Source organism: Chlorocebus sabaeus, chromosome 10 (genome assembly GCF_047675955.1).
Source record: "Chlorocebus sabaeus isolate Y175 chromosome 10, mChlSab1.0.hap1, whole genome shotgun sequence".
In the NCBI taxonomy this organism is placed as follows: Eukaryota; Metazoa; Chordata; class Mammalia; order Primates; family Cercopithecidae; genus Chlorocebus; species Chlorocebus sabaeus.
The window spans coordinates 4,283,695-4,427,463 of record NC_132913.1 but is presented as its reverse complement, the minus strand read 5'-3'; the positions used below and the strand labels follow the sequence as shown (position 1 = coordinate 4,427,463).

The 143,769-nt window shown below is 51.3% G+C and overlaps 1 protein-coding gene across 18 annotated transcripts; it reads right to left on the bottom strand.

The window, feature by feature from the left end:
• Positions 1-82,753: 82,753 nt before the first annotated feature.
• BIN1 (bridging integrator 1) lies at positions 82,754-143,314 on the bottom strand. 18 transcript variants are annotated; one of them, XM_073019591.1, is made up of 19 exons: positions 143,290-143,314; positions 111,829-111,909; positions 105,547-105,601; positions 105,339-105,433; positions 104,783-104,878; positions 103,546-103,653; positions 102,782-102,874; positions 98,559-98,644; positions 98,326-98,401; positions 96,868-96,950; positions 93,706-93,850; positions 92,160-92,288; positions 88,607-88,714; positions 88,135-88,158; positions 86,965-87,072; positions 85,863-85,952; positions 85,514-85,624; positions 85,133-85,234; positions 82,754-83,366 (listed from the first exon to the last, which is right to left on the bottom strand). In XM_073019591.1, exons 4-19 carry the CDS (start codon positions 105,429-105,431, stop codon positions 83,259-83,261), a joined length of 1,560 nt encoding a protein of 519 aa, XP_072875692.1. In that variant the 5' UTR covers positions 105,432-105,433; positions 105,547-105,601; positions 111,829-111,909; positions 143,290-143,314; the 3' UTR covers positions 82,754-83,258. The 18 variants fall into 18 exon arrangements, with proteins under 18 accessions (XP_072875692.1, XP_007962812.1, XP_007962814.1 ...); XM_007964621.3 differs by lacking the exon at positions 143,290-143,314 and adding an exon at positions 142,349-142,793; XM_007964623.3 differs by lacking the exon at positions 143,290-143,314 and adding an exon at positions 117,031-117,161.
• Positions 143,315-143,769: the final 455 nt, after the last annotated feature.

Genomic DNA, 143,769 nt, shown 5'->3' with positions numbered 1-143,769 from the left:
GTTAATAAGAGTGAACGTTGACAGAGCGGTGACCACACGGCACTGCCTTACAGACACTTTCATTCCCTCAGCAATCCTGGGAGGGAGGCATGATTATCTTCTTTACAAAGAAAGAAACTAAGGCTCAGAAAGGGCACGGGCCCCACTGAAGTCGCCGGCTGATAGGTTGCGGAGTCACAACTTGAAGTCAGGCCCACATGAGTCCAAACTGGCTCCACACCCACACCCTGCCCCACACAGTCCCGTCCCAGCCCCCAACATGAGCAGCCCATCCTCTGCAGCTCCCTCCTGCCTCCCAAGCCTGAGTATTGATACTGTTTCTCCATCTTTCATCTTTTTCTTCCCCTGCTGGACAAAAAGTCATGCAGTCCTTCCCTCTAAGGGAGGCTGTGTGGTGCGTGACTGACCCTCTCCCAGATAAGCACCAGCCCGAGTTACCTTGGGAGCCGAGGCACGCCCCAGCCGCTCTCCCTGGTCCCAGCCCAGGATAGCAGTGAGGACTGTGCCCCTGGCAGTGGCTTCCAGGTGATGTTAGGGGAAAGGAGACAAAGGCTTTCTAAACCAGCACCTACTCTTTCTCACCTCGCTGGACGGGTCACCCTCGCCAAGAGGCAGAGCCCTGCAGTGACACAGGCAGCTTCAGCCCCGGGTCCTGCCTGTGCTCCCTGGGAGGTCAGGACAGGGCCAGGTGGGTGCCAAAGTCCAGAAGGAAGGGTCTCAGTCTTCCAGGGCAGCCATTGGCAGAAAGTCCCCGGGGACACAGACACTTGGCTCCACTTGACTCAGGTCTTCGTGTTCAGCCTTCTTGACCGGACCCAGGAGAGGAAGAGGGTGACAGATGGAGTGGCTGGTTCAGCATCCAACTCCCTGGGAACCCCCACCAGGGAGGAGAGGATTCACCTGGCGAATGGCTGGACCTCATACGACAGAGGCGGACACCTTGACAACTGAGTTTCTCCCTAGACACCATCATCAGGGCAGCAGCCAACAAGGCCCAGCAGCGAAGGGCCCGATCCTCTGTCCACAGGGGTGTCTATCGCCCCTGTGCTGGGGTTGGGGTGAGAGGTAGGGGGCAGGTTTCTTCACAGCCCTAGGGAATAGATGTGTGTGCTCTCTGCTGTCCGCTTTCAGATGCTCAAGCTCCAGCTTCAGCATCAAAAAACACACAGAATCTCAGAGCCAAACACCTTGAAGACCATCCCATCTAGTCACAGGTTTTTAACTGGATGATTTCAGCGTCTGTGAGCCCTTAAACCCAAACGAAATGAGGCACAGCGGGGATTTTTCTGGGCAGAGTCTGTAGCTTTCATCATGTACAAGGTGATTCACGATGCGGGAATTGTCCAGACCCCCAACACCCCTCCTTCTCAGGTGGAAAGGTTAAGGGGCTGGGAGGGAAAGGGCCTGTCCACAGTCACACAACACATTGGACAGCAGGGCCAAGCCTGGATCCCGGGCAGCCTGGCCCCAGGAGGGTGCAGAAACCCTCCACAGCCCCCACAGACTCCACAGCCCTGGTCTCGGGAGATAAGAGGACTGGCTGCTAAAGCGGGAGGAGGGGTGGAGGGGAAGGAAGCTGGGCGGTACATGACCGTGGGCGCCTCCACAAGGAAGCAGCTCCCTGCTGGAAATGGAACTGGACCAATGCTCCCATGGGCCTGATATTTACAGGCTTTTTGAATAAACATGGAAATTGACTCTCCCTGGTCTTACAACCTGAAACTTACTAATCCTAGAGCTTTGGGAGGCCGAGGCAGGCAGATCGCCTGAGGTCAGGAGTTTGAGACCAGCCTGGCCAACGTGGGGAAACCCCGTCTCCACTAAAAGTACAAAAATTAGTTGGACGTGGTGGTGGGCGCCTGTAGTGCCAGCGACTCAGGAGGCTGAGACAGGAGAATCACTTGAACCCAGGAGGCAGAGGTTGCAGTGAGCCAAGATGGCGCCACTGCACTCCAGCCTGGCGACAGAGCAAGACTGTCTAAAAGAAAAAAAAGAATCGTCTTTCTTGACTTCCTTCCTGGGAAACCAACCGTCAGGCAAGGGACTGAACTCACCAGATCATCACATCCACCCCTCATTCATCATGATTGCTTCCTTACCATCCTAAGTCCTGTTTCCCTACCTTCCCTGCTATTAAAAACCCCAATAGTAGTTGGTGGAGGAGATGGATTTGAGACTGAATTCCCGTTCTCTTGGCTGGTGTCCCCAAATAAAAAGCCTCCTTCCCTAGCGATACTCATCTCTGGCAAGCAATAGGACCCAGACCAAACCCCTAGTGTTTTTGGTAACAGAAAGCGCTTTGAATACTATAAACTTCAACAAATGTAGGGAGCAGTAAATGAAGAGAAAATTGCCTTGGTCAAAAACATAAGGAATTTGTGAATAAAAACAATAGAAAAAAAAATTTTCCCCAAGACTCCTTAAAGATTTAATGTACTTAGAGCCAGTTTACATACATAATAATTACAGAGTAAAATAAATATATATATATATATGTGTGTGTGTGTGTGTTCTTTTGGGTCAGATATGCAACCGGAAAAAGCCTAAGAAAAGGGATTATAGAAAGCATTCAGATTTCATGCATATTGAACAATTGACCAAAAAGTAGCGTTTTGAAGGTGCCCGAGTTTCAGAATTTAAATTCTGCCCTCTAGTATTCACTAGATGGAAGAACTTTTCGTCATTGAATGGTTCAACCATGTACATCTTTCACATAACTTCCTCAGTTAGTGGGTGATCAGTAAAATTGCCCAAGCAAGAAAGAGCCCAAGATAAAAAAAAAAAAAAAAAAAAAAAAAAAAGAAAGAAAGAAAAGAAAAATTGGGAACCCCAGCCTTCAAGAAAACAGCGCTGCTCTGTCTACCCTAAGTGCAACAGGGCAGCAGCTTCAGTGGAGGCCAGGCAGGGCCTCCAGAGGCGAAGCCCCGGTGTCCCTCCACGAGTCCCCAGGGCGGCTGTGGTCAGCCCTGCCCCAGGCCTCCTGAGATCACTCTCAGGGAACAGGTTCTGACCTAATGTCCCCCGGCTGCTGCACCTGCTGGGAATGGAAGATAGCCTGGATCTGTCTGGTCATGAACGCTTTTTTAGGTAGCAAAACAACGTAAGGTGTATGTTTTTTAAGACTGCAAATGTTGGAGTCTCCTCTGCAGGCTCCGCAGGCATAGTGGCCAGCCCTTTCAGGCCCCAGCCAGCTTTTTAGCTGGTTTCGCAGAGCCCAACCTTAGCTGAAATTCTGAGAGAACAGGACCTCCCTGTGGGTGGCGGAGCCCGGGGGGCCAAACCCACACCTCTGCCCTCCTTTCTTCCAGCTTTTCTTTTAGACCCGACAGCCTGGTAGGGAGCATCCCAGAGCATGAGGGCTCTGCCAGCAGAAGGCATTTGAATTGAATTCTCGTGAAGGGCCCGGGGGCCAGCTTCCTGTGTCTGTGTAGCCCCCCAGGACTCTTGGAGGCCCGGTAGCCCCAGCAGGGACACAAGCCCCAGAGAGACCCCAGAGAGGCCGAGGTGTGAGGACCCCCGGAACTGCTGGACGGGAGGCGAGAGGAGACCTCGCAGCCAGAAGAGGGGGAGCTGCCCCTGCCCGCCCTGCCCGCCCTGCCCGCCCTGCCCGCCCTGCCCGACTCACGCAGCCAGGTGCCGCATCAGACTGAAATGTAATTAGAGTGTAATGCAAGCCAGGACGCGCGGAGACTCTTAATTGAAAATTCCATTTCCAGGCCCATCACGGCTCACAGCGCCGATGCTATCAGAGATAGACAGGGCCAGCACCCGCAGCGCAGCCCCACACAGCCCATCCGGCCAGCACCACCCCGACACTGCCCCCATTTCGTGCTGCAGGGCCAGCTCAGGGACGTTTCTCGGGGGAGGCCGAGAGGGGCGTGTTGAGGAGGGGTCTTAGCTGAGACTCCCCTGAGTCTCCAGCGCTCCCCCAGGTCACCTACCTCCCAGTCTCTGCAGTCACGTGGGGCGCCTGAGCTGGGGAAACACGCACGGGGTGGGGGAACACGCTGAGCCAAGCCTGGCCCCTCCACACACGTTCTCCTCCCCATGCATCCTCTCGGGTGGTTTATGGTTTTCAAATGTGCATTCTACAGGTGACAGAGCAGTGGCTCTGAAGCTCACTCCTCGCCCACCCTGTCACCCAGCTGCAGCCTGAGTGCAGGAGAGTCACTTTCAAAGCAGGCGTTCTTGTCACTGCTCTGATGCCGCCCAGGCTGCATCTTCTGTAGGGCGCACTTCTTGGGGCAGGGTGGGGGCACCGCCTGCAATGGGCAGCTCCCCAGCCACCGCGATTGATCCAGAAGGTGGCAGAAGCAAGGAGGTCAACGCAAGGCTCCCTCACTCAAACAGGACTTTCAAAAGGACTGAGGCAGGAGCTGGGAGACACTGCAGCAGTGGTCTGGGTTCCACCACCACCACCCATGACGCCAAGGACTTGGCCCTCCTGCCTTCCTCTGCTGCTGTGGAACACTCCATCAGCCTTCCAACGGATGTGGGGACCTGGGAAGGTTGGGGAGGTAGTGTTTGTTTATTTGGTTGCCTCACTTAGCGTGGGTTTTCGTTGCTTGCAACCAAAGAACTTTAGGTAATTAAATCTAAAGAGGTCTGAAAAGGTGTGGAGACAGGGGCTTTGTCATTCCAGCTCCATCCCGTGACTCAGAACTTATCCTTGCATCTCCAATGCTCACCCCACTCAGGCTCCACCACTCAGACCCCTGGCCCTGGAGGTTCCTCTGCATAAGCGCCCTCCCCACCCCAAGCCCCACCTTGCCACCAATCAGAGAAATTCTACCCGTCCTCCAAAGACTCCCTTCAACCGCCTCAGCATACTGTGGTCCACCACAATCCAGCAATCCAAAATAATAACCAAACCCAGCGTGTGGCTTCGTACCGCTATTTCCCTGGCTAATAAGGCCTTTGATCACAGAAATCGCAGAGCCTCTTGTCACCGCACAACACAGATGGTCTAGCACAGGCTGGAAACAGAGCAGATGTACTGATTTGCTTGAGAAGGGATCCTGGTGGAGACGGCGACGTCCTGACCAAGAACCTGTTTCACTTTACAGCTCCACTGCACAGCCCAGACCCCCGTGCGTGGAGGCTTGCAACCAAAGATCTTTAGGTCCTTAAATTCTGTAGGACTGTGCTCTAACCCGTGGAAAGTGAGCCAGCCCACAGCTCTTGAGAAGCAGGTGTGTCCACCCACACCTTCTTTCCCTTCCCTTTGGTTAGATGCAGACAACGAGGAGGCCCCAGGTGATGGTAGGGGCTAAATTCTAAATCGTTGTGTGATGGGAAGTCTCCAGCAACTAAGAACACCTGCTTCAGACAATGACATAAGTGAGAAATAGACTTCCGTTGTGTCTGAGTCATTTGATATTTTGTGGTCCTTTTGTCACAGCAGTTAGTACTACCCAACTCCTGCAGATGCTGATCGCAACAATGCAGGAGCTGGCGATGGGGTGTGTAGCAGAGATATTTGTGAAGACAGCCACAGCGGTTATGGGGCCGGGGTCATAGTAAGTGTGGCAGGAATGGTGGCAGGGATGGTGGTAGTGGTCACCTTAATAATGAGGTGGCCAGTATTGTTAATGACTGTGAGGTTAACTCCAGTGATAATGACACTGCTGAAAAATACTTTCCCTGTTACCACAGAAATGGCAACCAGACCCAAAGCTAAAGAAAAGGATCACTAGGTTCTCCCTATTTAAAACAGGGTTACCAACATTTCAGGGCAGGCACTCCCTCAGAGACCGGTAAGGGTTGGGAGAACAGGTCTCAGCCCTGTCCTGGTGGAGCACCCACCGGTCTGTGTAAACGGAGGGCTGGGAGGTGACAGGTTGCTCCTTCCTGGCTTCCCCACCCAAAGCCAAGATTGGAAGGCAGTGGCAGGATGGCCTAGATGTCCTGAAACAAGGAAGGCTGCATCTCATTCTGCCATTGAACACCTGCCCTGGGATGTGAGGTGGCCCTGCCGGGTCCTCCAGAGAGCTCATCGTCCCTCAGTGTGGGATTCTTACGTGTCCCATAGAGAGCCAGGTGTGGACATCTGCCAAACAGGGCATCTGTGTCCATTAGTGCAGTGGCAGCCACTCAAGAGGGGACTGCAATAGCAGCTGGTTAAGTAAAAATTTAGACGTGTGTGTCACCCCACTCCTTCCTCACTCTCAACATGGGGGTGGACAGGACTTCCAGAGGGGAGGGAAGGGGTGTAAGACTACGCCTCCTCCCCTTCGAGAAGTCACAGCTGAGACTACACTTGGGAGGAGGGAGGAGAGGATATTTCATTTGCATGAGAGTGGGGTTTTAAATCAGAGGGGTTTACACCAACAGAAAAAAAACACACATCGATCACATTGCAATGAAAATTGTCCTTGATATTCTCAAGGGATGGGAAGGGGAGGATGTACAGAGCCCAGGTAAGGCACTTACAGGGGAAATGGAGCCTTTTGTTAAAGTAATGCCCCACCAATTTGAGAGTTAATAGACTGGTTACCTCAAGAACAGGAATAATGGTGGTGATTCATTAATGTTTTTCATGAAATATACACTGTGAGGCTGCCAAGTTGCAGGCCATGAGCTGCTGGGAACAATGCTGGCAGTGGCCACCATGGTGGAAATGGCCATGGTTCTGGATGCTGGGGGCGGGGGCAGTCTCCACTTCCTCAGCCCCTACAGCAGCCTCGGCCCCCTCCCACTGTCATCAGAAATGTCTGTTAGGATACTGGCGCTCACTGTAATTGAGACTCAATCTCACGAAGATTAAGCAAGATTGAAGTTTGTTTCTCACCCATGAAAACATCCAGGGAGTTGGGGCTGACAAGGCAGCTTCCCTCGCCAGTGGCCCAGTTTCCATCTGCCATGCTTTGCTGTCCTCAACATGTGGCTTCATCTCAAGCACAGCCCACACCATCAGGCCACCTCCAGCCAGGCACCGGGACAAGGGAAGAACAAGATGCACGGCACTTCCCTTGATGGGCTTGGCCAGAAATTGCAGGTGTCATTTCTAGTCACATCCCATTGACTGGAACTTTGTTGCGTGGCCATACCCACAACAAGGGAGACTTGGAATGTCCATGTCATCTTTAGCTGGGTGACCGTGTAACCAACTAAAAAAAACTCCATCACTGTGGAAGGAGAAACGGATACTGGAGAATAATTAGCGGCCTTGGCCACATGGTGGCGTCTCCATTCACCAAAGTAATCTTTTAAAAAATATTAAAATCTTTCTATTCCCTTTGAATAAAATCCAGTTCCCCGTGGTGGCCCATGAGGCCCTGAAAGACCTGACATCTGCCCTCACTTAAACCCCACCTTGTACCTTGTTCTGTGTTACTCATGGTTTTCTAACCACACTGGTAGTCTTGAGAGTCCCATGACATCCAATTTCTTGCCATCCTGGGGACTTGGGACTTGCTGTCTTCTCGCAAAAATGCCCTCCCCCGAGTCTTCCTCATCTTGTAGGTTCAGATTGGCTTGACCCCTTAAACAGGCCTTCCTGGACAGACCCCCAACCACCCATCCAGTTACTCTCTATTGAGTCACTGTATGTCTTTGTTTCTAGGGACTTATCGGCACCAGTAATGTCTTGTTTATTTATTAGTTCTCTTACTGCACTTCTCCCCACTAAAATGTAAGCTCCGTGAGGGCAAGACCCTCCTTGTCTGGTATATTCACTGTAGAGCCTCTGCACTTAGCCTAGGTAGGGTCTCATTTGCTAAATAACACTAAGGTGTTCCAAGACTGCCTCCTTCCTTTCCAAGGGGACCATGTGGCTTCATATTTATTCTCCATCACGTATAAAGAAAGTTAAGTTGGTAATTTGGCCCCAAGAAGACCCTCAAATCTACTTACCCAACTAGCTGCTTGATTGAGAATGTCTGGCCCACCACCCTGATGGGGTGGGCCAGACATTCTCAATCAAGGCACCACACAGAGTGAAAGAGAAAAACTGCACGTGGCTCATGATAGGTTTCCCAGCATGGAAATCAGATCACCAGTAAGCCTGGCCCAGTGACTGCCTCAAACTCTTCTCTTAGGGAGGAGTTCATAAAAAAGTAAGAGCACAAAGAGAGAAGGTCTGCTGTGAAGAGGTTTCGGAGTGCACTCCCTAAGGCTAGAGATTTGTGTAGATTAGGAAAGATGAAAACTAAGGCCAGAAATGAAGTAGGGAGGTACCTGCCCACAGAAAGCCATTGGCCTTGGTTGTGGAAGTCAGAGCTGCTGGTCTCAGCCCCACCCTCAGTCACCACATGAACGAGGATAAGTCAGTCATACCTTACTGGGCAGCCGCCTCTCCATCTACTTAATAAGAGAGTTATGCCGGGCGCGGTGGCTCAAGCCTGTAATCCCAGCACTTTGGGAGGCTGAGACAGGCGGATCACGAGGTCAGGAGATCGAGACCATCCTGGCTAACACGGTGAAACTCCGTCTCTAATAAAAAAAAAAAAAAAAAGAGAGAGTTACTACGTTATCTCTAGGGTCCCTTGAAGTCCTGGCAGTCCACGGGAAGAAAGGGCTTCTTTCATTAGCACTAAAGCCCACCAAGCTCTGCACTGAACGGGGTCCCCTCCAAGTGCCTCCTGTCTCCATCACTACATGGATCCTCTTCTAAACACACTGCTGTTGACTGCACCTCTGAGTCATCAAACACGGCAACGGAATCTGAAGAGGGTTCACTTGACAGTCCAGCAAGCTGGTGTCTGAAGCAGCTGGGAGCGGCTTTTTGCCATCTGTGGATCCTTTGCCATAGGAAGGCGAACTTACTAGCACCCTGTCCCGTGCAGCACGCTGGCGAGGGGCCACAAACTGCTGGCTCAATAGTGAGGAAGTTCCTAACAGGTTTGGAAACCTTTTATATCAACATCCCTTACGGGTGCTGAGTGAGCCTGGAGTAGCATCCTTTCTGGCTTAGGGGCTTAGGGGAAAACAAAACTCCAAACTATTTATAAGGGTATCTACCGAAAAAAAAAAAAGAGAGAGACAGAGAAATTCCACCACGAGTGGGGGACAAAAATGTTGAGTATATATTTTACCCCCATCCCTAGACTAGATGCTTTGAGGAGTGAGGTCCAGGTTGGAGTGACAGCTTTAAGCTAATGTCTTCCCACCTCCTAAGTTCCAGGAAATGGTGGGACAGCGCAGGATGGGACGTGACCTGGGAGGATGATGTGGAGGTCAGTTCGTTTTAGAACTGTAAAAAATGAACAAATTTCTAGAAAAACATGACACAGAAAAATAGAAAATCTGAGGACCAGGTGCAGTGGCTCATGCCTGTAATCCCAGCACATTGGGAGGCCAACGTGGGCGGATCACCCGAGGTCAGGAGTTCGAGACCAGCCTGGCCAATATAGCAAAAACCCTGTGTCTACTGAAAATACAAAAATTAGCCAGGCGTGGTTGTGGCTGCCTGTAATCCCAGCTGCTTGGGAGGCTGAGGCAGGAGAGCTGCCTGCAATCCCAGCTGCTCGAGAGGCGGAGGTTGCAGTGAGCTGAGATCACGCCATTGCACTCCAGCCTGGGCAACATAGGGAGACTCTGCCTCAAAAAAGAAAAGAAGAAAAGAAAAGAAAATAGAAAATCTGAATAATTCTATAATGATTTAAAAAATTTAAACTATAAATTAAACAAAAAACTTCCCGCAAGCAAAACATCAGGCCAAGATGGCTAGCCCAGAAATCTGTAGCAAACATTTAAAGAAGAAATAAAGCCAATATTACACACAGCCTTCCAGAGATACAAAAAAGGAAATGTCACCTTAACCATCGAGGCTAGTTTAACATGCAAAATCAATTGATATCATTCCCCACATTAACGGAATAAAGGAAAAAAACCATATGAGTATTTCAAGAGATGCTGAAATGATGCATGTAAATAAATTTCGAGGCCTGTTTATAATAAAACCCTCAGCAAACTTAGAATGAAAGGGAACTTCCTGAATCTGACAGAGTACAGTTTACATCACACTTAACAGTGACAAAATGATCACTTTCACCCTGCGGTCAGGAAGAACACAAAGATGGCCATTCTCACCGCTGCTGTTCAACATTATACTGGAGGTCTTAGCCAGGCAAAGAAAAAGAAGTCAAAGGCATAAAGTCAGGACAGGAAGAAATAGCACTCCTTATTTACAAGTGGTGTGAGTATATGTGCTGACAATACCAAGGGGAAGAAAAAACAATAGTTGAATTTTGCAGGAATGCAGGACACATACTCGATAGTAAAAATAAATTGTATTTCTATACACTAGCAACAGACACTTGAAATGAAACTGAAGAGATAACACCATTTACAATACCATCAAAAAATATCAAAGATAAAGGAAGTCATCCACGCTGTGCTGGAGTTAGCTCATGCCAGTTCATGAGAGCCAACTAAGCATACTTGTGTTGGTTTTCTATTGTAGCATAACACCACGTACTTTGTGGCTTAAAACAACACTGATTTATTACACATTCTGTAGGTCTGAGTCCAGCGGGACATAGTTGACTTCTCTGCTCGTGGTATCAAAGGCTGCCATCAAGGTGTTAGTTGAGTTCTCATCTGGAAGCCTTGGAGAAAAATCCACTGTCAACCTCATTTTATTGTTGGCAGAAATCAGTTCCTTGCAGTGGTAGAAATGAAGTCTCCAATTCCTTGCAGGCCACATTCAGGAGGCCACTCTCAGCTCCTCAAGCATCCCTGCATTCCTCATCACATGGACCCTTCAGCAACAAAGAATTTCTTGCACATCAAATTCACCAAATCTTTTGCCTCATGTTCAGTGACCAGCCAGAAAAAACTCTGCTCTTAAAGAACTTATGTGGTGAGGTGGAAATCACCCAGGTCATTTTCCAATCTAAGGTCAACGGTTCCACCGTCAGTAACATAATCATGGGAGCAAAATTCATCATCTTTGTCGTTTTGGGGATTATGCGAGGTGTGTAAACACCTTGAAGAGGTGTTTACCTCTCAAAGAAGAGGTTCAATTTGGGGAAGATTTCCCAATCTTGCTCAGCACAGTCCATCCTCTGAACCCCAAATATTTACATCTCTCCCAAATGCAAAAATACATTTACCTCTTTCAAGGTTGGCAAGGGTATCATCCCATTAAAGCATCAGTTCAAAGTCAAAATTCTCATATAAATCTCATCATATAAAATACCTAAATCAGGTGTGGATGAACCTCTTAGGTGTAATCCATTAGGTGTGGACTCTGGGGCACACTTTCTCTCCATCCATGGATCTGTGACATTAGAGATGATTATCTGCCCAAAACACTCGTTTCATACAATTGTGGGACAGGTATAGGATAATAGCTATAAGCATTCTGGTTCTTAGATCTGATGCCAAAAAGAGAAAAATGATAAACTGGATTTCACTAAAATCTAAAACTTTTGCTCTGTGAAAGATTCTGTTAGATTAAAATAAGGGAGAAAATATTTGCAAACCACATATCTGGCAAAGCACTAATATCTAAACTATATAAAGAATTTTCAAAACTCAATAGCAAACCAAGAATCCAGTTAGAAAATGGACAAAGGTCATGAACAGATTTTTTGCCAAGCAGATACACGCATGGCAAACAAGCATCTGTAAAGATGTTCAACGTGCATTAACAAACCCAAATTATAACTGCAGTGAGATACCACTACACACCTATCAGAACAGCTAAAATAAAAAATAGCCACAACACCCATTGCTGGCAAGGATGCAAAGAAACTGAATCACTCATATATTGCATGTGAGAATGAAAAACGGGACAGCCACCCTAGAAAACAGTTCAGCAGTGTCTTAGAAAAAAAAAAAAAAACACGTAACTACCGTTCAACCCAGCAATTGCACTCTTGGATATTTATGTCAAAGAAATAAAAACTTACATTCACACAGAAACTTTGCACAAGTATTCACAGCAGCTAGCCAACACCTGGAAAAACCCAGATGTCCTTCAAGTGGTGAATGATTAAACAAACTGCGGTGCCTCCATACCATGGAACACTATTCAGCAGTGAAAAGGACCAAACAACCAATGCATGCAACTACTTGGACAGATGTTCATGGATTACACCAAGTGAAAAGGGGCCTATCTCAAAGTGTTACACGCTGCATGATTCCATTTATGTAATATTCTTGAAACAAAATTATGGAAATTGAGAACAGATTAGTGGTTGCCAGGGACCAAGGAAGAGGGAGCTGGATGTGGGTATAAAAAGGCAACACGCGATCGTTTTGCTAATGGAACTGCTACACATCTTGGTAACCTACAGGCCACATTTGTCCAGCTTCCAAATTAACCCCCTGGAGAAGGTCTAATGATTCATGGCTTACATCCTATCCCTGAGTAAAGAATCTTGAGTCCCTCAAATCTTAATCAGTTCCTCAAACTGATTAATACATAACCTACTAACATTGAAAAAGACACTCATTTGTTTCTGAACCTGTTTTTTCAACTTTTATTTTAGAATCAGTGGGTAGATGTGCAGGTTTGTACATAGGTATATTGTGTGATACTGAGGTTTGAAGTGGAAATGAATCCATCACCCAATAGGTCGTTTTTTGCATTTCTTTTTTTTTTTTTCTTTTTTTAATATTTATTTATTTTGAGACAGAGTCTTGTTCTGTTGCCCAGACTGGAATGCAGTGGTACAATCTCGACTCACTGCAATCTTCACCTCCCAGGTTCAAGCAATTCTGCCTCAGTCTCCCTAGTAGCTGGGATTATAGGTGTGTGCTAATTTTTGTATGTTTAGCAGAGACGAGGTTTCACCATGTTGGTAGGCTGGTCTCCAACTCCTGACCTCAAGTGATCCACCCGCCTTGGCCTCCCAAAGTGCTGGGATCACAGGCGTAAGCCACCACGCCTGGCTGGTAGTTTTTATCAACCCTTCCCTCCCTCTTCACTCTGGTATTCCCCGGTGTCTATTGTTCCCCTTTTTATGTCCATGTGAACCCATTGTTTAGCTCCCACTTATAAGTGAGAACAGGAATCATAAATCATAAAGTTTGCTAAATGTCTTTCATGTAGAACCTTTTAGCCGGTGTGTTATCATCTGTAGCCAATGACTGTAACCTCTGTATTGTACTCTCCAATGAAAAGGACAGCTCTAATAAGAGGTTCCTATCTTCTCCTAAGCTTTCCCATAGAAACATTCTAACTTAGAACAGACTCTGGAACACATTGAATTTTGTTGGTGTATCTGCCCAGGTCAGTCCTCACATTTGGCTTCCAATAAACCTTCATCAAATTAGTTTGGTCAACAATCTTGACTGTATTATGTCAATATTGGGTTGTGATATTTCATAAGAGATAACCATTGAGAGAAACTGGGTAAAGACACACAGAATCTCTTTGTAATATTTCTTGCATGTGAATTTTCAATAATCTCTAAAGAAAAAGTTTAAATAGAAACATTGAGTTGGCATGGAATTGGACAGTTGGTAGAGGCTGACAGAATTTTGAAAGACAAGATAGGAAAAAACCCTTGATTGCTCTGATCAAACTAGTAGAAATATGGACATTATAGACCTTGTTAGTAAGTGCTCAGAAGGTGTAAGGAGCATAATAGAGAAATCCTAAATTGCCTTAGAAAACAACTACATCTCTGTGAGTAGACTGTTAACAGAAATCTGGAATTTAAGAACACTTTTGGACAGAACTCAGAATTAAGTAGAGAGCATGTTATTGGAGAAAGATATATCCTTGTTAAGTGGTGAAAGAAATCTTAACAAATTGTATCCCACAGTCCTGTGGAAAGCAGTACTTGTGACAAACTTGCTTACGTGGCCAAGGAGATTTCAAAGCAAAGTGCTGAAGGTACTCCCTGGTTCCTCCTTGCTGCTTGTAGTTAAATGAAAGAGGAGAGAGAAATTGAGGAGAACAGCTAAACAAAAGGAACCAGAGCGGGATGGCTTTGAAAACCGTCACCTTCTCCAGATGGCAAAAGATGTTAAATGTCATAAATAGCGGCTGAAAGTTTGCTTAGAGAAAAGGCTGCATGTGTGACTGGACAACACTCTGCTGAAAGTCTGGAAAAGTTTAAGAAAAAAAAAAAAAAAGGTTAGAGTGTTCAGGCACAAACAATCCCAGGGCTTAAGGGTGTGAGGATTTTCTCATCAAAGTTGAGGGCTTCTAGGAAGCTAGAAGTTTCCTAGTTGAAGGCTTTCCAGCCTTCTAGGTTTGCTCCTCAGCCACTGAGGAAGAAGAAGTCAAAGATGGAGAAGGCAGTAACTCGAAATAACCTGGGAATGCAACTGTTGCTAATGGAAACAGAACATGCTGCAAACCCATGCCCCCTTCCATAAAGTAGGAAAGCTGCTTCCGAGGGTGGAGCCAGAAGCCACACAGGCCTATTCCCAGGCCGTGAAACCTGATCAAGGATCTCTGGCTACCATTTGCCCGGCTGGATTTCCAAACCGCTTTGGACTGCTGATCACTTTTTAACCTTCCATTTCTTCCTGTTTCGAGCCAGAATACTTATAGCTATTACCCTATACCTGTTTCACGATCGTAGGATGAGAGTTTGGGGGCCGATAATTGTGTCTCTGGTGTCACAGGTCCAGAGATGGAGCAGAAGTGTGCCCAGGAGTTGCGCCTAATGAATTACACCCAAGAGCCACATCCACACCTGATTTCAATTTTTTTTTTTTTTTTTTTTTTTTTTTTTTTTGAGACAAGGTCTTGCTCTGTCATTCAGGCTGGAATGCAGTGGTGCAACCACAGCTGCTGCAGCCTTGACCTCCTAGGTTCAAGTGATCGGTTTCCCCAGTAGCTGGGACTACAAGCACACATGTACCTCCAAGCCCAGCTATTTTTTTTTTTTTTTAATTATTTGTAGACAAAATTTCCCTGTGTTGGTCAGACTGCTCTTGAGCTCCTGGCCTTAAGTGATCCTCCTGCCTCAGCCTCCCAAGTAGTGAGGTCTACAGACATGCAGTACCACACTCAGCTTATTTTTAAATTTTTTGTAGAGTGTGGGTCTTGCTATGTTGCCTAGGCAGGTCTCAAACTCCTGGCCTCAGGTGATCCTCCTGCCTCAGTCACACAAAATGCTTGGATTATAGGCATGAGCCACCATAGCCTGCGTGATTTAGATAGTTTACATGAAGAGATTTTGGATTTTTGGACTGATGGGATTTATATGAGATTTTGGACTTTGAATTCATGCTCTAGTGGAATGAGACCCTTGCCAACCTTGGAAGAAGGTGGATGCATCTTTGCATTTGGGAGAGATGTAAATATTTGGGGGCCAGAGGATGGACTGTGCTGGACAGGACTGGAAATAATCCCCAAGATTAACCTCTCCCTATTTACACACCTTGCACATCCCCAGGAACTTAAAGATGACAAATTTTACTCCTGTGATTAGGTTACTGACTATGGTACCTTTCACCTTAGATTGGGAGATGACCTGGGTGGACCTGATCTTGCCACACAAGCTTGTTAAAAGCAGAGTTTTCTCTGGCTGGTCACTGAACAGGGGTCAAAGCTCTGTGATGATATCCCATTTCATTTCTGATATTGACGGTCTTCTCTTTTTATCTTCATCGGGCTTGCTAAAGCTTTATTGTTTTATTAATATTTTTCTGCTGGGCGGAGGCTCACACTTGTAATCCCAGCATTTTGGGAGGCTGAGGTGGATCACTTGAGGCCAGTCAGGAATTTGAAACCAGCCTGGCCAAAATGGCAAAAACCTGTATCTACTAAAAATACAAAAAAGCCAGATGTGGTGGCAAACACCTGTAATCCCAGCTACTCAAGAAGCTGAGGCAAGAGAACTGCTTGAACCTGGGAGGTGGAGGTTGCAGTGAGCTGAGATCACACCACTGCACTCCAGCCTGCATGACAGAGCGAGACTCTGTCTCAAAAAAATGCATTTTTTCCCCCAAAAAAATGCATTTTCTTGTTTCATTGATTTTGTTTCATTGATTTTCTCTATTGATTTCCTGGGGGTTTTTCTGCCCTTATCTTTATTATTTCTTCTGCATACTTTACATTTATTTTGCTCTTCTTTTTCTAGTTTCTTGAGGTAGATATTTGAGTTATTGATTTAAGACTGTTCCTCTATTCTTATGTAAACATTTAGTGCTCTAAATTTTCCTCTCAGCTGTGTTCCACGTATTTTGATATGTTGTATTTTCATTTAAATATAGTTTTTGTATTTTTTTATTTCTGTGAAAATTATTCTTTGACTTATGTATTATTTAGAGGAATGATTTTGATTTCTAAGTGTTTACAGATTTTTCTGTTGTCTTTTTACTATCGATCTGTAATTTGATTCCATTATGGTCAAAAAACATAATCCGCATGATTTCAATTACTTTAAATTGTTGAGGTTTGTTTTATGACCCAGGATATGGTCTACATTGGTGAATCTTCCGTGGGTGCAAAACAAAAGAAAAGAAACATGGCCAGGAGCAGTGGCTCATGCCTATAATCCCAACACTTTGAGAGGCCGAGGCGGGCAGATCACTTGAAGTCAGGAGTTCAAGGGAGACCAGCCTAGCCAACATGGTGAAACTCCATCTCTACTAAATATACAAAAATTCACCTGGCGTGGTGATGAGGCCCTATAGTCCCAGCTACTTGGGAGACTGAGGCAGGAGAATCGCTTGAACCTGGGAGGCAGAGGTTGCAGTAAGCCGAGATTATGCCACTGCACTCCACCCTGGGCGACAGAGCTAGACTCTGTCTCAAAAGGGAAAAAAAAAAAAAACACAGACCAACTGCAGTGGCCCACACCTATAATCCTAGCACTTTGGGAGGCTAAGGCAGGCAGATCACCCAAGGTCAGGAGTTCGAGACCATCCTGGCCAACATAGCAAAACCCCGTCTCTACCAAAAATACAAAAATCAACCAGTGTGGTGGCACATGCCTGTAGTCCCAGCTACTCAGGAGGCTGAGACAGGAGAATCACTTGAACCCTGGAGGTGGAGGTTGCAGTGAGCTGAGATTAGGCCACTGAACTCCAGCCTAGATGACAAAGTGAGACTCTGTCCAAAAAAAAAGAAAAGAAAAGAAAACCAGCAATATGCTGTCTGCTATTGAGAGTAAATGGACAGTTCTGTAGGTGTCTATCAGGTCTAGCTGGTTTATAGCATTCATTGTTCAAATCTTCTATTTCCTCCAGTTTTCTGATTCTGTCTTCTGCCTTTTTTACTCTACTCTTGAGCCCATCCAGTGAGGTTTTTTTATTTCAGTTAGTGTATTTTTTAGTTCTATAATTTCCATTTTTCTCCTCCTTATAACTTCTTTTACATTGCTGAGATTTTCTACTTTTTCATTTGTTTCCAGAGAATTCACAGTTGTTTGTTGAAGCCTTTGTATGACGGCCACTGTAAAATCCATGCCAGATGATCCAACACCCGATCTCGCTCCGTGCTGTCACCTGTTGATTGCTTGTTCTCATTCCTGCTGTGGTTTTCTTGTTTCTTGATCTGGTGCATGGTTGTCCATTGTAATCTGGACATACGGGACATTATGTTGTGAGAACCCTAGATTCTGCCTAGTTTTCCCCTTTTTAAGGGGCACAGTTGAGGCATAGTACAAGGGCTGGGGTATGTATGGTCAGCTTCACGCTGAACTTACTCACAGCAGCCCCACAGAAGTAGGACCATGACTCACACTGACCCTTGCGGGTGAGTGAGGTGGAAGTGTAGCTCTTCCCTCTATGTCCATGAACAGTTTCCTGCAGCACCAACTTGTACAGGCTCATTGCTTCCAAGTGGGGGTGTGAGATCAGCTGCCTGTGGGACCCCACTGCCAGCACGGGAAAAGAGAGAGGAAGGTGACTCACACTGCTTTGCCACTGCAAGTTGGAGTCGGGAGCCCAGGTGTGGCTGCTGAAACCAGGGAAGAGACAGGAAAGCTGAGCCCCAGCCAGCCCTGTTCCCCACCACCTTTTCCACCACCTTGGTGCCAGGTGAGGGTAGAAACTAATCCCATTCCCACTACCTTAGAAAGTTTTGTAGGGGAGGAAAAGACTCTTTCTCTGCTTTCTTGGGTTCAGCAGCTAAGGCATGCAAATCAAACTGATTTTTAAAAATCAACAGAAGCAAAAGAAAGCAATTTATTTATGCTTGCAACACATACACGTGGGGGTGCAAAGTGTAAGTAACTCAACCAGGTGGTTAGAATCTGGGGCTTAGGAAACCATCTTAACAAAGGGAAATAAATCTTCAGAGAAGTGACAAGAGGAAGGAAAAAGGATTTGGGTTTCTGGGGGCAGTGAAGGTAAATATCTGGGAGAAGCCAGGGCAGATAAGGATCATGTTAATGGGAATTGTTTGTGCAGACCCAACCCAGGTCGCTTTCTGTCTCCAGTGATAATGGTTGTTTTGTCCTCCTGGTATGGGAAAGGGGAGGGAGATACCATCACAAAGGGAAATTTATGCCCTGCCTTTAGGCAGAAATTGAGGGGGTGGAGGATAGAGAGCTTTTCCTGCCTCTGCTGTTTCTCAATTGCCTTCAGCTCAAAATAATCTCTATGCCCTTTGGGGTAGCATATTCCAATACCCTTCAGCTTCGTTGCCGCTGGGTGGAGGGGGAGCTCAGCTTGCTCCTGGGCCGTCTTAACACCTCCCTGGCAGGGGAGCTGGAGCATCACTGGCTTCCCTGGTCAGCACCACTGCAACGTGGAAGGTATTTTCACTGGTGTTTGGCTGGAGTAGGAAAAGTATTGCCAAGAAAATTTCTGTTCTTAAGCCACCCTTTTCCCAGCCCTTTGGGTAGGGGGTATCTCCTGGAGCCTGTTGGTCTGAGCCTGTTGGAGGCTCTGCAGTGCACTACAAAGATGTCAAGGATGTGTGGGAGGCAAGAGGGAAGCCGGGGCTCATCGCTGGGTCCATCCCGTGCCCTGAAGTCCCAAGGCCTGCCTTCTTCTTTACACCTTTCTGAGACCTCTGTGGTCATTTGTTGTTTTATGTCCAAGGACTTTTAGTTGTAAGGGAGAGGACAAGGGAGAAACAGAGCTACTCCACCTTCCTGGAAACTGGGAGCTCCCTCCCACACACATGTTTGTTTGTTTGTTTGTTTGTTTGTTTTGAGAAGGAGTCTTGCTCTATTGCCCAGTCTGGAAAGCAGTGGCACGATCTCAGCTCACTGCAACCTCCACCTACCTGGTTCGAGCGATTCTCCTGCCTCAGCCTCCCAAGTAGCTGGGACTACAGGTGCGTGCCACCACACCCAGCTAATTTTTTGTATTTTTAGTAGTGACAAGGTTTCACCATGTTAGCCAGGATGGTCTCAATCTCTTGACCTCTCCACACACTCATTTTACGTGCTTGTTACAGCAGTCCCACTCTCTCGGGACCAAAATCTGTGTTAGTTTGCTATTGCTACATGCCAGTTATCACAAACTTGGTGGCCTCACACAGCAGTGTACTACTTCACAGTTTCTGCAGGTGAGAAGTCCAGGCATGGAATGGCTGGATTCTCTGCTTGGGTCTCAGTGGAGCTTCTGTTCTCTCTGGGGCTCAGGGTTACCTTCCACATTCACTGGTTGTTGGCCCCAGTCACCTACTTGCTGTTGTGGGGCCAAGGTCCCCATGCTCTTGCTAGCTGTGGGCCAGGGACCACTCTTGCTTCCTAGAGGGCACTCTCCAGTCCCCACCATGCGGCCCTTCCATCTCAGCAGCAGGGAACCTCCCCCAGGTCAAGTACTTCTCATGCTTGGAATCTCTCTTACTTCCCCTTCTGCAACCAGCCAGAGAAGAATTCCTGCTTTTAGGGGTTCATGTGATTTGGTGAGGCCCACTTGTAATATCCTTGTCTTAAGGTCAACTGTGCCACATGTCAACCTAATCGCAGGAGTAAAATCCATCATCTTTCCAGCCCAGGGCTCGCACAGGATGTGTACGGCAGGGGACAGGAAAGCTCGAGGGCCACGTTGGGGGGTCCTGCACCTCTCTTCAACTGCATGTTCACGGACATCACATCGTTAGCTTGAAATCAAGCACGTTGGGTCTTTTTCCACCAGAGAACTCAACAAATGCTAAAAGTTTGGGCTTCTCTCCCCAGGGCAGGTCTACCAGCACACTAACTGAATAAATATAATGGAGTATGTCAAGTCCTCCAACACTGAACACTGCAAAGCATTGTTAGGAAAAATAAAGATGACCTAAATAAACAGACCAACTGTACCAGGTCCATGGGTGGGGAGGACTCGATGTTGTTAAAAGATCAGTTCTCCACGAGCGATCGATAGAGACAAGCCAGTCTCAACCAAAATCCCATCCGTTATGTGCGTGTGCATATGTATAAATTGGTATGTGATTCAAAAATTCATCTGGAAATCCAAAGACCTTTGATAGCTCTAACAATTTTGAAGTAGAAGAAAAAAGTGAAAGATATGCACTGTAAGATGTCAAGGCTTGCTCTAAAATCGCAGTAATAAAATCAGCGTAGTAGTAACATAAGGATAGAGGTAGAGACCAGTGGAACAGAATTTTATAAATCCCAGAAACAGACCCACACATATACAGTCATTTCATGCATGACAAATGTGGGACTGCAACTCAGTGTGGGGAAGAGTGATCCTTTCAAGAAATGATGCTAGAGAAATTACATACCCAGATGGGAAAAAATAAACCTTGACGCCTCTCCTACAAAAATGAATTTGTGATAGATCATAAACTTTAACATCAAAGGTGAAACGCTAAAGTTCCTAGAGGAAAATTCAGGAGAATATCTTTATGAACTTAGGGTAGGCAAAGTTTTCTTAAATGGAACACACACGGTCAGACGTGGTGGCTCACGCCTGTAATCCCAACACTTTGAGAGGCCAAGGAGGGGGGATCATGAAGTCAGGAGTTCAAGACCAGCCTGATCAACATGTGAAACTCCATCTCTACTAAAAATACAAAACTCTGCCAGGTGTGGCGGGGCATGCCTGTAATCCCAGCTACTCAGGAGGCTGAGGCAGGAGAATTGCTTGAACCCAGGAGGCAGAGGTTGCGGTGAGCCAAGATCCTGCCACTGCACTCCAGCCTGGACAACAGAGTGAGACTCCATCTCAAAAAATAAAAAAATAAATGGAGCACACACACAAAAGGAAAATAAATTTAGACTTTACTAAAATTGAGAGCTTCTGTTCACCAAAGGCAAAGATGTAAAGATGTAAAAAAAAAAAAAAAAAAAAAAAGGAAAGCTTTTACCTCTACCCTTTTAGGGTTTTTCAGCTGAGTCTGAGAATTAAATTGACATAATACAGATCAACAGGAAAAAGCATACAAATTCACTGAATACAAGTTTTACATGGCATGGGAGCCTTCATCAGAAAGTAAAAACCCAAAGATGCAGTTAGAGGTGAGCGCTTACGTACTGAGTTAGACCAAGAGTAGTAAGTTATGAAAATGTGGCCAGGCAAAGGCTTGGGGAAAGGGAGTTAACTGGTGGAGAACTGGCTGAGAGGATGAGGGTTAGTCTAGCAAGGTTTGTTTCTGCAGATTTCCCTAAGTCTCAACTTCCTGTCCCCAAAGATAAGAATGATGCTGTCCTTCTGGTGTCGGCAGAATGCCTTTCACAGGGGAACTTCATCTCCTGCTCTTCAGAGACAGAAGGAAGGTCAGAGTGATCTTGCACCTCCTGTTTTCAAGTGCCTTTAACTCAAAATAGTCACTATGCCAGAGTGTCATATTTTTATCTCCTTCAGAGATAAGCCACAGACTAGAAGTCATTTGCATTACATAAATCTAGCATGAGACTCATACCCAGAATATATAAAGAACTCCTACAAACTGATTAATTTTAAAAACAGTCAATCCCATGGGGAAAAAAATAGCAAAAGACTTATGCTTTATAAAAAAGGATATCTAGATGGCTAGTGAGTACATGAAAAGGTGGCCAACATCATTATTCCCAAGAAAGATGAAAATTAAAACCGTCACAACATACCACTATACCCCCAGTCAAGGTGGAATTAAAGGAACTGATAATACCAAATTTTATCAAAGACATGGTATAACTGAAACTCTTATATACTGCTGGCAGGAATATCAATTAAGATAATCACATATGCCTTATGACCCGCAATTCCACTGCAGGGTTTGTTCACTAATGGTAACATGAAAGACCCTTCAGGCCAGGCGTGATGGCTCACGCCAGTAATCCCAGCACTTTGGGAGGCCACGGCAGGTGGATTACCTGAGGTCAGGAGTTCAAGACCAGCGTGGCCAACATAGTGAAACTCCGTCCCTACTAAAAATACAAAAATTAGCCGAGCATGGTGGTGGGTGCCTGTAATTCCAGCTACTCTGGAGGCTAAGGCAGGAGAATCGCTTGAACCCGGGAGGCAGAGTCTGCGGTGAGCCGAGATCATACCACTTCACTCCAGTCTGGGCGACACAGTGAGACTCTGTCTCAAAAAAAAAAAAAGAGGAAAAAGAAAAGAAAAAGAAAAAAGGCCCTTCATAGAGATTTTATTCATAAATGGGAGCCAAGCCAATTATCCACTGGGACAGAGCAGGAACCCCTCTTAGATGTCTTCCAGGTCCCCGAAGCATGGAAATTACAGAAAACTCTCGAGTCCCTGCCAGGGAAATTCCAGGTACCTATCTAGGCCTGAGAAGTGAGTGAACAACCGGAGAAGCAAGCAGGCAATCGCAGCTTAAACAGTATCTACTCAAGTGAGCTAGAGTTACAGGGTGTTTGGTTCCCCATAGAAACTAAAGATAACATCTTGACATATGTCTCTAAGTCGTTTTTTCAGAAACCCAGACCCCCACCAGATGCAGAACGTCAACCACGGTCAGATAAGGGAGAACGGGGCACTGAACTCCAAATGTTACCAGGAAGTGCAGGAACCCTTGATTCTTTGTCTCACTCAGAGGAAGCACTCTGCCAAGCCACTGATTTACTGAAGGACACTAGCGAGCAGACAGTTATTTAAGGGGAAGTACACTTTGCAAAGATGAGGCAGAGTGGGCTGCTAAAGGGACTGAGCCGGCAGCAGCTTGAGAGTTCTGCGTTGGGTTTTTAGGATGTTGGACTCTTTTCTGAACTTCCTGCCTCTGTCTTAAGTCTCTGCGGTTTTTCTTTGCCTAGTTTTCCTACTTCTGCCTTAAGTCTCCATCCTTTCCCTGCCTAGTTCCCACCCGAGGCTCGTGGGACCCTCCCTTACTATTAGTTGGTGCGCATGCGTGGGTCCAGTGTTGGATACCATCCTGTTTGATGGCTGCATTGCTCATTACCGCCACCCCGGGAAGGCTGTGTAGCACTCAGACCTACACTGACTGTACCTGTGTTATCTCTTAGGAATTTCCTTCTCTGTCCTCCTCCCCTTACCAGCATGCATCTAGCTACATTCTGACACATTAACTGCAGAGTGAACGATTACTGGGCATCTTAACGGGCATGCCTTCCTGTATAGGTACTCCCCTCCTCTCTGCTTGTCTCTATCATGCCTGTTTCAGATGGTCCCTGAGGGGTGAGGTTTTCCAGACCTCCCTACTCTCAGGGGCTCCCCTCTCCTGCTCATGTCCGGCTACCTGCCTGCTCTAACATGACCACCACCACCAGTCTTTGTTCTAAATGTCTTCCGGAGGAGCCTGGAAAGAATCATTCTCACAGACCAAACTTTAACATTCCTTTCTGCTGACCTCAAGTTTTAGACAAAGCCTCACTTCCTTAACCAATTGCAAATTAAAGAATCTCTGAATCCACCTACGACCTGCAAGTCTCTGCTTCAAGATAGCTTACCTTTTGGGGCCAAACCAATGTATGGCCTCCATGTGTTGACTTATGACTTTGCCTGTAACCTCTCTCTCCCTGCCTTTAAAAACCCTTACATACAAGCCTTCTGGAAGCTCAGGTCTTAAGCATTAGCTGCCCAACTCTCTTTGCTTGGCGTCCTACAATAAATACCTTTCTTTCTCTCACTGCAAATCTCAGTGTCAATGTTTGGCTTGCTGCACCAGGCAAGTGGACCCAAGTTCAGTTTAGTAACACCATCAACAGTAGATGAGGCCAGGTGCAGTGGCTCACACCTGTAACTTCAGCAATTTGGGAGGCCGAGGACCTCAAGTAGGCAGATGTTGAAGTTAGGAATTCGAGACCAGCCTGGCCAACATGGCGAAAGCCCATCTCTACTAAAAATGCAAAAAAATATATTAACCAGGTGTGGTGGTGCATGCCTGTAGTGCCAGGAGGGATTGTAAACTCAGGAGGCTGAGGCACAAGAATTGCTTGAACCCGGTAGGCAGAGGTTGCAGTGAGCCAAGATCACACCACTGTGTGGCAGGCCAGTTCTCACTAGCACAGGCCTCCATAATAACTGTTTCAGTACTGAGTGGTTAAGTTAAATATTAAAAGCCAGTGCTCCAGGAACAGAAAACCAAGCACCGCATGTTCTCACTCATAAGTGGGAGTTGAACAATGAGAACACATGGACACAGGGAGGGGAGCATCACACAATGGGGCCCCGGGGAGGGGGCCAAAGGGAGGGAGAGTGTCAGGACAAATACCTTATGCATGCAGAGCTTAAAACCTAGATGACAGGTTGATGGGTGCAGGAAACCACCATGGCACATGTATACGTATGTAATAAACACGCACGTTCTGCACGTGTATCCTACAACTTAAAGTATAATAAATAAAGCCAGTGCTCTTACACAAAGGATGGGATGTAACAACAGCCCATCAAGAGTTTGCCTAGGCCTTTCCTGGGCCCTAATGCATGACAAAATAATAAAGGAATTCTTAACAGAACCCATTTAGGATTAAACAAGTTTTAGTGGGGGTCTGAAGAAACTCCCCAGGCCTCCACAAACAAGTGTATTGAGAGTCTGAGGGAACTTCCCCAAACCTCTGTGATTTAGCAGGAGACAAGATACGGGGAATCACCCCAGCACCTGGACCCATTCAGATGAAGTAAATTTACTGAGGCACCAGAGGAAGGTCTTCAGGACTCAGACCTTAGTTATAGATTAGAAGAAGTTAATCACTTATGTCTTTAGATGAATGCACACTTAACACATAGACATAGAGCTTAAAAGGTATATAAGCTCTGGAAAACTGTAATTTTGAGTTGATCTGGTGATAATTTACAGGCCTTCTCCCCGTAACCGGTTGCAGAAATAAAAGTTTTCTTCCTCCCCAGTTTATCTGCATCTCATTATTGGGTCGTGAGAAATAGCAGCCCAACCCTCAGTTTGGTCCGGGAACAAAATTTGGCGTGCCAGCCAGGAGAAACCAGGACAGTGCTGCATTCAGCAGGCCAGTGGCTTGCCATGAGACAGTCTTCAGGAGGATCCCAGCATCTGCACAAAATTGCACATCCCTTTCACTGCTGGGGAAGAACTGAGATCAGGAGCAGACACGCTCAAAGGGTGAGTTAATTGGATCTTATGCCAAGATCCTATTGTTTTCCTATCTGGGCTTGTTAAGCCATTTGTCTAGTACCGTGAAGGGAAGCAATAGGGCTTCCTCATACACCTACCTTGCATTTTGGTTGAGACTGGGTTTGGAATTGGTTTTAAGTCTGTTTTGCCTGACTGCACTCCCCCTTGTCCAACATTTGTCTCCACTTGTATATCTGCCTTATTCCTTCCGACACCATGTAAACTTTAAAATGGGATTTATTGGGTCCATTCCTGCTGAGAGACCTCTGGGAAGGAAAAATTTTTTTTTAGGAGTTCAGTGGTTAAAAGTCAGCTTAATTAAAAGCTAACATCCAAGATGTGTATATTAATGTGTGCATGTTTGTATTTAAAAGGCCTTCATGTTTTTGTTTTTGTTTCTCTCCCAGGACCTTGTTGTTGTTGTTGTTGTTGCTATTGTTACAGCGTTTCACTCTGTCACCAAGGCTGGAATGATGCAGTGGTGTGATCTTGACTCACCACAACCTCCGCCTCCCAGGTACAAGCGATTCTCTTGCCTCAGCCTACCGAGCATCTGGGATTACAGGCGCCCGCCACCACGCCCGGCTAATTTTTGTATTTTTAGCAGAGACAGAGTTTCACCACATTGCCCAGGCTGATCGCAAACTCCTGACGTCAGGTGATCCACCCACCTTGGCCTCCCAAAGTGCTGGGATTACAGATGTGAGATACCACACCCGGCCTAGGACCTTGTCTTTTTAAGCAAAAGCTTTTTCTTCTCGGTTGACTGAATTCTGTTTTCTTCATTCATAGTTATTACAACAGAAGCTACTCTGGGGTTTTTAAGAAAAGGTGTAATTTAGACACTCAGAAATGTCTTTGTTTGGAAAAAAAATTTAAGTGCATTGTAAAACCATCACATGGTCTAGCCTCATAATAATTCTCCCTTTTTGAAAACACAGGATTCAGTGTGGACTCTGCCCAGAGCTCAAAGATCCAGTTAAAAGATAGGTAGTCAATATCCAAATAAAGTTAGTCTTCTTATACAGTCCTATAATAAATTGCTATAATTTTATGTTTGATCTGGCGTTCATCTTTAATCTCCCTCTAGCCCCACCCAGGCTTTTTCTCTGTGTCACTTAAGAGTTGCTTCCTCTAATATGCAGATTTCGGGACATTTAGCTGACAACTGCCAGAGTAATAAAGTAGGTTATCAAGAGTTTGCAAGTCTAAGAGAGGAAAAAGGAGGTCTTATGAATCTATAAAAATGTATATAAAACTATACCTACAAAATGAATATAAAACTTCTATTGGTATGCCTAATACATCTACATATTTATGTCTTGTGTACACCATATTTTACTGCTGAAAATATGTAGAAGAGTTCTAATTAATAGCTCAAAGAAAAATAAAAGCACTTAACTACTTTAACAGAAAAAAGGAAAAACTGGTCAAAAGCTTTTTAAAGTTTATGTAACAAGTAAAACTTTAATAAATAAGCTAGCTTTAAAAATTATTGGTAAAGTAATATTAGAAATGTTGCCAGCATACATTTTTGTTTGCATTTATTGATCAAGCAATTTCATACTTATCTCTGCCAAACGCTATAAGGTGTCAAAATTTGACATAGAGGCTACAAAACTATAACTCAGTCCCAAACAGAATGATCTTTGCTGGCATAATTTTTAATAAATGAAACGTTAATATTGGTTTAATGAAGATAGCTATATCTTGAATTATTTAGTACGATACCAGAACTTCTTGTGGCCTTAAGCAGTCAAGTCCACAGACATGAAGGAAGTTTGTTCTGGAAAAGGACTGTTATCATCTTTGTTTCAAAGCTGAATTATAAACTAAGTTAATGAACAAGAATAGCTTGGAGGTTAGAAGCAAGATGGAATCAGTTAGGTCAGCTCATTTTCACCATCTCAGTTACAATTTTGCAGTGACAGTGTCATAATTTTAAATGATGACTATCGCAGTTTTCATAAATAATTAGATAAATGTAATGGGGTAAATACTCATAAACAAACATCATAATTTAGAATCTAAAGTTAAATAACAAATATTTCATTATTTGGGTATTTTCCAATAAAAATACATTGTAGGAAAACATTCTTTCTAAAAATTGTGTCCTTTTTCAAGGGTAAATAATTTTTGTCTAATTCAAAGTTTATTTAAAGGTTGTATATAAAACAAGCTGAAAGAAACCAGGAAATAAGAGAGATATAAATAAAGTTATAAAAAATAAAGGGAGATTAAAGATTATTGGTAAAATAAAAATATCTTCAAAAATGTAAACATTTGGTCTAAATTATGCAGGTCAAATATTAGGTTTGCTAAATGCTGTAGTCATAAACTGATTCTTTGACTTAAAAATTGTTCAATTTATTTTGATGTGTTAAATTCTAGATAAAGCCTGGGGACATATGAAATTAGCCATGCCCCTAGCTATACAAAATGTATTAAAGAAAAGATTTTATATAAAAAAAGATCTTGTATGGTAAATTCTCTTCCTAAAGTAAAATAACTGGTTGCTTAAAAAGAGGGATGTTTAGGACAAGTCAGAAAGTTGAGGCATGTTATGGCTTGTCTGTGTAAGTGGTGAAAAAATTTATAAAAGGGAATTTATGTAAGAAATGTTGTACAATTTAAAGGTAATTAGGCTTCCTAAATGCTTTATGACTCTTAGCTGTACAACTTGACCTAAAGCATAACCAAATAATAAAGGAATTCTTAACAGAACCCATTTAGGATTAAACAAGTTTTAGTGGGGGTCTGAAGAAACTCCCCAGGCCTCCACGAACAAGTTTATTGAGGGTCTGAAGGAACTCCCCAAACCTCTGTGATTTAGCAGGAGGCAAGATGAGGGGAATCACCCCAGCACCTGGACCCATTCAGATTAAGTAAATGTACTGAGGCACCAGAGGAAGGTCTTCAGGACTCAGACCTTAGTTATAGATTAGAAGAAGTTAATCACTTATGTCTTTAGATGAATGCACACTTAACATGTAGACATACAGCTTAAAAGGTATATAAGCTCTGGAAAACTAATTTTTAGTTGGTCTGGCGATAATTTCCAGGCCTTCTCCCTGTAACTGGTTGAAGAAATATAAATTCTCTTCCTCCCCAGTTCATCTGCACCTTGTTATTGGGCCACAAGAAATAACAGCCCAACCCTCAGTTTGATCTGAGAACAACTGCACTCCAGCCTGGGCAACAGAGCAAATCTCTGTCTCAGGAAAAAAAAAGAAAAAGGAAGAAAGAAACAGTAGATGGGATATATAATTTATGGCATATTCATACAGTGGAATAACATAGCAATGAACAAAAATGAACTACACACACACAATAATATGGATAAATTGCTCAGTTATAATGATAAGCAAAAACAAACACAAAAAAACATATACAGTAAATTCCATTTATTTGAAATTTAAGAAGAGGCAAACTAATCCTCCTACATATATCAAATACATTTTGGGGATAATTAGGAAAGTGTGGGTAAGTACTGGATATTTGACAATATTAGACATTTGTTCATTTTCTTAGGTGTGACAATGGTATTGTTATCACCCATATGAAATGATTAAGAGCAACATGTCATGATAGGTGCAACTACTTTTAAACTCTTGTAAGTGTGTGTGTGTGTGTGTGTGTGTATGTGTGTGTGTGTACTTTTCCATTTTGGAAAAAAGAATGAGAATGAACTACAGTTTTCTCATAAAGTGCAAGATAAATACTTTATTTTCAAATAAATTTTAATCAAAACATAGAGGAAAAGATTGATATATTTGCCTATATTAAGATTCAGAATTTGTTTCATCAAAAAAAGATCACTAAGAGTGAGAAGAGATAAGCCACAGAACAGGAGAAGACATTTCTGTTTCCTTTATAATAATTCATTAGGTTTTGTATTTAGATCTTTCATACACTTCCCTGTATGTGTTTATATTCCACAATAGCAAATAAAAAGGTTAAAAATGAAATTGGGCTATAAAGGACCAGGTGGATCTTACTTAGCCAGGAATGGCTCTAAGGAATGTTTTTATCATGCTTGTTAAATAGGTCATTTAGCTGCAAGGAATTTAACATTGTTGCCTGCAGAAGCCATTAAAAAGCAAACAAACAAACAAACAATAAAACTAACAAGCAATGTTCTCCAAAGTGCTGGGGAAGAAGAGCCCAAAGGCTGAGAAGAGGTGGGGGCAGCAGCTGGAAAGCCCCTCCTGGAAAATATGAAACATCATGAAGCCAATTAATTTTCCCTGATTGGCATGAAAATTAATTTGCCTAGAATTATTCATGCTGGAGGGTTCTAATTATTCATTTCCATCAAGATGCAAATTGAGTTTTACACAGAGCGAACAAGAGGGACACCAGAGGGAAGTGATGGGGTGTGGTGGGCAGGCCTGGGTTGGCGGGGAACCTGGGATCCAGGTGGTCCTAAGACACAGGAATTCAGGAATACATCTTGAGTAGGGGTGCCTTGGGACCTGCTCGCCTTCTATCTGAAGTGGTTCTCCTCTGAGGAGAGTCACTGAGCCACAGGAAAAGCAGCACAGACAGGCAGCTACTGTGTGCAAGCTGCATCACAGGATGCACCTGATGCCAGGAATGAGCAATGCCCAATGCTAGGAACTCAGAGACGCTCTCAGCTGGGGCTGGTGCCCATGCTGGGGAGAGTTACATAACAAAATAAGAGGATGTGTTCAGTGAGCATCCTTGCCTGCAATGGGTGTTCAGGATATGTTTGATGATTCACTGCTGCATTATTAATCCTTTGGTAGACCACTGAAAAAAGTCACCCACTGTACGAATGATAAAATTCATTAAGTTACACAAGAAATATTTGTTACCCAAATACTAGCTGGGTCAAGCCTGTGTTAGGTACTAGGGATGCAGAGGGGAAAAGTTAGTCTTTGTATTCTCAGGGAGCTCACTGTTGGGTCCTAAGACCACAACAGATCATTAGACTGGCTGAGATGTTTGTAAGGAGGGAGGGATGATGTGCAAGACCTCTGCCATTGAAAACCACAAAGCCTTGTTAAGGGAAAATGAAGAAGACCTAAATCAATAAAAATGCAGAGGACTCAGATAAACCATGGCACTTTTTTCAAAAGAAAAAGGTGAATTGACTTGCTCTACGGCTATCAAAGCATTATAAAATGATGTATTACTCAAGGTTCTCCAGCAGAGCCAACAGAATGTGTCTATGCAGACAGAGAGGTTTATTATGGAAGCTTGGTAACTTCAAAATCTACAAAATCTAGAGCTGGCAGGCTGGATACTCAAGAAAGAGTTACGGTTGAGTCCAAAGGCAAGTTTGCTGACAGAATTCCTTCTTTCTTAGGGGAAGTCAGTCTTTGTTCTGTTAAGTCGTTTAACTGATTGGATGAGGCCACTCACATTAGGAAAGGTCATTTGCATTACTCAAAGACCACCCATTTACGTGTTCATCTCATCTTTAAAAATGCGTTGACAGAAACATGCAGAAAAATAACCAAATATCTGAGCACCATGGCCCAGCCAAGTTGACATAAAATTAATCATCACAGATAACAATTAAGAAAGCTTGGCATTGGCCAGGCACAGTGGTTCATGCCTGTAATCCCAGCATTTTGGGAGGCCAAGGCAGGAGGATCACTTGATGCCAGGAGTCCAAGGCCCTCCTAGGCAATATAGAAAGATGCTGCCTATTCAAAAAAAAAAAAATTATGTAATTTTACACAGTCCAGTTCTGGAGGCCAAAAGTTTGAAATTAAGGTGACAGCCGGGCCATGCTCCCTCCAAAGGCTCAAGGAAAGGATCCTTCCTCGCCTCTTCCAGTTGGTTGCCAGCAACCCTTGGCATTCCTTCGCAGGCAGTTGCGTCACTCCAATTCTGCCTCCAACATGATATGGCCTTCTTTCCTGAGTCTCTATATCCAAATTTCTGTCTTTTTATAAGGACACCAGCCATTGGATTAAGGCCCATGCTAACCCAGCATGACTTCATCTTAACATGACTCTACAGTTATCTGCAAGACTCCACAGCTACGTACTGCGTGTTTCAGTCATTAACAGGCTGCCCATACAACAGTGGCCTCATAAGATTATAATGGAGCTGAAAAACTCCTGTCACATAGTGACATCATACCCATTGTAAAGTCATAGCGAAACGCATTACTCATGTGTTTGAGGTGATGCTGGTGTAAATAAACCTGCCACACTGCAGGTCATAGAAAAGAATAGCACATACAATTATGTACAGTACATAATAATTGATAATAAATGACTGTGCTACTGGCCTGTAATCCCAGTACTTTGAGAGGCAGAAGCGGGAGGATCACCTGAGGTCAGGAGTTGGAGACCAGCCTGACCAACGTGACGAAACCTCGTCTCTACTAAAAATATAAAATTAGCCAGGCGTGGTGGCATGTGCCTGTAATCCCAGCTACATAGGAGGCTGAGGCAGGAGAGTTGCTTGAACCCCAGAGGTGTAGGTTGCTGTAAGCTGAGATCACGCCATTGTACTCCAGCCTGGGCAACAAGAGCGAAACTCTGTCTCAAAAAAAAAAAAAAAAAAAGACTATGTTACTGGTTTATGTATTTACTATATGCAAATATAAAAATGCTAAATATTTAAAAAATTCAGGCATAAGTGTTATAAACATTCAAATTCAGATTCATACACACCAGATATATATAAATATGACAAAGGAGAAAAATAGCAAAATCTCAGTAAATGTAGAAAAATCCTTTAATAAAATTCAACACTCATTATTTAAGAAAAAAATATTTTTTTTCTTAAAAAAATCTTGGAAAGCTAGAAACAAAAAGAAACGTTTTAATGTGGTAAAGTGCATCTATCAAAACCCTACAGCAGCAAATGTCCATAACAACACAAGATGACGAGCATCCCCTCAAGAGCGCGGAGCAAGACAGACGCCTGCCAGCTCATCCGTGCTCTCAGTGCCATCATCACTTCTGGTTAAATTTGTCCTGGAGCTCCTAGCTATGAAAATAGTGTAAGAAAAACAAGTATAAGAATTAAGAAGGAAGTTTTAAAAAACCACTATTTGCAGATGATGTTTGCAGATGTCTCAGATCTCCGGAAATAATAGAGGCACTAATGAGTGAGCTCGGCAGGTTGCTGCTCACGCCCATCCAACAGCACTAGCCAATCAGAAGATTAAATTCTACAAGATACAGACTTTCTAATGACCACAAAACAAGCAGGTACTGGGAGTAAAGGTAACAAAATAGGTGCAAGTCCTTTACAGATTAAAAACATTAACTTTATAAAAAGAAAAAGGAAGCTTAAATAAACGGAAAACTAAAGACGTTCACGTGTGGGATGACTCAATATCATAAAGATGGCGATTCTCCTCCAAATCAGTCTATCAGTTTTAGTTGGCAGTTCCAACTCAAATCCCAAATGATTATAGATGCAAATTATTATGTCATTCACTTAATTATCACAAGTCCCCCACTTCTTTTGCATTATGCAAGTTGCAAGCTTTTTGCCTTTTTTCTCATATTCAGTCTCAGAATGATAGGCCCTTATAAAACGCTGTTGAAAGAAATCTCAACAAAATAAGAAGGAAGTTTTGCCCCTTTCCCTCCAGGTGCAGGAAAGTATCATTAATACCCTTACTTTTTCTTATTTGTAACAAAAGAATATTGAAAGATTTCTAAACTTCAGAAATTATCACTATGGCCTATGAAAATAACTTTTAACTCCTAAAATGTATGTAATTCTGATCAATTTTCTTCCTTAACAGTTTTCTTGCCCTTTAATAATATTTAAATTGATGTCCTTGTTTTCTAAAAGATATAAATATCTATAATTTTTTAATAGGGCAGATGACTATTTCTATTTTCCTTTTCTCTTGTCTGCATGGAATTTTTAAAACATAAAATCTATAACTATGGAATGTCTCATCTATACAAAAAAATATGAAAGTTTTTCTTCAGTTAAATTAATAGAGTTAATCATGGAATTTGACAAACTAAACCCAACGTTCATATGGAAAAACCAAGGAACAACATAGCCAAGCCAAGATTAAATGAGAAAGCTAAGGGATGGTCTCTGCCTATCATACATGAGAACATCATAAGACAGAGAAGAGAAAACACAAACTATGACAATGTGACCTCTACCCAGCGTTGACAGGCTAGATGCAGACCTGGCTGTGTCTGCTCAGGCGCTCCATTCCCTGACCTCCCCTTTAAACAATATCTTCCTGCCTGGACTTTACATCTTCTTACCTGGCTTTAATTTTGTCATGGCACGTCAGCACCTTATATTAAGTACTTAGGTGGTCACGTAGTTTGTTTTACTATCTTTTCCACTGAATATAGGAGCAGTACCTGAGATTAAAAAGGGATATGTCCTAGACTGAACTGTGTCCCTGAAAATTCATACACTAAAGTCCTAGCCCCAGTACCTCAGAATGTGCCTGCATTCAGAGACAGGTCTTTACAGTGATAATTAAGTTCAAATGAGGTCATGTGGGCGGGCCCTAATGCAAGATGACTGATGTCCTCAGAAGAAGAGGAGATTAGGACACAGACACACACAGAGGGACGGCCATGTGAGGACACAGGGAGAAGACAGCCACCTGCAGGCCAAGGAGAGAGATCTCCGGAGAAACCAAACTGCCGACACGTTGATCTCCGACTTCAGCTTCCGGGACTTCGAGAAAATAAATTCCTGTTGTCTAAGCCACTCAGTCTGTGGTACATTGCTACAGCCACCCAGCAGAATACTATTGGACATCTCATAATAATAGGAGAGTTAATTCATTAAGAAAATATAACAATCTTTAAAGTGTCTGTACCTAATAACAGAGCATCAAATAAATGACACAAAAACTGACAGAATAAGTGGAGAAATAGACAAATCCACAATCATAGTGACAATCATAGTGGTAAATTTTTTTTTTCTGAGACAGAGTCTCACTCTGTTGCCCAGGATGGAGTGCAGTGGCATGATCTCAGCTCACTGCAACCTCTGCCTCCCGGGTTCAAGCCATTTCCAGCTAATTTTTGTATTTTTAGTAGAGACAAGGTTTCACCATGTTGGCCAGGCTGGTCTCAAACTCCTGACCTCAAGTGATCTGCCCACCTCGGCCTCCCAAAGTGCTGGGATTACAGTCGTGAGCCACTGCACCTGACCCACAGTTGTAAATTTTAACAGTCTTCCCTCCATAATTGATTGAGCTACTCAACAAAGTATCAGTAAACACACAGATGATTTAAACAACACTTTAACCAACTTAACACAGAGTTTCTCAACCTTGGCACCACTGGCACTTGGGGCTGGGAAATTTTTTGTTGTGGGGGCTGCCCTGTGCATGGTAGCATGTTTAGCAGCATCCTTGGCCTCTATTCACAAGAGGCCAGTAGCACCCTCCCCTCAGGTGTGACAAAAAATTGTGACTAGACATTACCAAATGTTTCCTGGTGGAAGAAAATCACCCCTGGTTGAGAAGTAATGGCCTGTTTGACTTTATAGAACACTAAAACCACTCCCCTGCCTTTTCAAGTGTATGTAGAACTTTCACCAAAACAGACAGTATGGCTCAAGAGATTCCAAAGATTGAAATTACACAAAATATCTTCTCTGACCAAAAAGGAATTTAATTTGAATACTTTTTGTAATTTTGGAAAATCTCTAAATAAATAGATTAAATATTATTAAAATACAAAATATCAATATTTGTAGAATACAGCTAAAGCTGTAATTATCCTAGAAAAAAAAGGTTTAAAATTAATCATCTACGAGTTCACCTTTAAAAATTAAAAAAGAAGTGCAAATTAAACCCAAAATAAGTAGACAAAAGAAAATTGCAAATATAAAAGTGAAATCAATAGAAACAGAAAATAAGCAACCAACAGAGAAAATAAATGAAAACAAAAGTTGGTTCTTTGGAAAGGTTAAGAAAAATCAATACACTTCTAGCTGGACTAAGCAAGACAGAGAAGAGAAAACACAAAATACCAACATCAGGGAGGGAAGAGTAGACACCACTACAGACGCTATAGACATAATGGGATGGAGCAGGGACCCCTCCTCCTGGCCTGCTAGGCCTCCCCTCCTGCTCTGCCAAGCATGGAAATAAAGGAAAATCTTTAGTTTTTTCAAGGGAAATTCCAGACACCTAGCTGGCCTTGAGAAGTAAAGAGCAACCCGATAAGCAAGAAAGTAATAGCTTAAAACAATAGTCAAGGAAGTTAGAGTCACAAGATATTTGGTTCCTATGGAAACTAAAGAGAATATCTTAACATATGTCCCTCAGTTGTTTTTCAAAAACCCAGACCTCCACCAACTGAAAAATGCCATCCGCTGGAACTTAGACCTAACATGAGGGGGAACTGACTACCATTCTTTGTTTTGAATTTCTTCCTGAGAGGCCCGGAGAGGGTCACGTCCACAGGCCGGAGCTCAACATTCCTTTCTGTGGACTTCAAGTTTTAGACAAAGGTTTGCTTTCTTGATGAATTGAAAATAAGACAATCTCTAAATCTACCTATGACCTGTAGGCCCCCACCCCCTGCCTTCAAGATATCCTACCTTTGTAGGCCAAACCTCCATGTATTGACTTACTCTTTTGCCTGTAACTTTTGCTTTCCTGCAATGTACCCCTGCCTTTAAAAGCCCTGGCTTGTAAGCCACCAGGGAGGTCAGGTCTTAAGTGTGAGCTGCCTGATTTTTCTTGCTTGCTGCCCTGCAAATGAACACCCTCCTTTCTCTCCCTGCAAAACCCTGGTGTGGATGTTGGCCTTTACTGAGCTGGGCAAGAAGACCTAGATTTGATTCAGTAATAATAGAAAGGATAATAAAGAAATACCATGACAAACTCCATGCCAATAATTTTAACAACTTAGATTAAATGGAGAAGTCCTTGAAAGACAGAAATCACTGCATGACTGACCTAGAAGAAAAAGAAAATCTGAAAAGTCTTTCATCTATTTTTTAATGACATTACTTAAAACCTTCCCAAAAAGAAAACTCCAGGCCCAGATGGTTTTCCTGATGAATTCTATAAAATCTTACACAAACTATTTCAGCAAACAGAGGAGAAAGAAACACTTTCCAACTCATTTCATAAAGCCACCACAACCCACCAAAATACTTTAAAAACCATGATCAAGTGGAGTTAATCCCAGGAATATGAATTTGGCTTCACATTCAAAAACTAATCACCACATCAATGCCATCAACATCCAAAATCTAATCAACACATTAACACAAAAGATGAGAAAATCACATGATTATATCAATTGATGAAGAAAAACCATTTGACAAAATACAACCACTTGTGATTTTTTTTTTTAATTGGAGTAGGAATGAATGTCCTCAATCTGATAAAGGGCATCTACAAATATATATGGTTAACTTCCTACTTACTGGTGAAAAACTGAATGCTTTCCCCTAAGATCAAGAGCAAGGCAAGGGTGTCCACCTACCGTTTCATTTCAGCACAGTAATGGAGATCCCTCCCAGGCCTAACAGGCAGGGAAAAATTAGTAAAAGTCATAAAGGCTGGAAAGAAATAAAACTGCGTTTTTCACAGAAGATACACTGTGCACATGGAAAAATCTCAAAAAGCCTACAAAAAACTATAAGGACTTATAACTAAATCTACCAAAGTTGCAGGATACAAGGTCAATTAAGAAAACTCTTTTTTTTTCCTTTTCCGGGAGGATTCATTCCTTGTTTAACAGCTTTGGGAGAGTATAATTACATATAATAAACTGCACACATTTAAATTTACAACTTGGTAAGTTTTGATATGTGTGTACGCCTATAAAACCGAAACTACGGTCAAGATTGTGAACATATCCATCACTTCTGAAAGTTTCCTCCTGCACCTCTCTCCCATACTTCCCCTATCCTTGGACTACCACTGTCTGCCTGTCACTATAGAGGTTTTATTTTCTAAAGATGTATATAAACGGAATCAGGAAGTATGTACTTTTTTGTCTGACCTCTTTCACACAGCATATTTTGAGATTCACCCATATTGTAGCAGGTAAACAGTAACTTTTTATTGCTAAGTAGCATTTTATTGCAGGGATATTCCCCAATATCCAGTCCCCTGTTGAAGGACATTTGAGTTGTTTCCAGTTTGAAGTTATTATGAATAAAGCTATGACTATAAACATTTTGTATAAGTTTTTGAATCTGCATATTTAATTTTCTTTCCATACAGGAGCAAGAAGTAAATTGGAAAATAAAATTAAAAGTACAAGATCATTTACAATAGCATCCAAAAAAATAAATTACTTTTATTTCTATTTGAAAAACATTTTTAAATTTTTTTAAAGTCTCTCTTAATGATGTGAAGAACTTAGCACTCAACTAACTGGAAAGCTAGATCACCCCTAAATCTCTCATCTGCAGCATCCCAGATGACTATTTATGGCACCTTTTGTATGGTAATGGCTGTAAATCAATAGTAATCATTTTCTCACCGTAGGCACCATGTCTTATTTCCCATGACTTTGGAGTCATGATACATGGACCGAAAATAAGTATTTTCTGACTCATGGTTGTATTACATAAAGTTCTGGGTTAATCATAGTTAGCTTTGCATTTTTAAGAAAAAAAAAAGAGAGAAAAGAAGGACAAAGAGAAGGAAGGGGAAGGAGAAGGGGAAGAAAGAAATGATATATCACCGAGTATTACCTTTTGCAGAAAGCTGAAACTTATAAACCTGTAGTTCTAGAAAGCCTAAGGCACATGCTCGAACAATCTGAATAACAAATCCCAGGTTATTCTTCTTTGTTTCTAATATTTTTAACTATGGCAAAATTCGCATAATACAAAATGTATCATCTTAGCCATTTTTAAGTATACAGTTCAGTGGCTGTTTCCACCTTCTGGCTACTGTCAGTAACGCTGCTATGAACATGGCTGTACGATGTCTCTTCAACACCGTGCTTTCAATTCTTTTGGGTATCTACCCAGAAGTGGAATTGCTGGATCATACAGCAACTCTACTATAGTTTTCAGTTTTTTAAGGAACTGCCATCCTGATTCCCATGACAGCTGTCCCATTTTACATTTCCGCCAGCAATGCACAAGGGTTCCAATTTCTCCACATCTTCTCTAATACTTGTTATTGTCTGGTGAGATAATAGATGGTCAGATAGATAGATAGATAGATAGATAGATAGATAGATAGATAGATATGAAGTAGCCATCCTACTGGGTGTGAAGTGATATCTTCTTGTGGTTTTAACTCGCATTTCCCTAACAATCAGTGATGTTTTCATGTGTTTATTGACCATTTGTGTATCTTCCTTGGAGAAATGTCTATTCAAGTCGGTCTTAGCTGCTGGGCTGCTGTAACAAAAATATCACAGACTGGGTGGCTTAAAAACAAATATTTATGTCTCACAGTTCTGGGAAGTCCAAGACCACAGTGCCAGTAGATTCGGTTCTTTCATAACAAAATCCTTTGCCCATTTTTGAACTGGGTTTTTTTGAGGTTGTTGGGAAGTTTTAAGAGTCCTCTAGATGTTCTAAATATTAATCCTTTATTAGATACATGATTTGCAAATATTTTCTATCATTCTATGCATTGTCTTTTTAGTCTGTTGATTGTGTCTTTTGATGCACAAATTTTCAAAATTTTTATGAGATCCAATTTGTCTGTTTTTATTACTATTGCCTATGTTTTAGTGTTATATCCAAGAAATTATTGCTAAATCCAATTTCATTAAGCTTTTGCTGTATGTTTTCTCCTAAGAGTTTCATAGTTATAGCTCTTATATTTAGCTCTTTGATCTATTTCGAGTTAACTTTTGTATATGGGGTTAGATAAGGGTCCAACTTCATTCTTTTGCATGTGGATATCCAGTTTTCCCAGCACAATTTGTTGAAAAGATTGTCCACTACCTACTAAATGGTTTTGGCACACTTGTAGAAACTAATTTGACCATTTATACAAGGATTTATTCCTGACCTCTCTATTCTGCTTTATTGATCTATGCCTATCTTTATCCAGTACCACAGTTCTGGTTACTGTAGCTTTTAGTAAATTTTGAAATCAAGAAGTGTGAGTCCAATGTTCTGCTTCTTTTTCAAGATAGTTTTGGCTATTTGGTTTTTCTTGAGATTCCATATGAATTTCAGGATATATTTTGCTATTTCTGCAAAAAGTTTGTTGGGATTTTTATGGGTATTGCACTGAATTTGTAGATCACTTTGGGTAGTATTGACATCTTAACAATATTAAGTCTTCCAATCCACAAACATGGGATGCCTTTCTATTTATTTTTGTCTAATTTATTCCAGCAATATTTTGTAGTTTTCATTGTACAAGTCTTTCACATCCTTGGATAAGTTAATTCCTAAGTATTTTATACTTTTGATAATATTGTATATAGGATCTTTTCTTAATTTCCTTTTCAGATTGTTCATTGTGAGTGTGCAGAAATGCAAATGATTTTTGTTTGTTGATTTTGTATCCTGCTACTTCGCTGAATTCACTTGTTAGCTCTCACAGTGTTTTGTGGAACTTTAGGGCTTTCTAGATATATGATCAGATCACCTGTGAACAGAGATCACTGCACTTCTTTCTTTCTGATTTGGAATGCCTTTTATTTCTTAGTCTTGCCTAATTGTTTAGCTAGCACTTCCAGTAATACGTTGAAAAAAGTGGCAAAACTGGGCATTCTTGCCTTGTTCCTTATCTTGGAAGAAGTTTTCAGGTTTTTACTACTGAGCATGGTGTTGCCTCAGTTTTCATACATGGTTTTTATTATGTTGAGATGGTTTCTTTCTATTCCTAGAGTGTTGCTTCTTTTTTTTGTAAGTGTTCATTTCTGTCAAATGCTGCTTCAGCATCAACTGAGATGACCATGTCATTTTTTTCCTTTGTTGCATTAATGTGATGTTTTATATTGATCAGTTTTCACAGGTTGAACCATCCTTACATTCTGGATATGAATCACATTTGGTCATAGTGTATAATCCTTTTAATATGCTACCGAATTCAGTTTTCTAGTATTTTGCTAAGATTTTTACATCAACGTTCATAGCTTTGTCTGGCTTTGGTACCTGGGCAACGTTGGCCTCACAAAATGAGTTAGAAAGTATTCCTTCCTCTTCAATTTGTTGGGAAAGTTTGAGAATAATAACATTAGTTTATTAAATATTGGGTAGAGTTAGCAGTGAAGCCATCAGATCCACAACTTTTATCAGGAGATTTTTGATTGCTGATTCAACCTTCTTACTAGTTATAGGTCTTTTCAGATTTTTTATTTCTTTGTAATTCAGCCTTGGTAGGTTTTATGTTTCTAGAAATTTGTTCATTTCATCTAGATTATCCAATTTGTTGACATACAATTATTCACAGTACTCTCTTATAATCCTTTTTATTTCTGTAAAATGGGTAGTAGTGTTCCCACTTTCATTTCTGATTTTAGTAATTTGAGTCATCTCTCCTTTTTTCTTGCTCAGTCTTATAAGCTTATCTTTAAAGCATCATTTTACTTAAAAATAGTTCCATCAGTGGGCAAGTGAGGGAGTTGGTGAATAACTCCTCTCTTCATGTCCCACCATATATGGATACCAAAAACAAAACAAAACAAAACAAAAACCCAGGCTCAGAAAAGAAGCAACTCCTGAAAGCCAGTTTTCTTTAGAGATGCATTTGAGATGTTCCACACCAGGCCCCAAGTCCAGGCCATTCTCAGCCCCATCCTTTTCTTCCTAACTCTTTAAAAAGTTGTCCAAGTTCTCAACCAGTTTCCCCTGGGTAGGGAAGAAGCAAGCACTTCCGTTGAGCACAGACTGGACAGCTGACGGGAGAAGACAGTCTTTGCCTCCTCCCCCTGCCTTCTCTGCACTGGGGCTGCCCTACCCACTCCTGCCTTGGCACCGCTAGGGCCCTGATCTTCTGGCTGGGTCAGCCTCTGGCTGCCATTTTCCCCTCTCCCTTCCAAGCATCAGTCTTCTGTGCCCCAGACTATAGCACTGCTCCGGGACTGACTAATCCAATGAAGTTATCCAGGCTAAGACCCTAATGAGCCATAACAGCTTAATGCACTCTGCCTTCCATAAAACACTTGAATCTTAATTCAGTCTTGAGTGCATTAAACCAAAGAAGAAAATAATCAAGTTTCATGTGCTGTGGCAGGTCAGTGGAAGGAGAAGTTTTAGGAGGTGGGAAAGGCCTTCTCAGTCATGGTGCTGGCATTGGGAGACAGCTGACGCACTGCAAGTGTAACCGAGCAGCTCAGCCTCAAACCATGTTTTAAAACTCTTCCCTTTTCCCTTTCCTCCTCCCCTCCCCCAGTCTCAAGATATACCTTTGAGACAAAGTGTATATGCCTTATCTTTCATCTTGAAATACAGCCTGGGAATGTGCTGTGAGCCCCCACTCCCTTTCTTTTCCTATTCTATGCTCCTCTATCTTATGCGCATTTATTTACCTAGATGCTTGTTAAATGCACACCATACTCACTTATCTGGTCATATATTCCTGTAGAAGCTTCAGTGGCCAGATCCTGATATGGACCAGACACCCCCAGCCACGATAGCGCCAGCCCTTCACCAGATAAAACAATAATTCAAGACCATAGAAGTGGATCATGCCAGCTGGCACCTCCTAGCCCCCGCCCCCCCGGTCCCCGCCTCTCATTCCAAACCCTCTCTTTAAAAACCACTGCATTCCCTCCACAAACTGAAGAGCGGACATTTTTGGAAAGAATTTCACTCACTCCTCCCCTTGCTAGCATGAATAATAAAACTCACTCTCTTTTTATCACACCTCACTCTTGTTACATTGGCTCCTTTTTACAAGCGGCGAGCAGCCAGACCCTTTTGCCAGTTACAGAAGTATTGGAAAAGCTGACCAATGTCAGCAGCTAGCAAGGTCGGGGTTGGGGAGTGACAGGGAAGAGGGATGGTGGACTCAAACCTCCCTAGGTGGGAGCAGCCTAGCACATATTGCAAAAGACTTGTAAAATGGCCTCATCTACCTTTTCACCCGCCTCCAAGGATTTCAAAAGGGATTTCATCAACACGCATTTTGCCGGGCACACTGACCCCATCTGGAAGTCATCAAAATCAGTTTTGACTTTTAGAGTGACCAACCCTCCCAGGTTCCCAGGCCTTCTTTATTTTGGTACTGAAAGTCTCATTTCCAGGGAGACCCCTCAGTCCCAGGCAAACTGGGATGATTGGTGACCCTGGATCTCAGAGCCATCTTTGGGTTGCTGTTCAACCCATCTCTGCCTTTCCAGAGGTCCGCCTGTCTCCCAGCTCCACCCTCATGTTCGTGGATGGGCCACAGGGGCTCTCCAGTGCTGGCTTTTGTTCAGCCCATTAGACCAAATATACCAAACATACAGTCCAGTATAACCTGAGCCACTCAGACTCTGATTCTCAGAAACTGACACTGGAATTCAGAGATGGCAACAACAATGGCAAGAAGGTGAAGAATAAGAATAAGATTTGTGAACATCATCAGACTACTTACCACTGCCGGATTCTCTTTAAAATTACTGTCGTGATTTAATCATCACAAACCCCTGTGAGGTAAGTGCTATTGTTCTCACCACTTGGTCAGAGAAGTTGTTAATAGGTAACATGTGCAAGGCTGTACAGCTAGTAAGTACTAGACTGGGGGTCAAAATTCAAGCAGCATGTTTCCCGAGTTCTTCTCACTGCTAAATATTAGTCTACCCAGCTTGACCGCTCTATTCTAGTTCTGCTAAACATGTCCTAGGAAGTGAGTTGTATCTGGGCTGGGCAGCCATGTGTCCCCATGTGTGTGGAGGAGCAGAGAAGGCCAGTGTGTGCTTGTGGGAGACAGAGAGACAGAGAGAAAGAGAGATTGAGAGAGATGCATACCGAGAGAGAAAGAGAGAGACTGAAAGACAGAGAGACTAAGAGAGATGGATAAGAGAGAAAGAAACAGGGAGAAACTAAGAGGCAGAAACAGACAGAGACACAAAGAGACAGAGAAACAGAGTGGCAGAGAGATAGTAGCAGAGAGGTGGAGAAGCAAAGAGAGTGAAGGAGTTAGGAACATGCCATCACAAATTAGCCAGGCGTGGTGGTGTGTGTCTGTGGTCCCAGCTACTCGGGAGGCTGAGGCAGAAGGATCGCTGCAGCTGGGAGGTTGAGGTTGCAGTGAGCCATGGTCGTACCACTGCACTCCAACCTGGACAACAGAGGAAGACCCCCTCCTAAAAAAGAATATGCCACCCCAAAATATGTTGCTACAGCATATTGACTGTTTTGAGTTAAAGGTGATATCACGGTGGATCACGCCTGTTATCCTAGCACTTTGGGAGGCCAAGGTGGGCGAATCACGAGGTCAGGAGTTCAAGACTAGCCTGACCAATATGGTGAAATTCCATCTCTACTAAAAATACAAAAATTAGCCAGGTGTAGTGGCACACGCCTGCAGTCCCAGCTACTCTGGAGGCTGAGGCAGGAGAATCGCTTGAACCTGGGAGGCAGAAGTTGCAGTGAGCCGAGATTGCGCCACTGTACTCTAGCCTGGGCAACAAGAGCAAAACTGTCAAAAAAAAAAAAAAAAAAAAAAAAAAGTGATACCAGGACAGCCGTAATGAAATAACAGGGAAAGTTCTTTTCTTACTGTTTTCTTTAGTCCCATTATCTATAGGCACAGCTACTTAAAGAAACCAAATGGCCAGGATGGTGCCAGAGCTTCTTCATCCCGGGCCAGATATTAAAGGAAGATAAGAACTCCTGAAAATCACACAAACAGGAACAGGTGACCCCTAGTTGCCTTCACATCATTGCCATATCATTATGGTAAAGTTTCACGATAAAATGTTCTCCTCTAAAACAATATCTCCACCATTGTGCATACATGAGTTATATGAAGATGCACATTTGAGAATTGCACCTGCGTGTCTGGAGTCCCACCCTGTACATGCTGCCACTCCTCTGCCACCTCACACCCAGTCCTTAAAAACCCCACACCTTCTAGAAGGTGCACTGAGCACAAATGCACACCTTCTCCATGCCCTGGCCAGAGAATAAAGCCTGATTGCCTTTTCTGATTGGAAGGTCTCTCTGCGTGATGGATACAACGTAGGGAAAGAACTCAGTTTACCTGTGCCAATGACACCTGAAAAACAGCAGATGCAAGAACATCACTCTGGCCTTCCTTCTGTTTCTTAAAAGCTTAAAATTCCTGTGTGAAAATGTCACAACATCATTCTTATCTTCAGGGATAGGAAATTGAGGCTGAGGGAAATCTGCAGAAACAAACCTTGCTAGACAAACCGTCATCCTCCCAGCCAGTTCTCCACCAATGATCTCTCCATCCCCCAAGCCTTTGCCTAGTCACATTTTCACAACTTACCACTCTCTGTCTAATTCCAACATAAGCGCTCACCTCTAACTGCGTCTTTGCATCTTCATTTTCTTATGAGGGCTTCTACGCCACATAAAATTCATATTGAATAAATTTGTATGTCTTTCTCCTGTGGATCTGTCTTACACCAATTTAATTCTCAGAACCAGCTGAAAAACCCTAAAAGGGTAGAGGTTAAAGTTTCCCTACCCTACGAGAAAGATGGAGACAGAGAGAGAAACAGAGAGATGCAGACATAGACAAAGGAAGAGACAGAGACAGAGAAAAAAACAGAGAGGCAGAGGAAGGAGGAGTAACAGGGCCCCACAGCTGGGAGGACCTCTTGTCACCTGACCATGTCCAGCCTTGGTTCCAGGCAGGCCGAGGCTTGACCACACCTCTTGGTCATCACCTCTCCCAGCATCTCCTGCCAACAATACACACACACACACACTCCACACACACACACACACACATACACACTGAGATCCATGGCAGCCTCATGGCCCCCTTGCTGTTCCCTCTGGGTCTCTGCCCTGCTGCTTTCTCTGTCTGGGAGCTCCTCCTCCAGATAACTTTCCAACCAGGCCCACCCTGATTACCACATTGGATCTTGCACCCTCTTTTTCTTGGCAGTACTTAATCACTTTCTAGCATTTCATAATAGACGGATTCATTATGGTTACCACTGACTGTCTACCTCCCCTGCTAGAATTCAGGCTTCATGGGGAAGGCATCTGAACTTACTTTGCTCACAGACTTAACCCTGACACCTAGAACAGTTTCAGATGCATGATAGGCACACAGTAAATACTGGATGGATAGATGGATGAGTGGGTGAATGGATGGATGAATGGATGGATGGATGGATGAATGGGTAGATGGATGACTTGAGTGGATGGATGAATAAGTGAGTGGACAGATGGATAAGTGAGTGGATGGATGGATGGATGGATGGATGGATGGACAGATGAATGGATGAATAGGTGAGTAGATGGATGTATAGGAGAGTAGATGGATGAATAAGTGAGTAGATGGATGGATGGATTGATGGTTAGATAAGTGAGTGGATGGACAGATGAGTGGATGGATGAATAGGTGAGTGGATGGATGGATAGGAAAGAGGATGGATGGATAGGTGAGTATATGGATGGATGGATGGATGGATGGATGGATGGATGGAGGGATGGATGGATGGATGGAATGGATGGAGTGGCTTCTCTTCTTCTGGACATTGCAAGGCATAGACACCAATATTGACACATGCATCCAGCCTGAGGGTGGCTCCCAGCATGGATAGAAGAAAACAGAGCCAAGAGGCTCACACAGAATGGACATGGGAACTAGGAAACTGAGCCTAACACCCAGGCAAATCAATCCCCTGCTCCTGAAAAGCTGCTCAAGTTGGGATTTTGGCCACTGGCAGCTGAAACACCTTCTGTGACTAGGGGCTTAGGCAGTCACTTAAGAAGGCTTCAAGAAATCACTCTATAGAAGTACAAAATTAAAGTGGTAGGTTGGGCTCACCGTGGAGCCCCCACAGGCTGGTGACTTCCCCTGCTGGCCACAGTTCAGGCTCCCTCATGGGATTTATTGACTATCATCTGATGTCAACAGCAGCCCTGGTTAGCATCCTTCTCAGTTAACAATGAATGCAGGGAGCTAAAAGTAACTTTCACCCTTGCAATTCAGGAAGCATCAGCCTTTAGAGGAGTTCACCTGGCCTGTGCAAGGTCACAGCTCCCTTACGTAGGAGGGCTCAGGAAGGTAGGCAGGTATGTGAGGGTGAAAACACATCCCAGCCCACCACATCCTTCACAAGAACCCTTGCTGAGGCTCCTGTCCTTTCATCCCATATCTGCAGGTGGTACTCCCTGATGGATGCCTCTAAACCCTGGAGCCACCACACCGCCTCCATGCCTGCTCCAGCTCTGTCTCACTACCAAATCCAGTTCCGCAGGTCCCCAACTGTGCTTTGAGGCTCAGCTACTCCACCAACCTGCAGGCCATCCACACTGGTCAGCTACATGCCAGTCTGATTCCCAGGTTTATCTCCCTCTGACCAGGGCTGTGCCCCTCCCAATATGTCCATCCCCTACTTTACTACCCAAATGCCAACCATTTTTCTCCTTTCTAGGCTCTCCTCATGCTCTGCTTCCTCCAGGAAGCCTTCTCTGATCACCAGCTCAGCCTGAATTATCTTTTCTCTCAGCACTTGCAGTGTTTGGGTCTCTCTGCCCATGTTTACGTCATTGGGTGCAATAGAGTAAACCCTCCACGTACGCTCCCCAGACTGCTGACTGGTCTCATGCTTGTGCTTGCAGAGGTTTGCCTACAAGGAATAGTGCTGTGATCGGCTTCATAACTGTGTGACCTTGGGTAACATCTTACTCAACATCTCTGAGTCTCAACTTAGTCACCAAGAAAAACGGAAATAACATGAACTTCTGGGGATGCTATGGAGATTAAATGAGAAAACATGTCAAATACCTAGCAGGGTTTCTAGAATCTCATAGGCAATCACCATGGTAAGGGGCTTCTTCCCTTTGTCACAAAAACCTACCATGTCCGAACATATCCAAGCATGTTCACTAGACTGCACTGATTCCTTAGACAAATCCTAAGATATTCTAGTGTCCACAAAACTGCCTCCCTTTACAGAAAGTCTAACTTTCAGAAATGTCAGTGGGGACATGAGTTCTGCCACCACCACGGCCCTCCATAAGAGACACTCTTCTCTGCCGAGGCTGAATCCGGCCTCAGAATCTCACCTAACACATTCCTCAAAGTAGCCACTACTGACTAATAAGAGTTGGCAAAAGAGAACAGAAGTGTTTGTCCTCTGTGAGTTAGCACTTTCATCTGAAAAGCAGTTACTGCAGGCCTGGTGTGGGCCAGTCTGTGTGCCAGACCATGAACTATGGTGGAGACAAGAGGAAGGAGAGGGAAGACCTGTGATCCTGTCCACAGGTGCTCAGGTGTGGTAACAACCCAGGATGAGGAAGCTCCAAGTGCTGAGTGGGCACTCCAGGTCTCCGCCAGGTGGAGGAGGCTCTGAGACCTAAGGAATGAGCAGGAGCAGCTGTGAGTCTGTGCATCTTCCCCAAGTCCTTGATGCCTCCTGGGGCCCACCCCAAACAGTGGTGGATGCGACCTGGTAGAAGGCGCCTTGCCTTTCAGGGAACAATCCTTGGAAGTGTCCCCATTGCCCACAGTGGTGACCTCGAAGTCCTACCTTATATTGTTCTTGCCTCCTTTCCTGTTGCCTACTGCCCGGTTTCCTCTCTCCCACTTCCTTTGGGATCACCTCCCAAATAAAACCCCTCCATCCAAGTGGGCACAGCAGCACTGTGCTCCATGGCATGGCCGGAGTGGTCTGGGACTCTCCTGTGCCTCCATGCGTGGGGGTCTGGGGGGAGGGGTAAGATTGAGTGGTCGTGGTGTGGCCCTCCCGGGACAAGGGGATCCTGGGTGAGGGGAGGTAAGCATGGGCTCCTCTGCGACAACAAAGGGGTTTGAAGACCCTCCAGGGTAGAGTGTTGGGTAGGGCCACAAACACTACAGGGGCTGCCTGAGCCCCCTTCAGCACAGAGCGGGGCTGGACAACAGGGCCCCGCGGGAGCAGCCTTAGGGAACAGGCCTAGGTGGGAGGCAGAGGGAGGGGTACAAGGAGAGCAGGCCCCAGTGGAAACCACAGCAGCTGCTTGGTCCTGAGAACTCTGACCGCCCTACCCCAGAGGGCTCCAGAGGGAAAGGCCTGGGAGAAGAGACCCTAGAGACAGATGGAATTCGCAGCCAGCCTCAGCCCTGCGTACGTGCCCGCGCAGGGTTTAGTTGCTGAGGGAGAGCTTGCGGGTGCGGGTGCGGGTGCGGGTGCGGGTGCGGGTGTGAGAGGACAGCTCTGGTCTCTACCCCCAGAGGGGGCTACGGGTGTGTGTCTCCAGGCTCACACTCCCCAACGGTAGGCTCCTTCTGGGCCGTGTCTCTCTAGATGCCCGGAGCCACAGGGGGCTTGGCAGGTGCTTCTGAAGGGGCCAGGACCGGAGCGCCTGGAGACCACCACCGTCCACGTGCGCAAAGGGACGCCCCAGTATCTTCACGCGTGGGCTGCAGCCTCTCGTCCCACGCAGCCCTGAACGAGTCCTGGGGACCCCAGGCGGGCGTCCAGCAGCGCTCCTGCCTGGAAGAGGGGCCGTGCCCACCCTCCTCTCTGGCCCTCATCCTCAGGGTCAGCCTTCTCCCCTCCACGGCCCCATGGGAATTCCATCTGGGCCGCCTCTACCCCTGTACCTTGTAGCCTGCAATGGATGGGTCTTTCTTGGGCCCAGCCCTTTTGTGGAAGCACATCGTACCCTTGCGGGATGGCAGTTCCCACGGAGGCTCAGCTCTACAGCGCCCTTGTGGCAGATTTAATCCCCCCAAAAACCCATGATAAACAAAATATCAAAATCCTAAGTAAAGACAGAATTGATATTACAGATTTTTCCTTTTCCCTCAGGTTGCAGTATCACTGGCACTGATCCTGTCCTTATTTAAATTTTTGATATTTTGCTCACCATGGAAATTTCACATTAACTATTTTTTTCATATTGCGTTAAAATATTGACCACTGAGTATTTTTGGTGCCTTTAAAATGTTTGTCCCCAGGAGAGTGCCTCACTCAACTCACTCTATGCAGCCTCGTCACAGAGCCACGGTGGTGAATGGTTCACCCTCAGACGGAGGGGGGGTCCCACCAAGCCGTTTCCTGCTGTCCCACTGCAAGAGGCATGACAAACCGCCCTGCACCTGAAGTTATTAAGACAGAAGATGAGACCAGGGAGAGAGACAAAGACAGGAAAAGAAACCAAGGAAAACTGAAGGACAAAGGCAGAAAGAAGTGGAGAGCAAACACGGCATGTTCTCACTCATAGGTGGGAACTGAACAATGAGATCACTTGGACTCGGGAAGGGGAACATCACACACCGGGGCCTATCATGGGGAGGGGGGAGCGGGGAGGGATTGCATTGGGAGTTATACCTGATGTAAATGACGAGTTGATGGGTGCTGACGAGTTGATGGGTGCAGCACGCCAACATAGCACAAGTATACATATGTAACAAACCTGCACGTTAGGCACATGTACCCTAGAACTTAAAGTATAATAATAATGATAAAAAATAAAAATTAAAAAATTTTAAAAAAGGAACTCTTTTAGAACTTGTGTAGCACGTTTTCTGGTTTCTACTGGAAGTTTCTTACCCCATCTCGCCCCCTTTCAAGGCTTCCCTTCAAAGAACTAATATTTCTAATCTGCCAGACACAGTGGCAATGTTATAGAACCAAACTGGGAGTCACTCTCTCTGCATAATAAAACCAGATACCCACCCCAAGCTTTCTGCCGTGGTAGAAAGGAGGGTGTTTACTGCAGAGCGCTAAGCAAAGAGAACCAGGCAGCTAACTGCTCAAGATCGGCCTCCTGGATGGCTCACAGGCCAGGGTTTTTAAAGGCAGGGGTAAGTTTCAGGAAAATAGAAGCTACAGGCAAGATCCTAAACCAATACACAGAGGTTACACATTGGCGTCAGCTTAAAAGGATGGGACATCTTGAATGGGGGCTCAAAGGTCATGGGTGGATTCAAAGACCTGACTTGCAATTAGTTAAGTAAGAGAAGCTTTGTTTAAAAATTAGGGGGTCAGCAGCAATACCCAAAGGATTATAAATCATTCTACTATAAAGACACGTGCTACTATAAAGACAAGGGGAACATCACACACCGGGGCCTGTTGGGGGGTTGGGGGGCAAGGGGAGGGAGAGCATTAGGACAAATACCTAATGCATGTGGGGCTTAAAACCTAGATGACGGGTTGATAGGTGCAGCAAACCACCATGGCACACGTATACCTATGTAACAAACCTGCACGTTCAGCACATGTATCCCAGAACTTAGAGTAAATGAAAAAAAAAAAAACTAGGGAGTCAGTAGAAAAATGTTAACTTGCTAGGGAGAGTGACTTTCTTGAAGACCCTCACAAAGAAACTTAGAACAAAGGACAATAGTTGAACTGTAGTTTATTTCTCCCTCATCTGCAGTCTCTGCCAACTGATCCATTCAGTGGGGGTCCTCAGGGGGTCCAAGGTTCTGAAAGGCAACTCAGGGACATATGTTAAGACATTATCTTTAGTTTCTATGGGGAAAACAAACATCTCTGGAGCTTTAAGTCCCTTGGCTATTATTATTAAGCTGCTATTGTTGTTTAACAAGTTATTCAGTTACCTCTGGGTCTACCTAGATGCCTGTAATTTCTCTTAAAGGAACTTTAGGATTTTCCTTATTTCCATGCCTGTGGGTTGGTAGGCCCCTAAAAGGGAGGGGGGGACTGTTCCATCTCAGCAGTACTAAAGTGTGTAATTTAGTAGCTTCTAAAAACCAATTCACTGTTCATCTTGGATTATCTGAGGAGTTGAAATAATCTCGGTGAGGACCAAAAGCACATATTCCTTTACAAGCACATTTGACATCATCTTTGGGATGCATGGCAACCCTGCTCACCTCCACCCAGGTGATGACCTGTAAGCAAAGGCCAAGGTATAGAGGAAGGTGGTCCTCCCTGGAGAGGAGGACTCTCCCTACAGAGGGTGACTTTCTATGTAATTATGAAGTGCATACCCTGGCAGTCTCAAAACTGGCCCAGTTTGAACAGTAACCTGGGTGATCACCATACATGATGGCTGAATGAGTTATTTGAGCCCCAGAGCAATCCCTTGGGGGCAGGCAGAACACGTAAGATTGTGTCTATTTTATAGATGAAGAAACTGAGAGTCAGAGAGGTTCCAATCCTGCCCAGGGTCGTAGAACTACTAGATGGAAGAGCCAGGATTTAAAGATTGATCTACCATGCCATGCAACTGCTATCCAGGTTCAAGGAACCATGGAAAGCCAGTAGGCTTCAAACCAGGTCACACTCTCGCCCGGGTCAACCCACACATCCACCCTAAGGCACCAACCGCACATACAGGCGGGAGGTTTGCAAACCAGAAAAGGGAGGTAACTGGCAGCTAAAGGAGCCAGCTCAGGTTGTCAAAACCCAGTGATACTAGTGGGGTCCCTCTGCTTTTCAGGTGGTAGATTTGTGATAAGAAACCAGAAAAAACTTTCTCTTCTACTGAAGTCTGTGTCCCACAGGCTGGTGCTAAATAATCCCCTTTCTGGCCAAGTCCATTTTCCACTATTGAACTAGAGTCAGAGCAGAGAATGAGACAAGATAAGGCAGGAGAGGTGGGCAAGGATCAGATCACGTAAGGTTTTGGCCCTGTTAAGTATCCCAACAGCAATGGACAGCTGTGGAAGAAATGTTAAGTAGAGGGGTAATATATGAAGAGCCAAGTGTTTGGAAGATTGGGGGGGGGTAAAAATGGAACAAGAGTGTATGCATTCTGGCAGTAGAGGAGAAACTGACCAGATTTAGTTAAGATTGGCTCTGGGAGGGAAGAGAAGGAAGAAGGGGATCAGAATGCCTTAGGCAGCCGGATCCAGTGGCTCACACCTGTAATCTCAGCACTTTGGGAGGCTGAGGCGAGCAGATCACCTGAGGTCGGGAGTTCAAGACCAGCTTGACCAACATGGAGCAACCTTGTCTCTACTAAAAATACAAAAATTAGCCAGGCGTGGTGGTGCATGCCTGTAATCCCAGCTGCTTAGGAGGCTGAGGCAGGAGAATCGCTTGAACCCAGGAGGAGGTTGCAGTGAGCCGAGATTGCACCATTGCACTCCAGCCTGGGTAACAAGAGCGAAACTCAATTTCAAATAAAAAAGAATGCCTTAGGCTTCTGCATGGAAAATGATGCCTTTTATTTAAGGAGGAGCGAGTGTCAGGGGGCCTCAAGCCTTGCATTTTGTGTTGGATAGTGGGCCAGACTGGAGGCGCCTTTGCGAAATTCTTGTTAGTTCCTGTGTAAGCAGCTGTATACTGAGGTTTAAAGCTCAGAGGGGGAGTCTGGGCTGGAGATGAAAAGAAACGGTGAGTCATCTGAGTAAACATGGTCACTGCATTTTAAAACAGCTTTTAGGTGTAGGTTCATTCAAGGCTATGGCCTTCAGCAGAGGTTGGGAGCATTGAGGAGGATAAAGCTTGGCTCATTTCTTTGCACAAAATACAGCCGACCCAGGGAACTGCAATATCGCTTGGAAGTTAAAGGATTTACCCAACAAAATAATATCTTCGAATACTCTATTCCCTTCTCCGTGCTCAGACCAATTGGGTTCTTACAGTTGTACTGCCCACCACCTTACCCACCATCCCGGCTGTCCAGACCTGTTCACCCCTAGTTAATCTCCTCTTGGAAATTCCTCCAGCGGCTTTTGTTTTCAAAGGGCCTGCACAGTGAACCTGAGAGCCAAAGGAAGCTCTGGAGGTGTGATACACCCAGCATCTCTCTGCAATGAAGACACCTCCATCAGTGGCTACTTAGGACCCAGCCTGAGGCTGCTGTGGGGTTGACAACACCAGTTCATTTAATCCTTACGGTCTCCTGGGAGACCAGGGTTATCGCCATCTGAGAGACAGGAAGTCCAGGAGCCCTTGTTAGTGACACAGTAGAATCCGGCATCTATGAAGGGAGATGGCACGAGTGAGTCGCCAGGGAAATGGGCCAGCATGGCCAGTCTGCAGTGAAATATGAAACGCCCAAATTTACATCTTCGGCCTTGGCTCTGCTTTCAAAAGGAATGTTTTTGCTCTCATTTTCAAAGGGAATTGTTTTAGAATTCTTTGCTGTAAAGCTTGTAAGTGCTTTACCCAGGAATACAGGGTCCTTGTTACCCAAAGATGTTGGCACCAAAAAAATAGTCCACTAAAGGTAAATCTGTTTAAAGCAGGAACTGTAATCCATAGGCAACAGTGGGGAGAAAAGCTTATATTTAGACTTTATTTTGAAAAATAAAATAAAAAATTATGAATACATTTCATCTTATGTTCAATGAAACCTGGTTTATAATTATAATGATCCTTTACTTCTGTTTGGGGATCTTCCTTTTTATTATGAAAAACTTCAAGCAGAACAGAAAAGAGAATGAACCTAGATTTCACAGTTGCTAACATTTTTCTCCATTTACTTCTTTTGGCTAAATTATTTTAAGGTAAATTACAGGTATTATGACTTTTCAATATGAATCATTTCAAAAAAAATGACATTTACCTACATAAACACAGAGCCATTATCACACATAAGAGAACCAACAACAAAAAAAAATCCCTAATATCATCTAATACTCAAATCACATTTAAATTTAATGTCATATAGTTGGTTTGTTCAAACATAGAACCAATCAAGAACCACTCATTGCATGGAGTTGCTATGACTTCTAGGCAATTTTTGTTTTTTTTTAGATGGAGTCGTGCTCTTGTTGCCCAGGCTGGAGTGCAGTGGCATGATCTCGGCTTACTGCAACCTCCGCCTCCCGGGTTCAAATGATTCTCCTGCCTCAGCCTTCCTAGTAGCTGGGATTACAGGCGCCCACCACCATGCCCAGCTAGTTTTTGTATTTTAGTAGAGATGGGGTTTCGCCATGTTGGCCGGGCTGGTCTTGAACTCCTGAACTCAGGTGATCCACCCTCCTCGTCCTCTCAAGGCACTGAAATTACAGGCGTGAGCCACCACGCCCAGCCTAGGCCTTTTTAATGTACATAATCAACTTCCCAATATGGTAGACGCTTCCCACATGCCACCATCTAAAGCCATTGATAATCAATAAATAATAAATAAATAGCATTTAAAATGCAGCTCCTCAGACTCATAGCCACACTTCCAGTGCTTACTGGTAGCACTTATATGATAGAGTATTTCTGTAGCCACAGAAAATTCTACTGGACTGTGCTGATCTGGAACATTCCCCTGGCTCTAGGGGTTACTACGTAGAGTACTACATGACATTGACCTGGTGAAGACATCAGGCCAGTTGTTACGTAGAATGCCCCATCTTCTGGATTTTGTCTGATTCTTTCTTCATGATGTCATTTAATTTGTTCTTCTACTCTGTATTTCCTTTCAACTCCAAGTTAGAGCTTATGAGTTGATTAAATTTAACTCTTAGAATGAACAGGGAGTCAAGATACGATTTTTTCTACAAAGTATGTGTAGACAGTATTGAGTGTGACCAAGTGTTCCTGGCTTCAGGTTCAGTTTGTCCAGTGCACTCATACCCTATCCCAGGTCTCACGGTTTTGATATTCAAATTGTTCTTTTTTTTTTTTAGTTGAGCTAGAGTCTCACCCTGTCACCCAGGCTGGAGTGCAGTGGCATGATCTCGGCTCACTGCAACCTCCATCTCCCAGGTTCAAGCAATTCTCCTGCCTCACCGTCCTGAGTAGCTGAGACTACAGGCACACACCACCATACCAGGCTAATTTTTGTATTTTTAGTAGAGATAGGGTTTTGCCATGTTGGCCAGGCTGATCTCAAACTCCTGACCTCAAGTGATCCTCCCACCCCAGCCTCCCAAAGTGCTGGGATTACAGGTATAACCCACAGTACCTGGCCCAAATTGTTCCATTCCGATGTGCCTATTGCACAGAGGACTTCACCAAAGTCACATTTAACTGCTTCAGAAAACTTTGCACCTTCTACAAGACCCTAATTTGGGCTGGGCGCGGTGGCTTACACCTGTAATCCCAGCACTTTGGGAGGCTGAGGCGGGTGGATCACTAGGTCAGGAGATCGAGACCATCCTCGCTAACATGGTAAAACCCCGTCTCTACTAAAAATAATTGCGGGAGAATGGCATGAATCCAGGAGGCGGAGCTGGCAGTGAGCCAAGATAGCGCCACTGCACTCCAGCTGGGGTGACAGAGCGAGACTCAAAAAAAAAAAAAAAAAAAGACCCTAATTTGGCTCGGCAGTATATTTGCACCATGTGAGATTATCAGCGCACTGCGGGGCATGTAACTGGTGGCCAGGGAACACTCCACACAGCAGTGAGGGGCTTGACAGGGCCCAGGGTCATACATGAAGAGCCCACAGGGGGCATTCTCATCTGATGGCAACTGCAGTTGCCTCCTGCACGCTCGTAACTGTGGGCTCTCAGAATTTTTTTAAATGTCTCATTTAAGAACTTCTGATTAAAAAAAAAAAAAGTTAAATTTTAAAAAATAAACTGTGGGAGGATTTTTTTATTATTATTATTATTATTTTTTTTTTTTTTGAGACGGAGTCTGGCTCTGTCGCCCAGGCTGGGGTGCAGTGGCCGGATCTCAGCTCACTGCAAGCTCCGCCTCCCGGGTTCACGCCATTCTCCTGCCTCAGCCTGCCGAGTAGCTGGGTCTACAGGCGCCCGCAACCTCGCCCGGCTAGTTTTTTGTATTTTTTAGTAGAGACGGGGTTTCACCGTGTTAGCCAGGATGGTCTCGATCTCCTGACCTCGTGATCCGCCCGTCTCGGCCTCCCAAGATTTTTTTATTATTTACTTGAGTTCTTCATTTTAAAAATTATTTAAATGACTCAAATGGTAAGAAAAATAGTCTCGATAAAGGTTTAAAACAGTACACAGGACTGACTGATTAAATAAACTATCCTTCAGCCACACAATGGAATATGGAGCAGCTGTAATTAGGAATGAGAAGTGTCTCTGTATACTGATACGGGGAAAAATAAATAAACGAAAGAAGCAAACAGAGTAATATAATATGGTAATTTTTAGGCAAGTGATGGGGAAGTAGATGACAGAGAGGTAGCTAGATGGTAGAGCATTAGTCAGCTGGGACTACCACAAAAAAACACCATACACTGGGTGACTTAAACAATAGGAATTTATTTCTCACAGTCCAGGAAGCTGAAAGTCCAAGATCAAGCTGCCGGTGGATTCTCTCCCTGGCTTGCAGACAGCTGCCTTCTCACTGTGCTGTCGCAGGTGAAGAGAGAGAGTAAGCAGGCTCTCTGGTTTCTCTTCTTATAAGGACACTAATCCCAACATGAGGGGCCCACCCTCATGACCTCATCTAACCCCAATCACCTCCTGAAGGCTCCACCTTCTAATACCATCACACTGGGGCTTAGCACTCCAACATATGAATTTTGGGGAAATACAGTTTTGGGGAAATTCAGTTCACAGTGGATAGATAGATACTAATTGATATTATCAAAAGGAACCATGGGCAGATAAACCCCAAACCAAACTGTTTTAATGGTTATCTATTGGGAGGAAAAAGAAACAGAGTGAACGGGAAGTTATAGAAGCAAGATTTCTGTGACTGTAACTGGATAAATAGAGAGTTTGGGAGGACTATAAATGTTTTATGTGATTTTTAAAAATTAAAGTAAACAAATGAACGAGCCTTCCTGCATATAAAGTGAGTGGCGTAACCACATAAAGGAAACAATTACTTAAAGTGGCTTTAAAACACAGCGTTTTGACTATACATTCCAAGTGAGAGATATGCTACGGACAATAAAAAAAGGAAAAGAAAAAAGGAAAGAAATCATAAACGGCATTCAGTAGCCATATATTAGTATTGACATTTTTATTAAATTACTATGTTTCCATTATTAGGAACCATAATTTTCAGCATAAAAATGACAGTATAAAATCGAGGAAGTTTAAGTAAAAATCTTGTAATCTTAAAAGTGAATTGGAAATTGCAGTGTGAACTCACATTGTGTTTTACTCTTTAAAAAATACGTGTTTTCTAGTTCCATCCACTGAAAAGACCCAGAAGCAATGAAAACCCAGTAACAATGAGCACGCTTACACGGCTGAACTCTCTAGATAACACTTAACAATGAAATTGGCTGATTCTAAATCTAGGGCAAAAAATGTACAAAATGAGACTGGATACAAGTCTCTTATTGTACCAGAAAGTGACGGAGAAATCAAAGACTAAAGTGATACAGGACGGCACGGGGCCCGCCTGCAGCAGCTGGTCAATCATGAAGGGATTAATCGATGACGGCAAGACTCGTGGGGAGGAGGGAGTGGGGACTGCAGGGAGGGTCCCAATAAAAGCAGGGTGGGCCTCAATGAGCACAACATGGAGGGTGCGATTTAAATCCCAGAGCTTGTGGGCAGAGCCCTGTGTGCAGAGACAGGAGTGAGGATGCCACAACCTAGTTATCCCCCAACGTCCCACGCTCTCCCAGGAGGCGGCGGCAGGAAGCGCAGTCTACAGTAAGGGACAGCAGCCGGAGCTGGAGACGGGCTCTGAGAAGAGCAGGTAAAAGCCCACGAGGAGCGGGGACCCTGGCTGGCAGACTCAACTTGCAGGAGCATCAAGTGTAGGCGTGGTTCAAGAACGGGGGCCGCTTGCTCTGCGGTAGCAACCGCAAATAACCGCAGCGACGACCAGGGCAGCCAAGCCATCAGCCAGGACCCCGGGATGCTCGTGGCCCATGATCTGACGCCCTGCCTTTGCGGGTCCTGTACTTCCGCGGGGTCCGGGGTTGTGCAGCCCCTCCCCAACCAGCCCTTGGGAATCTTAGCGGCAGCAGAACCCGCTGCCTCCAGCTCCGACCAGACCTGCATAGGGAGAGGGTCCCTGCACGGGGCGGCCAGCAGGGCTACCCAGCTGCCCCAGGGCCTCGGGACCCCTGGACCTGGGACCCACGCCAGACTCTGCCTTATTCGGTGACCTCCCACCCCAAGACCCTTTCAGGGACCCTGTCTCTGCTCCACAACACGGGAGGCAGGGGCGGGCCTTTTGCATGGGAAGAGCTCCCCCAGCAGGACGTTTGTTGAATCTGGAGGGAGTCGCCCTGCTGATAGCCTGCGCAAGCCGGAGGGGACCCAGGTGCATCCCACTGGCGAGCTGCGCCCGCGGGTGCCGGCAGCAGTGTCCGGGCCATCCTCACGGCAGTGACTCCTCCGCAGCGCCAACGCACCCCATTTTTCGTCCACCCTGCCAGTGGGGGGCGTTTGCTTGTTCTCACTGTGCAGCCACCGCCAAGTGACGCCGCTGCGAAGGTCCCCGCCTTGCCATCCGGGTCCTGCGTGAGCATCCTTATTGGTGCTCAGGACTGGGCGTGCATGGCTGCTAGAGGCGCGCGAAGGTTTAGCGTGGGTGGACGCTGCCCGGGGCTTGAGTGGATTTTAGAGGTCTTGAGTGGCTCACTCTCCAATCAGTGCGTTCTTGAGAGAGCGTGGTCAGCGTACTTGCTTACTTTCAGGATTGCCAGATGTCTTTAACCCTTGCTGATCGGCTGACGCTGCAGCTTCCTGTGGCTTCATGCTCATTTCCCGGAAGATAGCACTGATAGGGTATTGGAAATCCTTATGTAAAGTTTCTGTGCACTGTTTTTGCCCCTTTTCTTGATTTGTTTGAGCTGATTCTTCTATTCTCTTGACAATTAATGTGTTGCAATTTTCACATCTATGTTGCTTTTTCATTAGTAGCATTTCTCAATTCTTTGATTTCTTGAACTTCATGTTGTCCATTTCAGTATGTCTTAAATTACCTGTGACGGTGGACCACTTTTGGTTTGTCCGTTTGTTTCATTTCAATCAATGACACACTGAAATGCTCAAACATTAAATTGTTGAAAAAAACTTAATGGCATTCGCAATCTAAGCCCACCCTCTCCCGCTTTTTTTTTTTTTTTTTTTTTTTTTTTACAGAGTCACTCTGTCGTCCACGCTGGAGAGAAGTGGCACAATCTCAGCTCACTGCAACCTCTGCCTCCTGGATTCAAGTGATTCGCCTGCCTCGGCCTCCCGAGTAGCTGGGACTACAGGCGCGGCACCACCATGCCCGGTTAACTTTTGTATTTTTAGTAGAGACGGGGTTTCACCACGTTGGCCAGGCTAGTCTCGAACTCCTGGCCTCAAGTGATCCGCCTGCCTCAGTCTCCCAAAGTGCTGGGATTACAGCCATGAGCCACTGCCCCCAGGCTAAGCCCCATTTTTTAATCAGTAGATAAAGCAGACATAAAATACATTGAAGCAGGCAGGCAGGCAGGTAGGAAGGGAAGGAAAATACACTGTCAAATTGACATAAAAGTTTCTAAAAGTTGAGTTTTCAATGCGTTTACTTGCCCAGTCACAAACTGAAAACAGAGTGTGCAGATGGCCCTGGTCTCAGGTCTCTCAATACTACTTTTAAAATACTTCAATTTATCTTATTTTCCCCCTCTAGAGTTAATGCTACTTTTTATCTTTCTTGTTTAAGAAATATTTCGCTATTAAAAGATAGCAAAAACACAGAATATCAAAGATATTAAAAGATACCAAAGATATTCTGCTTTTTCCCTAAAATCTTTAGCTTTACCTTCCATATTAAAGCCTTTAATACATCTAGAAGAGATTATGACATGAGTTGGGATTCCAGTTTTTTCCCATGGGTTTCTAATTGTCAATTTATTGAGAAACTTCTAATTTACAAGATCATAAACCAAAGGTCTCTTAATGTGCGGGTCTGTATCAAAAGCCTATATTTTGAGTCAATCATCTATATTTCTATGCTCAAAAACATGCTGCTTAATTACTATAGCTTTAAAATAGATCTTGACGTGTTGTGATTTAATTCTCCCACCTTATTCTTTTAAAATGTGGCTCGGCTTGGCCCTTTGCATTTCCATATACATTTTTGAATGCATATATGTAAACACATACACAGACATACACATACTACACATACACACACACACACACAAGTCAATTTGAAAGGGCTCCCACTGCCCTAAGATGGGATCATTTGAGCACCAAAAAGTCAAGTGATTGAAATGGAATGAAGCATAACAAATATATAAAACTCCCTGAGTTATAATAGCATTTCTAAAACTCTTTGGTCATCCCTGGAATTTGTTAGGACATTAACACATTACTCTGAACATTGGTGAAGTGACAAAAATCAAGCATTCATTCTGTCCTCCTCTTCAAAATTATATTTTAGAGGGGCCAGAGTTGATAAGGTAAAACTTTTTTTAAGAGACAGAGTCCCACTATGTTGCCCAGGCTGCCCCAGGACTCCTTGGCTCAAGGGATCCTCCCACCTCAACCTGCCAAGTAGCTGGGACTACAGGCACACACCACCACACCCAATCAATTAGGTAAATTTGATGAAGAAGTTTGCAATGGGGGGACAGGTGGACCCACACTTGAACCTCCTGATCAATCTTATCATCACTAAAAGTAGAACAAATATGATGAGTCTCACTGATGGGACCCACCAGAAAGTGGCAGCGCCACCTATGAAGGGTTCTTGCCTTAAAAAGTGAACCTAAATCTGATCAAGTCTCTGGATCTAATCACCAATTTATAGGAAATATGAGGGACAGCAGAATAAGTATTAAAAGCCCTCTAGGCTGCAATCAGCAAAATCCAGGATAAGGGCCATTCTACAGATCCAGTGTACAGATCCAGTTTCTCCAGTGTACCAGTGGCATCTGCAAATAATAAAGAATAAAGCAAAAAGAACAAAGGATATTTAAGATATACCAAACAATGTATGGGTCTTGTTTGTATCTTGATTGAGACAAAATAACTCTGAAAGATCTTTTTGAGAATTTGAACATTAATTGTGTTCTAGGTGATATTAAGAAACTAATTTAATGTTGATAGCTGTGATAATGTGTGGTGGTCTTGTTTTTAAAATGATCTAGTTAATTAAAGATACATACTGTGGTATTTACAAGCAAAAGGGCATACTGTCTAGGATTTACTTGAAAAGATTCCAGTTTAAAAAAAAATAATGTGAGAGAAGAGGTAGCTCAAGTAAAGACGACAGAATGTTTATAATTACTGAAATTGGGAAATATGTACACGAGGTTCTTCATTACATTATCCTCTTTTGTGCATGTTTTAAATGTCCCATATTAAAAGTCTTTTATTTTTGTTTAAATTTTTAAAATCTGTAATTTATATATTTTTTATTTTACTTTAAGTTCTGGGACACATGTGCAGAATGTGCAGGTTTGTTACATAGGTATACATGTGCCATAGTGGTTTGCTGCACCTATCAACCCGTCATCTAGGTTTTAAGTCCCACATGCATTAGGTATTTGTCCAAATGCTATCCGTCCCCTTGCCTCCCACCCCCTGACAGGCCCCAGTGTGTGATGTTCCCCTCCCTGTGTCCGTGTGTTCTCATTGTTCAAATCCCATTTATGAGTGAGAACATGCGGTGTTTGGTTTTCTGTTCCTGTGTTAGTTTCCTGAGAATGATGTCTTCCAGCTTCATCCATGTCCTGGCAAAGGACATGAACCCATCCTTTTTTATGGCTGCATAGTATTTCATGGTATATATATGCCATATTTTCTTTATCTAGTCTATCATTGATGGGCATTCGGATTGGTTCCAAGGCTTTGCTATTGTGAATAGTTGTGCAATAAACATACATGTGCATGTGTCTTTATAGTAGAATGAAAATCTATCATTTCAAAAGGCAAATAAGATACTAGGACAAATATTTGTATTTTATGTGATAATCACAGGTTAATATACATTCTAGATAGGGAGTTCTTATGAAAATATTAAGATACAAGTCAACACTCTAAGAGAAAGATGGGTTAAGAACCTGAAAAAACAATTTATCAAATTACAAATCAGTAATAAACTTAAAAAAATTAAAGAGAGTCACTAATTATTAAAGGAATCAATTTAAAGAAGTGACAAAATACTATTTTTAGATCATAGCAGTGTAATGAGAAATAAGCACTCACACATTGCTGGCTGGCTTCTTCACTTTCTGTAGGCTTTTTGATGGATAATTTGGCAGTGTGTATCAAAAACCTTTAAAAAGATGTACTCTGGGCTCCTTGGAGAAATGGCTAGATCTAGAACTGAGGCAAGAAATATGTTTCCTGGAGCATCTTCTAGTGCCAGAAAGTAAAAAAGTACAAATATGATATATATATGATGTTGATATATAATATGTGTGTATATGTGTATATACCTCCCACAATATCCCACAATGATGGGGGCCTGGCATGGGACAAAAGAGCCAATTGAAAGAGCTCCCATTGTGAAAGCTGGAACGATTTAAGCAACAAAATAGCACTGATGTATAACCCAGAGTATAAGGTCAATAACCCTGGGTCCATTCAGATATAAATGAACAATTGAATACATAAATAAATGAGAGATAACAGAGAAACATCACACAGACACATTCCAAAAAGTTTGCGTAATACGTCTCCCTCAAGAAGACGGAACGTAAGTTCCCACCCCATCAGCGTGGGTGTGCGTAGTGACTTCCTTCCAGAGAGCACAGGGTGGAAAGGGGTAGAGAGGGAAAAACTGAACACTACCTCAACCAGGTGACCAAGGTCAACACCAACAGTAAAAAGCCATGTTGACACTATGCACCCTTGATAGGAGGGAAGAAAATGTCACTTTGCCTCAGTGGTCTTCAATCCCAAAACACAAAACCCCAATCTAACCGTGAGAAAAAACACCAAACAAATCCCACTTGAGGAACATTCTGCAAAATGACCTGACCCTTCAACACTGTCAAGGTCGTGAAAAGCAAGGAGCGTCTGAGAATCTGTCACGGCCCAGAGAAGCTAAGGAAAAGTGATGACTAAGCGTAGTGTGGGATCCTGGATGGGGTCCTGGGACAGAAAAAGGGCATTAGGGAAAAACTAAGGAAATCTGAATAAAGTATGGATTTCAGTTAATGATAACGTATCAAGGCCCAGCGCAGTGGCTCACGCCTGTAATTCCAGCACTTTGGGAGGCCAAGGCAGGCGAATTGCTTGGGCCCAGGAGTTCGAGACTGGCCTGGACAATATGGTGAAACCCCATGTCTATAAAAAATATAAAAATTAGCCAGACATGGTGACACAGGCCTGTAGTCCCAGCTACTGAGGAGGCTGAGGTGGGAGAACCACTTGAGCCAAGGAGGCAGAGATTGCAGTGAGCCAAGATCGCACCACTGCCTTCCAGCCTGGGCAACAGAGCGAGACCTGCTGTCAAATAAATAAATAAATAACATATCCGTATAGGCTCATTAATTGTAACAAATGAATCCTACTCATATAAGATGTAAATAAGAGAAGAAACTGGATGCAGGTTATATGGGACTGCTCCCATACCATCTTCATAATTTTCCTACAGATCTAAAAGTGTTCTAAAGTAAAATGGTTACATTTTTTAAATGCATGCCCTTTGTTCCAGCAATTCCATTTTGGAAAATTTGTCCTGAGGAAATAAGTAAAGACGTAAACAGAGAATAAGTTACAGATGTGACCTTTGTAATAGTTAAAACTGGAAACAGCGCAAGAGTGGACAATAGGAGATGTGAGATCCACACAGCGCATGGGAGATGATCAGTCTGAAGAGAGGGGTTTCAGACGTGCAATTAAATGATATTCACCATACTTAAATTTAACTGCAAACTAGCAGGTAAGTGTTAATCCATATTTTAAAATATATAGTAAAATATAGATAAATAGACCGCAAAGAACGCAGAGGACGTATTAACCAAGGCTGTCTTCACTTGGGACATTTTCTGGTTTTCCTGGAAGGAGCAAGCTGAAATTTACAGGAAGGAAATAGACGAGCCGACTTGAGTGAGTGTGGTCACAGCTCACATTGCTTCTCATTGGTCAGCGGTGGAGCTTGATGGTCACTGCCTGTGCTGTTTTGGTTGCTGAGAACTTTTAAAATCACTTCTGCAGGAAGAAAAAAAAGCATATTCATTTTAAAAAATCATTATAGTATTTAATTCTGTGCCAACTCCCCCGACACGTTCAAGATCACATTTTATTGGTGAACATTCCAGGCAACCTCACAGAAAAACTGGGGAAATAGAAAAACCAAGTGTACATTCCCACAGGAAGCCGCAAGCCTGCGTCCTCAGGCGATGTCCCCCTCCACTATCGCCCCTCTCTGCCCCCACTCTCACCAACACTTTTAGTCTCTTTCCCCAGGAAGAAAGAGGTCAACTCGGAGGAGCCAGGGATTCGGCCCACTCTGGACAACACTCCAGAGCCATGGCACCTGCCTGTCTGAAAAAAGTTGTTAAGCAGCTGCCACTGCTTCCTAGTTACTGGCCTCTGCTCGGTGACTGATGCACTTCTAACATCCTTGTCCCAGGAAAAAGACTTTGTAATGGAGAAGAAAGATGGCAGGGATCCTTTCCACGGAATTTCGGCTGTTGTCTAGTGGGCCTTCCAGGAATTGTCTGATTCTATGTGGCTGCACGACTGTGACTGTTTAGTTGGGCCAATTGGCAGCACTGTAGGGACGGAAACTAACTTGTGGAGGGCTGAGGGTGATACAGGTGTTTTCTGTCCATGGTAACGCAAAAGGTGTTCACAGCAATGCAAATGGGTTTTATCCAATGGAGAAGATAAATATTTGAACGGGCTCTCTTGTTAATTACTAGTTAAACAAAATATTTGACATGTATTCATTCTGTATTTATAGCGGAGTCATGATTCTACCTTTTCGGAAATGATCCTCTAGCAGTTTTACTGGTCCTGTGAGAAACACAGTGGATTCACCGGCCAGAGCCGGATGAGCTGCACAGCTGCCAGAGGGCACTTCCGATGCCACCAGAGCCTCAGCTTTGTCCTCCCTCACTTCCCAGGGTGACTTCCAAGCAGCCACAGAACTTCTATTTTACTCACTCTCTATTTCTCTAGTTTTATTTTTCTAATCTTTACTGAATGTGTGTTTGTGGTTTTATTTCTGGTTTATTCCTGACTCTAAGTTATCCCCTATTCCTGACAACAGTGATTGAGAATTTGGTTTTGGGTCTGACCCTTTAGTCATCTCTGTAGATGGATGACATAGATCTAGTTCCTTTCTAGTGAGAGACAACAGGAAATCCAGTTTGTTGGTCCTTTCTTGTTTGTTTATTTTGAGCTCCAGTCAGTTAGAAATTTAGTGCCCGCTGCAAAGCACAGCTCTTTGAGAACTGGGATTGGTAAGAGGGTGTGTTGCTTACTTCTGGCCTTTGGCTGAAGTTGCAGGGCCAAAGCCAAAATCTCTCCGTGTGCCTGTGATCTGGGATCCATGTGTCTGCAAGTCTGCAACTGAGAAAAGCCTTGATCCCTCGATATGTGAGTGTGAAATAAATTAATGAATTCGTTATGTCTCTTAAATCAGAGGAGCTCTGTTCTTATTAGTTTATAGGAAAAGAGGCATTTATATATCTTATATATCTCATATTTCTAGCTTCTAGTGCTTTCAACGTGTTAGGCTTTTTAAAATTTCCTTCATACAGAAACTGCTACCTTACATACATTTTATAAATCCACGTTCCTGTAACTAAGGTAAATCTGTGGCAAGTCAAACTAGCTTAATAATTTTGGTTTTTAAAATACAGATAGGTCTTGTCTTTGATTTACGTGTTAAGTATAATTCAATTGTGTATTTGGTCAAATCTCTCATGGAGAGAATAATCTGGTCTTCTTAAATAGTTTATCAAAACGATAACATTAGTCTAATACAATGTCACTATTATGAAAACTGAATATTGGTATTACTCTAAATTGAATCACTATTTAGACACACCTGTTACCTCAACCTATGTTTTGTAGTATAATTTCTCCAATTAAATAAATTTCCAAGATCTTCAGGTAACTTAGAACGTGGAATCTTTAGATAACTCAGAACCTGACACTGAATAGAGTTCATAGATAATCATCAGATACCTAGGTAAACTAAGTAAGATATAACACTAAAGCATGGATTGCTAAGCATAGTTTTAGGCTTATCCACTTTGGCTTCTTATTTGTATATTCTACAGAAAGCCTGGATCTTTTGAGTTGTGTTGACAGACGTATTCATGTTTGCCACTTGAAGGAGTAAGAGGCCCGTGTGGATGTCGAAGCACGTGGCTGTGTGCTCCTGCGCTCTGCTCACCTGCAGAAATGCTCGCATAGGGCAGCTCTCAATTTTCTGCCACCTCCTCAGCTTTTCCTGTGAAATACAAGTTGGTTACTTTGGATGAAAATTATCTTTCATGTAGGTGGTTGATACACGAAGCAATAGTGACAAAGAAATAAAGCTCTCCGTGTGCTTTTGTTCTGTCACGCAATAAAAAGTAGTTTTGTTCCAGAATACGAATGAACACAGTGAATGAAGGTCTAAAGAAGTGAATTTTATTTGCCTTGGTTTATCATACCTGAGTCTGAAAAGAGACATGAAGTATCTTAGATCTTAGCAAAGGTTCCTCACTTTTGATGGGCTTGCCGCCTTAGCTTACTGGTCACTGCCTTCATCTACAGCAAGGGTCCCCGATCCCCAGGCTATGGTCTGGCAACAGTCCGTGGTCTGTTAGGAACCGGGTCACATAGCAGGAGGCAAGCAGTGGTTACAGCCGTTCCCTGTCACTCACAGTGCTGCCTGAGCTCTGCCTTCTGTCATGGTGGCATTAGATTCTCTTAGGAGCATGAGCCCTATTGTGAACTCACAAGCGAGGGATCTAGGTCACATGCTCCTTATGAGAATCTAATGCCTGATGACCTGTCACCATCTCCCGTCACCCCTAGATGGGACCATCTAGTGGCAGGAAAACAAGCTCAGGCCTCCACTGATTCTATATTATGGTGAGTTGTATAATTATTTCATTATATGTTACAATGTAATAATAATAGAAATAAAGTGTGCAATAAATGTAATGTGCCTGAATCATCCAGAAACCATCCCCTCACACCGGTCCGTGGAAAAATTATCTTCCATGAAACCAGTTCCTGGTGCCAAAAAGGCTGGGGACCGCTGACCTGCAGCACGAAGGCTATTCGTCACCTTCCTTGTGGTCTGCCTGACAGCAATAGTGTGTGTCTTGCCAGAAAAATTTATGTGCTTTATGCTGATTTTATTCAGTCCTTGAGTGTTTAAAAACAAAACAAATACAAAAACTCACTTGTGAAAGAGATGGTTCTTTAAACCCATGTCACCTTCTGTTTACTTTTACATTTGTTTGCATTACTAAAAGAGTAAGCAAGAATTAATTCTTGAGCACCCATGATACGCTCTGAGTCAAGTGCCTACATCTTCTCTGACAACTCTTTTGATTTTTTCCTCCCAGAGATCGGATCCTAAAGATAGAAAGAGTAAAAGAAAACTTTTTATCTTGAACTAAAATATTCTTCAAAACTTCTCAGAGGGTCCCTGGAAATTCACAAAGGTTTGTACTTTCACCTTATGAAGCAAGAGTCAGAGACGCCAGAAGTAATTATCTCTGTTATTCTTTCATCAGCTTCCGAAGAGATGTTCAGCCTCCCTAGGTTAAGTTTGTATCAGTAAACTGTCATTAGTATAAATATTTCAGACACTGCACACTTTGTAGGAAGGCCCTGAAGGTGTGCCAGTGCCCTCGTCACCATCCATTGTATGCTTTACCTTTAGTGAGACACTGATCAAAATGCTCATGAAATACTTATTTCCCAGTAGAGAATCTTACTTTCCTGCGGTTTTGTTTTATTGGTTGCTGTGATAAATTAACCAACAGTCGACTACCAGTAGTTTTGTATTTACTCTGATGTGCACCTGGGACTCTGCTGTAAGCCACTGGCGAGTGGTTGCATCTTCCACGAGGGGCAGCCTTGGAGCCTCAAAAGGACATGTGGGGGCTCTGAGTTGAGAACGCTACAGTGAAACGCCTCGCGGGGACAGGCTCCTGAGTGCACCTCACTTACGCCACCTTCAGATCATCCATCAGATGGAGTCATGACTTCTAGGCCTCTAGGCTCAGAGCACGGGCTCCCTAAAAGTTCTCTCTTGACTGGGATCCAGAGAACAAGAATTATTACTTAGGATTGAATGAGGCAATTTTGTTGTGGTTATTTTTTGGAATATTGCGGATGTTGCTTTGGTGTTCTTTCATTTCTAGATCTGTGAGGAAGCTCCTTCTCTTCCTTCTTAACCTACAATTTAATAGACTTTGCTTTTGTCAATTGAAAAGAATCATTTTTTAAATAGTTTCTTATTTTCACTCGCCCTCCAGAATTCAAAAAATGACTAAGTCTTAACTTTTCATGGAAATATAGTTATTTTCATAAATTCAATGGAGAACTTTTCTTCTTTTGCTGGGATAAAATAGCATTACGCAATAAGGGTTATTTTGGGGTTGTCATACTTGGAAGCAATTCTCATTTAATCAGGTGGGATAAGCCACTTTATATACAGAATTAATGCCACAAAGCTATTGCAGGAGAACATGCCAGGCCCTTGAGTCCCAGCCTCATAGGTGGTAGGGAAGGCGGTTTCCTGCACTCCAGGAGCATCAACTGATGTAGGGAACTTTGAGAAGACAGGAAGCCATCCAAAGTTACAGGTACATAGGTGAGATCTGGTGGAGACAGTTCCTGGAACTCGGTTTCCTAGCAGAAAAAAGAGGCTTTTATAAATCCCAGCTAAGATTTTCTATGCAGACAGACAGAAGTGAATTCCAGGGCCATGGCAGTTTCTCAGTGCTGCACAACACTCTAGATTTGAAAGCTATGGGCCAGGTGCGGTGGCTCATGCCTATAATCCCAACACTTTGGGAGGCTGAGGCGGGCAGATCACTTGAAGCCAGGAGTTCAAGACCAGCCTGGCCAACATGGTGAAACCCCATCTCTACTAAAAGTACAAAAATTGGCTGGGCATGGTGGTGTACGCCTGTAATCCCAGCTACTCGGGTCGCTGAGGCAGGGGAATCACTTGAACCCGGGAGGCAGAGGTTGCAGTGAGCCGAGATCACACCATTGCACTCCAGCCTGGGTGACAGAGTGAGACTGTATCTAAAAACATAAGAAAGCCAACCCAAGGAGTTCTGGAAAGTCTAGAACATTCTCACCGCACCTATGTGAATAGGCCAAACTGAGACCCACTGTCTTGTGATGGAGAATCATTTTTGGAGACTGTTGTGATCCTGGGGCAGGGAGACGAAGATTGTTCAGTTGTGATAGGCTTTAAATGAGCAAAAAACTCAGTGTCCCTCTGATGAGAATCCATCAGAGCACTGGCTAGGGACCCTCAGGGCTTGTCTGATTCCGTGGGGACACATGCCTTCAATTGTCTGGGCAGGGCTGTTCTGCGGGTCTGCGGGGCTGCTGAAGACACCAGAGTTTCCTGTTCCTAGCTTCCTAGCCATGCACAGAATTCTGGCCCAAAGCAACGCACATGCATCTTGTCCAGTAGAGAATACAAAACTCTGTGAATCCAGTTCTGATTTAAACTGCCTGTAACATCTGACTGCTTCCTCATTAATTAGTTAAATAAAATGTGTAGCTTTTCTCTTTGTATGAGATGTGTGCGTCTATATATGTATATGTACAATTTTTTTTAAGACACAGCCTCACTCAGTCAGCCAGGCTGGAGTATAGTGGCACAATCTCGGCTCACTGCAACCTCCGCCTCCCGGGTTCCAGTGATTCTTGTGCCTCAGTCTCCCGAGTAGCTGGGACTACAGATGCACACCACCACGCCCAGCTAACTTTTGTATTTTTAGTAAAGATGGGGTTTTGCCATGTAGGCCAGGCTGGTCTCAAACTCCTGGCCTCCAGTGATCCAGCCACCTCAGCCTCCCAGAGTGCTGGGATGACAGGTGTGAGCCACTGTGCCCTGTCGAATGAATTTACCTTTTTTGAAAGTTGTCCTTCTTACTTCACACAACAACCCTGTGAGTTACGTATTATGGCCACCATCTTATAGGAAGAAAAACTGCAGCCCAAAGCAATGTCTCACCGTCAAGGCAAGATGCTTCCGGCTGGAGAGTCCAGCTCTTGACAACTCAACATCTGCTTCCAAGCTCCTAGACACAACCCAAATATCTGCCTTTCCATCAGCTCTGTGCCCTTGTATGTTCTGGGATCATCCTTTTCTTTGCTCCCAAATAAAACCGCTCAAGGTACCTTCCTATATATTGTGAGGACTTCAAATCCTGCCCCTCTCCCTCCTAGGACCTTTTCCAGGCAGGGCTGGGGAAGGTGGCATTTCTCCCTTTGCTGGGTCAAACCTTCTCCTCTCCTGTAGCCATTCTCCTCTTGGCTCTGGGTCAGACCTAGCACAGAACTCAGCCAGCTCCTGGAGCCCTTCGAAGGAACACAGACACACTCAGGGGATAAGGTTAAAGGTGGGATGTTCAGCCTAGCACAGAACTAGAAGTAACTTACAACTGAGTAGGAGCTGTGGCTGTCCTACAGACTCACCCGCTGTTTGCTGCCTGAGAGATTTCTCGAGGCTTGGCCCATCTTCAGGCCTGGCGAAAGGCCATCTCCTCAGGCTCCTCTCTCCCTCCACACTCTCCCCTTCGTGCTCTTCCTACCCCACCCCTTTTTGGAAGTCCTCCACCCACCTCCCTCATCTGTCCCCGACAGGCAGGGCAAAATTGTCATTCCTTTTTCAGACAGAACAAATCACCTCTTTGGTTTCTTCCACCCAGTCCATGGGGAGGGTGGATTCGCTTTCAGAACCAATCGTGCTCTCTAAGGTCATTTTTTTCCATCCAATGACCTTGTGACTCCGTCAGAGGAATGTTTTGCTTCTTTCTACTCCAATCCATTCCAACTTCAACCTGTAGGCAACTTTTCGAACAGAAATTTTCTTATTATTACACAAACATCAAATTCCCTGACAGAAGGCCTTACCCCATTAGCATGGAATGTGTCTGAACAACACTGCCGCTCGCCTGAAGATGTATCCCCGCGAGGAAATTCTGGAATTTGCTGCACAGCCACAGCCTTTGTTAGAATAAGGACGCACACACGGCACACTGCCTAGATGCTTGTGCATTTGTGTGGGTGCTTTCTGTTGGCTCAAAAAACTATGGACACACATCTTAAAATGTGAGATCCCTGCTGTGGGACCTCATGGTCTCTCATAAAATGCTTGTGAACAAAACAGAGAAAGATTAGCAGATTGCAGGACATCAAGAAGACATTAGATTAGCTAGGTGTGGTGGTGTGCACCTGTAGTCCCAGCTACTTAGGAGGCTGAGTAGGGAAGATCACATGAGCCCTGGAGGTTGAGGCTGTAGTGAGTTATGACCACACCACTGCACTCCAGCCCAAGCAACAGAGCAAGACCCTATCTGAAATTTAAAAAAAAAAAAAAAGGATAAAAGTTGAAAAAGTCAACATTCTGAAAGAGAATATCTAAGATCATGAAGGGCAAGAGTCCACGGTGGTGTGCCCCAGGGCTCCGCTGGTGGAGTTTAATGATTTTATTACAGTGCATCATGTTCATCCAAACTCTTCACTTAAAAATGGGGAAGCTGGGCTGAGTGCAGTGGCTCATGCCTATAATCCCAGCGCTTTGGGAGGCCAAGGCAGGCAGATTACTTGAGGTCAGGAGTTCTAGACCAGCGTGGCCAACATGGTGAGACCCCATCTCTACTAAAAATACAAAAATTAGCTGGGCATAGTGGCATGTGCCTGCAATCCTAGCTACTCGGAAGGCTGAGGCAGGAGAATCGCTTGAACCCAAGAGGCAGAGGTTGCAGGGAGCTTGGATCGCACCACTGCACTCCAGCCTGGGCAACAGAGTGAGATTCCCTCTCAAAAAAAAAAAAAAAAAAAAAAAAAAAAAGAGGCCAGGCACGTGGCTCACGCCTATAATCCCAGTACTCTGGGAGGCCAAGGTGGGCAGATCACAAGGTCAGGAGTTCAAGAGCAGTCTGGTCAATATGGTGAAATCCCATCTATACTAAAAATACAAAAATTAGCCAGGCGTGGTGGTGGGCACCTGTAGTCCCACCTACGCGGGAGGCTGAGACAGGAGAATTGCATGAACCGGGGAGGCGGAGCTTGCAGTAAGCTGAGATTGTGCCACTGCACTCCAGCCTGGGTGACAGAGCAAGGCTCCATCTCAAAAAAAAAAAAAAGATGGAGAAGCTGGGTTTGTGGTCTGCAAGTAGGCTCCTGGAGGTTACATAGTGGGTTTGCCTGTCCCTCCATCTGTCCACCCACCTGGGCTCAGTCTGGATGAAAGGCTTGGACCACATTAGGATGCAGGTTGCCATGGCCGACTCAGAGCGTGCAGAGAGCCAACAACGCCCAACTGCCGGGTGAACTCTAACCAGGTGAAATGTGGCCAAGAGAAGCGCCAGAGCCTGCTCTTGAGTTTTTAAAAGCTTCAGTCCACACAGCCGAAAATGAAAAGATTACTGAATTGGGGCGAGGGGATTATGACTCATTTTCTCTGGTTATTAGTGGACAATGCCCTGTGGCTTCTGCAGTGAGCAGCAGGTGGCCACGTGGCTGGGATCTGAGCAGAGCAAGGCTGAGCATGTCATCCACACACTGAGCCTGGACCCTGGCCTGGGCCACAGAGCTGCACAGGAGGCAGTGTCCAGGCAGGATCAGAGAAGTGGGCAGCTCAACTGCAGGTACAAGCAGTGTGACCAGTGCCACGACTGACAGGCGGACAAACCGGCGCACCTGGAGGAGGCAGGCCCCCCTTGGGCTGGGCCCGTGCACCCTGGAAGGGAGGGGGATTCAGCTGGGAGGGGGAGGGCACCTCCAAGACGCAGGACCACAGCATGGCGGAGGAAAGGCAGACACTGGGAAGCAGACCCGCAGCTCATCCGGGTCACCAGGACAGGCCATTCAGATGGGGGGTAGTGGAAGGTGGGGCTGGAGAGCTGGTCAGGGGCCAGAACTGGTTATGGGATCTGGGCTTGCATGAGCAATGGAGACTATTGGAGGGTTGAAACACGGGGCGATGAGGCCAGAAAGGAAGTTCAGGAAAACCACCCCAACAGCCACGGTGCCCTGCAGAGACTGGCCTAGAGGAAGACGCCGCAGAGGCTGCGGGCCTGACCAGGCCTGAACTAGGAGAGGCCAGTGCGGAGGGAGAAACCAAGGCAGAACTCTCTGAGAGACCAAATCTAAGGACTCTGGCAGGACACAGCAGCAATCAGGGAGCTTCAAGCCACAAAACCCCCCACACATGTGATGCCTTTATTTGTTTCACACAGAAACAAGCCAGATGGAGAGCAATGGGGTTGGACTGCACACTCTCTGCAAAGCCATCCCCCACCTTCTCGCCCTGCCATCCTCGATGAGTGGCTCTTCATCCTCCTGCGTGTGGCCTCAGGGTGCTAAGATGGCTGCTGCACCTCCGGCTCTCATTCCAGGCAGAAGGAGGCAAAGGCCTTTTTCTTTTCTTTTTTTTCCTTTTTTTTTTTTTTTTGGCAGGTGGGGTGGGGGGGACGGGACGGAGTCTCGCTCTGTCTTCCAGGCTCGAGTGCGGTGGTGCGATCTCGGCTCACTGCAACCTCCGCCTCCCAGGTTCAAGTGATTCTCCTACCTCAGCCTCCCAAGTAGCTGAGATTACAGGTGTGCACCACCATGCCCAGCTAATTTTTGTATTTTTAGTGGAGATGGGGTTTCTCCACCATGTTGGCCAGGCTGGTTTTGAACTCCTGGCCTCAAGTGCTCTGCCTGCCTCGGCCTCCCAAAGTGCTGGGATTATTAATAGGCGTGAGCCACTGCACCTGGCCCAAAGGCCTTTTTCTTAGCAAGGCTTTGATGTTTTCTTTGCAAAGGGATGCCCTCTCCCATCTTGTTGGCCAGGACTATGTCATAAGGCCACCCACAGCTGCGAGGAAGGCTGGGAAAATGACTGACTTTAGTGGACTGCATTGGTACCCTGAACAAAAGCAGAATTCAGCTGGGCAGGCGGAGGGGATGAGTATTGGGTGTGCAGCTAGCAGCATGTGCTCCAAGAGGAGGGTGGGGAATGACTCCAAGGACGGCCCACACTTGACACGTCAGCTTAGGGGCACTTCAAGTTCCAGGTGTCCACGGGCATGAGGGAAGATGGACAGCCGGATACCTGGAGGTGAGAACACTGCCCTGAGCCACAGATTCGAGTCCTCAGTTCCTAATGAAGGATGGCCCCTGGAGCTTCCAAGCCATCTGTGACTCTGCTCCATGGAAAGGGCATGTCCTCTAGACCTGGCAACTTGCAAGTAGGTGGAGACACACCAGCTTTTGGGAGACAAAAGCCTGCCACCTTAGCTCTGAATGGCATCTGGGTACCAACCTTGGCCCACCTCCAGCCTATCCTTTCCTTCAAGGAAGAGTTGTGCCCCCTCTCCGGCCACCCCCTGCAGGTCACACAGGGCAGGGACCTGAGATAAACACCCTGGGCTGATTGACAGGGGCCTTTAAGTCTCTACCCAGCCTGGGATTCGAACCCTCTCCATGACAAGCCTGGAGGGCCCTCTGCCCCAATGGACTGGCCCTGGCTGTCTAGGAAAAGAGGAGCATGCCTTTGCCCTTCTCCCTCCAGCGGGTGGCCGATCCTCGGTGACATTGGGGGCTGTCAGGAAGGCAGCTTCCTCACCCGTTGCTAATTATCCTTTTTAATTGCGTTAAGAAGGGCCTCTCCTCAGTGATTTGCTCTTCTGCATAATCAGGCCAAAGAGTACCGGTGGCAGCAGCCCACCTGTGTTCCTTGGCTGCCCATGGCGGCCCCTCTGTGGACCCCCAGGGCCTGAGAGCAGGTAGGCAAGGCCACTTGTCCTGAGTCTCCCAGCCTTCTCGGCCCATCCACAGCTGCTTCTTGAGGAGGGAGCTCTTCCTAAGGATGGCACTGAGCAGCTCCTTGGCAGTGCCTATGAAACCTCCTGATTCCCTCCTCTTTTTTTTTTTTTTTTTTTTTTGAGACGGAGTCTCGCTCTGTTGCTCAGGCTGGAGTGCAATGACAGGATCTCAGCTCACTGAAACCTCTGCCTCCCTAGTTCAAGAGACTCTCGGCTCCTGAGTAGCTGGGATTACAGGAGCCTGCCACCATGCCCAGCTAATTTTTGTATTTTTAGTAGAGACAGGATTTCAGCATGTTGGTCAGGCTGGTCCAAATGCCTGACCTCAGGTGATCCACCACCTCGGCCTCCCGAAGCCGAAGTGCTAGGATTACAGCCTTCCCTCCTCCTTTTTTTTTTTTTTTGAGATGGAGTCTCGTTTTGTCACCCAGGCTGGAGTACAGTGGCTTGATCTCATCTCACTGCAACCTCTGCCTCCCAGGTTCAAGCAATACTCCCACCTCAGCCTCCCAAGTAGCTGGGATTACAGGCGTGCACCACCACACCCTGCTAATTTTTGAGAATTTTTTGGTTTTTTTTTTTTTTTTTTTAAGTAGAGACAGGATTTCACCATGTTAGCCAGGCTGGTCTGGAACTCCTGACCTCAGGTGATCCGCCCACCTCAGCCTCAGAAAGTGCTGGGATTACAGGGATGAGCCACCACACCTGGCCGGCTTCCTGGCTTCCTTCCTCTTAACTGTGGTGGTCACCAGCCGCCCCGGCCCTCCTTCTGCCTCCTCTACAAGCTCTCCCAGTACCTTCGCCTCTTCCCAGCCTGTCTCTCCTGAGCTCCAGGCCTCCCCAGCTCAACCAACCTGGTGTCTGCTTGCCTGTTCAACTGGCTGCCCCTGCCCGAGGCGGCCTCCCAGGTGCCAGCCCCTCAACCGGGGCACCTACCCTGTGCGAAGCCGGATGGCGGCTCCACTTCTGTCCCAGGAACCTCAGATGCACCACACAGACCCACCCCTGTGGCCACTGCTGCTCTGCCTCCCCCAGGCTATGTGCGTCTCAGGGGTAGGAACCACATTTTATTATTTTATTTTCTCTTTTTCAACTTTTCTTTTAGAATCGGGGGCACGTGCAAGTTTGTTACCCAGGTGTATTGTGTGATGCTGAGGTTTGGGGTATGGTTGATCCCATCACCCAAGTCGTGAGCGTTGAACCCAATGGGGAGCTTTTCAGCCCTGCCGCCTCCCTCCTCTCTCGTCTAGCAGTCCCGAGTCCACTGAGCAATGCATTTTAATCTTCTCTGTAACTCAGTGCCTGCCTGGGAAACGGCCAGTGAATGGATACAGGAGTGGCTGAATGACCATTCGGAACACCGGAGCTGCAGATGCAGCACATCCCCAGCGCACAAGCCTCCGAACAGCCCAGCCCAGGAGGGGCTCATCGTCTACCCTGTCTCCAGCGGAGGAGCTTCTGAGACCAGGAGCAGGGGGCCGTCGCATGAGCATTCCCCTGGCACACGAAGGAGCAAAGCTGCCCAGCTGCACTCCATCCTCACACTGCCCCAGGCCAGCCATAGCCTGGATAAAGCAAGGGCCTCAGAAACGTCCCACGTGCACTCGCCCATTCACACTCACCCATTCCCATGCACACTCGCCATTCACCCAGCCATTCACACGTGCACACATTCGCACATACACTTGTGCACACATTCACACAGCCATTCACATACATTTACACACAGACGCACACTCGCACTCACTGACCCATTCACACTCACATTTACACTCACCGTTTCACACGTATTCACACTCACACATTCACACCTATTCACATGCACACACACTCGCACACACGTTCACCTCACCATTCACACACATTCACATTCTCTGACCCACTCACACATTCACACCCACACCTTCACACACATCCACACACATTCACTCACACATTCACATGCACATTCACACCTATTCTCATGCACACATATTCACCTCACTATTCACAGTTCACTCACACCCACACTTTCACACTCACACATTCACACACATTCACACTCATTCACACACATTCACACTCACACCCACCTTCACACTCACACATCCACACACATTCACACTTGCACATTCACATGCACATTCACACCTATTCTCATGCACACACACTCACACATTCACCTCACTATTCACAGTTCACACACCCACACCTTCACACTCACACATTCACACATATTCACACTCATTCACACACATTCACACTCACACCCACCTTCACACTCACACATCCACACACATTCACACTTGCACATTCACACCTATTCACATGCACGTGCACACACATTCACCTCACCATTCACATTCACCTCACCATTCACATTCACACATTCTCTGACCCATTCACACATTCACACCCACACTTTCACACTCACACACATTCATATTCACACCCACACCTTCACACTCACACATTCACACACATTCACATTCATTCACACATTCACACACCCACACCTTCACACTCACATCCACACACTTTCACACTCACATATCCACACATATTCATACTCACACATTCACACGCACATTCACACCCACTCTCATGCACATACACTTGCACACAGACCATTCACATGCACATTCACACTCACATTCTCTGACCCATTCACACATTCACACTCACACCTTCACACTAACACATTCACACACATTCACATTCATTCACACATTCACTCACACCCACACCTTCACACACATCCACACACATTCACACTCATTCACACACATTCACAATCACACCCACACCTTTGCACTCACACATTCACACACATTCACACTCACGTTCTCTGACCCATTCACACATTCACACCCAAACCTTCACACTCACACATTCACACACATTCTCACACATTCACACACATTCACACTTACACCCACACCTTCACACTCACATTCACACACCCACACCTTCACACTCACACATTCCCACACATTCACACTCACACATCCACACACATTCACACACATCCACACATTCACACTCACACATTCACACGCACATTCACACCTACTCTCATGCACACACACTTGCACACACATTCACACCATTCACATGCACATTCACACTCATTCTCTGACCATTCACACATTCACACCCAAACCTTCACACTCCCACATTCACACACATTCACACTCACACATCCACACACATTCACACGCACATTCACACCTGTTCTCATGCGCACACACTAGCACACACATTCACAACGTTCACATGCACATTCACAGTCTCTGACCCATTTACACATTCACACCCACACTTTCACACTCACACGTTCACACATCCACACCTTCACACTCACATATTCACACACCTTCACACTCACACATCCACACACATTCACACTCATTGACACACATCTACATTCACATTCACACATTCACATGTACATTCACACCTACTCTCATGCACACTCACACACATTCACACCATTCACATGTATATTCACACATTCTGACCCATTCATGCATTCACACCCACACCTTCACACTCACACATTCACACACATTCACACACCCACACCTTCACATTCACACACATTCACACTCACACCCACACCTTCACACTCACACATTCACACTCATTCACACACATTCACACTCACACCCACACCTTCACACTCACACATTCACACACCCATGCCTTCACACACATTCACACTCATTCACACACATTCACACTCACACCCACACCTTCACACTCACACATTCACACACATTCACATACATTCACACACCCACAACTTCACATTCACACATTCACACTCATTCACACACATTCACACTCACTCATACCTTTACACTCACACATTCACACATATTCACACTCACACCCACACCTTCACACTCACACATTCACACTCACATTCACACACATTAACACTCACACCACACTTTCACACTCACATTCACATTCACACTCACATCCACACTTTCACACTCACATCCACACTCTCATTCACACACACCCACACCTTCACTCACACATGCACATATTCACACTCACACCCATACCTTCACACTCACACATTCACACTCACACATTCACATGCACATTCACATTCACACCTATTTTCGTGCACACACTCTCACACACACATTCACACTCACCATTCATGCACATTCACTCACATTATCTGACCCATTCGCACACTTTCACACTGACACATTCACACATTTACTCATATACACACCTTCACACACACATTCACATTTGTGCATTCACACACACATTCACACTCCCACATTTACACACATATATTCACACATTTATACTCATATACACTCACATGTTCACATTCACCCATTCACTCACACATTTACACTAACACATTCACACATTCACACTCATTCACAGTTACACATTTACATTTATAGTCATGAACACATTCACACATTCACACTTATCCACACACATTTACATTCACATTCACACACACACACACGTTCACACATCTCCTCGCAGTTCCCATACAGGAAAGTTCCCTAGTCTCAGGGCCCTTTCTGGAAGCCACCATGGAGTGCACATTCCCAGATCTGAGCTCCTAGAATCTATCTCCCCTTCTCGGAAGCCTTACCCCGATTTTCATTCAGGTGTTCACCCCTCCCTCACCCAGTTCAGCCCACCTCCAGCTCCAGACCCTATTTGTCTTGAGCCAATCTACAAGTGCCCCCCCAGGCCACAGCAACTGGTTCAGGATTCAATGATGAAAAAAAATAATAATTTCCAGGGTGCTTCTCGGAAAGAAGTGTGCAGGCATCAAACTCGGAACTACTCAGTCCCAAGATGAAGCTGCTGCCCAGAGGCCAAGGGGGCCGAGAGCATCTCAGAGGGCCTGAGCTGCAGCCACTCAGCACCCAGCACGCCAGGCACAGCAGCTGAGCAGAGGGACCCAGTGTTTGGTCACCGCTCATGATACCCCTGTATGCAGCCTGGTGTTGGGGTGACTGAGCCCAGGGGTATGGGTACTTAAATTTCCAGAGGCAGGGCCAAGGGTCTTCAGGCCAACAAAACTGAGAGAAGCAATACCAACATGATTACCATATCCAATCAAGGACAAGGGCCGAGAGGCCGGGCCAGCAGCACGGCCAGTGTTGGGGCCGCGGTGGAAGATCAGGGAACTGGCAGGAGGGCGGGGAGCAGGGTCGCTGCCTGCGCCAGTACGGATGCTTCTGAGAGACTCTGACAGCGGAGCTGGTGCGGGGCCTGAGGCCTCGGGGCCATTTGCACTGATAAGGTGTGTGGGGGATCATTTTAGCTTCCAAGTTCCATGACTCAAAATCCTGCTCCTGCCAGCAAACGAGTTTGTAACACAGAGTAATAAATAAGTAAATTGATTTTCTGAAGATTTCCATGGGGTTTCAAAAGCGGCCCACACCTTCCAGGAAGCCATGAGAATGCCTCCATGCAGGGCCCGGCCCTCCCTCAGGCACCTGGGGTGCTGCAGCCCACCCCACAGCCCCCACACGAGGGGCGGCCTTCCTAGACCTCACTCTCCAGTCCTGGCTCCAAACCCCCACTGTCGTACCCGCCAGGTGCTGGCTCCGGGAGGCTGGTGGGGAGCCACACAGAGGGCTGCCCGCGGTGGACCTCTTCCCAGGCTCACGCTCGGCCCTCCCAGGGTGTGGGGTCTGCAAGGCCTCGGAGGAGTCCCAGAAGCCACAGCCCTGGCCTGCCTGCTCTGAGAGTCAGGAGCCCTGCCCAGGGTCTGGGACTCCGAGGCCACCTGTCAGCCCAAATCAAGCCAGACTGCCAAGCCCTCCGGGACATTACATGTCCAGCTGCCAGGCATGGAGAGCAGCCCGCACCTCTCCCGGCCCCCACCGTGGCTCACCTTCACTCCGCCTGTTGCTATTTCCTCCATCCTGTCCTGGCCTGGGCCTTCCGCTCTGCCCGGATCTTCAGCTCACTGGCCTGTTCATTCATGCTGCCTGGCTCTGAATGCCCCTTGCACTGCCATGAACCTAGTGACACCCCGGCTCCCAGACACACATCTCAGTTCAGACTTTGGGCCGCTGCCCCTCCCCAGCAGCGTGGGAACCTCACACCTGGCCTCCCTCCCTCTGGAGCCACAGGCTCCCCATCCCCGATCCTGGCCCTGCTCCCTCTGGCAAGCTCCCTGCAGGCACTGACCGTGTGGTACAGAGCGGGGCTGCCCCTTACTCCAGTGGCGAGGGCTGCGGGTAAAGCTGAAAGCTGCCATGGGACACTTCTTGGAATCTTATATTGTCATAAAACCTAATCTAAATGCTTTCTCCTGGATGTGTTTTAGATGAGGTTTGTTTTTATTTTGTTTTGTTTTTTAATTTTCAGGTTGAAATAAAAGCAACAACTCCCCGTGATGGCACTGTGGCTGCACCTCACAAAGCCCAGGGCACGTGCACCCAAGCTCGGAAGTGAGCTGGGCTCCAAGCCGGCTCCACCCACAATGAGCCGTGGACCTTGGGCAGGGAAATGAGGTTGCCAGGGAGGAAGCGACGAAGGAGGCCCTGAAGGCAGGCAGGAAAGGTGGGAGCTCTCCAAGCAGGGGCAACCAGAAAGGGACTCTGTCCCAGCTGCTGCGACTTCCACTGCTCCTGGAAGCCATGGATGGCAAAGCCATCACTATCTGCCCCCCACAGGACCAGGCAGGGCCACAGCAATGACAATCCTGCCACCTAAAGCAAAGCCCAGGGGCTTTACCCTGGAATAAAGCTCAGACTGTGACAGTTACCTCACTCACTGGCTGTAACTAGTACTGAAGGGAGCCATGAGCTCCTTCCACCTGGGAGTGCAGGCTGCTCCCTGGGCCCATGAGCACAGCCCCCGCAGCTCCTGGGAAGCTGGTGCTCCACTGCTGTTTGTCGCGGCCGCTCAGACCTGTCGGAGTCTGCCGATGGAACTGAAGCGCCCAGGGCGGGGTCGGCAGGGGTCATGAGATGAGGGACAAGCCAGGCCAGCACGCCTGCCCCCAACCCAGGCCCTTCAGGTCCCACCAGACACAAGCATTGCCCTTGGTCTGGGGTCAAGTGCTCAGACCCACAGCCCAGTGCCACCACTCACCTGCCAGTAACTGGAATTCCGTGGGCCTCGGCTTCCTCATCTGTGAAAGGGAGTCCTGGTATCTGACCCACAGGTTCTCACGCGTTTATTAGAAATAAGGTCACCCGGCATGGTGGCTCACACTTGTAATCCCAGCACTTTGGGAGTCCGAGGCAGGTGGATCACCTGAGATCAGGAGTTCGAGACCAGCCTGGCCAACATGGTGAAACCCCATCTCTACTAAAAATACAAAATTAGCGCAGTGTGGTGGCTCACACCTATAATCCCAGCTACTCAGGAGGCTGAGGCAGGAGAATTGCTTGAACCCAGGTGCGAAAGGTTGCAGTGAGCCGAAGTCTCGCCATTGCACTCCAGCCTGGGCAACAAGAGCAAAACTCTGTCCCCAAAAAATAAAATTAAATTAAAAAGGTCACTTAGGACAGCATTCAATGGACTTCTCAGGCACAGATGGCTCACCAAACCCCCTCACCCAAGCCTGCAGTCCCTGACCTCCAGCTGACCACTCCTAAAAATCCCAGGGGCCAGGGGCTGAAGCCCTGGGGTGCAGCAGCCCAGGGCAGCGGGCCGTGGGGAGCAGACCATCTCGGTAAGAAAGAAACAGATAATATGGTTCCATCCACACTCACGGACAAGAGGGAGAACAAATACACAAGCGTTTCTGAGTGTTTTTATCGTTTTTTTTTTTGGTTTCATTTTGTTTTGAACACTAAGATTTATTTTCAAACAGCACACAGACCATCTGCGGGGCAGAGCCAGGCTACGCTGGTGTCTGGGCCCCACCCACAGCAGCTGCCAGGAAAAGAGGACCCTTGCCCGGGTGGCACGGCCAAAGCTTCAGGCAAGCATGGTGGCTCGGCAGCCCCCAGCCCCGCCCTGCGGCCAGGCACACATGCGGGCACGGGCAGGGGCGCCAGGAACTCAACTAGGGGACACAGCAGCTTCAGGAACACTGGTGAATTCCGCCGGACTCGCCGGGACGCGGCTCTTTGGAAAACGACCTAATCTTTGGGAGAACGCCCCTCTGCCTGGGGGTCTCCTCTTGATTTCCCTTTGCTCTTCAAAAGATTAAAAACAAAAACAAAACAGAAAAAAAGAACCACACATTTTTCGGGAGGAGGTGTTCTTCACACGCCCAGAGGCTGCCTGGGCCCCACCGTCACGGGACCCTCTCCGTGAAGTTCTCGGGGAAGACCCCGCGGCACTTCTCCAGCTCCTTGTGCTGGTTCCAGTCGCTCTCCTTCACGCCCATGAGCCAGCCTTCATCCTGAGGGGCACAGCACCAGGTCACACAGGGATGAGCAAGGGGCTCCAACCCACAGGGCACGCATCCCACTCCAACCTACTGGGAAGACGGCCCCTCCTCCTGCTGTTCTTGGCCCCTTAGCCTGCCAAGCCCACCTTGAGAACACCTCCTCCAGGCAGCACTCCCCGATGCTGCTGGCTGAGGCTCCTGCCCACGGGCACCACAGGAGCTGGCCTGTCGTCTGCAGGTGGCTGGTTTTGGTGAGTCCCACTGCTCTCTGGTCTGACTGTCTAAACAACTCCTTCAATACCGGTCAAGAGGCTCCCCACCCCTGGGGGCGTGCAGAGCACATCAGCCCTTCCAAGCTTCCAGGCTTCTCAAACCACCCCAGAGTGTTTTGGGAGTGACAAGTTACAAGTTCCAGAGGGACTCAGGGCCATCCCACCAGTCCCTCCAATTTCGACTTGCCCTTTGCTTCAATCCTGACCCCCACAGGGCTTCTCCAGGCCCCAGGCGGGTGACTCCTGATAGTGGCTGGTCCGAGGCTGCCCCTGCAGCTGGGCTGTGCCTGGGGCCTACCTGGGTCTTTGTTATTTCCCTCTGTCATTGTCAACCTCGTCACAGACCTTACTCGTGCCCTATCTGAGCCCCTTCCAGCACCCCAGGGCAACTCCCACTGTGGGCTCTGGGTAGGAGTCTGCTTGAAATCCTACCCAGCCAGGGCTGGCCCACTGGGAGGTCCGTGAAGATCTGGGGGCTTAGGAGAAAGAGCCGAATCAGTGCCAGGCCCAGGAGGTCCTCATCCCTTGGGCCTCCTGCCCCAGACCTCAGTAAGTACCCGGTACCCCTGCATCCCAGCCCAGGACTCCCAGTAGGGTCGACCTCATCCAAGACCCAGCCAGGCCCACTGTCACCCTCAGCCACTCTGATAACCCATTCCTACAGATGCGTTGACGGCTAAACATGTTCTCTGGAAGCAGGAAGAGGCCGGCCAGGCCCTCTGTGCACAGCCCGAGGTGCTCAGGGGCTGAGCCATGGAGGGAGCCAGATGCCCACCTGCACCACCGACCCCCCCCATAAGCAAAGCTGGCACTACACAGCAGGGAGGCTCCTGCCAAGAGTCCACGGCCCCCTGGGCGGGGCAACTGACCCAGATCCAGGAGGGTTCCAGACCCAGAAGGGACACACTTAGCACCCACCCAGGCTCAGCAGGTGCCCTCACTTCCAGGAGATTAACACGAAGCCACAGCAGGAGGAGAAGGGTCTGGAAGGCATCTTGAGTGAGCCTCAGCTGGGGACACAGCTGGGAGACCCATGGCCCTGTGTGGACAGGGCAGGGCCTGCCTCGAGGGACGGCATACGGGGCTTCATGAGCCCAACCAGTGCTCCAGCCGCCTGTGGGGTGGGCACCTTGTGGGCAGGAGGAGTCACGCATCCTGCCTCGGAGGAAGGCAGGTCTCAGGCACGGCCGCCAGGAGAGAAGGCGAGAGAGGCAGAGCTGAGAGCGCCTGAGCAAAGCGGGACGTGGGGAGAAGAAAGCAGAGGCTACAGGAAGAAGGAAGTATGGTGACAGGGAGAGAGAGAGGCCTAACAGGAGAGGGGAGGAGGAAAGGGAGAGGAGAGGAAAAGGCCAGACGTGGAGGGCGGGGAGGAGCAGTCAGCGCGGGAGGCCCGGTGCTCACGGGCCTCTGCTGCCCCCTGCTGGCCTATCCCTGCCATGGCGGTGCCAGCTGAAGCCAGGTGGCCTGCGGTGCCCCTGAGCTCTGGCGGCCCCGCCCAGCCCTCACCTGCTCTTCAGGGTTCTGGAAGGGGATCACCAGCACCACGTCGCCAGCCTTGAGCTGCAGCTCATCTGTGTCGGTGGCCGTGTAGTCGTGCTGGGCCTGTACCTGCGGAGGATGCGGACGTCGAGTCAGACCTTCTGTCCCACCTCCAGCCCTGCACAGAGCAAGGGCCTCACGTATGGGAGGTGCGGGTGGCGATCTGGAGACCAGGAGTGCTCAAAAGCAGCAGGACGGGATGGGGCTCAGATGCCACCTCGCCAGCTGGGAGTGACCGAGTAGCGCCCGCACGACTTTGGGCAAACCACAGAGCCTCCTGAGGCTCCGGGTCTTCATCTGCCCACCAGGGCAATGAGGGACTGCAGTAGTCAGAGGCCGTGGGCTCACCTTGAACATGAAACCTGGGGGCAGGTCCAGGCGCCCGGCCCCACTGCCGCCCTCCACGGTGCCATTCACAGTTGCTGGGAAGGTCTCCACCACGACAGCAGGAAGAGAGCTCTGGTGGCAGAGGTACGGGTCAGCTGGGCAGGGAGGTGGTCCAGGGACAGCCAGGGCCACCAAGAAGAGGGGCGGGGAGGGGAGAAAGGTGTCTGTGCCTGGTGCCAGACCAGCCCGCCTCCAGCTTCCTCAACAGGAGCCAGGCCTGGACCAGCACCAGCAGGGGCCACAGGGGAGCCCCGGGCAGGCAGGCGGGCGGCAGGGAGGAAAAGACAGGGATTCGTCCCTGCTGTCTTACGGAGGCTGCTTCACTTGCCGCCGTCTCCCCTGGCTCCTGGGCTCCAGCCGCAGGTTGGGTCCCACCCGCCACCTCCGAGGCCTCTGCTGGCTGCAACATAAATGCCGGCTTGGGGTCAGACACACGACAGGACACAATCAGGACACAGGAAACAGGCCACAGGAGGGCAGCACCCAAGTGAGAGGGCTGGGGACATCACCGGGCTGGCAGCAGGGTCTAGAGCCGCCCAGTGCCTCGAAGAATCCAGGGAGCCCCTGCTGGACAGGTCAGGCCCTGGGCCCGGGAAGCAGCTGAAGAGTAGGCGCTGGCAGGCCCAGGGATGTGAGTGGCATGCTGTGAAGAAGCCCAGTGCAAGCCCCGGAGTGCCACCCCCAACCCCGCCTCACAGGCCCTGCCCTCTCGGCACCAAGACCTCACCCAACCACAGCCACCGCCCGCCCACCTGCTTGGCCTGGCAGGTGGCAGGAGCTTTCTGAACCTATAGATGGTCCATGGCAGGGGACAGCAGCACACATCTGTCCCAGCCTGAGCACAACCAAGCACAGGTAGTGCGGTGCAGCCTATGTGCAGCCCAAACCCAAGAAGGCTGTGGCACAGCACGGGCACCACGGCAGGCCCTGCAGGGGCCCCAGAGCTGGGCTGACCTGGGCCAACACTCAGACTTGGCCACTTCTGAGTGCTGGAACCAAGTGACTCAACCCTTCTAGCTCCCCATCTCCTCATCTGTCAAAGGGGAAGTGTCCGGCCCGCACGGTGACGATGAAGATTAAATAAGAAGATTCTGGAAAGTGCCTGGCATAAACCAGTAGGTGCTCTAAACGCTCCTCCTCCTACTCTGGGAGGCCTGAGCTGGGAGGCTGTGCTGGGAGGCTGGGCTGGGGTGCGCGAGCAGGAGGGGCTGATGTGCCCAGCCGTGCTCACTCACCCCTGGCAGCCTTGGTGACAAGCCCATGCTGGGGCAGCCTAGCTCAGGACACTGTCCTCACCCAAACATCCATGGTGGCCTGGTCCCTCCTGCAACCCCTCCTCGGGGCTCTCCTTCCATGCTGCACCCCCAGAGACTGGGGACAAGCCAGACAGGGGGCTGGAGGTGGGCACTTACTTGGGCAGGCCCCGGTTCGGCCGTCTGGCTGGGCCAGGACACAGCAAAGGTGCCCTCGGCAGCGCTGGGCTCCCCGGAAGGCAGGCTGCCGGCTGGACTCTCTGTGGGCTGGTAACAGGCCACGAGGAGAGAACAGGGAGGGGGTGGGGAGGCCGGGGTGGAAGGACAATGGGCAGGATCACAAGACAAGAGAAGATGTCACCAGCGGCTGGGGTTGGTGGGGCAGGGTGGGTACCAGCAGAGCCCGGCCGGCCACCCGCCTCCCACGTCCTCTCTCCTGTCACTGCCAAAGGGACAGACAGTGTGTCTGCTGCCCAAGCTCGGCACCTACCAAAACCCACTTGTCAAAATGGCCCTACAGCCCACACCAGGCCGGCTTTTTCTGGCCTCCTCCACAGGGAGATCCTGCCGTGGAGCCTCCAGAGCTCCCAGGAGCCTGGGCTGCCAGCGGGTGCCCCAAGGGCACCTGCACACCCGCCTGCCCCTCTCAGCGTCTCTGCCTTTATCAGGGGGTCTCAGGGACAGAGCCCAGGAGACCCTGTTGGAATTCTGGCTCCACCATGACCAGTTCTTGGGCAAGTACCGAGCCCTCCCTGAGCCTCTGTGTCCTGAGCTATCAGGTGACAGCGACACGGGTCCTATGTGAGCTGGCTTTGCACCTGCCTGCAGGCCCTGCTCTCAGAAGGCACCCAGCCACACCCTGTCTTCCCTGACTCTCTCAAACCATCCATTCCTCCCCTCTCCCCCTCTTCCCAAATAGCTCCCCACTGCCAAAAAGTTCAGAGGGCAAGAACCTTCCACCCAAGGCCCTCCTGCCCCACACCCTGAGGACACTCGTCCATCCTGGGTCACCGACCCGCTTCTGTCCGGAGGCAAACGCTCACAGGCTATGAAAACGAGACCAGATTTCAGGGGACCCCTGTCTCAAGCTAAACTGAGGATCCCCTTTTCCAAGGGCCTGCCAGAGGGAGAAGCAGCAGAATGGCTGGAGATGGACGGCCTCACCAGCTCCCTGTGCTTGAGCACATGCCTGTGTGTGCTGCGTGTGGGGTGTGTGTGGGGTGCATGCACCTGTGAACAGGCTAGGAGGAGGCCAAGGCACGTGGGCCCGGACACATACGGAAGAGTGGCCCCCACAGGGGCTGGACACAGAGCAGATGCACAGCTTACCTCCCAGAGATCCCAGGGAATTGACTGAGCGCAGCAGCGAGGGCGAGAAGGACAGTTAGCACAGAGGTTAGAGACAGGGTGGCAAGCAGTCCCCAGGGACCCTACCCCCGCTCACCCCAGGCCCTCCAGCCCAGCAGGTGCAGGAGTGGCTCAGAGCCAGCTAGACTCCAAGGTTTGCAGGTGACTGAGCTCCTGACACCTCTCAGGGAGCTTCAAGACCCCAGGCCAGGATGCAAGATGAGCACACAGTTGTCGGGTAGTGTTCAGTGACCTCCTACTGAGAGTTCTCCCAGCTGATAAGGGGCTGCTCCCCGCCCTACAACCAGCAGGTGATGAGGGCCGAAGGCTGGGGTGCCAGGGAAAGGGCAGTGACCCAGGCCTAGATGGGGTCACATGGCCAATGGGCAACATGAGCCCAGGGTTGGGCACCTGGAGGCTGGCGGGCCCATAGGCAATGGTGGGCACAACCAACCTGACCGGAGGGCGTGGGTGCCTTCACGGGGCTCGTCACGGGCGGGAGGGGGTCAAAGTCCAGGTCCAGCAGACTGGCCTGCTCCGAGAAAGGCCCCGGGGCCTCAAACTTGGCAGCAGCAGCAGAGGAGGAAGCAGTTAGTGTTAAGCTGGGAGCCCTCACCCCAGGCAGACACTGCAGGCGCAGGCACACGCATGGACACACACACACACACACACACACGACACACGTGCACAGAGCAAGCGCACATACATGCACACACGCTGGCACACAGCCCAGGCACCAGCCCATCCACCTCACACCCAGGAACACTGCCCAAAGCCACGCGCCCCCGCACAGGCTCCTGCACACACCAGGAGGACGACCCCAGTGCCTGCCTCAAACTCCAGTCATAGGCCTACCCGTGGCCACCACCCCGCAGGCCCAGCGCCAGGCCCCAGCTCTCTCCCGCCTCCATCCACAGGCTGGCGCCCCCCACCCCCCGCCCGCCCCGTGCCTGCACCTCCGCTCCACTCCCCGCCCAAGAGTAGCTGATCCTGCTACTCCCCAGTGGCAAGAGTGGCACCAGGCCACAGCCACCCTCAGTGCTCCCGACTGAGAAAGTTCCAAAGGCAGAGACTTCCCACTGGCTTTTCCTCAACCCCAGACAGGCAGGTCACTCTCTGGCAACACCACCACCAGCCAGCTCCGGGGACGGAGGAAAGGGTGGGGCCAACCCACAAAGCCCAAGAGGCCAAGCTTCAAAGTGGGGGTCTTCAACATGCAGGGGCTTCAGAACCACCTGGGGCACCTGGGTTAAACCTGCAGGCCCTTGACGCCTCCCCAGCAGCCACCCCCCAAGATCCCCTTCCAGTGAGCCCAGGAATAGGCACGTGACAGGCATGGCCCCAGGGACGGGACACAGTGGCCCTGGCCACACTGTGACAAGCCTCCCCATAAGCTGGGCCAGACTAGCATGGGAGGAAGGGGCTTCCTTAGAGCCCTCGGCACGGGCGGGAACAATGACTCCAGTGAGCCCTGGGTAGTGCCCACGCCCATGCCCAGGGCACAAGCTGCCTTCTGAGGAGCGGGGAGTGGCTCGGCTCTGGCCTCCATCTTGTACCTGGGGCTTCCCTTTGGGGGCCAGGGATAACTTTGCCCAGGTTTAAAAGGAGAGGGATGTGGCCGGGGTGCTCCCCTCCGGGGCCCTCAGGCAGTGCTGGAAAAGCCCCAGCCCCGCAGCCCAGGCTTCCCGGCTCCACACACTCTTCACAGGCACTGGGCACGGACAGGGCGCCCTTCCACGCAGCCTCCACCATGAAGGGCGTGAGACCTGGGGCTGTGGGCCGGGCTCCCCAGAGGCACCTCCACAGCTGAGCTGAGGGTCCGTTGGGAGAGACCCAAGGCCCTCAGTCCTAAGAACACCCAGCTGTCCCGCAGCTCAGGGGACAAGGCGTGGAGCAGTCCACATGGCCAAGCCGAGGTGTCAGAGAGCCCAGGCCAAATGGACTCATTTCCTGGAACCAGGGGCCCCAGGCCCCAGGCCCCAAGCCCTGCCCTGGGCCCATCCCATCAGCTGACTTTCCTTTAGGTCCAGCCTTGTCTGGGGAAGCCAGGGTGGGGAGGTCACTGCTCTGCCCCATAACCAGCCGTCTCTGAAGAAAGAGCTGTGAGGACGCCTGTGCACAGCTCCTAGTGCCTCCAACCAGTGGGCGGCCAGCGTCTCTCCCCAGTGGCCCCCACCCTGCCCCAGCGACACCCCTCCCTCCCCCCTCCCTCCCGTCTCAGAGAAGTCAGCCAACCCAGGCAGCCATACCCATTCTATGCCGAGGGGAGGGTCACCCGCCAGAGAGCTCACCATCCCTTCGCTGTCCTGCCCTGGCAGGTGGCACCTCGCCATGCAGGCCCGGGACTGTCCCTCCATGCAGGGTCACAGGCTATTCACCACCCCACAGCTGGGAAGCCCGTGGGCACCGGCCTCATGGGCAAGGGCAAGCCCACCCCTGCCCCATGCCCCACCCAAAGGTCATGGCTCCCCCACCCCAGAGCAGGAAGACCAGTTGCCTGGAGATGGCACACGCGGTGGCCACGGAGGCAGGTATGGTATAGAGGGACAGGCGCGCTCAGAACCTGGGTGCAGGTGGTCTCTGGGCCACCTCCTGGCCTGGCACACCTTGTTCTGGCATGGGCCCGCGGCACAGGCCCTAGGTTCCTTTCCTCATCTGTTAAATGGGGGCATGATGCATAATGGGGGCATAATGGGGTATAGGAAGTGGTTGGCACCACTCACCGCTCAGTATTTGCCAGTGTCCATGCCATCCCATCTCCCTCACCTGCACACACACTGGGCATCCCCAGGGTGGAGGCACGCTCGAGCCAGGGAGGTCCTCAGCCCTGACCCCACACTGCTCTTCCTACATCGCCCTCTGCCACCATCCCACAGAGAGGGACTCCCAAGCCTGCCAGGTCCCTGACACCTGCGTCACTCACCCAGACACCTGCAGCCTTGGATCTAAACCTCCTTAGTTCTAGCCCTAGTCTTTGCATAGGGGCTTGAGGCCCACCATCCCCAACCTTCCTAGCAGCGACCACTGTTCGCAGTTCCCAGCAGCCACTCCCCACCCTCACACCCTCCAACCTAGCCCCACTAGGCGTCTGCGCTGTGTGAAGGGGTTTGCTGGAGGCCACCACAGCCTGGACTGGACAGCCTCCCCTACAGGCAAGTCTCCCCATGTGGGAAGGGCCCTGGCTCACCCACAGGAGGGAGGCTGAGGCCCGGATGGCTGGCCTTGAGGAGGCAGTCAGCTCTGGGGAAGTGCAGGGAAGGCCGGCCACCCCTGGGCAAATCTGACAACACATCAGCCCACTCCAGCCCTGGTGAGTGGCGCTTCCAGCAAGACACTCCCGCCAGGCCCCCACCAGGAAGGACGTGAGACCTGGGGCGGTGGGCCGGGCTCCCCAGAGGCACCTCCACAGCTGAGCCGAGGGTCCACTGGGAGAGACCCAGGACCCTCTGGGTGGCTCCTTGCTGAACCAAGGACCCGTCGGGAGAGACCCAAGCCACCCTGGGTGGCTCCCTGCTGCATCTGGGCATTCCACACCTCTCAGGGAGTGAGCACACAGCAGCTGTGCTCTGAAGCCTGGCCGCTGCCCCGCCCTCGAGTGACTGACAGCAGCTGTGGGAGCTGAAGTCCAGGTGCTCCAGCCATTCCAGGGCCTTCCAACTCTCCCTGCACCTGGAAGCCTTCCCTGAAGCCACAGGTCCTCCACACTCCCCGATCCCCTCTGCCAAGTACCCACTGCACCGCAAGGGCACTGCTGACGTGACTGCTGTGCCGGGAGGGGTGGGCACCTTTCCCCGCTGTGGCCCCGCATCCAGCCTTAGCACATGCTCAGAGACGGGTGATGACGATGGAGGATGATGGACGGAGGGAAGGAAGGGTGAGAGAGGGAAACTGACAGTCTCCCTGGCCAGATTCTTGGCTCTTGAGACAGAAGCATAGAGGATGAAGGCCATGCACGCCCTGAGAGGGCAGGAAGAGAGGAGAGCTGGGCCGCGGCGGCCGCGGCTGACCTGGGAGGGGGTGGTCACGCTGATCTCAGGGACAAACGTGTCCTCAAACAGGCTGAGGATCTGCTCCTGCTTGACCTCCTTGGACGGGGTGTGTTTGGGAGGCGGAGGGACTGGTGGGCCTTTCCGGAGCTGTGGGTCGGCGGCGGGTGAGGGGCCGCGCGGGAAGGCACAGCAGAGCACGGGGTTTGGGGGAGACAGACAGAGACAAAGACACGGTTAGTCACACCCCAGGCCACAGCCCCACCCAGGCCACTGAGCAGGGCGCAGCAAATGAAGATTCACTGCCCTCCCAGCCCCCTGACACAGACACCAAGACCGCAGGCCACCCCCGAGAGGGACACTGAGGCAGGAGGTCCAGAAACGCTGTGTGGAGAGATAAGAGAGAGGTGAGGGGAGAGGAGAGAGGGAGAGTGAAGAAGAGGGAGAGAGGCCCCGGGCTGCCCGCTGGCCAACTGTGGTAGGGTCTGGCTTCCACCCGCCTGGCGAGAAGACTGGGAAAGGAAACAATCGCTGAGAGACAGCCGGGCCCCAGCCTCGCTCTGCCCACCTTGCCCTTCCCGCAGGCACCTCTCTCCACCTCCCTCCACCTCCCAGGGCATAGGGCTGCCCACAGGGAGCCCAGCTCAGACGAGTGTGTTCCAGAGGAAGCCAGCGTGGCACCAGGATGGGGCAGAGGCCACACCCCTGCCCACCAGGTGGGGGACCTCGGGCAGGTCACGCACCCACGAGGCTGGGCTTCCTCATGTGTCGGGTGATGACAGCGTCTGCTTCACAGGGGGTTTGTGGGGACTCAGTGAATGAAAACCCAGAAGGCACTGGCACCACGTCCAGGTCAGGGGAAGTGCTGTTCGGTGCAGGCTCCCACCACGTCCTTAGCCCTGCTATCCTCGTCAGCAGCAGGGCAGGGTGGCGGCAGAAAACTGGGAGCTGCAGGAGGCCTGGCTATGAGAACACCGCCACCTGGTCGGCCAGCGCCTAGGGCCCTGCAGACACCTGGAGAGCCCGCTGGGGGTCGGTGGGGTGGAGACAGGGACAGTCCAAAAGCCCAGGACCTGCCCCCTTAGCCATCCCACACTCTCCACTGAGCCCTTCCTCTCTCTGTCCCTTTAAAGGCCCTGCATGGCCACCTGGCTGGGCTCCCCCCTCAGGCCCCTTTAAGACAGAGAGGCCAGGAAGAGGGACAAGAAGCCCGCTCCAGAGATCTGGAAGCTCTGTGGGCTGAGCGCCCAGAGCCTCTGCTAGGGAGGAAAAGAAGATGGAGAAAGAGTCAAGCAGCCAAAAGGCCAGGGAGAGGGAAGGGGAGGGTGCTGCAGTAGGGGTGGGCCCTGGGGAGGGGCGAGCAGTCACAGATGCCTCCCGGAAGCACGCCAGGCTGGATGAGGGGAAGGAGACCCAGGTCCAGGCCCAACCCCCACTGGGCAAAGCATCGGGTCCATAGCTGCCCAGGCCAGAAAGGGGACAGAGGAGTGGGAGGATGGGGGACAACAGCAAAGCCAGAGGAGAAGGAGGGAGGGCAGCGGACCTGCCACCGAGACATCACTCCTACCTGAGATGGGGACTTGGGGAGGGTGGCTCCGGGCGTGGCCCCGCCGGCTGGCTCTGGCTCGTGGTTGACTCTGATCTCGGGGGTGGCGGCAGGGGAGCCATCTGGAGGTGAAGGGCTCTTGTTCCCTTTTGCAGGCGCGTTGTCACTGTGGGGGCAGGACAAGAAAGGGAGCCCAGTGTTGGGGGACTGAGGCACAGGAGACAGAGGGGCAAATGTATTGACATCTGTGTGAAGAGGTGTGTGCATATGGAGGTGTGAAGCCGTGTGTGTGTGTGTGTGTGTGTGTGAGAGAGCGAGCGGGAGGGTGGGGGGAGCCAAGGGACCTGGGCTTGGGGGGCTGGAAGTGGGAAGCCTGCCTCAGAGACAGGAACAGCCCAAGGCGGGACTCCAGGCTGGAGGTCTACAGTCCCCAGGAGTGCAGGCAGGCACCTTGGAACCATCTGTCGCAGAGGCCAGACCAACACCACCACAGGCTCCATGGGGTCCACCAGGGCCCATGCTGACAACCCAAGATCCACAGCAGGAGGAAGCCAGACATCCTAGAGGCACAGTGAGTCTCCCACACCACAGGCAGCAGCCCCTCTGTTCTGCGGGCTGCTCCCCAGCCTACTGCCCCCAGGCCTCCTCGCTGCCCTCCCTGCCGGTCCATCACAGAACCCTGGTACATGTCTCCAGACCTTGGCTCTCCTGTCCTCTAGGCCGTGGGAGGCCAAAAGCAGGGCCTGGACAAACTAAGAGAGGCGTCCTCATCACAGAGGAGTGGGCAGCTGGCGACGGAGGGGACAGGTCCTGAGCCATGGCATTGAGTGCCAGAACCCGAGGGGGAGGTGGTGTGATGCTGTGCACTCCACACAGGGACGAGGGTGCAGGGAGAAAATTCTCTACCAGAACCTGCATAGAGAGGCCTAGAAAGGCGCAGCCCAATATGATTGCCACTAGCCACCAAACCTGAGTTTGGCAATGCAAATTCACATCAATGAAATTTACGTGTAATTTAAATGAAAAGTTCCGCTGCCCAGTCACACTGGCCAGTTTCAAGGGCTCGATAGCCCCATGGGGTAACTGGCGTCTGTGCTGGACAGAGCAGATCTAGAAGCATCCAGCAGGAACCAGTGACCGAGTCACCTGAGGGCAAACCGTGGAACAGCCTAAGAGATGTCGCTGACACCATCTTTCCTTTTGGAATCTGTGTTTTATGGGAATGTATTCTCCTTAAAGAATATATATAAGTATATAGTATATATGTGTGTGTGTGTATATATATATATATAAAAAGTATATAGTATACACACAGAATTTTTTGAGAAACAAAAAACCCCACCGTGCCGCAGTGTCACCTCCCTGGCCCTCCCCAGGTCTCCTTCCCAGCCGCGTCCGCCATTGGTAAGTGCGCTGGTGGCCAGGGCACCACCCAGGGCTAGACAAGTGAGGGGCGCCCAGAGGAACGTGCTAAATCCAGCCAGCTGCTCAGAGGCCTGCCCGCCCCGCACCGCCTCCGCCTTCCCACCCAACACACACACACACCACAGCCCTGCCGGGCAGCACTGCACACAGAGCCAGGTTACGGGTTAGTGGCGTCTGGGAGCGGGCCGCAAGGCGCATGCACAGGGCCGGCCAGGGCGCGGACCTCTGCGCCCCTCCGCAGCACTCACTGCCGGTACCTGTTCTTCTTTCTGCGCAGCCGCGAAAACAGTTTACTTTTCTTTCTGTGGGGACGGACGGGAGCTGGAGGCCTTCATTCTGGAGAAAGGCCAGGGGCAGAACTGGCCCGTCCCCTTCCCTCTTTGCCAACCCCTCTGCTCAGAGGACAAAGGGGCAAAAGCCTCTCCTAAGTGCCAGAGGCCTTGCAGAGGGCCTGGGCCTGCTATCCCAGGGTGCTCCGGCAGGCCCCTCCTGTGACCAGGTGCCTGGGGTGATGCTAACAGGGCCTGGTGAGGGGCAGGAGGCTCAGGGCAGGGGAGAGTCACCCTGCCTGTGGTCCCAGTCCCCAGGAGCTCCAGGTGTGCCCACAGTGCCGGAAAAGGCCCCCAGGCCAGCACAAAGTGCACAAGACGCCACTCGGCTGGAAGGGAGGCTCCTGGGCCTCCACTGCCCCTCTCTCTTCCCTCCACCTCCTTCCTGAGGGGAGCCATGGTTCTGCCCAGGACCGCCACGCTTACCCCCTGCTGACCCATCCCAGTGTTCCCACCTGTGCCTACAGGCCAGGCAGCTGCCCCTCCCTGCCCAACCTTGGATTCACATTTTGGCCTTTATTCCACAACCCCCGCCCACACCCCCCCACCGCCACAACGCCTCCCTCCTCACCTCCCCACTCCCAGCCTCAGGTCACCACGGCCCCTCTCTCAGCCACAACTATTTTATGTTCAGGGAAGTAGGGGGCAATCACCACCACCCAATACCCTCATCATCCCAGGCAATACCCCAGGAAGCAGACAGTCGGCCCGTTTTACAGAGTTCCCCGGTGCTCTCAGCGCTCTGCTGTGATATGTGTGTGTGTGTATGCACACACTCACACCTGTCGCACACAGTCCCCCTCACACACACACACGCAGACACGGCCAGAAGGGAGGGGAAGTCCCAGGCTCGCTGCTTCCTCTGATCCACAGCCAGGAGAGCAAGGCGTTTCCCTCCTCCCCCATGGTTCCCCCTCAGGAAACAGAGATCTCCTTGCAGCTGGGCTTCCCAGGCTGAGGACAGGAAGAGGACACCCATGCGGGTGAGCAGAATGCTGCCATCCAGGGACATGAGCTTTTCCAGGAGCAGGAGAGAGAAGGGTGGTGCTACCTCCCTGCTCTGAGTGGACTGCACACCCCAGAGTCATTCAGTCCTGTTCACACCCCCCAGTCCCCAAAGCTGAGCAGGCTGCCCACCCCAACCCCGGATGCTCCTGCTCCACAATGACGGGGTCCGTCGGCTCAGGGACCCGTGGACTCCCCAGAGTGCTCCTTCCTCAACGAACACAGCCAGAGGGACAGGGACATTTGAGACAGAGACCTGCCCTCACCTGCTTCCCTGAGCACAGACAGGCCAAGACAGGAAGGTCCCTAGACCTCCAAGGCCAAACTCACAGGGGACCAGGGAGGGCACCAACAGGGTCACAGGAAGAAGCCCTGCCCCTGCCGTGCACACAGTCACGTGTGCCAGGGCTTTCCCCGCACGCACCTGGGCTGGGCCTTGACCGTGAAGGTGTTGCTCCCGTGCTGCTTCTCCAGGCTGATCAGCACGTCGTTGAGGTTCTGGTTGAGCTGTGGGAGAGACAGTGAGGAGGTGGGGGGCTTCCAGGGCCACCAAACAGCCCCAGCTTCCCCAAACACCTCTGCTTCTGACCACTACCCCCAGCCCCTGGCCAGGAACAAGCTCCTCTTTTCCCATCTGTGAAAGCAAGGAACCAGCACACCAAACCTAGAAAAACCAAGAGGCAACAAAACGGGGCCAGTGGGCTACATCACTAATGCCTGTTGTCTCTGGAAGCTATCTTTTCCCCTCCTACTTATAGGGATATCCTAAAATGCCACACAGAGCATGAACTATTTTTATACTTTTCTCTTAAAAATTGTTTTGGCAGACTGTTGATCTTAATTGTTAAGGTCATTTTGCCAAGATGCTTTCAGACCACACTGCAACTGCTGGATATTTCACTGAAAGCACAGGCACGAGAGAAGGTTTATTCCTCACACGTGGTGATTCTCATTACTGAGAATATTCCTCTCTTTGATTTGGCCACTAGGGAGCTCACAGCTGAATTTTCATCCTATTTATAAACAACTATGTCCTGTGGCATATATTTTTACAGACTAATTTTATATAAATGTTTCTTCTCTAAAACACCTCTCTCTGTTTTTTTAAACTTTTCATAAGTTGTCTCAAATCTTCGAAGGGAAAGGGGAAAAGGTAAGAAGGAAAGAGAAAGTCTAAAAGGCAAGAAACCATACTCAGGGGTGTGAGTCAGGAGAGGCCCCAAGCTGCTTTTCCTCCTCTGACCCTGGGCCTGGAATCCACCATCATCACTTCATCCCTCTGGGCCCGAGACACAAAGTCAGACCCACCATTGGGGGCGGAGGTGCCAGCCCTGGGTCTCTCCAACTGCAAAGTTCAACACCTTTGCGTTTTAGTTGCCAGATAGGTTAAAATGAAAATAACACAACAGAGAAAGGTAGGCTAATCAGTCCAGACCCTGTCGCACAGTGGATTCATGCAGACGAAACAGGCCTATTTAAATGTCTCAAAAACATGGGAATAAAATTAAAATTGAGAAAATGCTGGTAATTTTTTTCCTACAAATTGAGAAACTGCCACCATTGTCTAACACTGCACTCCCTGGGCCAAGGTTGCTAGAGAACACATTCCCAGTTTGAGAGGGCCTGGTCTACATTCTCAGGTGGTCTGCCCAGGCCAGGACCCAGAAAACGCTCACAGCCTCCCGGCATGCCCTGCTGCACTCCCTGGGCCCAGGCACTCCTGAAGGGGGCTGTTCCACGGGGCATGGAGGGAGCGCTGTGGTCACCAGTGTGTGCTGAACCTGGCAGGGAAGGAGGAGCTCAGGCCGCCCCTCCCACAACTCTGACTCTGACCCTTGGCCAGGGTGGAGCGTGGCCCCTCAGAGGAGTCCCCAGGGCCTACCTTGCTCATCTCCTTGTGGAAGTTTTCCTCTAGGCCCGCGATGCTCTGGAACGTGTTGACGTAGAAACCTACGCGGCTATGGAAGGGCAGAAGGATGGGGGCCAGGTGAACAGGCAGGTCAAGGCAGCAACTCAGAAACACACTCATCCACGAACAACCACACATGCGCACCAGAGACACAAACCCGAGAGGGCCCAGGCACCGCAGCACACAGGCACCGGGCCGGGCCTCACCTGTTCCATAGGGAGGGCAGCTCCTCCTGCAGATCCACATTCATCTCCTCAAACACCTTCTGGGCTTTGATGAGCTCCTCCTCGGCCTGGAGAGCAGCACGGGTCATTCCCCTCTGCTGGGTGTCTGTCCCAGCCAGCCCAGCCCCGTGGCCAATCCACCCACCTCCTGCCCGCCCCTCCTGGCCAGGGCGCCAGGACCAGGGCTCTGGGCAAGACATAGGCTGAACTGGATGCGGACACCCACGCTGGCAACCTCCCCCTGCAGCCCTCCGGGACCCTGAGGACGTCTGAGAAAGGGAGGGCTGAGCAGCCATTGCCAAAGAGAGGCCCAGGTAGCCGGGAGGGCAGTGAGCGGCGAGGAGGGCACAAGAGGGGCCAGTCCGGGGCTTGGTGAGCTGGACACAGGACATGCACAGAGGCAGACCCCAGACCCAGCCAAGTGGGGACCCCGCCCACTTCCACATGAACCCCCTCAGGCTAGGCGCCAGCCCTGCCACTGCCTTCTGGCTCTCAAGGCAGCATCTGTTGCTGTCCCCCACCGCCCCTGCCCCTGAGTGCTCCCTCCCCGTTTCTGAGGGCCAGCTCCTGGCAGCCTCAGCCACCATCCTTCACCTCACCTCCCAGGGACAGTCCTTCCCACAAAGCCCTCTCCTCCTGGGACCTGTCTCCACCAGAGGGAGACCAGAGGCAGCCACTCAGGCACCTCTAGGAACGTCAGGGGGACCCTAGAGGAGGGTGCAGGGTCAGGGAGGAGGCGGCCGGGCGGCTGGGCGGTGCCTGGTCCTACTCCCGGCCCACACCTTCCCCAGGGCAGGCCCTGCGCCCCCCAGGCTGCTCACACCCACCAGACGGTGGCGCTCAGGCCCCATCGCACGGCCACAGAGTGCTGGGGAAGGGACTACAGGCGGCAGGTGAGTCACAGACCCCGCCTGGTGCCCACCCGCCCGCCCGCCTGGGGAAGGGGCTCTGCTGGCTCACTGCAGGAGGACACTGCTGGGGAGAGTGACTCAGAGATTCGGGGTGTGAGTCACAGCCCAGGAACGTGTCAGGCCCCGCCTAGGGAAACTTCCCGCCAGCAGCCTCACGTTCTCAGGCCCCGGCTGGGGCCCGGGCTGGGCTGCCTTCTGGCAAAGGCAGCCAGATGGCCGGAAGGCCACTTAACCACAAAGCACACGATTGCCCCAAGCCCAGCCAGCCTGGGCCCCATCCAGTCTCAGGCAGCAGGACTAGCCCAGGTCAGCCCCTAGCCCCAGGGACTTGGGTTGGGACTAGAGGAGGGGCCACCACGGCTTCTCACAAGTGACCTCCAGCTACTCGCTAGAGTGGGTGTGGGCTCCTTGCCTGACTTTTTAGAATCTAATAAAAATGTAAAGGCAGATTTAGGGGGCGGGGAGAATGTCTATTCAAACATGCATGCCTCTCTTAGATCCAGGGGCCCTGGGCAACCCACACCAGGCTGGAGTGAGGAATACTGTCCCTCCTGCCTCTCCAGGCTATGGCTGGGCCATCTCTGCCCTACTTCTCTGGGCATCCCAGGACCTGAAAGGGGGGCTGCCAACCCCGGTTCTATGGAACTCATAAAATAAGTGACTCCTAGGCGTACTGTTGTGAGCCAAGCACCATCACACATACTCCCCGCCCTCAACGGCCAAGACTGGGTCTAAAGTCCCACATTCCACATGAAGCTGCCTGAACCGCCCGGCTTCTCTACTCACTAGGACCCCCTCTCCATGAGGATGCAGCCACCACCCCCGCAACTGCCCAGATGGCAACGGTGGGGACAGCAGTGAAGACAGCACTGCAGCTTGTCTAGGGGGCACATCTGCCCCCAGCCATGCTCTCACAGCGCAGCAACGCTACAGAAAGCCAGAGCCCGGACAGTTCCGCTTGAGTTCCTGAAGTCAGGACCTGTGTCTTGTATTCCCTCTGGTTGGCATTCCTCATATTCTGGCTCTTTCGGAAGCATGTGGAAGGGGCAGGGAGTAAGGTGAGGGCTGTCTGCCATGAGGAGAGAGTGCCCCCACCCCAGCTCCACTGAAGCTAAGAGTCACGTGGGCCCGGGGTCCCGAGGACAGCACTCAGGACGCTAGGGCAGGTGTGGAGAGCAACTCAGAACTGGCCCAGGGTCCTCATGGAGCCGGCCAGCTCCCCTGCTACAGCCTAGGGAGCATGCACTGTCTCCCCAAAGTCAAGTCCCCCAGCAGGGCAGCCCCGGAGTCCCAGCTGTCCCATCTCACAGCCAGCCAGCTGCCCACAGGTCACTCCAAAGGCTCTCCAGCCTCCAACCAGGTATGAGTGGGGTGGGGACAAGCAGGATGTGCTCAAATAAAGATGGGACCCAATTGAGACAGCCAGTTTGGCCAAACTGTGAAACATTCACAGCCCAGCACCCAAAGATGTGATCGCCTGCCTCACCCTCTTGCTGCTCCCCCAGGGTGGGCGTGGGGGCAGGCCCTCCCTCCAGAGTCCCAACCACACCTGTCCCAGGAGCCCAAAAGCGCTGGGCAGGCCCCATAGCCTCCTAAGGAGTTCTCCTATCCACAAAAAAATGTTTCACCTGTTTCAGGGAAAATTATTCAGAAACCCCAGCCCTCAGTCAGTAGTCCCATTTCCCTTCTAGCCCAAGTGCTAAACTGACTGGCAGGGTGCACCCCCTCCAGCCCCTGGTTCCTCCTCCACCTCCAGAGGCAGATGAAGTCTCAGGCCTATTGAAGGCCCCTAGGCATCACCCCCAGCCCCTGGCTCTCCACGGCCACCCTGATCTCAGGATGAGGCTGTCAGCACTCAGTGCCTCCAAAGTCAGCACTGGCCTAAAAGAAATCAGGCAGCAGATCAGGTGAGAAATTGGACAGCCAGGCCAGGAGCAGCAGCTCATGTCTGTAATCCCAGCACTTTGGGAGGCCGAAGCAGGTGGATCGCTCAGCCCCAGGAGTTCAAGACCAGCCTGGACAACATAATGAGGCACAGTCTCTACAAAAAACGTAGATTAGCCAGGCACGGTGATGTGTGCCTGTGGTCCCAGCTACTCGGGAGACTAAGGCGGGAGGATTGCTTGAGTTGGGGAAATCAAGGCTGCAGTAAGTCATGATCGCATCACTGTATTCCAGCCAGGGGAACAGAGTGAGACCCGTTCAAAAAAAAGAAAAAGAAATTGGACAGCAAGCCATGCCAAGCCCACCCAGAGCGTTCCATGTCGCAGGCACTCCAGGAAAATGATGAAATCAACAGGCAGCTTGGAAAAAATGGGGCAGCTGCCCAGAGAGAAACCCAACCTCCTGGGCCGGGCCCCTAGCGCTGGCCCCTCGGGAATGTGAAGAAGTGTGAGGGCCGCATCCAGGCTGTGACTACGCTGACCCGAAATGTGCCTCAGTTTCACTGGAGAGAAAACCACGTGACCCACCTCTCATAGGGCACTGCATCCAGAGGTCCCTGGCCACACTGTGGCCCATTCGGAGGACAAGGGGCTGAGAAGACCATAGCTCTATGGCCAGGATGGTGAGATGGCCCAGGAGTTTTGTAAAAAGAGCCTCCTCCAGGAAGCCCCCCAGGAACACTGTGGTGCTGGTCACTTGCCCTCCATGAATCCCCAAAGGCCGAGGACCCATGCTTCCCCTCCAGGTCTCAGCATCCCAGCCAGACTGGAGGGTCCTCCCAGTAACTCCTCCAGAGTCACCACGGGGACCACAAGTCCCAGGAAAAGGATGCAGGGGCTTCAGTCAAGAGAACCCCAACCCTTCCCCTAACCGTTGGCTCTGGGGCCCTGGGAGGAAGCTGTGATGTGCCTCTCTGGGCAGCTTTGTCTGCTCAGTAAATTCAAGATGATCTCGGAGTTGTCACGAGGCTTGAAGGACAGGCATGGCAGTACAGGGGCCTGAAGATGTCGCCTCCCTCCCCAAAGGAGCCGTCACAGAGGACCAATGGCTCAAAGGCATTCCTGGACCACTAGGATTTCAGAGGAGTCTCCAGGAACGACCACAGACGCAGACACGGAGTGGGCACACCTACGTCCCCACCCAGGTCACACAGAGCCCCTCAGCCAGTTCCTTTGAACCCTACATTTGACTTCAGGTCTCCTCTGAAGCAGGAGCTCTCTCAGGGAAGGCCTTTGAAAAACCCTGCCCCGGCCGGGCTCAGACACCAGCCCCGCATTCCGCCGCAGGGCAAGAGGACAGGACGACAGACCGGAAGGCGCCAGCACGTGCAAGGTTAGAAGCCAGTGTCACCTGATTTCGGAGCAGGTTAGTTTGAGCTACGAGATGAGCCTGCAGTTTGCCTTGGCACCACTGGGGGGCGGCTTTCTCAAGCAGCGAGACAGGCTGGGGTGGGGAGGTCAAGGCAAAGGAAGGTAGAGAGACCAGGGAGGTAGGGAGAGAGAAACAGAGACACACAGATTAAATGCACGTCCACACGCCCCACGCGCGGGGGCCGCCCTAAGCAGATACGGGCCCTTGAGGCCGACAGAATTAGGGGGAGCCCGAGGGGCCAGGAGAGGGGGTGAACTCCAACTGCAGAGGCAAAAGGTGCTTGTGGTTAGCAGCACAGGGGCCAGCAAGCAAGGCCCTGCCCGGAGGAGGGGGCCGCCCCAGCCCCGCATCACAGGATGAGTGGGGCCAGTTCTGCACCTACTGGCTCGCTCCAGCCAGGGACAGGTCGCCTGGGATCGTGTGACGAATTCCACCCGGCTCGCCAGGCAGGGCGGCGCCGTTCCAGGGAAACCCAAGAGGCCCATTCTCAGGCTGGCTGGTGGCCTGGATCAGGGCTGAGGGGCCGGGGTGAAACAGGGGTGGGGGCAGGAATGGGCCTACAGTGGACCTCACCCAGGCACCCACAGGGGCCTCTCACTCACCGGCCTGGGCCCAGCAGCGTCCCCACCCCCAGCTCAGCCACCTGGGGCCAGGCAGGAGGAAGGCTCCACCCTTAGGGTCCTAGACACCCAACCTCTCTCAGCCTCCTGCAGATGCGGCCCCGACCGGCCTCCAGCCCTTACCTTGGCGATTTTGGCTTCATCCTTCTTTTTGGCAGTTTGAAGGGACTCGTAGTGGTGCCGGGCACTGTCGTAGTCCACCAGCTTGCGCCCCCGTTTGGCGATGCGTGACTAGGGCAGACAGAGGAGGGTGCTGAGCGGGGCCTGGCACCCCTGCTGAGGCTCCAGGTCCAGTGGACCCTGGAGGGACTCGCAGGGCGGGCAGGAGACCCCAGTTCCACAGGAACCCTCCTGGTGACAGAGCTCGCCCCCTCCCGGCAGCCCAGTCCCAGTGTGTGAAACCAGTTCCTTGCACTGAGCCCATGTGTCTGTGTCCACCAGCTGGTGACGTGTCAGCCAAGTCTTTTCCTTGGCCTGGCCCCTGGCGTCTCATCTCCAGAGCCACCAACAATCAGACTCGGGGAGCTTGAGGCATCTGCACTGGGGGCCCCTGAGGCCAGCATGAGCATGACACCCCCATCCTGCCCACCAAGGGGATCTCGTCCAACCCAATGGTCAACCCAGGCTCCCATGTGCACATCACCGGGGACCACTCACCTCGGTGGAGACCAGAGACACTGCCAGCTCCTAGCACTCACCCAGGCCCAGCAGAGACAGCAGGCTTTGTGAATGCACACAACCACACAAACACACCCACACATGTAGACCCAGACAACAGGTGACATGCACACATACCCTTCCAAGCACACATGGTATAAACACAGGGGACCTGCAGGCACACACACGCCTAGGCCCTACTCACCCTTCTACACCTTCCACAATCATAGAGCCAGCCACTCCACAGCAACACACACACACACACACATACACACACACACACACACACACATACACACACACACACATACACACACACATACACACACACACATACACATACACACACACATACACACACACATACACACACACACATACACACACACACATACACACACACACACACACACACACACACACACACACATACACACACACATACACACACACACATACACACACACATACACACATACACATACACACATACACACACACACACACACACACACACACACACACATACACACACACACACACATACACACACACACACACACACACACATACACACACACACTTACACACACACATACACACACACATACACACACACATACACACACACGTGCCGTGAGGCTTCCTCCCATAGCCCTGAGACCCAAAGGGACAGGAAGGTCCCAGCAAGTGGGCCTCTCACCTTGATGTCAGGGAACTGGCCCAGGTACGTGTCCATGGTCAGCAGCGCCTGGTCCACCAGCTTCTGGTGGTAATCCATCCACAGCAGGTCGTTGTTCTGAGACAGGCAAGAGCACGACAGTGCCACCAGGGATGCTGGGCCACACCCACCCCAGTGCTTTCCTCACAGGGACCACCCCCGGCCCCATCTCTTCACAGCTCGGTGGCTTCTCAGAGCCTCAGTTTCCCCATCTGTAAGATGGGGTAAAAGTTCCTGCCCTATTGGGGTGACTGTGAGGATCAGATACACTGAGGACTGGGGTCAGCCAGGGAGGTCTTGTGAGTCATGAACCATAACACACAAATAAGGACAACACGACCCACCATCTGCCCCATCTTGGCGTGAGGGCGAGTCAGGAGAAAGGCCCTCGGAGAGGGAGGGCAGCTTGCCACAGGGCACACAGCACGCGAATGCCTGAGAACCAGAGAGGCTGGTCCCAGAGGGCACGGCAGAGTGGGACAGGAGCTGAGACCAGAGGGCCCTCTGAGAAGGGCAGGGACACCTGTCCCATGCTCACCTCTGCGATCTTGTTTGCCTCATCCCTGCCAGGCCAGTCGGGCTCATACACCTCCTGCAGACACTCATTCAGCTTCTTGGAAGCCTCGTGCATGGCTGTGGGACAGAAAGGAAGTATGTGGGCTCCCACTGATAGCCCTTGTCCCACCCTCCCCAGCTCTGTACCCACCAGCTCTACATGGGCCAGGTGCACCCTGCCTGCCTCCTACCTTTGACAGAGGCCAGGTAGGTCCGGAGATCCTTCTGCAGCCGGGTGCCCTCAGTCTGCAAAGAGAAGGTCAAGGCTGAGGTCAGGGACTGATGGCACACCCAGTCCCTGACCCCTCTCCTTCCTACCATCCTCACACGAATGAACCAGGCTGCTCTCCTGACAGCAGCCACTGATCAGCTGACCTCCCAACAGGACAGCAGCTATGGCCACCACTCCTGCCTCAGGAGCCCTGTGTCCACAGGCACCCTTGCCCATGTTTGTGGGCACCTGCCCTCTTCCAGATGCCATTCTCAGCCCGGGAAGGAAGGCAGGAAGACAAAGATGCCCCCTCAAGGATGACATGCTGGGGTTACGGCTGAATGACACACATACAGCACAGCACCAGTGTGCAGCAGCACCAGCACTCACAGACCTGCCCTCAGACAGCTGCAGACAAGTAAGCAACGAGCACAGGAGTATGGACAAGGCAGGTGTGGTGACCGCCAGGCCCCCTGCTGCACAAGCTCAGGTGGTGCCCAAGGACAGAGAGCTCCCACTGCCTCATACTAGGAAAAGAGGGCCGGTGCGAGCCTGTGCAGGGACAGACCACCTGAGGAAGAGATGGCATTAGAGCAGGGCTGCAGAATGCAGGGGTCATGGCCAGGACTCACTGGCCCAGCTGAGAGCAGGGACATAGGATGTAGAGGGAAAAGGCTGAGGGGGCAGCAGGCTGGGTGGTGAAGCTCCCTGAGCTGGGAGAGTAGCCTCCAGGGGCTTCCTGAGACAGCAAGACCAGTGGAGAGGGTAGAAGCATGGGCCAGGCCACAAGTCCCTCTGCGACATCAACACCAGAGCCAGGAAAGCTGAGTGGAGAACGCCAGGTTCCAGGAGGGGTGAACAACAGGCGATGCCAGCCCTGAGGTCTGAGACCATGCTCAGTGAGCTGTGGAAGTTTCCAGAAGCCATGTGCAAAGAGTGGGCTGCACACGGGCTTTGAGGCCATGCAGACCCGGCTGTGTCCTGTACTAGCCACGCAGCCCTCAGTAAGCTAGTGAGCCCCTCTGAACCTCATTCTCCTCGTCTTTCAGTGGAAGGTGAATGATCCCTGCCTGGCTCTCCTCAGATCCAGTGAGACAGGCCAGGCTCTGGAGCTTGAAGGAAGGCCTCAGGAGATGGGCTTCATGCTAAGGACAGGAACGCGAGGCAGAGACGGGGCTTGGGAGAGCGACAGTGGCTGAGGCTGACCTTCAGAGTGGAAGGGCACCCCCCGGCCTCCTCTGCCTGCTGCCAGCCCAAGCCTCAGGGACACCCATGTTCTGGACACCTCCTGCCCTGGAGGAGGGGCAGCTGGCCATGGTCCCAGGAGACCCAGCATGCCTGCAGAGCGCCAGTCTGGCCAGCTGCACGCTTGCGCAAGAGCTGGAAGGTGGGCCCCATCCGTTCAGGTCAATCTCCAGGCGAAGGCCAGCAGGGACCCGGCCACCTCCACAGGCTCACCCCCAGCACCCTCAAACCCTCTTCTGTCTCCCCACTGCAGGTCTTTCCCCGTCCTTAGGTGGGGCCGCTCTTCCTGCCCTGGTGCCTTGGGGACCAGCACCTTCCAGATGGTCTTCTCAACACCACTGCCTCACCTGGCAGCAAAGAAGCGGACAGAGGGTCGGTGACCGGCCCAGTCACACAGAGACTGGGAGAGCCCACGAGACCCTCCGAGCCTGGGCACGCAGCCCGCAGCATGTTTTGTGGGTAATGGGTAGTGACGTGGCCCTGAGAACCAGCAGATCTGCCTACTATGATGAATGCTTCTGTGTGACAGTAGAGACATCCACAGGGAGAGCTTCAGAGCAGCACATAGAATATATAATTTAAAGAGAAGACAGGTGAAAAAAAAAAAATCTCTACAATGCCTTTAATCCCCCGTAGAGTAGGGTGTAAAACACTGGCTAATCATCATCTTTACGAACACCCCAGTTCAAGGCCCGCTGATATGAGACGGAGTGAAGAAACAGAAGAGCACTCCACGGACACGGAGACCTCCCTGGAATTCCATTCGGGGGTCGGATGGAGACCCTGCGGGGCCGACGAATGAGGAAGGGTCCACCTCACTCCTGACACAGCCACCCTAAGTCTTCACAATTAAAGGCTTTGTTGGTTGAGACGAGGATTAGTGTGTTCATGACGGGATGCTATTGTGTCCCCTGATGTCACCAAATCTTCCAGATCCAGCTTCTCTCCCTGCCAAGCTTCCACCATCCCAGCCACACCTCTCAGGCTCCCACCCACCCACCCCCCGCCGCAGGAGTCCCCACGGGGTGGGTCGCTGTGCTCCCCCGGCCTTGGCCTTCAGGCCGTACCAGGGCTCCTTGTGTTTCCCAAACAACGCTGGGCTGTGCGCCGGCACGTGGCACGCAGATGTGCGAGGGGCCAGCTGGAGCGCTGCCTCCCTGTGCCCACTGCAGCTGGCTTCCTAAGCTCCTCCTCAGTCCCCAGGGTGGACACAGTCCTCCCCCGACGGAGGCCCAGCCAGCTGCCTCCTGCAGAGCAGCGCCCAGGCCAGTACAGAGCAGTGGTGTTTACTTCCAGACCGGCTCCCTCAGCCCCTAAACAGGGATCTGAGAAGGAATTCTCTGGAGGTCCCAGAGTTCACAGAGCCCAGCTGGGGAAAGATAAGATTTGGGAGCCACTGCCCACCTCGGCCCGTGTCCCAGCTACAGGACTTGGGGGAGTCAGGAAGGGCCTGGAGCAGCTCCAGTGCGGCTGGGCTCAGCAGCATCCGGATGCAAGCCCTCTCCAGGCCTCCCTGGAGATCAGTCCCCACGGGTGGCCTGAGCACCCAAGTCCCTGTGTTCCCAGCGGGTCTAGGGACAGGGACGGCCCTCCTGCGTGGACCCCTCTGGCTCCAGCTCTGACTCTCACCCCTCAGCCATCAATTCAGGGGACGACCTTCATGCAATAGCCAGGGATGCCCATTTTGAGCAAAACCTTGGGGAGGCCCTGGGGACAAGGAGTCAGACTTGCCCCACCTCAGTGACAGACAAACAGCGATGACAGCCCTGCGGCCTGGAGAGCTACAGACGGCCCCTAGGAAGAAGAGCTGGGATGCCCTGGAGACCCAGGCTGGCTTCCAGAAGGGCCTGTGCTGGCTGTGCGGTGCTCTAGGGGAGGGGAAAGCAGGCCCCATGGGCTCTCAGAGCAGCGGCAGAAGGCAGGGGTGCTCCTGTGACCAGCGCCTGGTGGGCCCAGGAGGGGCTGTGCACCTGGGTCCTTGTGAGATCAGGTGACAGCAGGGTGACCTACACCCTCACCTAGGGCCCCCCACCGCCATAGGAAGTGGTGGGAGTTTCGCTTCTTTAAAGACTGAATCACCTGCCATCTTTGTCCCTCCTAGCACTGGGCCCACTAGGCTTGGGGCTCACAGAATCGGGGCAAAAAAAAGCTCTGCCTCCAGTCTTCCCACGCCCCATTCTCTCTCTCCTTTCCCAGGGCCCCCAAGCCCACTGCAGCCTCCTGAACTCACTTCCCCAACAACAGTGACCTTCACCCCATTCCTGCCTGGTCCCCACCCCCACCCCCACACCCTGCCATCCCCACACACCAATCAAATCCACACACCAATCAAATCCAGAACCAGCTGGCTGCCTTAGCCCCAGCCTTGAACACGACCTTAAAACCCCGACCCCAACTGCCAGCCCTGGCCCCTGAAAAGCCAGCCGCCCCACCAAACCCGAGCCCGCGGGCAGACAGAGGCCCATCTCAGGACTGCTCCACACCCACAGCCCAGCAGCCACCTGGCAGCCTGAAGCACTGGCTATCTTTAGCCCTGGCCTCTCTGTCTAACCCCTCTGTCCAAGGAGCAGTGAGTGACTGCTTGCCCAGAGTCAGAGACCCAGAGAGGGTGACTCTGAGGGACAGTGGACACAGCAACACTGTGGTTTCAGCCCTGGGGCCAGGCCACACAGAGCCTCAGCTCCCAACTGTGCTTCCCTCACTGTCAAAGCTCAGTCTGTTTTTTGTTTGTTTGTTTGTTTGTTTGTTTGTTTGTTTTGAGACCGGAGGTTTGCTCTGTAGCCCAGGCTGGAGTCCAGTGGCACGATTTCAGCCCACTGCAACCTCTGCCTCCCAGGCTCAAGAGATTCTTCTGCCCCAGCCTCCTGAGTAGCGAGGACTACAGGTGCATGCCACCACGCCTGGCTAATTTTGTATTTTTAGTAGAGGCACCATATTGGCCAGGCTGGTCTCGAACTCCTGACCTCATGATCTGCCCGCCTCGGCCTCCCAAAATGCTGGGATTACAGGCATGAGCCACAGTGCCCAGCCAGCTCAGCCTGTTCTAAGGGGCCCCCACCAACTCCACCCCTAACCTATCTCCCCATCCTAGCCAGCTGCCCTCAGGACAAGGGATCAGCTCCAGAGAGGAAACTCGAGAGTGAGCCAAAGGCCGCCGAGCTACACACCAGCTACATAGCCTTGGAAGCTGTGCGTAACCTCTCTGAAACTCAAGTGCCTCATCTGCAAAATGAGGAGACTATCAGCCCCCATTTCAAGGATTGCAAAGATGTCTGTCAAACACAGCAGTTCCTGGCCCACGGCCACAGCAACTAATAAAGGGCCTTCAGAGCAACCCACAACCCGATGAAGCCAGCTGAGTAGGGACATGCCATGGGACTTCCCAGAGACGGAATCAGAACCTAAGACCATGTTTCTTGTTCAAGCCTCTATTTTGCAGGTGAGGAAACTGAGGCCCAAGGGGCCCTGGGAAGGAATTGTCCAGGGTCACAGAGGCAGTAGATATCCCTGCCACAGGGTCTACCTGGGCCTTGAAACTCCTCCCATAACTGGCCTAAAGGACAAGCAGCCAAGGTGGCTCCCCAGTTCCTGTCCAGGGAAGCCTGTCAGGCTGAGCCCCTCTGGCAAGCCAAGGCCGACTTGGCCCTGGGGCCTCTCCCCACTGCTCCCAGCCCTCTCCCAGAATGCTCCCAGCCCTCCCAGCTGTTCCTGGTCCTCTCCCAGAATGCTCCCAGCCCTCCCAGCTGCTCCTGGTCCTCTCCCAGAATGCTCCCAGCCCTCCCAGCTGCTCCTGGTCCTCTCCCAGAATGCTCCCAGCCCTCCCAGCTGCTCCTGGTCCTCTCCCAGAATGCTCCCCGGCCATCCCCCAGAATGCTCCTGGCCCTCCCAGCTGCTCCTGGTCCTCTCCCAGAATGCTCCCCAGCCATCTCCCAGAATGCTCCTGGTCCTCTCCCAGAATGCTCCCAGCCCTCCCAGCTGCTCCTGGTCCTCTCCCAGAATGCTCCCCAGCCATCTCCCAGCTGCTCCTGGCCCTCCCAGCTGCTCCCCGGCCCTCTCCCAAAATGTTCCCAGCCCTCCCAGCTGCTCCTGGTCCTCTCCCAGAATGCTCCCCAGCTGTCTCCCAGAATGCTCCTGGCTCTCCCAGCCGCTCCCCCGCCCTCTCCCAGAATGCTCCCAGCACTCCCAGTTGCTCCTGGTCCTGTCCCAGAATGCTCCCAGCTTTCCCAGCTGCTCCCCAGCCCTCTCCCAAATGCTCCCGGCCCTCTCCCAGCTGCTCCCAGCCCTCTCCCGGCTGCTCCCAGCCCTCCCAGCTACTCCCGGCCATCTCCCAGAATGCTCCCAATCCTCTCCCAGAATGCTCCCTGGCCCTCTCCCAGAATGCTCCCTGGCCATCTCCCAGAATGCTCCCAGGCCCTCCCAGCTGCTCCCCAGGCCCTCCCAGCTACTCCCGGCCATCTCCCAGAATGCTCCCAGGCCCTCCCAGCTGCTCCCCAGCCCTCCCAGCTGCTCTCAGCCCTCTCTCAGAATGCTGCCAGGCCAATTGGAGATGGCTGTGGACGCCTCCCAACAGCCCAGCCTTGAGCCTGCCACAGAGCCAGGCACACACCATGCTCAGCAGATGCCCAAATCAAATCCAGCCAGCTCTGCCCCCACACTAACTGCTGCAGATGCCATTCTCCTGGCAAAGAAGCTTCTACAGCTCCCACTTGCCCCTGACATGCAAAGTTTCCCCGAGTCTGGCCACAATCTATTGCCTGCTCCTATCCCACCCTCCCCCTCCCCCAACTACCCTTACTATGCCTCCTACCAAGGACCTAAAGCGAACATACCCCAACCCTCTTCTTTCCCAGCCTGCATTGCCAGAGCTGCCTCCTCCAGGAAGTCTTACATGATCTTGTCAGCCCAACTGATTATCCTCCTCCAAGCTCTCGTACTCCACAAATTCAGCTTGTGCCATTTTCCACCTGGCAGCTGAATTTTCACAAACTCCCTAAGGCCAAGGGCCACCCACACTCACCAGCTGCTTGTTGAAATTCTGGACGCACTGCTCAAACTGCTCATCCTTGGTCTCATCTGCCTTTCCTAGCTTCTGGAGAACCTGCCGAAGCCAAGAGAGAAGGGAAGAGTGTTACCTTGGAAAGGAGAGTGGCCAAACCAAGAGTGCTCAGTCACCAACAGCACAGACAGGGTCTGGGAAGCCTCCAGCCACCATTACACAGCCCAGGGTCCCCACCCAGGGCTGCAATCCCCCAGGGCATGGCTGGGTCCACCAGGTCTTCAGGCCTCCCCACTCCCTACCCAGGGCTGGACAATAGGCCAAAAATGGAGCTCAGGACAGGCTTGACGTAGTGACCACAGCCAGGAGGAGGGAGGCTTCAAAGACAGCAGGAAGGACTGGGCACCCTCCTTGCTGATCTCACACTGTACCCCTGGGTGCTCCGCCCCACCCTGGCAGCTGAACAGTGAGCCAAGCAGGGGAGCGGCCAAGCAGGGGCAGCCTCACTTCTCTGCATGACTCTATTCCCTGGGTCCAAGACCCATGAACGCCACAGGCAACAGCAGAGCAGGCCCTGAACCGGCAGGAGCCATCCCGGAACAAGGAGGGCAGCGAGGGGTGGCCAGGAACTGCCGGGGGGCCACGCAGAGTCTGCTTCCAATCTGACTGGGTTTTTAGATGTGACCTGCCCCGGGCACTCTGCTCTGCACACCCCACACACAAGGGCACACACATGAGCTCACAGCCACTAGCTGTGCTCCCAACCAAGGGTCTCAGAGGTGGACCTTCCACAGCCCCCCATGATGAGTGGCAGCCGTCCTCCTCCTTCAGCTGTGTTGGGAGGGGGAGGGGGGGTGAAGGAGGTGAAGGATGGGTGGGCAGGGGCAGAAAAGGGGAGCCACACCAGGAGAGGGGAAAGTTCTAGGAAAGGAGGGCGCTGGCCCAGGACCCTGAGAGCATCTGCTGACCACCAGGCTCTCCCAGACTTCCCTCTGTGGGCCCTGCTCCTCCAACCTCAGAGCTCCACATGATGGAGAGAGAGGTGGGAGCAGGGAGACAAAATACAGAGGCAAAGAGCGGTGAGGGGGGCATGGTAGGAAAGAGCAGGAGAAGAAAAAGACAAAGAGCTGAGGCACAGAAAAGCGATGAGGAGTGCCAGATGTGTTTGCAGGAGAGCAGACAGGAAGACCAGGACGGCGGTGGGACACACCTGTTCGCAGCCCGGGAGGCATCTCCATCATGGCAGCAGAAAGGCCAACACTGACGTCTCGGCAGGGGCCTCTCCCAGGGAGTGGGCAAGGCCTCACAAGAACCAGAAGGAAACGGCGGTGGGGGTGTGAGTGGAAAGCGAAGGGAGAAAAAGGTGGGCCCAGGAGCAGAGGGGAGCCCCAGGAGCAAGAGGCCAGCCCAGCAGCTGCCGAGGCCAGCAGGCCTGCAGACATACCCTCCCTTCCAAGACCCAGAGCCAGCCCATGCTGCCAGGAACATCAGCTTTGCCTGCCCAGGGTCCAGGCCAGGGTTCCGGACCAAGGGATGCCTGGTACCAGGACAGAGCCAGGACCCTTCCCACGCTGCTCACCCTTTCAAGGCCTATGCTGCCCGCTGCACTTCCCCCGCCCAGTCCAGGAGCCTTGGCAAGGCCAGCTGCTCTTGGCCATCTCTCACCAAGCACCTGCTCTGTGCCTGGCCTTGGGCACCTTGGCTGGTGCAGCAGAGAGGAATGAGATGTGGGTCTCTGTCTTGACATGAGGGAACACTTAAGGCTGTGGGACCCTGGGGTGGAGATCTCATCTAGCCTGGGCAGTCAGTGGGACTTCCTGGAGTGGGTGGCAGCTCAGACAGAGGGGAGAGGTTGCAACAAAGGTAAGGAGACCACAGAGATGGAGCATCTTACTGGGGGGTTTTGAATTGCTCAAGGTGACTAGAGGTCACAGAGGATGGTGTGGGAAGGTGAGAGTGGCAGCAGGGGGCAGGTGGGCACCAGGAGGCAGCCACCGATGATGCTGTTCTACGGCGGTCAAGACACAGCCCATCGGGCAAGTGCAGCCGGATGCCAAGGGCTAACACTGGGATGAGAGAAAAACCAAAACAAAACCCACATGAGCAAGAAAATGGACACTACACAACTCACAGGCTCCCCACTGCCGCCCCTCCCTAGCAGCCACATCCAGAAGGGACCGTCCAGAAGGTGGGCTGAGCTGGGGAAGTGCCTCACCCGGCTCAGCACAGACCTTGGGTGGGCGACTCAGCCCCTCTGCTCAGGCGCCCGCCCCACAACATCCCCCCATTGAAAGACAGGACTAGACCACCAGATGGAAAAGAATTCCCAGAAGTCTACCAGAGCCACCAGAGAGAGCCAGAAGCTCCCAGAAACAGGGCAGGGGCTGGCCAGCTCCCAAGGCAGGAGCACCAGGCAGGACACCCCTCCACGCCCTGCTCTCCCTCTCCCCAGGAAGACAGACACTCAGCCAGCAAACATCCCCAGTCTACTCCACCCACACTGGCCCCAGGACTCCCAAGGTGTGCAGAGACAGACACACTCTCGACCCAGTTCCCAAACACTGCTGTGTGCTCTGCACCGACAGCTGGAGAACCGGGGAGATTCTCCAGCCCAGGTGAGACTCCAGCCATCAGTGAGAAGACCCTTGGGAAAAGGGACAGCTACTCTCTGAGCCTCAATCTACAAAATGAAGTGAACACTGGCACCCTCATCAAGGATCACAAAGATCATGTCAATGAAGTGCAGAGCAGTACCTGGCCCATGATATTCAAGAAATGGCAAATTCTTGAAAGGCCTGCAGAGCAGCCTTCACACAGCTGGGGGACGGGCCTGACTGACACCACCAGCCCTCACACCGGGTCCAGGCTGATGGCATCCCAAGATGCGAGACAGAAGTCACAGATGCACACGCTCTACCTGCACGTGGCAAACTCCTACGCATCCTTCAAAACCTTACTTCGGTGACATCAGTGTGAACTGTCCCTGATCTCTCCTTCCCTCCAAACACTCTGTACCACTCAGAGCCTGGGACCCTCCTCACTGCTATGTGATGTGCCTGTGCACCTCGATCCCTTACCCTGAAGGAAGAGCTTGAGGTCAGGGACAGTGTTCCAGTCACACCCACACAGGGCTAAGCACAGGACAGACACAAGGCTGCTGCTCATCTGAGCTGTGGGCTTTGAGGGCAGAGACACGACCCTAAACAAAACACCCTTCGTCTCAGTCTCAGGCTCCTCCCAGGCAAAATGGAAGGGTAATGTACAGAAAGCCCTCAGCCCTGAGGGGTGGAGGGCGTGATAGCGTGACAGCACAGAAGCCTGAGGCTGAGCCGGTCTCCCCACTCTGCAGGACCTCAGGCTGCTGAAGCTCTCGGTGCTCCAGTGCCCCTACCTTGGAAATGGGAGGAACAACAAGGCCGCAGCATGGCCGAGGCCCAGGAAGGACTGATGGGCGAGGCTGGCCTTGACCACATGCCATCCTCACTGCACATACCCTCATTTCATCCATGAGGGATGTGGCCTGGGGTCCCCATCCTCAAGGAGCTCCTGGTGTGGCTACCACAGGGAAAAACAAGCTGGGCACCCCCTGCCCTAGAACAGGAGCTGGCACAAGGCCGTGAGGCTTGGGACACAGATCTCCCACCCCATCCGTTCCACACGTGGTTAGTGGGGCCTCCCCTGTGCTGAGCTCACAGGCAGACCACTGAGGGACATAGGGGACTCCAGGTGTCCAAGTGGGGCTGGCCCAGCAGCGACTCAGGAAAACTGGGCAGGACAGTTGTGCTGGGTTTTGAAGGATGAGCAGGAGTTGGGTGAGGAGGAGGGCCTGGCGGCACAGGCCAGGATTTGCACTCTGTCCAGGGTTACTGGGGAGGGCACCTTAGTCAGTTCCACCTACACTCATCACACACTTATCAGGCACACTCGCTCTGGGATAAACAAAGGGGAGCCTTTGATAACTTGGTAGAGGACGGGACACACAGAAGCCCAGGAAGCAGAGGCAGTCACAGAGCCAACAGCCCCAGGAGCCTTATCAGTGCCACGCCCAGTCACCTCCTATCAAAGCTTCCTCTCACCACCAAGGTCAGATGTGAGTGGAGCTAAAGTGCCTTGGAGGGGACACCCCAGGGCAGGGCGGGGCGGGGGAGGTGGCAGGAATGACAAAGTGTGGCCCCGTGGCCAGCTCCAGAACCTCCTCCTGCAAACATCCACAGGGTTCAGCCTCGCTGAGCCTCGGCTGTGGAAGGCAACCAGCCCAAGGCTCCTCCCTAGAAAGGCTGGGAGGTTCACTGAGTTGGCACCGTGCCTCTGGCGCCAGGGCCCACAGGGGCTCAGTGGGAGCGTCCCGTGGGCGGGGGCCCCTCCCCAGCCATTCGCCAAGGCCTTTTTCATGGCCCAGTGAGAGGGCAGAAGGCCCTGGCATCAGCCACTCCCTGTGGGTACAGGGAGTCCTGCCACCCTCACAACAGCCCCCGTGTGGCAGGCAAGGCCCTGACCCACAGCATGAGTCATGGGGCACAGTCAGTGCACGGCCACCGAACCCAGAGGGAGGAAGGGCGCCCAGGCCTGTCTTGTTTGAGCCAGGAGCAGCTCACCACGTACAGCACCCACCCACCATGCATGCACTTCAAGTCACCAGGGCCGCCTCCTCAGAAGGGAAGTGTCCTCATCTCCATGTGACAGATGGCAGGTGAGCACAAACAAATCAGGACACAGCCTGACACCGTCCAGGCAGGAGGGGCCGGGAGTTCCAGCCGCCACAGTGAGGAGGGCTGGGTCTTCGGGCTCACCCGGCTGGGCCCCAGCAGCCCCTCCTGGGGTCTCTGATCCCTCCGTCAGCCCCAAAGACCAGTGGGACCCCGGCACTTGTGGGACACATACCCACAGTCTGAATGGCATAGCCCAGGGCAGGGATAAGCACTTCCCTGGGCCATGAGAAGGACCAGCCCAGGGGCCCGGGAGGAAAGCGCAAGGGAGGAGGGGTGAGGGCCGCATTCCCAGCCACTCTGGTCCTGGCCAGGGCCAGGCAGAAAGCTAGGGGCTCCTCCACCAGCCAGCGGCACCCCTCGTCCCTGCTGCGGCTGGAGGCATCTCAGTGGCTGCAGAGTTCCCAACACCCCACCCCAGCCACACACATGGAAGGGGGGCCTCATCCAGCAAATCTCCCTCCCAGGCACCCACCCCCCAGCTGCTGAGACCCCAGAAAATGCATAAGGCCCTCACCTTCCGCATCATCTCCTCCCCACTCGCCTGCACAGGAAGGGCGGGCTGAGTAGTGAGCCCCGTCTGGCCCCTTCCTCCCAGCAGAGCCTGCGGTTAGGGGCCACAGGCACAGGATGCACACCCTCCTGCCCTGGCGTTCACACCGAGGCTCCCCAGGCAAGCAGACACAGACAGAGGACGGGAGGGCGGGCAGGGGGAAGGCCACTGTCAGACACCCGGCCAGGCTTTCCCTGGGCCCAGTCCCAAGGGAAACACCCCAAGAGGCGAAAGGGAGGGCCCCTAGAACAGGACAAAGGCGATACTTCCCCCAACCCCCGCCCCCCACCTCTGGGTCCAGGCTCGCTCCCTGATTCCCGGGGGCTGTCCCTCTGTCAATCTCTCCTCGCCCCTCCTCCTCACCCTCTCCCACACACAGCTCGGGTCAGCCAAGCTGGGGAGCTGTGGCTGATGACACAGGGCTGGTCTTGGGGGTCTTTCTGCCCTGGTGCTCCAGGGGCCCCTGCAGGGGATACAGAGGGCAGGACGGCCAGCTGAAGGTTTCCCTGGTCACAAGCTCTGAGGTCTTGCAGGGACTCAGCTGGAGATGCCAGAGACATCGCAGGCCAAGTCTGCACCGAGACCAGGGTTGGTATGGGCAAGCCGTGGTGGGCACCCAGGCACGGGAAGGGATACAAGGTCCTCCACCTCCCCTCTCCTGCCCCAAGAGGCTGCCTGCTGTCTGGCACATCAGGCTGGGGTGGCAGTGGTGAAAGGGGTACAAGGGGCAGAGGGAGCCAGTCTGAGGACAGTCCTGTAGACCCCATAGTCACCTAGTTCCCCAGCACATAACCCTACTCCAAGCCCATCTCTCAAATGCGAGCTGCCCCTGCATCCAGACACACGGGACCCCGTCTCCCGGCTCTGCTCACACCTCCCCATCCCCACTCTGACAGTGGAGCCGCCTAAGCCTGCCCCACACCTCCAGTTGGAGGGTCTCGGTGGCCTCCAACAATCTAGGCGCCATGCAGGAGGCCGCAGCAGCCCCAGCGAGAGAGCAGAGGGAGGAAAAGAGGTTCTCAGCCCACCACTCACCTCCACATCTCATGTGAACCTCCCACCTCCTTATTTGCAAAGTATAAACCTCAAAGAATGTAGAGAGGATACTATAGGGACTAGCATCTACCCTTCGCCCAGATTCACCAATCAACTGTTACCACTTGGCCACATTCATTTGCTTTTTTCTTTCTTTCCTTTTCATTATTTATTTATTTATTTATTTATTTATTTATTTATTTTTGCTTTTCTCTTTTCTTGCTATGTTGCCCAAGCTAGAGTACGTGGCTCAATCACGACTCACAGCAGCCTAGACTTCCTGGGTTTAAACGATCTACCCATCTCAGCGTCCCAAGTAGCTGGGACTACAGGCCACTGCGCCTAGCTAGTATTTTTAGTTTTTGTAGAGACAGGACCTCACTATGTTGCCCAGGCTAGTCTCGAACTCCTAGCCTCAAGTGATCCTCCCGCCTCAGCCCCCACAAAGTGCTGGGATTGCAGGTACGAGCCACCGCGCCCAGTCACTCTTCTCTCTATATAAACAGTTCCTGCATTTGTATATTTGCCCAGCCAACAGAAGGTAAGCAGCGGAACGGTCACTGGGATGACCTTCACTCCAGAATACTTCACCCAGATTTCCTAAGAACAAAAACATGCTCTGAAATGCCCATGATACCATGAGCACCCCCAGTACGTCCAATATGTATTTTAAAATACCATCTAACACACGGTCCACATTCAAATATCCTTGGGTGTCCCCCAAATGCTCTTTGTGTCTGGGTCTAGGATCCAACTGTGGCTCACATATTGCTTCTGATTATTGGGTCTCTTGTTCCTTGAGTCCACAATATTCCCCGTATGCCTATTTATCAATGTTATCCTTTTTTATTTTTTTCTTTCGCGATACTGGTATCTTTTTAAGAGTGCAAACCAGTCGCCTAGAGAATGCCCCACACTCTGGATCCACCTGATTGTTTCCTTGTGAGGAAGTTCAGGTTAATCGCTGCTTTGGCGAGAGTCCTGCAGAGGGAGGCTGAGCCTTCCGACCACACTGCAGCTGTCTTAAGCTCCACCGCTGGGCCTGAGTCGTGTTTGCCGGGTCTCTTGGAAAGAAAGGTCACTTTTCTCTTAGTCATCTGCAGGGCAATCACGGTCACTGTGGCAAGGCAAAAAGTTGTTGAACTTTTTGCACACTGCCTTTACTATCCATCATTCTTTGCTGTTCAGTGTGAGGTCTGTGGGCAGCTGCATCACAGTCTTCCGAGAGCCTGGGGGAGAGGAAAAGCTGCAGACCTGCTGAACCAGAGTGTTCCCTTTAACACGTCCCTCTGGCGCAGTGAAGTCTGAGAAGCACTGCAATATCATCTTGGCTGGAACCCACTGTTACCCAATCTCCTCCACGTGACCCGGCATTCCACAAAGACGAGCTTCCCCTAGTCTTGCCTTTGCGAGGAGGGCGGTGAGGATATCGTGAGTCCTTCGTTGTGCGTTCATTATTCATTCTGATGCTCATACGTCCCAAGTGCAACCAGTGGGAGGTTTCGGACACGTCCTCATTCGTCCGCGGGCACTTCCTTACTTTCTGGCACTAGCAGATGCTCCAGGCTCAGCCTGCACTGTCCCTGCCCTAGCCCTGGAATCAGCCATTACTCCAAGGAGCCCCGATTTCCTTTACTGGAGAGGCCTGCTCATCGCTCTTAGGCATTTCAGCTTTCCATCGTGCTCAGAGCCGCAGATTATTACCCCTACTTTAGAGATAAGAAAGGAAAGGCTGAGGCACTAAAGGATTTGGTGCTGCAGCTAAGCAGCAGCAGAGAACAGATTCTGTGGCTTGTGGTGGCGGCGAACAAGCATCATCACTCAGGTCTGTCTGCTTCAAGAAGTGGGAAAGGAGACAGACCACGGCGTAGCAGCTGCCCTCTGAGTCCACCGCAGTGTTCCTTCGGAGGCCACACTGCCTGTGGGCTGTGGCACCTGCCCCAGGCTGGTGATGGCACAAGGGGCAGTTTCCTGGTCTCAGCCAGCCCAGGGAAACTCTCTCCCTCCTCAGAACCCAGTGAAGTCACATGTACAGAGGTGTCGGCAGCTCTGCCACTTCAGAGCAGCAGTGCTTAACCCAGAAGCTAGCACTCTCCTGGTGATGACTGAGGCCTTGTTCTCCCCACCCGCCCCCCACCCATCCCTGCCAGAGCTGCTGCTGCACCCTCAGGCTGGGAGGGGAGGGCACCCAGACCTGCAGCCAAGGACAGAGGGGCTAGAAGGAGGGTCCCAGACTCCCTGAGAAAGCTACAGGCAGCTGGACCCCTTGCAGCAGCCCCAGCTATGCCTGCAAAGGGGAGAAGTGGCCCAGGTCCCTGCTGAGGAGCACAGCCCGGGGCACTGGGAAGTGAGTCCCAGGAAGCAAGCCCAGAACACACAGCACACTTCTGAGTGGCTAGCCACCCTTCAGGCTATGCCTTCCAACTTCTCAAAGGCACCACTATACATAAGTGCATTCCATTAGGAAGCCAGAATGCTCCCCGGCCCTCAGAGCCCCACACAGCAAAGCAAGCTCGGCCGTGTACACGCAGCAGGCGCCCCAGCGTGAGATGACGCCCACACACGCTCACGCACACCCTCCCTGGCACAGCCACCTGTTCACAGCCCTCCAGTCGCTCCTGGGCACAGTAGGAAGGTGGGGGAACCACGAAGAAGCAAGAGGCAGAGGGAGGCCGGGGAGAGCCCGTAACGAGGAAGGAGCCGGAAAGAAAACCAGAGATGGGGAAACCAAGAGCGAGCCCAGGGCAGCAAGATGCACCCCCACCAGGAAGGGCCCAGCACCTCTGGGGGAATGGGGTCCTCCCCCTCAGCTCACACTCTCAGGGCTGCTCCGAAAGGGGGACCTGAGCCAGGCCTCAGCCCCCTTCCCTGGCTCCTCTGTGCCCCCGTACCTGGGGCCTTCATGTCCCCCGGGCTGGATATGAGGTGGTGGCAGGAGGGGCTGGCTTTGGGGACAGGCGTCTGTCAACTTACCTTCCCTTGAGGGAGATGCTGCCAGCTCGGTTCTCACTCCAGAGAGGACCCCTTCCCCATTCCTTCCCTACGGAGCCCAGTTGAGGGCCCCACATGTGCCCCTCCAGGTAAGCTCCACAAAGCTCGCAGCGCAAAGCGTGACCACCAGGTAATCTCTCCTCCAAGGATTCACCTTGGGACGCCCACCACCCTCGAACCCCCTCCGCGTTGGGCTCATATCCCTAGGCCACCCTGAGGTGGCAACTCTTGGTCCCGTTTTATAGATGAAGAAACCGAGGGTCAGGGCGGTCACTCAGCTAAAGAACAGTAGAGCCAGGATGCCACACCTGATCAATTCCAAAGCCCAGACTCAACTTTTGACTCCCAAACTGGGGCACACAGACCCTGGGGGGAGCGGGTGGTATGTCTGGAGCTTGCTGAAGAAGATTCACACTCCATCTTGCTTTGATTCAAAGATTGAACTGGTAAAGAAAACACTTTTGTGACATAACAAACATAGACAGTTGGTGGATTAGAATGCAAAGCTGACAAAGATTTTCGCTATGAAATACAAAACCAGGAAGACATTCCTCCCAGGAAGGCCTGGCCTTGCCCCAACATGTTGATCCATCTTTTTTTTTAGACAGAGTCTTGCTCTGTTGCCCAGGCTGGAGTGCAGTGGTACCATCTCGGCTCACCACAACCTCCGCCTCCCGGATTCAAGCGATTCTCCTGCCTCGGCCTCCAGAGTAGCTGGGACTACAGGTGCACGTCACCACGCCTGGCTAATTTTTGTATTTTTAGTAGAGATGGGGGTGTCACCGTGCTGGCCAGGCTGGTTTCGAACTCCTGACCTCGTGATCCGCCCACCTCGACCTCCCAAAGTGCTGGGATTACAGGCATGAGCCACCGCGCCCAGCCAGTGATCCATCTTTTTCACAAGTCCCTGACCCCCAGGAAGCCCCTGGCCTCGCCCCCACGTGGCGATCCACCTTTTTGACAAGCCCCCATGCTCCGTCCCCTGACACCCGTCCACAAAGACTCATCTCGCTTTTCCGTGGTGGCCTGCTCAGAACGGCTGACTGAGGAAGCTGCCTGGCCTCTCTCGGGAGGCTGTCACTCTAAAATCATCATCTCCTTCCTCTTTTTGGTGATTTTCCCTTTCCTTTGTGAAATACTGGTGAGAGCAAAAAGTGGTGCTGGGTTTTCTCTTTTACATCCTTAACTGACAATAAAAACTTGACCAATTACGTCAGCCCTACAACAATGCCTTGCTGGTCAAAAACGAAAACCCAGAGAGCCCTCCCAGCCCGGCTGGCCCCTGGAAGTCCTTTCTGCATGAGAGCCGGCAGCCCGGGCCTGCCCCTGAGAAAGATGGGGAGGGGAGGGGAAGTGGCAGGGCCTCCTCCTCCACACTCATCTCTGCAGCTGGAAGCGAAGGTTCTCGCCCCAGAGGAGTGTCCAGTTGACTCCAGGCCAGGAAGGCCCCCTCCCCGTCCTCTCTTTCATCCCTCTCAGGGTGCCTGAAATTCCAGCTGCTTCTGTAGATAAGCCTGTGGCCTGCAGCCAGGATGGTGCCACGTGGACCCCAGAGGAAGCCAGGGTGGGCTGTGGTGGCCTGGGGAGCCCAGAGCAGAGCACACAGCACGAGTGGAGGCAGCAGGGGCCAGAGTCAGGTCGGGAGGGGGCTGGGGTGAGCACACTCAGAGTGACCAGTGGGGCTGGACCAGCCAAGGGCAGTGCAGGACGGATGGCAGAGCAGGAGCCGCTCATCCAAAGACCACGTGTGCTCAAAATCCCACCAGGGGAGGCAGGCGTTTCACAGTGAGGAAACCGAGACTCCCATGTCAGTAAGCAATGAGCTACAATCCACACGCCGCCCACCGGTCCCAAGCCCATGGCTTTTATCAGCCACCCCACCACCTTCCACTCAGGAGGGCTGGAGGACCCCCTGAATCATGACTGGCTCCCCTCCCCTCGGGACCATCCACCAAGCTGAGTCCATTCTTAGCCATCAGCAGAACCAGGTGTCCACCAGCAAATAGAGGATTTTCTAGAAGGGTTAGGCCCACCCAGACCACCATCGAGCACCCAGGCCTCCCCCTCCAGCTTCTTCCCCACCCAGCCACCAGCCCCTCCACTGTGAGGAGTCCCACCCCGGAGCTGGGACGTGGCCTCTCGGCTGTGGAGGCTGGTGGCTGCGGTGGTCACACTGTGGGTGAGCTGGCCAGATGCAGGAGGGATCTTCTGACAACTCAGTTCCTTGAGAGCAGGACAGGCGCAGAACCAGGGCCTCCCCTGCCAACTCCCACCCAAAGACGAAGGCGGCTTCCCCTTCTGCACTCTGACCTCACAACAGGCATTTAGAGACTCAGCAACGTGCCCTGGTAGCCGTGTGCCTGGCCCTGCTCTATGGGGAGCCACGCAAGGTCTGTGCCCTGGAGGAGCCAGCGCTCTAGGAGGGAGGCAATGTTGAAAGGTGCCGTGAGCCTCCCAACAAAAATGCAGCGGGGGGTGGTGTGGTGGTTCCCATCTGTAATCCCAGCGCTGTGGGAGGCTGAGGGGGCAGATCGCCCAAGGTCAGGAGTTCCAGATCAGCCTGGGTAACATAGTGAGATCCCACTCCCACCAAAAATAGTTTTAAATTAGCTGAGTGTGATGGCGTGCATCTATAGTCCTAGCTACTGGGGAGGCTAGGGCAGGAGGATGGCTTGAGTTCAGGAGTTCAAAAAATGCAGTGATCCAGGACCACACCACTGCACTCCAGCCAGGACAACAGAGCAAGACCCTAGCTCTTAAAAAAAAAAAAAGGCAGCCGGGCGCGGTGGCTCACGCCTGTAATCCCAGCACTTTGGGAGGCCGAGGCGGGCGGATCACAAGGTCAGGAGATCGAGACCACGGTGAAACCCCGTCTCTACTAAAAATACAAAAAAAATTAGCCGGGCGCAGTTGTGGGCGCCTGTAGTCCCAGCTACTTGGGAGGCTGAGCCAGGAGAATGGCGGGAACCCAGGAGGCGGAGCTTGCAGTGAGCCGAGATCGCGCCACTGTACTCCAGCCTGGGCGACAGAGCGAGACTCCGTCTCAAAAAAAAAAAAAGAAAAAAAAAAAAAAAAAAAAAAAAGGCAGCAGAGCACTACAGGGCTGGGGGTGAGGGGAGAGGGCGGCTGCTGTTAGGAAGGAACTCGGGGAAGTGACAGCTGAGCAGAGACCTGAGGAAGGAGCGAGACATCAGGCCGGAAAGGAAGAAGGAAGAAGGTAGAGCTCACCGGGCCGAGGACGCAGTGAGTGCAAAGGCCCTGAGATGGACGGGGGGGACGCCACAGCCGGTGTGCAAAGCCGGTGTGGCTGAGAGTGGCAGGGGGCAGGGAGGACCAGGAGGCCCCGAAGCACCAGGTGCCAGGCTTCATGCTGAGCCCTTGGGCATGAGTCCATAGCCTCATGGTGGACCCTCCATAACCTCATGAAGGAAATACTATTATATGCTCACTTTGCAGGTGAGGAAGCTGAGGCACAGCCTAACCGACTCCCCAGGGCCACGCAGCCAGACCCAGGATCCCAACCACAGGCCTGGGTCCAGCGGTGAGGAGCTTTAACTGCTGCATATGCAGCCTCGGCCGCCAGGACTACGGAGGCCCCTGGAAGACTCTGGCCCTTAAAACCCAGCATGGAACGTGGAACCCTGGAAAGCTCTGAGCCAAGCCTTGATTTTGCAGCCTGCAAAGCTCCCAGGCTGCCACATGTGCAGATTTCAGGAGCACAGTGGGCAGGGCGCCTGTTCAGAAGCTGACTGCACTGACCCAGGTGGGACGCAAGGACACTCTGTGACCTGAGCTATGAGAGGGAAGGGGGGTCATCACCCCAGATGGGGACATGTGTTGGGGTAACAGCTGGGGTTCACAGTGAGTTTGCAGTGCCCAGAGATGTCCAGGAGGAAGGTGGGTACACAATGGCCAGGAATGCTGGAGTGAACTGGACACACCCCACTGTCAGGTTTCTATCACGCCCCGGCCCCACCCACCTGCCCTTCAATCCCTCCCACTGCCCACTCTGGCTGACCAGCTCAAGGCGTTTAGTCTGGGCAGCTGGCCAGGGACCCCTTCTGGTAGGAGACGCTGCTGGGGCAGGAGGTGCAGGGAGCAGGCCCAGGCTGTGCAGCCCCGGGCAGGTAAGCTCAACTCCCTGACCTACTGGGTCTCATCACTTAGTCAGAGCCAAGAACTCCCTCAAGGGTGTTTAAGGGTGAAGTATGATCATGTAGGTACGAGGGTCCTGCAGAGCCACTGGCACTGGATTCCCCCCATCCCCCCCACCCAGGGCTGAAAGTTCCTGCAGTCTTCCCACCCTAGCCCCCAATGCCCTACTCCCCCCACCCCCAGCCCACATAAGCCTTCCCCGAACCTGCCGCCCGGTGCACCTGCTCCTGCGGCTCACAGTCCACTGCAGCATGGCCAGTTCCTTGGAACAGCGCATACCAGCCACCCACCTTCCTCTCTCCAATCAAGCTCCCCTCTGCAACCTCCTTGCCTGCAGCTCTGCAGGGACCCTGCAAGCCACCCCGTTACCCTGGGCCCCTTCGGGAAAAGGGTAAACCAATAAAAGGCCCCATGGAAATCAACCAAACAGCTGAAGATCATGGCCATCCCAGCAACACCAGCCTGGTGCAACCCACTGTGTGGCCACATGAGGAGCTCTGATGGGCCTTGCCACTATTCCACATCCCAGTGCCACCCCCACAGGCCGGCAGCAAGGGCATGGCCACGGGGCGTCAGTGACACAGGGCGACCCTCCACCACTTCAGTTGTACTGGGTGGGGCTCGCTGAGGACAGCCTGTCTCCACAGGCACGCACCCCACCCTTGGCCCCAGCCCTCCGCCCACCTGTCCCTCCACACAAGTGTGGGTGCTATTCTCAGCCCGGCTCCAGGACGCTGGCCATAAACACAGGGTGGAATCTGCTTCTCCAGCCCACCCGCCTCCCACCCTCATCACCTGCTTCCTGAGCTCAGTCGGGGAACAGCCTGTGCTGGGGAGGAGCAGAGCACCAGCCCAGCCCCAGCCAGGACACAGCTGTGGGTGGGGGGCGGTGACAGCTCCCAGCAACCAGGGCAGGGGAGGGGGAAGGTCTGGCCAGCGCCCACCCGCCTTGGGGCCAAGTGAAGGTCTGAGCTGGGTGGGAGGGCAACCGACCATGGGTCACACACACTCCCATAGTCTTCATTAGGAAACTCTGCCTCCCTAGCAATGCCAGACTATGCTGGCCCTTCACATCACCTCCTCCAGGCAGCCTTCCCCGACTCCACTCCAGGAACAGGGGCTGACTTATTCTTCTGGATGCCTTCAGGTTCTTACACGTCTGTTCCTGTCTGAGAAGCTCAACCTAAACATGCAACCAGGCTATTCATTCATTCCTAAATCAAAGTCCTCGGTTTCTACATCTATGACACTGGAACTAGTAAATGGCGCCTACGGGAGATATGTGTTTATCTCAAACACATCATAGGTATAACTTCAAACAGTACTGTTGTCAGTTCTGCTATTCAAAGGAGTGAATGCCCAGAGTCAGCTTTAGGTAGCGCCCACCCAGAAGTGCCCACTGAGGCGCCAACAGGCACCCCATGCAACATAGTACTGAGGAGGGCTGCCCTCACCCCAGCCCCAGGGCACTCTCAGGCCTTCCTCTGCTCAGTGCTGTTCTAGGGGCTTCTCTGCCTCAGCCTGGCCTGTCCAGCATGCCCTGCCGCTCCACACAAGTGTGGGTGCTGTTCTCAGCCACAGGGGTTCCCCCTCTTTGCAGATGCAAAAACGAAAGCCAAGGCTGGCAGGCTCTGAGTCCCAGAGAAGAGGAGGATGGACCTACTTCGGGTCCAAGGCTGTTTCCACTGTATTTGCCCCCAGAAGTAGGAAGCCAAGGCTGGAGGAAAGTTGGGAAGGAACCAGAAGGGGATGAGGTGTTTGATCAACAGGTAATCAGATCAAGAATAAGGGCTGGCTGACCGGGCGTGGTGGTTCATGGCTATCTATAATCCCAGCACTTTGAGAGGCCAAGGTAGGAGGACTGATTGAGGCCAGGAGTTCAAGACCAACCTGGGCAACATAAGGAGACCCCATTTCTACAAAAAAGAATTTTTTTTTAAATTAGCCAGGTGTGATGGCATGCACCTGTGGTCCCAGATACCTAGGAGGCTGAAGCAGGAGAATCGCTTGAGCCTAGGAGTTGGAGGCTGCAGCAAGCTATGATGGTGCCGTTACACTCAGCCTGGGTGACAGAGCAAGATCCCGTCTCAGAAAAACAACAAAAGAATAGGGGCTGGTGGGTGGGGGGAATGGAACAGAGAGCCAGAGAGAACAAGAACATGTGGAGGGAGTCACGTGGCTACCCCTGCCCTACCCCATGGCCCCTGCCTTTAGCCCTGCCCCCAGCCTTGCCCCTTCCCCAGGCTCTTGGCCCAGCTCTCCGCCTGGCCTCTACCCCCATGCCACCCTCCACCACACTCCTGCCTCCGCCCCTACCCCCGTCCCTGCCCCTGCCCCTGCCCCAGGCCCTGGCAGGTAGAATGAACATTCAGGGGAGCAGAGAGGCTCCGGGCTTCCTCCCCCAACCCTGCCCATCCTGTGCTGTGTGGTAAGAAGGAGCAGAATGAGATAAATGTGAAGGGCTAGAGGGACATGGATGTGGGGGACAAAGGCACTGCGCCCTCCCCACCCGATGCAGGACGTCAGCGCACAGTGGGACAGAAGTGGACATGGCCCAGCCCCACCCTAATGGACTGTGTGACTTCAGCAGGTGCCAACCCTCTCTGGGCATAATCCAGGTCCCACTGACCTTAGAGGGAGGTCACAGGAGCAACGGGGCCCAGAGGGGCTGACAGCTGCTCAGCGGGCTGCCCCGTGTGGGAGGCAGCGGTGCTCACTGCAGGCCTGAACACCTGCCCGCAGTTCTTGGCACCACCAGGCTCAGCGCTGAGGCCGGCCACCAGCTCAGGGCCATGCTGCAAGGGGCAGCAAGGGCCTCCCACTGACCCGCAGCCCGGGCAGGTCACCACCCTTCCAGATGATGCGCCCTGCAGTCTCAGTCATCATCCAGAAAGGTCCCCAGAGTGTGCCCAGGTCCCCTCACTAACACATCCAGGCCTCCTCCAACACAGTGCAGTGCGCTTGGGAAGGGGAGGCAGGGACCCCATGCAGGAGAGAGGACAGAAGTCCCAGAAGCCACAGCCCACGCCTGCACTCCCTGTGCCCGCAGGGAAGAGGAGCTCCTCCCGCACTGTCCCCTCCTCCCCAGGGCCTTCTCCACCAACAGCAGCACAGTTCAACAGTAAGGGGCTGAGCAGACAGACAGAGGGGCCACTCCCTCTAAATAAAAAAGAAAAAAGACCCCAGGAGGGAGCCAAAGGAGTGGGGCGCAGCCTGGGGGCCGCCCACAGATGCGAGGTCAGCCCCCGGCCAACCCCACGCTAGGGCTGTCCACATAGAGAGGGGTCAGGGCGGCAGGGCTAAAGGGGAAGTGGGGGGGGTTACAGTATCACCTGGGGCCTGGCCCCCACAAGGCCCTATCGGGGCTCAGAACGCAGCACCCCATAGTGTGGTGCTGTGGCTGGCCACAGACTCTGAACAGAGGGCACGCGAAAGGCCTCAGAGGCAAGCTCTCCGTGACCTTCTCCCGCCCTTCTGTCTCTCCCCTCTCCTTTTCCCTGCCCAGGTGAGTCATCAAAACTGGAATTTTTCTTTCCCAAGGTGAAGCATAAAGACCAAAACCCCTTTTCTCCAAAGCCAGCCATGAAACCCAGAAAGTTCGCTCTCTCCCACTCCCTTCACCCCTGAAGACCCTCATTCCACAGGGGTCCTGCACGCCATGTGGGAGAAAGGCACACAACACAGAGAGGCCAGAAAGAAGCCAAGCCGACAGGCCTTGCTGGGTTCCCCTCGGACTGTCACCATGAGGTCACACCCTTTGTCCCATCACATGTCTACACGGCTGTCCATTCCTCACCAACTCATGCCTGAAAACCGACAGTTCTCTCTGGGTCCTTGATCTTCACTGTTGAAGGCCCCCGAGTCATGTAAAATGTTGATTAAGGAAATGTGATGCTTTTCACTTGGAAACCTGTCTTTCGTTCTAGTGGTGTCAGCTGTAGCCCTTATGATGGGTGAAGAAGATATCACACGTTTCCGCCCCTGCCTCTGTCTCTAAACAATCCCCTCCCCTTCCTTCCTTCCCAAGGCCTCAAGTCCTACCATCTGGATCCTGAACTAGGCCTGGACTCCCTGGACTCGCCTCAGACGGGACGACCCTAGAGCATACACACGGAGGGCATGGGTGCAGCTGGACACCCCCCACTGGCCTAAGGCTCTGCTCCCCACCCTGGAGCAGGGCTAGTCCACGAGCCGGCACCCTGACCTTCAGGGTCCTCGTGTGTGAAATGGAGACACCTGTTCTCCCATTTAATCCTCATGACAACCCTCCCACGCAGGACATTATCCCACCTCACAAAAGAGGACATTGAAGCTTGGAAGGGGAGTAACTTGTCCAAGGTCAAAGCACTTAGGAAGAGCAGAGCTGGGATTTGAACCCAGGGCTCTGAGACTTGAAAGTCATATTCTTTCCACCTTGCTGCATTGTGTAAGGTGCTTTGCAAAGCCTTATACAAAGGCTTTTATCCTCCGAAGCCTCACACGCCAATTTTACTTGGCACTGTGTGCCTACTATGTGCCAGAAGCCAGGAACACAGGCACAATGGGTCCAGCCTCCCCCTTCAGGATCGAGTCCAGCAGGCAGGGCTGTTAGCCCATTTTATGGAAGTCAAAAGGAGATGAGTAGGGAGAGCAGGAGCAGGAACCTGGGCGCTCCTGCTCCCTGCTAGCCAGGAGGCCAGTGCAACCTGGGAGCTACAGGTCCCTCTCTCCCTGCATGGCTCAGGCACACAGTCTGAGTACTGGAACGGCGCTGAGCCGACTGCAGACTGTGGGGGAGGCCTGCCTAGCCTCTCGCAGCACAGCAGGCAGGGTGACCCGCAAGTGCAGTGGCACAAAGCCGGACGCTGGCATCAGGTTCCGTCCTTGCTGTGAGCAGGGCTCCCACAGTGCTGACTCAGCTCCCCCGGCCCAGCCCTGCAGCCCACACCCATTCCTCAGGGAGGCTTCTGAAGTCGGCCCAGGCCAGACCAGCCCAGGATCAACAGACCCTGCCCACCCGGGTGGTGTTGCCCCCAATGCCCTCAGGAAAGGACCCCCTCAGATGGGACCTCCTCCAGGCCCATGTTCACCAGACCAGGAGGACAGGGTGGGCGGGTCCACTTGGGGAAGGCGGTGACATTCTAGCTCCGCCAGGCTGCCTTCCAGGACAGGCTGCTTCACCGAGTCCTTGCAGGGAGAGGGGGACACAAATAAATAAACTCCTGGCTTGGTTCATATTTCAGAAAAAGAACAATATTTGGGTCCTGTCCCAGGTTCAGCAAATGCATCCAATTAATTGTGGATTCTGTTTCTCAGTTTAGAACAAGAGTCAGCTATTCCTCGTCCTGGGGTCCCCTCCCAAGCCACTGACATCCCCCAGGATCCCTGCAACTCTTTCTTCGTGGGCGTCTCAGGAGCACAGTCAGGCCAGCTTCATTCAAATCTGATCCTCCCAGGTCCTGGGATTCCGGCGGGAACCCGGGTCCCCTGCACCATGCCTCCCTGGCGGGGTCACTGGTAGATCCCAGGAGTGTGGAAATCCCAAAGTGAGGGGCCCGGCTCTGTGGGTTCACCTTCCCTCTGGTGTGCCAGCCTCCTGGAGTCACCCAGGAGCCCCACTCCACCCCCAAGCATATGCCAGGTGTTCCCCAACAACGGCAGCCCCCACACTGACTTGCATTTGAAGACAACAAAGACATCTGCACCTTAACAGTCCCTTCCAAGCTCCTCTTACCACCTCCTTCCCACTCCCTGGACTCGGGGATGGGGGTGGCAGCGCCTGGGAACGGCCAACCCGGGAGGGAGGGAATCCCAGAGTACCGCGCCCACTCCCCACTCTCCAGCCTCTGTTCTCACCTGCCAGATGGGGCCGTAGTTTGGTCCCACCTACCTCACAGGGCACAGAGAGAAACAAATGGAAAGCGGCGGGTGTGACAGTTCCTAGTAAATTACATAATGCAACAGAGGTGCAATGGCTCTGCCCCCCGAACCTTCCAGACCCAGCCGGACCCAGCAGGAACGCAGCTGCTGCCATTCTCACTTACAGGAGTCGGGAGTTCACCTTGTTTTGCTGAGAGAGGAGTCTCCCACTTCCCGGTTCCCAGGTGGGTACACTGAGGCTCAGTGGCCCACCTGGAGCCTGTGGTCTTCCGCTACACAGCAGGTTCCTCCAGTGAGTGAGTGAGTGAGTGAGTGAGTGAGTGAGTGAGTGAGTGAATGGATAAATGATGGCAGACCCTCACCTCCACCCCAGCTCCGTGCCCCTCATCTGGCCCCCTCCAACCTCGGCCCCGCCTGCAATCTTTTGCCCTCTCCTCCCCATTCCATCAGGCTCTAGTCAAAGGACAGCCGACTTCTGTCCTGGAGAGGTGAGACCATCCGCTCCCGATTTAGCTTTTTCAGCCTCTGCAGGTGGTGGGGAGAGAATGGCGGGGAAGCTCACTGAAGTTCACTTTCAAGACACCTGTCCTGAGCACAGACAACAAGCTCAAAACACAAAAGCCAGAACGACACCTGTGGGCTGTCATGAGATGCTCCCTGGGAAAGAGCGTTTGCATCACCCACCAGGGAGGGCAGAGCTCTGTGCTTCCCCCAGACCCTCCACCAAGCCGTGGGCAAGTGACTTGCCCAGCGCCACAGCAGGGGAGCGGACCCAAGGGGATGAATTCCTTCCTCCCTGCATCCTAACTTTCCTCTTCCCCTTTCTCTCATTCAGCGTCTCCCCTCCCTTTGCCCATCTGCCCATGGTCCCAGGCAGGGTCCAGCTCCGAGCTCCATCCACCTCATCACCTGCATCTGGACCCTGACACGGAATTAGACAGCTCAGGCCACTTCAGGTCAGAGAAAAAAGGGGAGCTGCCACGGGCCAGAGGGATAGGAGGCCAAAGACCCCAGGCCTCTCTGTGCCAGAAGGGCCCCAGCTTGCCCTGGACTGTCATCTTGGCCGCAGCCCCAGGGAGACGGCGAGCTGAGCAAAGGTCCAAAGAAAGTAGCAGCAGCTGTTGGAAAAAAGGGCTGGGCTGGCAAAGGCTCTCCTGGCACCCACTCCTGCCAGCCCTGCGGTTCCAACAAAGCTTCTCCAGCCACGGGCCTGGTGGAAACCCCTCACTGCCAGTCACTGCCCCCATCTCCATCCACACAACAGAGATGGCGGCGTCATTCACGTTACTGCGCCCACTCCCCACTCGGGGGTCTATCCTGGAGCCAGGGCTCCCCACAGCTGCCAGGACCACTCCTCTAAGGCCCCTTCCCAGCTCTGACCCAGCTCTGGAAGCAAAAGGACCCCCATGGCCATCCCAATGGCCTGGCCACACAGGGCTGTGCATACACGCGTGCCCTAAAAAGGGTGAGCAGATCCACTGATGGACCTCCCAGCCGCCAGCCCTCCAGGCCCAGCAGCGTCAGCCCTCCTGGTGTCACCCTGGGCTGTGCAGCAGGTGGAGACGCAGGCACGCATGAGACAGGGCAGGTACAGGAAGTTTTCTACCTGCCCTTCCAGCGACAGATGTCATCTGGCCCCTGTATCCCCAGCCCTAACAGGGGTGGACTCCAGGCCCAAGCCCTGCCCCAGACCCTGGGCACAGCTGGATTCTAATCTGGCCCAGGCCACTCCTTCTGGAGACTCCAGGCTCATCCCCTCACCCGCAACCCAGGACAATTAAGACACAGTCCTTTGCTGAGGCCAGACTAGGAGATAGAAGAACAGTTCAGGCAACACGTGAGGAGGGAAGCTGAAGAGCCCAGGGCAGAGCCTGCCTCTCCCAGGGGCCCCAGACTATGGCCCAGGCCCAGCCTCTGCCCATCTTCTCAGACTCAGGCCCTGAATGGGCCCTGACAAGCACTGTTCCCACTGCCATCTGAGCATCTCTCCCCACGTTACCACCTGCCTCCTTTGCCCTCCGAACTTGGCTCAGGTTCCACCTCCTCCAAGGAGACTTCCCTGATTGCCACGGCCTGATGGAAAGCCCCTCAGCCTCCAGTGCCCTCCCCAACCCACAGTCCCGGGATGGGTGCTGTGTGCAAGGCTGGGAGCTCCTGAGAGCAGGGACCCACAGTGGGCAGGCCACAGACAACAGAATGACTAAGGGTATAAATCCGAAGCCATCGCAGCCTCTACCCAAGTGATCTGAGGCTCCTCGGGGGACTTCATTCAGAGTAAGAAGTTGACCCACAGGCCGGGCGCGGTGGCTCAAGCCTGTAATCCCAGCACTTTGGGAGGCCAAGACGGGCGGATCATGAGGTCAGGAGATCGAGACCATCCTGGCGAACATGGTGAAACCCCGTCTCTACTAAAAAAATACAAAAAACTAGCCGGGCGACGTGGCGGGCGCCTGTAGTCCCAGCTACTCGGGAGGCTGAGGCAGGAGAATGGCGTGAACCCGGGAGGCAGAGCTTGCAGTGAGCTGAGATCCGGCCACTGCACTCCAGCCTGGGCAGCAGAGCGAGACTCTGTCTCAAAAAAAAAAAAAAAAAAAAAAAAAGAAGTTGACCCACAAAACAAGGACCATATTTCAGGAGCTAGCGGGGATGCCCCAGGGTCTCTGAGGATGGGGAGGCCTGCAGGGAACGGAAGGCCTGAGCTCCATGGACCCCGGTAGTGAGAAATCCTTCCCCGGCCCCCAACCCAGTCCTGTGGCAGTTGCTGCAGCCGCCCACTCACTCCTCGTAACAATCCAGGCTCGGCACCCAACACTGCGGCCCTCACACTGCAGAGGGGAGATGTCTGCAGATTGGAGGCAGCAGTAGGGGCTGGGCATAGTATGGGGTCATAAATGCCCTCTCCCAGGGGCACCACAGGACAGTCCTCAGTGCCCCAAGGCCACTGTGTCCCTAGGCTCCAAGGCCCAACCGCCCCACCCCCACGCCCCATGCTGTTCCTGTGACCCCAATCCCACCCCACCTGCTGTTGCACTTGGGATCTGGGTCATGACTGGGGCTGAAGGTGCAGGCCGAGGAAGCAGACGGAAGAGGCTTTGCAAAAAGCCAGCAAAATGTACCCAAGGGCAGCAGCTCTCACAGTGACGTCTGGGTCCAGCAAATCACACTGAACCGCCAGTCAGCACTACCCAGTACTGCTGTCACCTGAAAGCTTTCTCTTACAGGACAGCCCCCTGCAGAGGGCCGAGGCCAAGCCCTATTTGGCCTCTGGCCTAAAATCAGGCAGGACTCCTCGGCTGGGCCCGGGACAATCACAAGAACGCCATTCCTGGGCACCAAGTGCTACAGCCACTGGCTCGGGTTAGGCCCCACCACAGCCCTGAGCAGCTGACCACGGCTGCTTTACCACAGGAGAGTGTGATGAGAAGCGATCCTGGGTCCCTCCAGGGCGGGGTGGGATCTGTACCCACTAGCCTAGCCCCAACCTAAATCCTGCAGACACAGCATCCCCCCCCAACCCTGCACCCTCAAACCCAGGGAGCCTCCAGGACCTCTGCCAGCCATCAGTGCTGTCTCCCCACTGCCTGAAGAATCCATGCAGCCACGTGTGCAACAAGTATGCACCTACTGAGAGCCAAGTTGAGGGGATAAGATGCCTTGGTGACCACAGGAGCCAGAAACACACGGGCCTGCCTGGGTCAGGAAGCAAAGCAAAGTGCCCAGAGCATGGGATTCCCCCCAGGAAATCTTTCCAGGGTGCGTGTGTGTGTGTGGTGGGGGGCAGGGTCAGCAGCATGGTTCTTTCCTCTCCAGGAACATTAAAAAACAAAGAGTATGACCATCATCTCATTAAAGAAATACTGTAGCAATAACAGAAACAAAATTAGAGGGATGTAAGCTTTATTTTTACTTACTTATTTATTTATTTTTTGAGACAGAGTCTCACTCTGTTGCCAGGCTAGAGTGCAGTGGCAGGCGCAGTCTCAGCTCACTGCAACCTCCGCCTCCCAGGTTCAAGCAATTCTCCTGCCTCAGCCTCCCAAGTAGCTGGGATTACAGGCACACGCCACTACACCCAGCTAATTTTTGTATTTTTAGTAGAGACGGGGGTTCACCATGTTGGCCAGGATGGTCTCGATCCGTTGACCTCGTGATCCGCCCGCCTTAACCTCCAAAAGTGCTGGGATTATAGGCATGAGCCACCACATCCGGCCTTTTTTTTTTTTTTTTTTTTTGAGACGGAGGTCTCGCTCTGTTACCCAGGTTGGAGTGCAGCAGCACGATCTCGGCTCATTGCAATCTCTGCCTCGTGGGTTCAAGCAATCCTACTGCCTCATTCTCCTGAGTAGCTGGGATAACAAGCGCCGCCACCACGCCCAGCTAATTTTTGTTTCGTATTTTTAGTAGAGACGGGGTTTCACCATGTTGGCCAGCGCTGGTCTAGAAGTGCTGACCTCAGGGGATCCACCCGTCTTGGCCTCCCAAAGTGCTGGGATTACAGGCATGAGCCACCGCGCCCAGCCAAGGGTGTTCTTTTAGGCTGGAATAAACTGGAGACAGCTTTTACTATGTTTTCCCACACAGCGCAGGGTCCTGTCTGTCCTCATTTGCGTGCATGAACCCCCATCTCTGGACTTGTACCTAGAAACCCCAGGTGTTCCCATCACCCCAGAGTCTACCACACACTCCAAAGTGTAAGCCTAGACCCCAGGTGGAGCTGGGGGGCTGCAGGGGCCCCAAATCTTGTTAAATAGGGGATGGTCTTGGGGATCAAAGTCTGTCACAAGGACGCCCCTTCACCATTAGGGCTTTACGCCGGGAGCTCGCTGGACGCCTCCATCTCATTTGCTTGTCTCCAAGGCCTTGCCCCAGGCCAGACTCCGCTACTGATCCTACTGACCACAAGGGAGGAGGAAGCCCCGACGGCCCATTGGAGAGTCACACAACCACTCCAGCCTCAGTTTCTTCCTTTGTGGATGGGACGGATAACACTCTCACCCGTCCAAAGTGATGACGGCATGCAGCCGGCATGCAGGAAACAATGCCATTATGTTTAAGTTAATATTTGACAAAGGCTTCCCTGGGGCAGGAAGAGCCTGCCTTTCTCTCCTCAGCTCCCCAACCCTGACCCCTGGCAGCCCTTGGCAGGTCCACAATCCTGCGGCCTCTCAGAAGCCCGGGTGCTGGCCTCTTCCACAGCACAAACACAGCCGTAGGCCGAGTCCCTCCAGTGGTCTCCACAGGAGCAGAACCTGGAGCCCCACCTTCCATTTCACTTTCACCGCAGTCCCAGTGACGGAGATCATGACCCCTGTTTCAGATGAGGAAACTGGGATTCCAAGAATTCAGTGAGACTTGCCCAAGGGTAGGAATGTGCGGGGAAAGACTCAAACTTAGCTGTCTAGAGCCAGCGTGCTTTCTACCGCACCCACAGTTGCCGCCTGGCATGAGACTCTTCCAAGTGGCCCTCCGCAGCAAAGGCCATCTTTGGCGCCCTCCTCCCATCCTTCAGCGGCCCCTCCTGCCTCCCCCATCCTCCATCCTGGGCAGGAGCCCCTGCCCACCTGCCGTGCACAAACACCCAGCGAGGTTGCACATCTGCCCTCTTAATCCTAAAAGGAGGCTTGCCAAAGAGGCAGCTTTAGGAAAACACAACAAACCAAGGTGGCATCCCACAGGAAGCCGTCCTCCCGTGGGTGCCCCTCACCTGAGACAGGAGCTGCCCACCTGCCTCTCTCCACCCGATCTTCCTGCTGTGTGAGCGCCCACAGTCACGTCCACACCTGAATCCTCAGCCCAGCACAGGCTTCCCACACGGGACACACGTAGGAAGTCCTGAGGGCAGGTGAGTCCCTGCCTCACCACCCCTCTATGCACCTGCCACCATACTTGGTGGTTTCTTCACCATCTCCCCTGGTGAGAATGTCAGCTCCAGGAGAGCAGGGGCTTGGTTCTGTTGACCCCTGGGTCCCCGCTCCCTAGAACAGTGCCCAGTATATGGTGGTGCTCAATATTTGTTGCATGAATAAAGGAATGAATACACAAACTTCATCATATGCCAATGGTGAAAAGTTAAGCCCAGAGACAGGAAAAAGAACTTACAGTTTATGGTGGGAGTAGTCAAGATTCACTGTAACGCTCTCTGAGTCCCAAGCCCAAACCCTCCACCCCCGTACACACCACCCACACACACGCGTGCACGTACACACTCACTGCCCCGGGTCTGTGAACATCATAAGCCTGATCAGCTCCAGGCTCAGGAGGGATTAGCTGTCTATAGAGGCCTGTAATGGACACTCCGGGGACCGGGGCTGGGAAGTGGGGCCATGCGGGGAGAGGGCGCCTCATGTGGACTCAAGGTACTGCTCTGCCACACAGCTGGCATTCAACAAGCACTTGCTATGCCCCAAGCACCTGCCTAGGGCTTTACTTTCCACAACACATGTGTGAAGAGGAACCATTCTTATCCCCTATTTGATACACGAAGAAACAGGGCTCAAGAAGGGTCCGCAGCACGTCAGGGAAGCCGAGAGCCCGTGCACGCTCTGCTGTTCCCTATAGAGATATGAGGACAGAGGGCCTACCTCCAACGGTAGGACTCGGGGATTCTGGAACCTCAGGGACAGTCACACAGCTTGTCAGGGACCAGCTGGGCCAGACGCTGAGTTCGGGGGCAAGGACCTGGTCAGAGGCCAGTGAGAAGGGAGCTCCAATGTGGTGATCTTGAAGAAGGGGCGGAGAGTTCAAACCTCAGCTTCTCCGAGAATCCTTGGGATCCACAGAGCTTCCTGGCCTCCACAACTTCATGAAATCTGGAGGGAATCTACCACCCAGGCACCCCTTCTCTTCAGAGAGCTGGCATCCTCAATGCCCTCACCCCTTTCTCCACACCTTGGACCATGCCTGCGCCTCCTGGAATGCCTTCTCCTTCCCCACGCCCCAGGCAGCCTACCAAGCTCCCTTCTCTGTCTTCCTGGACAAGCAGCCTGTGCCCGACTTGGTCCCTGCATGAGCCAGAAGGCTGTACTCAGGCCATCCACGGCCCCTGGGGGATTGGGGAAGTCTAGGAGCCATGCTTCCAACCTCCCATGCCCAAACGCCTTTACCGAATACCCAAGAGCCCCCACATACCCTGGCCCACCCACAGAAGATGCCCAGCTCAGAAGCCTTCCCTGCAGGGTGAGATGAACCATCTACGTAAGTAACACGGGTCCAGGGGAAGCTGAGACTGGAGAGATGCAGGAAGGGCCTGAGCAAGTTCAGAGGGAAGAGGCCTGGAGCAGGGAGGAACAGACAGAGACAGAGACAAAGACAGGACAGCAGCTGGCAGGGAAGAACCTCAGACATTCAAGGACAGAAGGACAGAGATGGGCCCCAAGATGGACAGAGAAGGGAATGTGGGTAGAGGGGGGCAGCTTTGTGCTAGGGCCTGGGAAGGGGGGGGACCCCTGCAAAGTCAGTGGCCAAGGTAGGGAGACCAGGGCTTCTGGGTGGGCTCCCAGTGCCATCACTGGGGGCCTGGGTGACTTGGGCAGGTGGCTGGGCCTGCCTATGTCCCCATTGTCCTTTCTGTTACAGGGACCATGCACCCACTCTCAGGTGTAGCATTGCTGCTTCTAAGGTTGCTGCAAAGATAAGGCTTGGTGTACAGGCCTGGCTCCTCCGGAGGAGGCTAAGGTGGCTACTGCATGAGGAGACCTTAACCACGCAGCTGAGCATAGTGCAATCCGTGGCCATGCGTCAAGGCTGTAGGAATCGCCACCACTGCACCTTCCTTTGGTGAGCCTCTTCTCATCTTGTCAGCGCTGTGCTGTGCACTGACAACCCTGGGCCCTCCCTCCTCCCAGCTGGCCCTCCCCACTGTCCAGCCTGCACCCCTCCAGCATGCTCAGGGCCTGCAGGGAGGGAGGGACAGCATGCACACTCCCACCCTGCCAGAGCCTTCCTCCTGTGCTCACTGTCAGCCCAGCGCGGCCAGAGCAAGGCCCAGCTCCGTCAGGCTCGCTCCATGAGGACTCCCAAGCCATGCGCCTTCAGGGGCCAGCAGGCCAGATCCCCACCCCCTCGGCTGTCCTTCTCCGCAGCCGCCCCATCCCCCGAGGGGCCCAGCCTGCCAACCTCTAATCCTCACCGTCATCTGACCCAGGCTCCACCCTGCATTGGCTTTGCCTAGCCACCCTTCTGAGGCCCAAAAATGGACACAATCATTTATAGAGGGTTCGACAAGCCAAACGCAATGGGAAGATGACCTCACGGTGCCCACAGGCTCGAGATCCCAGCACACACAGTGCACCCCAGGCATTCCGGGGGCAGCGGCTGGGGGGCCAGGAGCAATGGTGCCATGCTGGCAGGTCCGGGCAACCCTTCCAATTTATTCTCATGCCCTCCTCACACCAAGGCCACAGGCCATGGGACCTTCAAGAAAAAGCTCCAGGCAGGCCAGAGCCACATGCACCCTGCCTGAGACAGCATCGGGGGCTCAGCCCAGGACAAGGCAGTGGGCCTGTGTCCAGGCAGGATTTGATGAATGAGTGACGGCAGAGAACAAACAACACAAATCAATCCACCATCAGCCTGCGTCCGGCCCAAATCCCTTGTTCAAAAACGTTCACTAAGCACCCACTGGGGCCAGTTAACATCCTCGATGCACACACCTGGAGGTGTGCCCTGCCCTGCCCTCAGGGAGCAGCCAGACCAGTGGTGGAGGAAAGAGGGTCAACAGGTAACAACAGTCAAAAAAGAGCTGGCTTGGGACCCTAGGGCCCAGGGTACAAGAGTGCAGGCTGCCCTTGACCACACTGTCACCCTCACAGTCTGGCTGTTTGGGCTGGAAGTGGATGCGGGAAGGCTGGGGGAGAAGGGTGGATGAAAGATACCGGGCATTCTTCCTACACCAGGACGCCAGGACTCGCCCGGCCTCCCAGCACAGCTCCTGCCATCCTTGCTCAGGAAACGCCTTCCTGTGGCCACAGGGAAACGAATTGCCCATGACCCACTGATTTCACTAAGGCAAGGTAGGTGTAGTGGTGGGACTGCCTGTAAGAGACTAGGATTCCAGTTGCATTGACAGTGGGAGTTCGATGCCGCACTGATCACCACCCGAAGACACTGAGGATGACCCTTCCACGATGGCACAGACTCTCCAGGAAGGCACACAGCAGAGGCTGCTGTGGGTTGAGCAGGGCCTGCATCCCAAAGCGAGGCAAAGGCTACCTTCAGAGACCTGGCCGGGATGCCTGTCGTGATGGTCACACTGCCTTGGTTTCTGATGGGGGGGAGGGTCCCTAACTAGTCTCCAGCAGGCAGAGAGCAGCTGGAACACTAAACAGCTCCAGTCTCAGGAAGCCCGGTATGGGCAAGGTCAGCTGTTGGCCAAGTCCAGCATGCATAGCTGACCAACTGTCAGCCAACTGCCCGTGGCCACAGAACAGGGGCTCAAGCGAGAGAGATGGTGGCTCAGGGGCTCAGTGATACATCACCACCTCCTTGGAGGAGACACAGCCCATGCCTACTGCCCTGAGAATGACATCAAAGATGCCGCTGCAGAGAAAAGACAACCAGGGCAAAGGGGACACACCAAGAGCCTCGGGGAGCCAGGAAGGAGTGGGACACCAGTGGGATGGGGGCAGGGAACGCATCTCAGCTAACCAAGCTTCCCATTCATCTCCCTGGCCCTTTAGGGAAGGAAACAGGCTCTGGCCCAGGGCTGCCTGCTTCAGGCACCCAGATGGATTACCCAGTCATGGCAGCGGGGAGCAGGGGTGGCTGCATCTGTGCTGCCACGGCCAACCCCCCCACCCCACAACCTGAAGTCTTCCCAGCCCCCAGCCAGCTATTCCTGGGGCTTTAATCCCTCCTCCTCCTCCTCCTCCTCCTCCTCCTGCTCCCCTGGGGTGGGGGGTGGGGGAGCTGGGTCTGGGCAGATCTGGAGCTTAGCTGAGGGCCCTTCCTTTAATGAACACCCACCCACCTCCTCAGCCAGGAAACACAGGGATGAGCAGCACGGCTCTGAGGGAGGTATGGGGAAGCTCTAGGCGCCCCCCTCTCCCCCCTCCCCCAGCAATCACGTGGTTGCATCCTTAGGGAGCCCGCGGGTCTCAGAAGCAAAAGTCATTGTTTATAAACAGCCACCAGGCCTGGCAGGGGAAGGCCGGCCTGTCCCTGCGCCTCCACCCGGCGGCAGCGGTCGCGAGGCGGGTGGGAGAGGTGGCAGGCCTGGCCGCGGGGCACTGGGGGGCCACCCTGGCAGAAACCCAGATTCTGCAATCTCAGATTTCGGAGTCGGAGTCGGCAGGGGAAGTGGCGTCAGCAGCTGGCGTGATCCAATTCAATAAACCAGAGGTGGCTTACGATAGACAGCTGACCGGGTGCCCACTCCCACCTCTCAATCCCTGCATTTCCTGCACGCTCCGGGCACCCTGGGAGGCCCCGGCTCCATCCCCCACTCCAGCTCTCCGCGACGAGGGGTCGGGTTTCCTGTGGCGCCTTCCACGCCCCTCCTCTAGGCCAGCTCCCCACCCGGCGGTGGGCTCCCAAAGCCAGTGCCCCCACCCGCTCCCCGGCCGCCGGAAACGCTAAGCCCCTGCTGGGGCGAGGGCACCTCCTTGCGGGGTGCACAGCCCCGGGCTCCCGGTGGGGCCAGGCTGGGCGGGAGCTTCCAGGCCGCAGGCACCTCTCGGGAAAGGAAACCCCATCCCTCCTTCGGCCCGCGGAGAACGAAAGTGGAGAAGCAGTGGGAAAGAGGGAACTGCGGGTGCCGGTTCCAGAAGCAGCCTTGGGAGTCCGGGGGAACAGTGGCCCCGCGGGTGGAGAGACAAACTCCCTCTCGCCCCAGCGCCGGCCCCGCCTGGGTTGCCTGCATGGGCCTGGAGGGCGGGGGGTCACCACCTGGCCTCCCAGCCTCCCGGCCCTTGGCCTCCAATGCGGGTTAGCCTGGAGCGCGCGCCTGAGAAGATCCTGGAGCAGGGCCGGCCACTGCTGTGCAGCCGAGCCACGAAGGTGCAAAGCGAGGCCCTGTCCTGCCCCGGCCAGGTGTGGGGAGACAGGACGCAAACCGAAGAGGGCACCCAGAGCGCCGGGGGACGCAACCTGGGGACCCCGAAGCCCCTCGAAAGCGCTCCTCTGGAGGTGACAGCGTCAGATCCCGGCGGAGGACCAGGCCCCAGGGTCGGAGGGTAGGGGGACAGGTGGCCGAGACTGCGCGGCGGCTGGGACTCCGCGGCGGCTGGGGCTCCGGCTCGCTCACCTTCTCCTGCGCGCGGGTGAGCTTCTTCTGCACATTGCTGGCGATCTTTCCCGCCGTCACCCCTTTACTGCCCATCTCTGCCATCGCGGCGCAGGCCTCGCCCGGTGGCAGGGGCCGATCTCGCGCGGGGAGATCTTGCGCGCCGCGCTCCCAGCCCCCAGCCCCGGCCGCGCGTCCAGACCAGCTGCAGCTCCACGCCGCGCACCCGACAGCGGAGCCAACTGACGGAGGCGGAGCGTGCGCCTGGCCGGCGAGCGAGCCAGCGAGCCAGCAAGCGACGCGGGGACAGAAGGAGGGAGAGGGGAGGGGCCGGGCCTCGGGCCGCGGTCGGCGCCCCCCGCCCGCCCCCTCCGGACAAGAAGCTGCCTTTTTAAAGGGCCACTCCGGGCGCCGGCACCGCCAGGTCCGCGAGGAGGGAGGGGCGCGCGCGGCGCTGGGGCTGCGGCGAGCGGGACTCCCCTGACGCTCCAGCGACACCGCCCCGGGGCGGGGACTAATCCGCGGGCTCGGCGTCTCGGTCTTCCCCGCAAGCAGTAACCTTCTGCAACCCAGGAAAGGAGACTAGGTGGAGGAGAGCGAGTGCTTTCGAAATCAAAGAGAAAGTGCGGCCATGGGGGTGCGGCCCTGAACAGAGGAGCCACGGCTGCTAGGAGAGCGCGCCCCGAGCCCCCTCCCTTTCCAGGGGCTCACCGCCCGCCGGGTGCTCGACGCTCCGCCTCCTCCCGGCCTTAGCTGCTCGGGTTTTCGCCCGGATCCCCTAGGCGCCTCCGGGACCTCTCCACGTCTTTGCCTCTGGCGCCTAGCCCAGTACCAATCGGTGCTCGGTCTTCCCGTTCGCTAACAATTTATTATAATAACAACAACCTAGCATTACTGAGCGCTCACTGTGTACTAAGGGACTTGACAGGCATTGTTTCATTCGGTCTCCGTGCTATTCCCACCTTACAACTAAGGCGCCGGGATCAGGGAACGAGATCTCTGCCTCTACCACCCAGTTGCTCCACCACTATACGCCGAGTCGTCTCCTACGCCCAGCAGGAAGGAATGATTAATGATCATTGTTCCTGGAGAAGATAAGGTTATTGCTAGCCAGCTTTGCCAGTAGACCAGTGACGCTTGTTTTAAGTTAATAAATACGTGTTGAGTCTGCTGATACCCACCTCCTATTCAGCCCTAAAACATGTCAGGGGCTACAGCACTTTGCTGCCCCTGGAAATTTCTCAAGAACTGTTGGTTGAGTTGAGCAGAAAGGCTGGTCCCGCTGAAGAGGCCTAGAGGTGCCTGGTGCACACACAGAAGCCAGGGCGAGGGCCTGCAGGACCCCCAGCAGTCAGAGGAGCAGAGCTGGCCAGGGTTGGAGGTCCCTGAGAGGCTTCCTGGAGGAACAGGAAGGGCTCTTGCAGACCAAAAAACAAGCACTT

Bases quoted from the DNA above. Each gene is read 5' to 3' on its own strand.
- BIN1 (XM_007964621.3), bottom strand. From the start codon at position 142,432: ATGGCAGAGATGGGCAGTAAAGGGGTGACGGCGGGAAAGATCGCCAGC. The intron at 105,434-105,546 runs GTAGGAGGCAGG...TCTGTCCCACAG, and splicing joins CTACCTGGCCTCTGTCAAAG to CCATGCACGAGGCTTCCAAG. The intron at 85,953-86,964 runs GTAAGTGCCCAC...TTTATGTTGCAG, and splicing joins CCGAACCGGGGCCTGCCCAA to CCAGCAGAGGCCTCGGAGGT.